The 144,179-nt window shown below is 33.6% G+C and overlaps 1 protein-coding gene across 1 annotated transcript; it reads left to right on the top strand.

Moving 5' to 3' along the window:
• Positions 1-34,028: 34,028 nt before the first annotated feature.
• LOC149555650 (caffeic acid 3-O-methyltransferase 3-like) lies at positions 34,029-98,275 on the top strand. Its single transcript, XM_089829459.1, has 2 exons — positions 34,029-34,737; positions 98,013-98,275. Exons 1-2 carry the CDS (start codon positions 34,029-34,031, stop codon positions 98,273-98,275), a joined length of 972 nt encoding a protein of 323 aa, XP_089685585.1.
• Positions 98,276-144,179: the final 45,904 nt, after the last annotated feature.

The following is a 144,179-nucleotide window of genomic DNA, read 5'->3' as shown; positions in this document are numbered from 1 at the left end:
AATCAATAGAAAATGTATGCATCCTAGCAATGCTCATCATGAACATTGTTACACGAAGGACATGTCTTATTGCATAACTCCAGAATTGGATACCATTCACCTCTGCAGTCTCTTCATATCACTTGCAATCTTCAATTTCATATGATTGTGCAGATCTGCCAAATGTCCACCTGCGAATGACCACAACTATAGAAGAGGGTTCTGTATGCACGCTCCCATTATTTCTTGCTTCTGCTTTCCATTGAATGTTGCATTAAGATGCCATCACATGTGATCTGGTTGTAGCTTCTACACATGAAGTTGGTAAAACCATAACCCAAATGGTACGCATCGGCTTTTGCTAATCATATTTTGGATTTCCTTGACGATGAATTACCAAACTAAGGTTTCGGCCCATACTTCACGGTCAGAGATTAGCTTGTAAAAGGGGTATCTCTCAACATAGTCCACCCTTGATTTTTACCTGCTATTTTTCCAGAATGCTTCTTGTAGTTCCTCCTATGTTCTGCTCTTGGATGTGCATTAGGGTATTTCCATCCACCGACGACTGACCTATGCATCTTTTGTTATGTCTAGTTTCCATGATTTTGGCTGTTGTTGCTCATGACGATGAGGGTTATTGGTAATGTTCGTTGCCTCCATCTCGATATTGCTGACGTGGAAACAATATATGAGCAAAGACAAAAACCGTGATTCACTAGTACCTCAATGGTAGAGCGCCACCAACACTGCGAACAAGGAGATCTTCAGAAGCCAAAATGTTCGCCCCTCACTTCACCACACACTAGCAAAGTTAGACCCTTGCTACATCGATGCTTCACAATTTGTAGGAATGTTTACAAGACCAATCTCAATTGTGAACCACTTCAATACTCATGCGAGCATGCATGATATTAAAAGAGGTTGCGGAATTCAATTTTGCATCCTTGTATTTGATGGATATGCATAACCATTTCTGTTATTTGTTATAATAGACAGTTCAGTAGAGCACCTAACATAGCATTTGCCACCTTTTCTTCAAGAGGTACGCTCACACCATTATATGATCCATAGTCTTTCCTTTTTTAAAAAAGAAAAGAAAAAGAGAACTATAATCCATCTACCCTATTTATCAACATTATGCCCTTTTTGAACTCTCATGCTCCCAGCCAATATTGGCATCTCGACATTTTACAAAGCAATATAGACCCCATTGAGTATTATAATGTATCATGGCAATATTGCACTCACACATGTCGAGCATCTATATCAAACTTCTTTCATGTGTAATGTTTCTCTTTTTATCAACGAGATGGGTGTACACGGCCAAAGGTTGTAAACTCATACTAGCCTGCTGATACCACATAGCCCGATGAAGAGAAGAAATCCCTCCAAGTTTAATGACATCTTCCTACAGCGGATTGGATGATGGCAACATGTATTGATATTTCTGCACTCACTAGCATAACATTATCTCCCATCATTGTGAATCACTGCTTCTACTCCGTCTTTTGATGCTTTAGATGTGCCATGATTTGTTTGTTAATTGAACAAATTTCATTGTAACTTACAATGAACCACTTAAAAAATTTAAATATAGGTTTATGATGAGGATTATTGGCAACATTCTTTTCCTCCATCTTGATATTGTTTAGGTGGGAACAATACTCAGGTGGAGTAAAAAACTGTGGTTCCTTGGTACCTTGACAACATCTGTACAAACCTGTGCGCTCCAACAGCAAGATGTGCCTGCACTTTGCGTTGACTTTGAGGACCACCTTCACGCTGTCGCCTAGAACATTTTGAGAGTTACATGAATTCCTTCATCATAGCAACATTGATAACATAAATTTAGTTATTATAATTGAAGCTATTTTATTTAACATAAATTTAAAAATTAAGATTTAATTACATTTTGGATTATAAGAAAATATGTAGATCTTAAAGAAATGAAATATTAAGTAATTTCTTGCTTAGGACTTTATTACTAATTAGCTTTTTTTCCAAATGATGTCATTCTTTTACTTTGCATGTAAGTTGTGATCTTTCTTTTTCAAAATGTGATTTGTTCTTTTATATTATAGCAGGCTATGTTAGATCTTTATTGTATTATCTTTTGTAAATATTTCTTTAAGCATTGGTATTTCCTTTCCATCCCTTGATGTTGGAAGCATGCAATCATTGTATATTATTTATGCACATATTTTTTTACCCTTTCTCTCTGCTCTTGGGAGCACCTAGAACTACATTTAAGGTTGGATACTATGTGGGTAGCATTCTATTTACCTCCGCTTTCAAACACTTCTCTCTTGCCATCTTAACATTTGTGTTTTAGTGAGCTAACACCAAGTTTGATTCCCATTAGTTAATTGCAGTTGTGCAACATCTTTTATATATTGGTTTTATATTGCTGGTAGGCATTTGTCAGGTTGTGCATCCCCTTTTTATCTAATCTCTTTGAAACACTTTGTATTAGCTTTTTCATCTTTACTTTCTCTTATAAACCATTTAGTTTCAACAATTTTGATTTGAATTGTATACTATCTTTCTTATTATTATAAGAAAGCATGAATTTGTGTTATATGTGCATGTTCATGTACTTACAACTTTGTTGAGATTTTTGATTGCTCTATTTTATTCAAACTATATTCGATTAATTAGAAAACTAGATACCATGTTACTTGAATCATTTATATGGTTAATAAAACGAAGTTTCAATTCTATAAACCATGCAAGCATTTAATAAAATATTATGCATTTTAAAATATTATTAAGCATACAAATATGTATAAAATGGAAGAGAGGACAAGAACCAATTGCACCAAAATAAGTACTCTAAAATAAATCAAACTATAACTTAAAGTTTGGTAAATCATATATTGAAAAACTCTTAATTTGAGCAACTGTAAGATCTTGTACAATTTCAATTCAATTGCTCATAATGCTTTTGTCAAATTTGTTTGTGTAGATTTAAGAATGGATTAAACATCAGGAAGAAAATAATATTTTTACTCTAGAGAACTATGTAAATTAAAACATAGTCATTGCATTTAATAATCTTCTATAAAATATAAATAAACATTTAACTTTTTTTCTTTTTGATGAATAGACCTTTTCCATTAATTTAAAACTTCAAAGATACATATTCATGGGGTCGAGTGATATAGGATCACTTGCGAAACAACCCAAGGTCAAGAATCAACTAATTGTTAAAAAACATATATGATAAGAAATAAAAAAACTTCAGGCTATAAGTGAGTGCTAGCCAAAGGAGGGTCTTTGTCATCAGAACCCCAGAAGTTCTTAGGGCCATTGGTTGGCTCAAGGGGAGCCCAACCATCAACAGCTACAACATCTTTATCTTCCCTGGCCCTGGGAAGAGAAATGGCTAAATCTAGCCAGGGGAATGTCCACTTAGGGTCACGGTGAGCAACTAGCCAACTTGCATCAACAGTAGTAGGAGGATCCATTGGGGACCAACCCAAGCCTACCCTACGAGGAGGCAAGGCCGAGTGCTGACAACCACCAAAGCCACCACTAGGAGAGCGACAACAAGGCTATGATCTGGGGGTCTATGAGTGGTGGGTAGAACTACTCCAGCCTCTCTAGTGATCACGAGGAGGAGTGTAGTCAATGGAAAAAGCATCCGAAGGTACTCATGCAACTGTACAAGGGGCATTTCCCTAATGAGCAAGTAGCTCTTGTAGGTGAACCACTTCCAAACGAAACATTGTCAATTTGAACTTGTATCTACATCATAACATTATTACATATATGTGCTTTAGAGTACATTGCAACATAAATATCAAGAAAGTTGTGAGAGAATATAACAACATTGCAATCTTTCCATATTATGAATAATATCTCCGTTTTGAAAGCATGCCAAATTTATCTAAAAGGGAGTCTGGGAGCATCACCCAGAACCACCATATGCCAAGTGAAGGCTTCTAGATGAAAAGACCTAAGAAATCAAAAATCTAGTGCCAATGATTTTGAGCTCTTCTGCAAAACCAAAAAATATGCAAAAGATTTCGAGTTGGCCACAAAAAGGGCATCTAGGGTCAGGAATCCCTAGATGCCAGAGCCGAGGACCTAAAGGAAAGCCTTGGTAAAGGAGACACTAGGCAAAGTGAGCAATCTTTGGCTCAGTGACAACATGCTAGACAGTGGAAAATCTAAGACTCCAAGTCTTATGCAAAGAATGCAAATGCCAATGTTGATTGAGGGTATCAACTATCAGAAGATGGGGCACTAGCCACTGATACCCCAACTTGGGTTTGTAACTAGTCATTGAAGTGACAGGGTACCACTTCCAATCTTTCCACCAAGGGTGGGATGAATGAATTCCAAACTTGTGTAACAAATTGGGAGGAACCACAGAAACTAGAAGATCAATTGTCTATCGATCTGAACGGATAAGACAATAATACACTTGCAAGTCCTCCCAAGAACGAAGGCTCATAGTAACCCTGGAGAATAAATGTTTGGGTGTCTTGATTCCCCTGCGAAATAAATGCAAAGCATTGGCTCCTTGAATCTTGGCTAAAGGCACCCTTGAGTGGCAACATTTGACTTTTGTGAAAATCAAAATTCCTATTGATTTATGTTGCATGCACAGAAGCACAAAACCTCTACTTAATTTTGTATGAATAATAATTGAAAGTAGTATGATAGTATCACATTTCAAGTACAAGAAAAAACTCTTCAAAAGCAGTTGTAGGTACAAAGACATAGGATAAACTACCATCATTGACAGTGTTAGTTTGTTTATGCTATAAGTTATATATATGTGACAATCAAGATATTTGAACTTGGATAATTTCATTTTAGATAAGGACCACAATGTAATGGTTACCAGACCAAAAAAATTAATAAGTCAATTTTAACTATTTAACACTTCCAAACTATAAATCAAACCTTAGTATATAATACTTAAGCCTTTTCCGATGTAACTAATAGATGATGGTTTCTTAAGCCATCTCAGTCATAGTTATACATAACATGAGTAAGACTTGGCCAAGCAGAAAAAAGTGGCGAGGAAGCGATTGAGTAAGCAGAAATGCAGACGAAATAGGGTAATACAAGCAAATATGGTGGTGATTATCACACATCGATAGGAGAATACTATAATGAGGATTGTACTTGTCATACAACGAGGTGTCTCCATTTGTCTTCTGGATTCTTATGATTCTTGATGACTAGTTAAAAGCGAATATGAACCAGCCATGAATGAAAGCGAGATTCAACAATCCATGTGGGCACCAATCTAAAAAAATAATATCTTGTCACAACACAATGTCTTATTTGACAAGGAATGAGATGACCAATAACACGCTATTGACAAGTATACATGGGCGCTTGTCGATATGAATGGACACCATGATGGGCCTGGTTATATTATGACAACAGGCACGTAAAAGACAACTTAAAGACTGCGACTTGAGAAGCAAATAGTATGGAGAATATAGCCAAAGCTACAAAGGAAAGGCGTGGAAGATAAAGTTAGGGTAGCGTAGGCAGACAAATAATAGATCTTGAATGGGCAAGGATTATACACACTTATCATATAATGGATGAAAACAAAATTGGGGAGCCTCCCTTTCCCTATTGCAATCCACTTAAGCATAGTCGATGCCAACCTTTACATGATTCTATTATCTTGTATTTGAGCAAGTTAAAGCTCTTTTAGGTAACTATTGTGTCACTTGATGAGTTTTTCAATTGATGCATAGATAACATCAAAGTTATTAATGAGATTTTCTTAAAAAAAATATTTTAGTATCAAATTATATATTTACATTTTATAGTCGCTTTTATCTTTAAATATCTATTTTTATTCTATTGCTTTTACCTTTTGAAGATCCATATTAAGTTTATCTTTACAAATTACAAATTTCAAATACACTATATCTTCTTTATGAAGCTATTGGTTTATGTTGATCAATTAGCTCTCTTTATTTAAAAGACTAGCTCCTTGATAGTACCAAAGATGGTTATATCATTTAAAAGTATACTTTTGTAAACTTCTTGTTAAATGATTCAATGCTGCATTCATGAATGTAACTAGTTTATTAGTGTAGAATTGTAAATTACCACATTACAATGTCTACTCTATATCATGCACACATTTGAGTATCCATTTTGATAGCATCTTTTAGTGATTTACCCATTTCATTAGCCTAAAAGCCAATTTTTAAGATCAACATTGACTAACCTTATAGTGTCCATGCACTTGAAATTCACCCAAGTTTCAGTTAAAAGCTTGGACCCACCTTGACACTGATATTGTAATGCCCCACTAGGAAACTTGTGAGAACATATAAGTGATATATAACATGGTAATAATGATTTTTCCTTTAAAATAATGATAAAAAATCTAGCTTAATATTATGATGCATATAATAGAACCAATTAAATGATGCAATGCATTTGGCTAAACATTAAAATAGTATACTAAATTCTCTTATGTTCCCAATGCCATTATCAAGAAACACATAAATTCATGATCTAATCAAATAAACCATAGTGAGATAATGCACACATTTAATTGCATAAATCTAGATGTTCATATTAAAAAATTTGTCAACAATTTCATACTTTGTATATCAAATAATACACAAGTACATGATGATTGTCAACGACAATCTAGCTAATTTAGATATTATATTCTAATACATGATAATTACATAATACAACTACATTTACATTCTTCTCTACAAAAAGTACACATTGCAATGTCAATGATCCATACTACATAGCATGATATAAAGGTACAATAGAAGTGATCTATCCACATGAATCATCAAACTATAATTATGAGTCAATGAAGATGTAGAGTCCATCCAAAAATATCACAAATCTATCTTTAATCCTCAATAGAAATAAACATTAACACCCCACCATGAGGACCCCTAAGAACCACCCCTTTCAGATAAGAGATAAAGACAAGGCCTATACCACACAATAAAACATATAGTAGGAATAACATCAAGAAAATTCAAGAATAACACAAAGGAGGCTTGGGGAATACACCAAGTAAAGTATATAAGATATTAACATGGAATACTAGAGGAAAAATAAAAAAGACTAATTAGGAGGAGAATCTAATATGTACATATAGAAGAGTGTCACCACATAGCTCCCGACTATCATAGGTTATCCTTATAGTCTCTTACCACATCCTGCCCCCCATGTGGGAAATCAAGTAAAACTAATAATTCTTTCAAGAAGACAAGAAATTCAATTTTCCAGATTAATACCATACATAATGCTACACCTTCTCTAACTCAATCATGACTCACACATGATTTCCCATGATCATGCATGAGGAAATATAATTATCAAGTGAATAATTGTAAGATGCCTCCTTGTATGTACTTATTTAAATAGGAATGTCTTTGTTAAATTCTTTATAGAAAATTTGAATGGATATGAATTAACATTTTATGGTTTAGATGTCCTAATGGAAATTAAGATCAGTTGATACATTCATGTTTTAAATATTCCATGATTCGAGACTTACTACATTATCTTAACTGTTTAAACATTAATTTGCACTAACAATGATATGAAGCATTTCACCATATGATGATGATATTAATTATGGTACCTTGATGATTACATTATATGCATTGAGATAGTTTAGTATGCCTTATTGATGATGTTATGATGTTTGGGTATACATATGAATTATGATGATTATTTTAATATTTTAAATTCAAATTGATAAATATGCTATGATGATTCAATTGTGAGATTAATGATGATCCAATATGTGTGCAGAAATGAGAAAAAGGTTATTTAAATGAAAGTTTGATGTTTTAATCAATGTGATTATGCAATTTGGTTTAAATATATGAATATGATGTTATTGAACTATTGATGCTTGAATTAAGTGTGCAAGATTATTAGCCATGGAATTTATCAGAGAACTGGTAATTGACCCTATGTGTAAACTGTAAGGCTAAGGTTGTGTTAGTAAACATATTTATCCTTTGGATAGAAACATAAATGAGGACTCAACATGCCCAATTATGAAGGACAAAACACATTGACAATTGGATAAGTTATCATTGATTGATAACTATCGTCTTTTAAATTAGAGGTACAACTCCCTCAGTTATAGATTTACAATGAATTCAATGATAATATATACCTTTAACCTAAAGGGACTAAGGTTTTATGACATTCATCTATAGACATAGGATGAATGCGATTGTTAGATTTATAAATTGAAAAGAAAGAGAAAGACAAATAAGTAGCTATAGAACTACCTAACCAATCTTTCATATTATAGAAGAGAGAGAAAAGAAACTATGAATATCTTAATGTAGAAAACATGAGTACATGACCACAAGACTACATACATCACATTCAACATAGTAATATAGGATTGCATCTAAAATAATGTAGTAATACAGGACTACATCTAAAATAGAAGTAAAAGGACTCAGTATCCTTCCATATCAAAAATATAAATGTACAGACCATAGGGCCAAGCACACATATATTCCTCTTTATTTCAGAAACATGACAAAATAATAACAATATTGTTCCACCCCTTTATTACAATCAATCTACATAAAAAAAATCTCCTTCCCCTGTTACAAATTGTACTCCTTCTCTGCAGTCACAACTTTAGAACTTACAGACACCAAAAAGAAGAAGAAGAACCCCTTACCAATAGTTTGTCCCTATTAAATAAATTTTCAAAGAAGTTTGGCAACCACCACAACTTCTTACTAAACTCCTTTTGTCTTCTCTAACACTTTACTATAATAATTAATTCTTATAAAAGAATTAATTTTTTTTTACATCTGCTTTCAACTTTAATCAATTTGTCCAAGAGCTTTCACCTGTACAAACTTTCCCACAACTTCATTTTGCAAAAATAATTAATTCTTTTTAATTCTTTTTTTTTTTTACATTTACCTTACCCCCACAAACTTCATTTATCATTTTTACATTCAATATCACATTACAATAGTAATAATTTTTTTTTTTGAAATTAATTAAGTGAAGGATCATATTAAAAGTGTGATATTTAATTATTTAAATAGTTAAATATAATGCAAAATAATTTATAACATTTTTCTTTGAAAGTATTTTAATTTTTTTAATTTTTTGGGAGGGGTAATACTTAAGATTTTAGAACCCTAGGTAACAGTAGTTCTCTCTGGGGGTTGCATTCCATGCTAGGATGTAGAGAACTTCCAAAATCTCTCACTATTGCTATCCAGCGTTTGTCCATTGGCCATAGAATCACTATCAATAAGCTCTCCTTTGTAGTCCAACTTGACCTTTTTGTCGAAGAAGGATAGTAGCCAAGAATGTAATAGAACTCGTGATGTGCTGCCCAATATCCATTAAGAATTAATGGAATCCCTTGATTTTAGACCTAATGCAAATGCAAAACGAGCATCCTTCGACACCATGGTATAACAATGTGTATGAAAGAACAGACCATTTCTTTCAACTTGAAGTTGTTCACCATATGTTGACTTAATCATGCACGCATCAAGGAAGAATTGGAGGGGTCAATTAATGCACAAAGGTAATGATCTTCCTCACACAAGAAACCAATCAACAGAAAATATATGCATCCCAAAAATGCTCATCATGAACACTGTTACACCAAGGACATGTCTTGCTACATAACTCCATAATTGGATACCATTTTCCTCTGTAGTCTCTTCATATCACTTGCAATCTTCAATTTCATGTGATTGTGCAGATCTGCCAAATGTCCACCTACAAATGACCACAACTATAGAAGAGGGTTGTGTATGCACACTCTGATTATTTCTTGCTTCTGCTTTCCAATGAATGTTGCATTAAGATTCCATCACATGTGATCTAGTAGCTTCTGCACATGAAACTGGTAAAACCATAACCCAAATAGTACGCATCGGCTTCTACTAATCGTATTTTGGATTTCCTTGATGAAGAATTATCAAACTTGACTTTAAGCTTTCAGCCCATACTTCACGGTGAGAGATTAGCTTGTAAATATTATTCAAAGGGGTATCTCTCAACATAGTCCACCCATGATTTTTATCTGCTATTTTGCCAGAATGCTTCTTGTAGTTCCTCCTATGTTCTACTCTTCAATGTGCATTAGGGTATCTTTTGTAATGTCTAGTTTCCATGATTTTGGCTGTTGTTGCTCATGACGATGAGGATTATTGGAAATGTTCTTCTCCTCCATCTCAATATTTCGAGGTGGAAACAATATCTGGGTGAAGACAAAAACTGTGGTTCACTGGTACCTCAATGGCAGAGCGCCATCAAAACTACGAACAAGGAGATCTTTGAAGGCCAAAATGTTTGCCCCTCACTTCACCACACTCTAGCAAAGTCAGACCCTTGCTACATTGATGCTTCACAATTTGTAGGAATGTTTACAAGACCAATCTCAATCATGAACCACTTCAATACTCATGCAGGCATGCATGATATTAATAGAGGTTGCGGAATTCAATTTTGTATCCTTGTATTTGATGGATATGCATAACCATTTTTGTTATTTTTTATAATGGACAGTTAAGTAGAGCATCTAACATTACATTTTCCACCTTTTCTTCAAGAGGTACACTTACACCATTATATGTTCCACAGTCTTTCCTTTTTTTAAAAAGAAAAGAAAAAGAGAACTATAATCCATCTACCTTATTTATCAACATTATGCTATTTTTGAATCCTCATACTCCTAGCTTATATTGGCATCTCAACATTTTACAAAGTAATATTATAAACCCCATTGAGTATTATAATGTATCATGGCAATATTGCACTCACACATATCGAGCATCTATATCAAACTTCTTTCATGTGTAATGTTTCTCTTTTTATCAATGAGATTGGTGTACATGACCAAAGGTTGTAAACTCATACTAGCCCGCTGATACCACATAGTTTGATGAAGAGAAGAAATCCCTCCAAGTTTAATGACATCTTCCTACTGCGGATTGGATGATGGTGACATACATTGATATTGCTTCACTTACTAGAATAACATTATCTCCCATCGTTGTGAATCACTGCTTCTACTCCGTCTTTTGATGCTTTAGATGTACCATGATTTTTTTGTTAATTGAACAAATTGATGAATATTAGTTAACTTAAAATGAACCACTTAAAGAATTTAAATATAGTTTTATGATGAGGATTGTTGGTAATGTTCTTTTCCTCCATCTTGATATTGTTTAGGTGGGAACAATACTCAAGTGGAGTCAAAAACTGTGGTTCATTGGTACCTTGACAACATCAGTACAAACTTGTGTGCTCCAACAACAAGATGTGCCTGCTCTTTGCGTTGAGTTTGAGGACCACCTTCACGCTGTCTCCAATACATTTTGAGAGTTACATGAGCTGCTTCATCATAGTAGCATTGATAACATATATTTGATGCCTCTACATATTGATGTCAGCAAGGTGCATAGATACCCTAATATGTCATGAAGGATTTTATTTTTCTTTTTAATTTTCACTTTATTACTTTAGGGATCCCATTTTATTTTTAAAATCATGGAGATGTTGGAACTATCCATCATCGAGTGCCCTCAAAATGTATTCACTTTAACTGTAGCTTGACCATGTGGCAATGCCACTATAAAATATTACCATCAAAACTACAGTGCAAGCTACTCATCATAAATTCTTCCGAAGACCTCAACTTCTAAAGATAATGCCAAGAGAAACTCTAGAACCCACTCATGCACACTCATACTAAAATTGAATTGAATTTGAAGCTCAAACTATACATCTGAATTTGCATGCTGAGATGTAAAATTGAGCCTTGAATTAGAACTTGGACAGTACAAATGGGTGAGTACGAAGTGTATCCAATCAATTCATAAGGGCCTTTATTTCTGAATTTTTTAAAAATATGGATTGACTCAAGGAAAGGGGGAAGATTCAAAGGTGATGCAACTTTATTGTAGAGGAAACAATATGCAAAAAAAAAATAGAAACAAACCAAGCCAAAATTTACAAAAAGGGGTGGTTATTTATAATGGAGAGGGGAAAACCCTAAAAACTAAATGTGACCATTTACAAGCTGGAAAAGGTATGAGCCTTTCTGAATCAATTCTTGGTAGAATGGAAGAATTTTTTGCACACAAGTGAGCAACATGGCCAATGTGATCTTTAACTCATGTATGGAAAATGAATGCAGAGGAGGGAAAATAAATATAGATTCAAGATTTTCTTCCACATTTTTCAAATCAATATCATCATTTAAAAAGATAGATGGCTACTTTCCATACCTTGAGTCCTTTGATTTTTGGTTTTCCCATATGATTTTTCTATTGTAATTTGTTGCACCAATTCTTCCAAAGGAAGAGAGGGGAAAAGATTTGCAAGGGGCTGAAAAATGCATGAATCCTTTTCTGCTTCTTGGCTATCATTTGGTGCTTTAGGCTGTAGTAATGCTTCATTACTCTCCAAGAGATCAAACAAGAATAATTCATAATAAACTTTATGCACATATGAAGAGCCATCCAAGCATGTTGATAGATATTGCATTGTGTGATCAACCATACTTTTAGAAGAGTATTCTTCATCAATCTTTTCTTGTGTATGTTGATCCTTCATACCTTCCTGAACAACATTATTTGATGAAATGGCATTAATAGTCCCAAATATAAAAGAATCAAATTCTAAAGTTGGAAAATCTCCTAATAAGCTTTCATTTGATCTTTCACCCTCCAGGCTTTGTTCAATGGGAGATATATCAAGGCCAATCATTGAATCAATTGACTAAAAGGTGTATTCATCATCATAATCAACATGTAGATGGTAGGCTCTAGCTACACTAAGGGAAGTTCTTCCAATCACAGGAGGGATTAGGAGATCTTTATCATTGAAAACTATTAGACTTTGATAAAAAGAGGTAGGAGGTGCTGATTTTACTACTTTGAGAATTAGCCTTTTCTATTTAGGCTTCATCTTTAGATAATTTTTCTGTTCATAGAGACAAATCCATGCTTGTGCAATTTCTTTACCCTTCATTTCACTTAAAATAATGTCATCATCTAAAATGATAGCCTCCCTTTGTGCATCTTGCAATTTTTGCACTCTCTAGCGCTTTAACAAAAACTTGATTTTAATTTGTAAAGCAACAATGAAAACACATAGTTGATTACTTTCATTTGGTTGGTTGTTTTGGGGAATTTTACTAGCACACCTATTAAAGCTATCTACAAAATCCCTCATAGGTTCAATCTCCTTCTTTTGAATTTGAAAGAGATTTAATAATAACTTAGCAACATCAATTGCAGGCCTAAATATTTGGAGAAATTTTACCTTGAGGTCACTCTAGCAAGTGATACAACTATTATGCAAATTTTGAAACCAATCAATAGTGCTTCCAATGAGACTCCCTACAAATAGTCTGACAAATATGTTCTCTTCTTACACACCAAGAATACCATAGGCGACTATAGATGCTTTAATGTGATCATCAAGGTCTTGATTTGCATCATTGAAAAACTTTGGGAGATATTCTATTGAACTTTTAGGTAAGGTTGAGTATTGAGATAAAACAAATGGCCCAATCTAAGCCCCCCATGGCTAGGCTACAACCAAAGCCATAACACCAGACTTCTTTCACCAAAATAAATTAGAGTCACCAACCTCTATTCTTGGTGAGGTACCTTCAAATATCCAAGGAGAGGAAAGCACTAGAACTACACTTTCTTTCCTTAGTAGAGTTGCCAAAAATATGTTAGTAACTAGATTTATCCTTTCGATAGAAACATAAACAAGGACTCAACATGCCCAGTTATGAAGGAAAAATGCACTAACAGTTGGATCAATTATCATTGAATGATAACTATCCTATAATTAAGATGTACAACTCCCTCATTTACAAATTTACAATGAATTTAATGATAGAATATACTTTTAACTTGAAGGTACTAAGGTTTTTTGACATTCATCTATAGACATAGGATGAATGCAATTGCTAGATTTATAAATTGAATAGAAAGAAAAAGAAAAATAAGAAGCCACATGACTACCTAACCAATCTTTCATATTATAGAAGAGAGAGGGAAGAAGCTATAAATATCTTTATGTAAAAAATGTGAGTACATGACCAGAAGACTACATACATCACATTCAACATAGTAATATAGGACCACATCTAAAATAGAAGTAAAAGGACTCAGTATCCTACCAAATCAAAAATATAAATGTATAGACCACAAGGCCAAGCACACATATATTCCTCTTTGTTTCAAAAGCATGAAAAAATAATAAAAATATTGTTCCATCCCTTTATTACAATCAATCTGCATAAAACAAATCTCTTTTGCTTGTTACAAATTGTACTCCTTTGCAGTCACAGCTTCAGAACTTATAGATCCCAAGAAGAAGAAGAAGAACCCCTTACCAATTGTTTATCCCCATTAAATAATTTTTCAAAGAATTTTGCAACCACCACAACTTCTTACCAAACTCCTTTTTCACTTTACTATAATTATTAATTCTTATAAAAGAATTAATTATTTTTACATTTGTTTTCAACTTTAATTAATTTGTCTAAGAGCTTTTACTTGTACAAACTTTCCCACAACTTCATTTCACAAAAATAATTAATTCTTTTTTAATTTTACATATACCTTACCTCCACCAACTTCATTTATTATTTTTTACATTCATTATCACATTACAATAGTAATAATCGATTCTTTTAGAATTAATTATGTGAAAGATCATATGTAAAGTGTGATATTTAATTATTTTGCAAGTATTAATATCGAATTATTTAAATAATTAAATAAAATGCAAAATAAATTATAATTTTTTTTCTTTGAAAGTATTTTAATTTTTTGAACTTTTTGGGAGGGGTAATACCTAGGATTTTAGAACCTTAGGTAATAGGTTGAATCCAATAAAGTGATTTGAACCTCGTTGTCTAGTATTTTATTTATATCATAATCTGAATGTGTGTATCATAATATATATTGTAAGGTGTTTAATGTTACATAATAGTGAATCTTATGGTGTCACTTGACACTCGTAATATGCATATGTGTATCAACATCTTAATTAGGATTGACAATATAAATTGTTACCTAAAGATTGATTATGTTAGTAATCTAAGACTTAATTTTGTTAGTCAATTGAATTATCCCTTTACCTTTAACAAAACATGGAATATCATTTCCACATTTAACACAACCACCCTTGTATGGTCCAATGTTCTCAAAGTTACTTCTAACACAAGTCATATGATTAGAGCAACCAATATTAATTATCCATCTATCACATTTCTTCACATAAGAAATCAAAGTAATTTTCTCATCTCCATCAAAATTTTCTTTCATAGCAACATAAACAATTGAATCATCATTAATTTCACATTCAATGTCAGTTTCTTCCTTGATAATATAACAAGATTTATTTCCTTTATCATCTTTGAAGGAATGTTCTTCATATAGTCTCTATCATCTCTCCTTTCTTGTGTACTTGTTTTCCTTTCTCTCATCCTTGTCTTCTCTCTCAGGACACCTTGCAGCAATATAGCCAACCTTGTTGCATGAAAAAAAAATTATAGGTAGTTTACCTTTGTATTAGCCTCTACTTCTTCCAAATCTCTTTGCAATAAGTGCTTCAAGTTCATCATCAGAAGTATCATTGTCACTCTTCACATGTTTGACTTTTCTTTTGCTAGGAACCAATTGTGACTTAAAATAAGATTCAATAGTATTAAGTGTATAATTATCAAAATTAGACATCTCAAAAGTAGTAAGTATACCAATTACACCTTGGAAAGTCAAATTGTTACCTAGAGTACATCTTGGGTCTTGTATTGTAGAAACCTTGATGACATACATAGGAAGTAGAGTTCTCAAAGCCTTGCTTTGTAGGATTTGAGAAATACAAATCCACAAAACCCAAAGAATATCTACATGAATGAACATATCATGGAGAAGAAAAGAAAAAGAAGAGGCAAACTTTTTTCTTTGAAAATATAGAAAATTATATTATCAGATTGAAAATATAAGATAAAATCTAAAATTGATCAATCCTTATAGAAGCAGAGTGAATACCTAAAAGGGAAACCCTAAGAGGTAAATGCCATTTAATAATTACTAGTTAATTATTAAATGGAAATGCAAGTGCATAAAGGGAAGTCTTAACAAAGGAGTACAGGTAATTTAATAAATGAAATGAAATTAACCTTTTACTTAAAAACCCCCCTTAAGATGAGCAACAAGGTAGCAACAAAAAATGCATGAAAAAAAAGGAAACTATAATGTTGAAAGTAAAACTTGGGGCCCGACATCAAGGCCTAATGAGGTATGCAATCATAACCAAATTTCTATAAAGCAAAGAAATAGAGAAAACCTGGTGGGAAAAACCCTACTCCAAAAAGAGATAGAAAAGGATGCTCAAATGAAATATCTCAATAGACTCTCTTAAGACGATAAGTATAATAAAACCTCCCATGATAGAGGTTTGAGACTCCATATCCCCCCCAGAATGGCAAAACTCCTGTGTTGATGAACATACCAATGTGGCTCCAATATGAAAGAAACAAAGGCAGTGGATAAGGAGGGTGAAACCTTGAATGTAAGGTGAAGCTGGAAGTCCTAGCTGATGCTCAAAGGAGAATGCATGAGAATCCTAAAATAGAATCTACAATGGAGGTGGGATAACAGGTGTGCTATATCTACCATCTAAGAGGAGATGTTTGTCCTCTAATATATCCTCAATGACTACACTAGGTGGCTCAATGACTGAAGCTACACTGGTAACAATGAAGAGTAATCCTATGCAATGGATGGAATCTAAATAGGAGGTGGAGGTGTAGAAGTCACAACACCAGTCTTAGGAACAACACACAATTTTAAATATCCTGACTCCACCTTAGTAGTCTCTTGTGAAGAAGGAGAGTGTGTCTCTAATAGTGGAGATGGTGGACCAAAATGAAAGAAAGAGCATAAGAAGGAAGAATGATCAATAGCCCCTATAGAAAAAATTGTGCCTATCTCACTATCTTTGATGTGTACTAAATCTTGTACAAATTCAACTATCTTCCCTACCCCACTATGTATAATCTGATAAATTTAGAGAAGGTTAGAGGAAAAAGATGGAACACATAGTACATCATGAAGTGTACCATCATCATTGTTAATAGAACCCTTTCCACATAAACTCATACTAGTGTTTCTCTCCACCAAAATGTGTGGAGTAGGACAAGCTTCTAAAGAAGAGAAAAAATCCTAAGAAGATGGCATAAGGTGTGATGCACTTGAATTCAATAACCATCTAGAAGAGTGTGGAGTAGTAGTTGTATATAGTTCATGACCCTTTCCTATATCTTTACCATCTAACTGAAATGATGATGATGAAGAAGATCTATGAGAAGTAAAAGGAATATGAATGTTTCTCTTCTGAAGGAAAGCTATCAAATCTGAAACCTATTTGGCATAGCCATCTAACTTCTTCTCATAGCAATGTGACTCATCATGATTGGGCTTATTACAATAAGCACACTCAGTATTTCTAGACTTATTTTATCTCCCTTAGGAGGAGGTGGGCCTGATGTGATGTAAGAGCTAGAATCAATCTGAGACTTTATAGGATGTGACTTCTATTTATTCTCCTTCATCCGAGAAGATGGTTGAACAACCAATGCATAAGTTTGTGCACCTATGAGAGAATCTAACTGAGAGAGTTTAGTTTTCTCTTGAGTCAAATGGTCACAAAAAATCTCAAAGGATGGCATGGTCACAAAAATCTCAAAGGATGGCATGGTAAATCTAGTACCTAAAGCATCCTTGGTGGAACAGAAGGTAGAAGCAAAAATCTAAAAGTTTCCATGAAGCTTAGAAAGAATTAGGTAAATGTATTCAATGTGAGTCTTTATTTTCCCACAAATTTACAATAAAGATCTCTATTGTTTGAACTTCATCAAGAAGCCCTCAATGGAAGGAAAATAATCTGGTACAAGAGAGGTAAGCTTTGCCTCAATCTAAAGTGCCCTGAACTCATTCACTATACCAAACAAGTTGTCAAGCTTGGTCCATATATCTAGAGAGGTATTGCACTCATTAGGATGAAATTGTAGGCTATATCATACTTATAAATCAATAAACCCCATTGCCTCATCCATCTTATTCCTATGTTGAATGACCTCAAAACCCCTCTATAAAATTGGTTGCAATATGCCTAAACAAGAACACAATCCCTTTGACCGGAGAAGTTGTGTCATGATGTTTCTTCCATGTGTGATGGTTATGAGGCATCAAAACTGTAAGAATTTGGTATTGCTCAAATACCATGTAAGAATTTTCCTTAAGAAAAAATCACCCAAAACCAAGAAGCTCAATAACTAGCACAAAATAGACCAACATAGTATGATCAGAATAACAATATGATATTAAATTCATTTTAATTAATTGATTAGTACACTAGAGGTGCCTATATATAAAGGTTTCTAAGATGCATCTAGAATGTCTAGGAGTTAGCAATATGATAAGCCTCACAACTACGCACATGTCCACCAAGTGTGGGTTATCCTCCATTAAGCATAGGAGTTAGTGTGATGATGTGAGGATGAGCCTACAATTGTGTGTCACATAAATTTATGTTGTAGACACGATGTGCTTAATTAAGAGTGTGAACAACTATGTTATCAACATGACAACTTAGTTGATTATGCAAACTCCAGTAGTGTAGACACCATGTGCTAAATTAGAGATTCTCACTCTTGTGTTGTCAACAAGATAACTCATATGAGTGCATAAACTCCTAGGTGTCTAACCTAATAAATAATAAAATAATGCATTTATCCTAAGTAAACTTAAGTGAAGTGTAAATAATAATTATTTACACTAACACCCCCACTTAAGTGCAACTTAGGGGAATGCACTTAAGCTCGAAAAAGCTATGATGAAATGCATAATGGGTCCTAGCTACGAGGCCATGTTAGGTACCCAAGTACAAATGCAATGCTAAACACACAATGCAATACAATCTCTTTGTAAACGAGGAAGAAGGAAAACCTCATGGGAAAACCCTCTCCCACAATAAATAAAGATGCACAAATGGATGGAGTAATCAAGACTCCCCCATTATGACATACATCTTGCATATACAATAGAGAATCCCTCAGTGAAATCCCCCCCTTAGTGGAGGATCTTCAAATGATAAGTGTTTGAAGACAAAAGAAAATCCAATGCTGACAAACAACATTCTTCCCTTGAGGAAGAAGATACACCAAGTAGAGGTACACGTATGCTTCCCATTGTGGATAGGAAGATGGAAGAGGGATCAAGATGTAGTATGTGGTGGATGCTACCTCTGAAGTCTACTCATGTCGACAAGTCCTTGATGAATGAAGATGCCATGAACCAATCTGGTGAATGCCCATAAGAAGGTGGCAAACAAGGTAATATGTTCATGGATAAAACTGAATCAAACTCCAAAGATGATGAAGCATCTTTATAGGAAGATGGAGGAATAGAAGCAATGTCACCTCCCTTCAATGATATAGGTAAACCTATGCTAGAAGCTCCTTGATGACTAAAGAAGTTGCACCATGAAAGCTGGATAATGGTCCTCCTTGTAGGAAGAAATGGTGTCATAGGTATAGTAGAGAATGCTTCCCAGTTGGTAGGAAGAATTTGTAGTAAATATGATGTCTGAGGAAAATGGAAGACAATCTCTAAAGATTGATATGCCTCCTCATAAGTGAAAGAGTCCTCCTCCAACTATTGTAAAGAAGCCACAATCAAGTTAGTCTCAAAAGAAAGCTCAAGTGGTTGAGTGTCAGAGTGTGCCCTTATGATGAGTGAAGAAGTCTCCTTAACAAAGAGAAGATTGATGTCATCAATGATGTCTCCTACATCTTCAATGTGAGACTCTACGAACATCCCAGTAATGTTTGGAAGGAAGTCATCCCATGAAGTTGAAGTAGGAAGACATGGTATGTCCTGCTACTCTAAATCAGGAGCATCTATGGCTTGAACTGGATCAATAGAATCAACAAGAGCATCAAGAGAAGAGATATCTTCTAGATTTGGTGGTACCATAACTGGAGTGAGTGAAGATAGAATGTCCTCTGGAAATGGAGGGACTCATGGATCTCCATATGCTTCCCAAAGAGCCATCCAAACATCATTAGGAAAACTTGCCATACTAAGAGGTGCAAAAGATTCCTTTTTCATACTTCTATACATAAAGTGAAGAAGATGAGAAAGATATCTAAAAGTAGGATTTAGTGGCAATATCTTCAAAGATAGATAAGGAAACACTTCTATATGTTCTCTACTTAGATGATCAATGATTAAGGCACTCCATTTTTGATAGTTCCTCGGTGTCAACTTCGGTCTTATACTAGACTAACATATGTGACAAGAATCCATGAGATCAATAAATGTATGCACCCCCTAAAATGCAAAAATAATCAATCAACCCCCCTAATGTATGATTTGGCACTTTATAGGTAGTGCAATTACAATATGCCACTTGCCAATTTTGACCTTAGTGGACTTTTGATTTTTCAATTTACAACCTCCTCTTATAGTTCAAATCTAAAACTTTACAATGTACAAAAATTTTGAAGTAATACAATGCAAAGAAAGGACCTATTTCTAAAAGTGGTATTTCCATCCACACAAGCCTATAATCTGATTGTAGATATGGAAAGTAGACAAAAAATTATTCATTTTCAAAAAAATAGAACCTAATTTGGAGTCCAGATGAGCCTGTACTAAGCATTTGAGGTTGCAAAAATTAGGATTTGTGATTTGCAAAAAAATTTAGGAATAGAGGTCTCAAACATCCTACACCAATGTATAGATCATGAAATTCTACCCCAAAACAAAAAAAAATTGCTCATAAAAAGGAGTCCGTATGAGGGAGATATCGTTGTTTGAAAATCACTTCTGTTATTATTTTCCTAAATCATTGCTATCATGCCTCCAAAAATTAATTCACTCTCGATTTCACCTCAGATGTCTAAATTTGATGAAACAAAAGTCAATTTGGGGTTTTTTTGACCTTCTGAATATGATGCAAATATCTAATTTGCACCAGCAAGCTTCAATCTTCACCTGCAAAAAATCTCTCCTATTGGCCTGATGGCAAAAATTTTTTGGACAAAATACGTAGATCTAAAAAATAATTCAGAGAAATTGCAGAGACTGAAATAATAAAATATGCAAATCTGAAATTTAAATTCAAAGATTTGAAATGATCATACCAAATTCACAAATTGGGCCTTCGGGTTCCAATTTGCAAAATTTTTTTTGCCTCAAATTTGACTATGGCCCAATATAGGAAAATTTATAGTCAATTTTCACCAAATCGATGCTTCAGATGCAATGGTAAGGTCTTCTTTGGCTCGAGACACTCCCAATAGCTACAAATACTCTGGATCTAAATCGAGGTGTCCTCAGAGAGGTGAAGCAAGAATGGTCTCCAATGGCTATGAAATGATGCCTCTATGGATCTGATACCATTTAAGAATTTGGGATAGCTTTGATGCCATGTAAGAATTTTCCTTAAGGCAAAATCACCCAAGACCAAGAAGCTCAATAACTAGCACAAAATAGATGAACAAAGTATGATCAGAATAACAATATGATATTCAATTCATTGTAATTGATTGATTAGTACACTAGAGGTGCTTTTATATAAAGGCCTTTAAGATGCATCTAGAATGTCTAGGAGTTAGCAATATGATAAGCCTCACAACTAAGCACATGTCCACTAGGTGTGGGTTATCCTCCATTAAGCACAGGAGTTAGTGCGATGATGTGAGGATAAGCCTACAAAGGTGTGTCATGTAAATTTATGTTGTAGACACCATGTGCTTAATTAAGACTATGAACAACTATGTTGTCAACATGACAACTCAGTTGATTATGTAAACTCTAGTGGTGTAGACACCATGTGCTAAATTAGAGTTACTTACTCTTGTGTTTTTAACAAGACAACTCATATGAGTACACAAACTCCTAGGTGTCTAACCTAAGAAATAATAAAATAATGCATTTATCCTAAGTAAACTTAACTAAATTGTAAATAATAATTACTTACAATAACAAAAAGTTCTATACAAGAAGAGGTCTCAGCCATTATTTTTAGAAGGTCATGGATATTTTTTGAAAAATTTCTAGTTACTGATGTAAATAACATAAATAATAAGACAAAACACCCCCCACAATGCAAAAAACCAAACCCTAGATGCTAGAAGGAATGCATATACAAGAATAGAGAAAAACAAACTTCATTTTGAGGATCACATGTAGCTTTGAGAAATAATATGAAAATAAAAGAGAATATATATATTTATCAAGAAGAGCTTTCTGACACTTCTTTTGGATCAAAAAGCAGAGCTAAAATGAGCAAGTTACGCCCCTCGAAAGATAGAAAGCATCATCTAACTTTGAGAAAAAATAAGTACCAAATGTGAAATAATTTAAAATCTACCTTCACCAACATGTTCATCCCTAAATTAACTTTACAATGCTTCTTTTCGATCCAAAAAAAGCCTTTGTATGCTCAAGTTAGAGAAAAACAACTGACAAGTACCCTTTATTTGCAAAAACTAAATAAATTTGACCCCAAAGATTACCTAGGGGCTAAAACTTATGCCCCCTAGCCTTTCCATATGATTTTAGGCTACCAAACAGAGGTTAGTGGCCCATCGATGATGGAATTTCAGTGTTGTTGGGTGGAGCAGAACATTAGAGTGGAGTGTAGTGCAGTAGTGGCATGGGTGGAGTAGTAACGTAGTGGTGAGTAGTAGTGCTAGGGAAGTAGTGTCGTAGTGGTGCTATGGTGACTCTCTAACAATGCATTCTTTTATAAAAAGAGTCACTTTTAAAAAAAAAAATTATTTCTATTTTTATTTTTTTGTCTCAATTTGCATGTAGGGTTTGTACAACCTTGTTATGCAAAAAAAATTTCCTCCCTACTTAATGTTGTCCAAAATCAACTAATTTTATATGAAAATGGGGGGTTTTGACATCTTTGAATCCAACCGCAAGGTCTATTTGGCCTCAAGGTGCTCCAAAATTTAGACACCCCTCCCATTTGCACAAAAAATATAGAAAAAAGCCAGATCTATTTTGTCAAACCCTCGTTCCTCTTTTTCTTCGAATAAGAACAAGCTACAATAGGTTAGGCTTTATTACCATGTAGGATTTGAGAAATACAAATCCACAAAACCCAAATAACACCTACATGCAAGAACCTATCATAGAGAAGAAAAGAAAAAGAAGATGCAAGGGTTTTTCTCTAAAAATGTGAAAAATTATATTATCAGACTAAAAAGATAAGATGAAATTTACAATTTATCAATCCTTATAGAAGGAAATCAAAAACCTAAAAGGGAAGCCCTAAGAGGTAATTGACATTTAATAAATCAAATCAAATTAACCTTTTACTCTAACATGTTTATCATTTTTTCATCCTCAATCATTCTATTTTCACCTCGAATAGAATTGACAACTTTTTTGATTCTTGTGCAGTATTGTACCATGTTCTCTCCTACTATCATTCTCATTTCATCAAATTTTCTTCTCAGTCTCTTTGATTTGGCTCTTAAGACATTGTCATCTCCTCCATATATGGTCTTCAATTTATCCCACATCTATTTTTCATTTTTTCACTTCTTTATATCATCAAACTCAACATAGCTTAGGGTTGAGGAAATCTCCATTATTTCCTAGTTATGTTCTTACTTTTCTTTTAGTTGTTGAGTAGTCAGAGGAATAGTTGTTATCTTCACATATTCATTGTCCACAAATTTTATTGTAACATCACCAATACTAGATATATTTAGCCTGATCAACATTTTCCATGTAGTAAATTTCTCTTTGTTTAGCTTTGGTACCTCCCTTTTGTGAGTCATGATCTTTAGCTTTGAGGTCCTTAAAACTTCTCTTTACAAGAACCACTTCTCTAATACCAATTGCTAGTATTTTTAGAATAACTGGGTTGGGGGGTGGGGGTGAATTAGTTACTCAAGGTCCATATGTACCAATTGAAAAAATAAATAGTTAAACAATTTTTGTCTTCCTTATCCTATTGCTCAGTCTCTACTATAATCTCAATAAAAAAAATAACTAGTAGTTCACTATCTTAATATAGCAGATTTGTAGAATGTAAACATTAAATGTAAAAATTCATAATAACAATTAACACACATTTGATACTATGATTTTATGTGGAAACCTAATTTGGGAAAAAACCACCAGTAACATGTCACCACTTTTTCACTCTTTTGAAGTGAGTCCTATTAAGAGCCAACCCTATTAAAGGTTACAATACACACTGTTAAATGTGACTTGTTTAAAGGATTTAATCATCATGTTATGAGTGGCTTTGTTAGAGGACTTTAGAACATTCCATTAGGGTCTGTTTGGTTGCTAGAATACAACTGGAATAGGAATAGGAAATTAGAATATAATTTGTATTCTTTGTTTGGTGTGTGGAATAGGAATGGAGAACAGGATTTCGTATTTCTATTTTAGCCCCAAAATGAGCTTTTGTCCATTCCAAAAAATACTTGTAATTGGAATGGGCCATTTCCATTCCTAATTCAATTAATCTGAAATTTATAATCAATTAGGTCTGGGCATGAAAAAACTCCCGCTCATAAATTTTTTCCCACATTTTACCCCTTCCTCAACGAAAAACTCCCGCTCAGTGTGAGAATTTTATGAAAAATCCAACTTAGTGTGAGAAGTTTAGAAGTTCATTGTCTTTAGAAGATTTCCTATAGACGATTAGGTTTGTTTCCTCCTCCTACTCTAGCTCTTTCACTTGTTGACTCATCTAACAGAGGTATGTCAAAAATAAGGTTTTTATGAGAACTGGTTTTTCCCTATATGAGAATCTATTTGGTTGGATGTTTTTAATTAATATGTTGTCACCATTTCAATGCCATTTCATAGGGGAGTCGACATGATTTGGTCAAGTGGTTGAGTATCTTTGTTTTGACACTTTTCAGCCTTTCATACCATTGTGCCTGTCTTTCCCATTTTGAATTCTTGTGACATTTCTATATCATGTAAGGGCACTAATCTTGTGCTTGTAGATAGATTGTCATGACTACTTGAATCAAAAGCATTTCTTTTTGAGGAAAACCTATGGTAAGCCTTTTTCAAGCCTTGGATCTTTATTGCAAGTCCATCATTTGCAACTTGACACTGACAATCTTCTCCCAAACTAGGGCTTTTGTTTCCCATGGCAAGGTGTGAAATATCCCCACCTATAAAAACCTCATGAGATTGCAAACTAGATTGATTGGAAACTTCTATCGATGTATTTGTAGAGGCATTGCATGAAATTCCTCTCTTTCTCATACCAGCTTCCACCTAATAGAAACTTATAAGAATCTAGCATTGTCTTGCCTTTGGCAATGTAATTATGCTTCTTCCAAGAATAGGTAATGCTTCTAGTGGGATATCCTTAGCCCCTACTCTCCTTCTCCTTAGCATTGGTGGGATATCCTCCTTTGCAACACAATTCTAGACTCTAGTTTAGATTGAAAGACACAAACTCATAAATATTGAAAGACAAAAAATCGTAAAATCTTGTAAAGATTGAAAGACAAATATCAAGTATCAATTAGTATTTCATTGATAGAAACTGAGATTGTTTCAATATATAACCATTAAATGATACTGTGTTCATTATTTCATATATTAAATTTTATGAATTGGGATTGTTTAGATAAATAGTCACTGAATTATAATGTATTCTGCAATTTAAATTAATTGAGAAATTGAAAATAAATGATATACAATGAGGTAATGATCTATGTTCATTCAATAGACATTTGGAATGGTATACACTTTCTGATAATAACATCTTCATTATTTGACAGAAACTCCCAAATTGATACAATCATTGAATGGCAATGTATTCTTTATCTAATAGAAATTGTGTGTATTCTTTAGATAAAAATGATCCCTTTTTCCCATAGCCTCAGACACAAACTTTGAAGACAAATTTTGACCTGTCTACTTATGTGTATGCAATCATTCAGATTATTTTTTCTATATATTACTCAAGACTACAAAGTTTTTCTTGCAATAGTACATTGTGGAAACCTATTGCCTATATGATTGATTATTTTCTTTTCATGTGCAAGAGAAAATTTTTATTGAAAAGAGCAAGCATGGAAGCATATTCAAGAAGCATGAAGAATAAGTACAAATTTCCTATTTACATCCACCTTCAGAGACCACTCAAATCAATATGCTTTTTTTCAAAAACAATAGAGAAACTTAGAGAACATCACATACTTTAATGGTTAGGACAATGTTAGGTTTGAAAAAAAGAAACTTCGATAGAGAATAAAGAAAGAATATTATATATGATGAAAGGGGAAGCTAAGGAAACTTTTCCCCCATAGATAAAATTTTTATGATGTTGCATAAGCATTTGATTGGAAAAACATATAAACTTAATTTTCAAAAAAACATGGTGATGAAGATGGATTACACCTTAACATCTTTTGCCTCCATGCTTTTATATAGTAAATTTGTAGGTTCTGAACTCCTAGTTAGATCATAAAATTTTGAAGTAAGAAAGAAAACTAAAAAAAAAAATAGTTGTATCTATTATAGTCTTCAGTAGATTGCAATGAAAGCAAAGCCTTTTGAAAACATTATGCCATGATTAGAGATGCTTACCTTTGAAGTTTGGATAGCAAATATAGATCTTTTGACATTACAACAATATCTATAATTTGACTAGTCATCTGCCAATAGAGTAAACTATTAAGAGACCTTTTAATACAATTTTTCTATTTGCATTTGCAATCACGTTAAGAGATTCACAATGTATTGATATTTGAACAATTAAAACATTTGGAAGCCAACATTTTTTAGTAGCAAATACACCAATCTCAAAACATTCCAAACTACACAAACATATCTAAATGGCACAAAACACAACAACAGTACCAAGTGGAAAATAACTTGACCCTAAAAGTGTTATCAGCTTTCTAGAAAGGCACATTTACTATTGTAAGGCTGGGAACAAAACTTTGATTGTGACTAGTATCTAACAGATGTTGACTGGTAATATGTTAACTAGCAGCAAAGAAAAGTGTATCAATATTGTAAAATTATATTAACTAGTTGATGTGATCAAAGGTAACTTGAATCTTGAGAGGTGCAAGGACAATGCTCTAGATGAGGTCCTAGATTTGATATGGCTGGAAGCAATGAGGGGACAATAGGTCTAGAAAGAAAAGAATAGAATAACTTGACAACTCTTTTACTAATTTGTGTGTTCTATATGTGTCAAACTCTCCTAAGATGTATGGATGTATATTTACTATAATATATCCTAATGTCTACCTATCAATGCCTATCTAGTTATGTTAAAGATGCACATTTATAACTCTAGATGGTACAAGGAATTGATAACAATAAACCTTATCCCTTTTTCCTACGTCCTATTAGTCTACTACAATAATAAATGTCAGTTTATTTACATTTTCTATATATGTGTGTGTGTGTGTGTGTCTATGTACCTTTATACAACATTTCAGTAGTTTTAAGTAATTAGTGTTTATATATTTTTTATATAGCTCTTAACAATAATATGATTCATGTGACCTAATAGATCAATGTGTTTCTAGGGTAGGTCATTTGATGGATCATATTGATGATATATAAGTCCAAGGAGATATAGCTAGGAAGATCAAGGTCATGCACATACTCGTTGTTTTGCTTTCTAGTCTTGCAGTATTAATAGTAGCATCTTCCCAAGAGGCTAGAAGAGATATGCATAAGAAAAGAAGAGTTGCATGTCCTTTTTATAAGCATATTATCCATTCTAGTAACATAGATTTCCATGACCAAATACGCATGAGTAGAGTAGCCTTCTTTTGCTTGGCCAAAATTCTAAGACAAAAAGGGAGCATTCAAGATACGACAAACGTATCACTGGAAGAACAACTAGTGATGTTCCTCCACACCCTTGGTCACAATCTAAGGAATCAAAAGATTGGCCATAACTTTGGTCACTCAGGAGAGAGAGTGAGATGACACTTCCACAATGTCTTAAAAGCTATAATAGCACTTCATAACAATTATATTTTACATCTTGTTTCAACCACTCCTCCATAAATTGTTGGGAAGGACCATTTTGATCCATATTTCAAGGTAACTATGCTATTGGCATGTATTTCATTACTAGAGACTACATATAATAATTTGTATTTGATACTAAAATTGATTATTATAGGATTATATTGGTGTACTTGATGGAACTTATATGCTAGTTATTGTTGATGTGGACATGCAAGAAAAATATTGCAATAGAAAGGGTAATTTGTCACAAAATGTTTTGGGTGTATGTTCATTTGACCACAAGTTTCAATACCTTCTTGCTAGTTGGGAAGGGTCTGCTGCAGATAGTCAAGTGCTTGCTTCAACTCTCTCTAGAGAAGATCCACTTGTGGTTCCCCTTGGTATATTAATTCATATTTAATATGATTATATTTAGATTGAAGTAAATTAAAACTTTAATGCTCTATTTTGAGTATAACTTTAATTCTATTTGTGTAGGAAAATTCTATTTAGTTGATGCTGGGTACCCAAATGTACCAGGATTTCTTGCTCCTTATCGGTGTACACATTACCACCTAAAAGAGTTTTGCAAAGAAAACCCAATCAATAGCCCCTAAGAGTTATTTAACCACGAACATTCCTCTCTTAGGAATGTGATAGAGTAGATATTTGGTATTTTCAAGCAACATTTTCATATCCTGAAGCATGCAACATCCTATAGTATATCTACCCAAACAAAGATTGTTTTGGCATGTGGCATACTACACAACTTCATTATGATGGAGGATGGTCTTCCATCCGAAGTGGAAATTGGAGATGATGATGATCATACTAGGATAAATGTGCCAATTCTTGAGACTTATGGGATGAATCAATGAGATAGAGATGACTGGGGGAGATTTAGAGATGAAATAGCCCAAAGGATGTGGGAAGATTACAATTCAATAACTTAATTGTACCACAAAATATGAACTTTTATTTGCACTTTGTAGTGAATAGGAATTGCACTTTGTATTTTCAAGGATCATTTTACACTTCACTATTCCAGACTGTCTGCTATATGCATTTTCTAGTAGAAGTGTCAAGAAAGGATATATTGATATTGTCGGAAGATTTTACATACCCTAGTTTTCTACTTCCATTTATCCAATTAAGTTTAATATTGCACCTATGGTCTTTGAAATATTGTTTATCATATCTGATATTGTCAAGGGATTTTACAACATTCTATCATACTATTGACAGACTATAGGTATGAAGGTCATCTAAATTCTATGAAAATCCATTTACATATATGTTACAAAAAGACTATAGATATTGAATTGCCACTATTGGCATATGACTTTTTCTACCTCCCAATAGATATTAGTATGAAATCTAACTTCTTAAAATATATACTAGTCAGCAATATTATAAACTTTTAAGGCCTCGATGAATTTCACCTTAGTTAAAGACTCATGGAAGTTCTTTTTAAATTTTCATATGCAATAATAAAAGTATTTGATGTGAATTTTATTGTAGCTATAGGCACATGTAAGTTTTTTGGAGTAAATTTAACCTTAGCTATAGTCTCGTGGAAGTTTTATGAACTATGGTAAAAATGTGTCATATCATTTATGTTAAATATCAGGTGTTATCCATTTAGATGACAATCTCTTTTGCTGGACATTTTGTTGTTGTTATTCTTATTTTTATTTTTAGTTCTCCTTCATTTACTACAGTTGTTGGGATGATAAAGTTGAGTTACCATCCAAACTTGTTAAACATTAGAATTTTGGAGTTTTCTATTAAAAAATGTTCACCCCTGGTATTTGACCCACTACCTAATGAGAAGAAATCTACAATAGCAGTTCTAAATCTAGGGTAATTTTGTTCCTCAGATAATACAATGACCCTTAATCAGTGAATTGTAACACTGTGTTCATTGTAATGATATAGATATTTTTCTACACATAGATTATGTCTGTGTTGGCTATTTATCTATTTTTTTTAGAATGGTTAGAGAAGGCTTGGTAGCTATTTTCTCTATGGAGCCTACTATTTCTTATTGTTCCCATCTTATGACTACCTCCATGTAGTCTACTAGAAATTTTCACCAAAGGTGATTATTTTTTATTGTTCCCATCTTGTAGTGGATTTCTCCTATATTCCACTAACTTTTAATGCTCTAATCAATCCTATTTTATATCACATATAGATCGTCATTGGGAAATTATATAGCTTCAATTTTTTTCAATCTATTTTTGAATTTTAGAAAGTTTCAATGATTTTGAATCAATACAGTAGTTTTACATGGATTTAATAGAACAATTATTTTTATTCTAGAAGTCTCTATTTTTCTAGGTTCATGTATGATACAATTAATGTTACCCTAAGTGATCCATTATACTACAATAAATTTTATATGGAAATCTCTATAAGTAATTTTCAAAATAATAGATAAAGGATTGTCTCTCATTTAGGGAAGCCACAATGGTTGTGAGTAGCATGAAGGGAAGCCTAAGTCTAAATACCAACATTCTATCAATAGTAAGAAATGTACCAATATTCTGTCAATAGTACCAACATTCTGTCAATAGTATGAAAAGTACCAACATTTTGTCAATAGTATGAAAAGGACTTACGATTGACTGAGTTTATGACATGCTAATGGTTTTTTTCAAGTTTTGTAGCTACCCATTGATAGCTGAAAATGTCATTTACCAATCTCTTAACATGCATGGATGAGGAGGTACATGTGACTATAGTTGCTACTTCAGCTAAAAATGTGAAAGTGGTGTGGTCAAAAGAGATGGAATGCAAGTTGATAGATTTGCTCCTTGAGAAAATTTAGTTAGGAAGAAAAGGTGAAGGGGGTTTTAAAAAAGAAGCATGGACTGAAATACAAAGGAAGTTCAATGAAGAAATGAAAATTAATTTGAGAAAGGATAACTTTAAGAATAAGTACAAAACATGGAGACAAGGCTATAGAATGATGAAAGAGTTATGAAACATGAGCGATTTCACATGGAATGAGAGTACTCAATGTGTTGATGCAGATGACAGTGTATGGGAAGAGTTGCTGAAGGTAATGTTCTCTAAACAATATCTTTATCTAAGTAAAGTGTATCTTAATCAATTGAAATGAAAGTCCTCTAACTTCTAATTTTTTTAATCTTGTAGAGAAAAGATTTCAAAAATGCTAGAGTCTACAAGAGGCAACCCTTCACCTATTTCAATGACTTAGCAATCATTTTTGGAAATGATATAGCTAACAAAAATGGAGCAGGAATAGGTCTAGAGGCTAAATATGGACATCTCTTTGAAGAGGTTGTTGATCTTGATGATGATGTAGGCTTTGATACACACATGGAAGATACTCCTCAATTTGATGAAGAAATCCTTAATTCAAACAATTCCAATGCATCTGTTAGACGAAATCCATCTTTGCCATTAGCAAGAATGCCAAAGAGGAAAAAGCCAAGCATGGCTTCTTCTTTGGAGATCATAAGTGAAAGTATTAAAAATATAGATTGGGGCATCACTAAGGCTCATAACATCAATGTTGATAAGAGGGAAGTCAAGCATGATATATCAAGTGCATTTATTACCCTCAAGGCCATGCCTAGAGTTAGTAGGGAGACTTTGATTGTCACATATGAATATTTTAGTTTAGAACCTACAAAAGCCTAGGCATTCATAGAGATGACTATAGAGGAGAGGGAAGAATACATTAGATATAAGTTTGGCAGAGTTTTATGAACTTATACTCTTTTTTTATACTATGTCTGAACTTACAATCTTTTTCAAGCAATGGACAAACTATTCATGTTTGTCACACTTGGCTATTAGATTTAAAGCATTCTTAGCTTCGTTGGTTCCATTTGTTCTTGAAATGGATGAAAAATACATGTTGTTTACATTCATTTTGTTCAACATAATGATTTATAGTTCTAATGAATTAAGTTTTTTGGATTACTTGCAATAGCTATTTGTAGTTCAATATATGATCAATAAGTTTTTTGGATTATTCTTGATCAACACTTTGGACCCATTACCAAATTGATTTCACCAAGGTCAGTTTCATGGTCTTTGGGTAAAGGAGGGGCATTGGGTTGAATGTTTGAGATGCATTGAAAGGGCATTATAGGAAATGGGTTTAGGTTTGAACATGTATTGTTCTAGAAATACTGGCAATGACCATAGCTAGGAGAATTTCCAATAGCATCTCTAATTTTCCCCCTTTTCCCTCCCTTTTTTGACCATTTTTTTTCCTTCTTCAGCACCCACATATTATATTGTACTTGACTCCACAAGTAGCCTGGTCCAAATTAGATCATTGATCTAAAGTGCTGGTGCTAACAAAACATACACAGTCAAATCCAAAAAAGAACTTTCTTTACTGATAAGATTCAAGCAAGAGTACTTAGTTGAAAATCTTCCAACATTGCCTATTCTAGAGTTGCCTATAGCTTTCTTCTTTCAGATTGTAGATAATGTAGCTTGAGCCCCTGTCATAGAGCATTTAAGCATAATCCAAAAAAGAACTTTCTTTACTGATAAGATTCAAGCAAGAGTACTTAGCTGAAAATCTTCCAACATTTCCTATTCTAGAGTTGCCTATAGCTTTCTTCTTTCAGATTGTAGATAATGTAGCTTGAGCCCCTGTCACAGAACATGTAAGCATAATGCAATGGATCAGGTTTCATTCAAATATGACCCCTAAAGATATATTGCAATGGATCAAAATCTAAGATTTATTTCAGTCAGCTGGACTACTTTTAATAGATTGCAATGAAATAGGATCAAAATTGTATTTCATTAAAATATGGCCTCTTTAAAATTTATTAGAATGAGTCAGGCTCTATGATTTTTTCCCTTCAAATTTGAACAATAAATGTTCTGGCTACCACTCACTGTGGCTTGGCTCCATTCTCAACTATGAATTCGTGAAAGGACACAATTAATTTTTAAACTAAATCCAAAAACAAGATGCTTCCATTCTACAAAATTAAATCTAATGAATTCCTTAAATTTCTACTCGATGAAGATGGTAGGAACCTGAGGTTTGGCTAGAACATATAATACCCAAATAAGAAAAGTAACATTTAAAGGTCTTAGTCAATATTTTTCAAATGGAACATAATTTTGGTTGTGTACTATGGTTGCAATAAACAATGGTTTGAAGCTAAATTTTACCAAAAAGAGACATCATAGATATAATATTCTGAATCTTCCTAGACTCTTCCATTGGAACTGCATTAAGTTTTGGAGGGCTTATGTCCACAATTTCTTAAACCACTACCTAGGATCATTTAAATCTATCTCTATTTATATTTGGAAAGAATTTCATTCATTATAAACCTAGGAAGCAACTACACCAATAGGTCCTCTAGTTAATCATCATACATGAGATATCAAATGGTGTTTAATAACTTGATAAAAAATAGGAAATTCCAAGATATTGAAAAATATGTTTTCAGTGCACATGCTCTTCCATAAGATCAACATTTACATTTGGAAAACTGAAACTTATTTTAACTTTAGTAACCAATAGGTTTGTGGAAAGGTGCCCTTGACAAAATGATAAACTATACATGGTAAGCCTCACATGAGCTTAGCATGAGAGATTTCATTATTCCTTTTCGACAAAGTGGCTACTATGGCTATTTGCCTTTTTTTTTTTGAGTGAAAAATTATTGTTAGTCCAATAGTCACAAACTTTCTAGCTTCCTATTTTTACATATACATAAAATGTTCTTGCTTCAACTTTGTGGAAGGTTTTTCTTGTAAAACATAGACACATTTTCATTGAGCATGAATATCATAAATCATGTTTTCCCGCATTGATACATTTAGAAACCATTTAATATTAGAAAGGCATCATTCACATTTTAGATCATCCAATAAATGGTTTACTGTGACATTTTTCTTTAATGGCCAACATTTGCTTGTTTCTGTGCCCATGACTTTTCGATAAATTGACAAAGTTTATATTAGATGAGGCAAACTATGGCTTCTTCAAAGTCTTCTATGGAAGCACATCTCACACTCTATGAAATCACTCTTTTAGCAGCCAAGCCCATGGCCCTTTGTGCTGCTATTTTTCTTAACAATCTAGACATTATTGCCATCCATGGTGGTCATAATCTTCTAACTGTGGAGCAAATTGCTTCACATATTTCTACTTCCACACACAAACCTTCCCATATTGAGTACTTGTTTAGAATCATGAGACTTTTGGCTTCCATTAATGTCTTCTTGAAAGAGATCACAATAGATTACGATGGGACTCCCCAATACAAGTATGGCTTCAGTAGCCTCTCTAAGATTTTGGTGAAAAATGGTGCCCAAAAATCATGTGCACCCACAATGTTGGCCATTAATGTAAAGTGTGTAGTAGATGCCTATCAACATCTCCATGACTCTATCATAGATGGTGTACATGCATTCACTAAAGCCCATGGGATGAACTTATTTGAGTTCACAAGCAACAATCCTAAACCAAACAAGATTTTCAACAAGGGCATGGCTAGTGATAGTAGACCTATAATGGCTTATGTTGTAAAGATTTTTGATGGGTTTAAGAGCTTCAAGAGTGTAGTGGATGTCGCAGGTGGGGTTAGCTCCACAATATCTTTAATTGTAGAAGAATATGCACACATTCATGGCATCAATTTTGACCTTCCTCATGTTATAAGTACTGCTGCTCCAATGCAAGGTCAGTCATAGTAACAATCTTGTATCTATAAATTTTTATTCTTTCTCTACTTGTTGCATATTGCATATTGTGAAATATGCAATATATATTTTTTCAACATCAACAATGACAGTATATTTCATTGTGAAATCACATCTACTTGTTGTATATTGCCAGTTGTATTTTCTTAAAAACTTAGAAGACCATGATGGGTTACCGTGTTGCATTTGGATTGTTGTTTAAAATATTTGTCTATTGTCTTCTCAATTATTCAAACATTTTATTTTTGCATATGAACAAACAATTATAATTAGTTATTTTCTGTTGCATGCTTTAAACATGCTTTTTAAAGTTATGTTTGCATTGATCAGTATGAATATTTTGTTTATAATTAGTTCATTATTTATTTTCTCTCATTATATTTGTTCATTATTTGTATAGGGTTGATGGCTTTGAATACTTTTCCATTGTGTGACTATGGCACTGGCATTGTAGTAATGAGGACGTTGCATGGACTATAACACTGGGAGTAAATTTTTTTGTTATCCAAATAGTTGAAAGGTTGTTACTATTTTTTTGGATGTTTATTTTTTATGTAGTATGTTATTGTGGCAAGGACTTATGTAGTTTTGGAATGCAGGGGGATAATGGCTACAATTTCTTTCAGTGCATCAAGGATGACCCATCTATGTCAACCACATCTAACTATATAGATGATGAAAGGAATTGTTGCAAATTGTGCAATATTTGAGATACTGCTACTAGGGAGATTGCTTCTATGGAAAAACTTGAAATCATGTTTCAACGATGTATTATTTGTGTTCTAGTTGCTATAATCGTAGTATTGGTTATTGGTGGTTTTAGACCAAATGCGTAAATATGGTTCAAAGAAAGATATTGGAGATGTAAATTTTATTATGACTATGTATACCTAATGGTGGATGAATTAAATAATGATATATCCATTTTTTTGTTTCCAAGTTAATTATGATTGTGGGTACTATTTTATTTATGATTTTGTCTATAAATGACCAATATATGGGTGATGTTATCTATTTATTTTTTAAAATTTGAAATAATTGAAATTCCTCATTAACTTCAATGAGTCAACCGAAAATAAATATACATTCTTTGAAAAAATTAATCAAAACAATATTAAACTAAAACAAACAAAATTAAAGGAAAAAAAAATATAAACTTAACCTCATTCCAATTTTGATTTTGTACAATCAAACAAGGGATTCACATATTCTCAAAAAAATTCCAGGTGAACCACACAAGAATAGAATACATATTTTCCATTCTCATTCCTCATTCCTATACCCATTCTCATTTTCAATTCTAATACTCAATTCTTATGCCTGCAACCAAACAGGCCCTTAGAATGTCACCCAGTTTTAAAGGATTTACACAAACTGTTAGGTCCTTTTGACTGTTAGGTCAACCTTGATTAAAGGATTTCAATATATATTGTTTATAATGATTAGAAACAAATAGTATGGTTTGATTTCACTAAATACAACTCACTTTGTAGTTTTAGATTTATGTCTTATTCATGTGTTGATTTCTTGGTAAGCCCTCATTGTCATTGTTGTCCTCGATTCTCTTGGCATCCCTTTAGGAAATCACTCTTCTCCTTCACAATATACTTAATCATTCTTCTTGGATTCATTTATCAACCTCAATAGCTTTGTTCCATCTCACTAGAATTCTTCCTCATGTGTATACATTATTTGCACTTGTATACTCTCGATCACTCTTTGATCATCCTCTGCACATAACTTGACTATTTGAGTGTGTTTCTCATACATGCATCCACTTCTATATTCATTTTATCACACTCTTTGAGTTCTCACATTTACCTTCTTAAATAGATAATTTTGGTTATTTTCCATTTTTCACAATCACCATAGATCTTAGGGTTTGCGATCGGATCTATCAAATTCATTGTATCTGTTCATATCCTTCTCTTTTCTAGAAACTTCTCATGGAATTTGTCCATTAGATCATTTACCTAATCCTCTCCTGAAATGAAATGATGCAACACATCAATCCTAATCTTTAACACACTTTCCATATCCCAAGAAAATAATTGAGTTGGCTAGACGTAAAAATTTCTCATAATTATTCAAAAATGTTGTCATTTGGTGATCACTAGATCCCTTGGTCATCACTAAACTTAGTTCTCAACACATACACTATTATTGATGCTTGATCAACACTAAGTTTCACTCGACTTGTACTTGCACTCTACTTTCTCTGTCTAGCAGATTGTCGACACTAGAATCCCTTGACATGAACCTCAAGTTCCTTAATCTTCTATTGTACTCCTTGGTCAAGCCTATAAATTATGTCAAACTCTTCTCAAGTCTTCAATTCTTGAATATCACTATCTTTTCCATTTGTAACATAATGTAAACAATCAAATTTCCATTGTAGCTTTCTTTTTGTAACTCAACCTTTCCTCTATGTGCTTTTGTTATGAGAAACTTCTAAAATATTCTTCATCAATCAAATAGATATGACATTTAGATCAGATAGAAAATGTCTCATTAGTATCTTTTACATCAATGACAACATAACAATCATTTCAATTATAGTTTCCAATACTTGGTGTCTTTATTTCTTGCAATTAAAATAGTTACCAGCAAACTTAGGTTTAGGGTTCTGCATACCATTTTTTCTTCTGTAAATGTTGGTTGTATGTCCAAGTTTACCACAATGATGAAAACTAGGTTTTCCTTTGGATTTCAGATTTCTTTCATGACCACTCTTTAATGACTCTTCTTCCCTAGTAGATGAAGAGTGTTTGTTATGTCCTAGACAATAAGTATCATTGGACGACCCTGGTGATCTCATGAGTTCTTCAAAGTATCTGATAGCTTCACTTGAAAAGTTCATTCTTTCCAAAATTTATTTCTCAAATCTGAACTAATTTCTTAGTTGTTCACTTTGTGAGCTCAATTTTTTTTAATCTCCATGTCCTTTCTATTCATCTCCTGATTTATAATTAACAATTGGTTCATCATGTCCAACTGATTGTTTGTGAGATTCTGCACATCAAATGATCTTTCTTCAAATCTAGTAGACATTTTTCTTTTACCTTCTTCATCCATGGTTTTTTCTTCTTTAGCTTTCTTCTTTTGTCCAATTACCTCATATAGTCTTACTAATTGAATTTCATGTTCTCTCTTGAGTTCTCTGACTTCTTTGCTTAGAATGTTGTTCTTCTCTAGTAGATCTACTATTGTTGTATCACTGCCATTAGTATTCCTACTCTTGAGAAATCCTCTAACATCAACTTCCTTATATAGTGTGTCATTCTATTGAATGGCCATATCTTTCATTTTTTCTAAGGATTTCCTTAACTCATCTTTTTCTCCTTCAAGTTACTGTAGTATGACCTAGATTTTAATAATCTAGTTCTCCATGAGATTTTCCCATTTTGGATACCTCTATTTCAAGATCTATACTCTTGAGCTGTTAGGCTTCTTTCAAAAGAATTGAGATTTGATATCAATTGATAGAAATCCCAATGGGAAGCAAGATATTGAGAGGGGTGGGGGTGGGTGAATCAGGATCTATAAAATTTTCACTGATAAAACAATTAATTGTAATCACACCTAATCCATCTCATATCTTAGATCTCATACCATATAAACATAAAATTGTAATATTAAAATAAAAACTATCTAAGCATAACATCCATGAAAATATAAACACATAACATAATGATTTTGGTAACCCAAAAACACTTCAAGATGAAGGTAAAACTAGGGTGGGGATGAAACCCACAAATCTTTACTTCTACAACAACATAGTTCACCTATTAGGGCTACAATTTGATCATATATGATGATCTACCCTATGAGGGGTCTGCTCTGGTAAAAGAGTTCAAGACATTTAGGTCTTCCCTTGTTAAAGTATTTTACACTTACAATAAATTAAGGACTCTATTATGAGATTTAAATAAGGTCTATTATAACCACTCTATTAAGATATTCTCCTCCACTCAATCTATCAAAATTGATTTTGTACCTAATCCTTTGGTTTTCTCTTAAAACTATTTATAGATCTCCTCTCTTCAATATCTCAATCTGATCTCCTTATCTGATATCTCTATTATGTCCTTCACTACTAGTTTGCTCTATCTGACTTAGCCTCCTTAATATTTGTACTTACCTTGTTCACTCCTTCACTTATCCATTCTTCATTCTGATCTTAGGGTTAGAACCCTTTCTTAAATAGATAAACATAGAAAGTTCTTGATCGTAATGAATGACCAATATTTCATCCTTTTGTCATTTTCCCTTCTATTTTTTTGATTGGTTAATTTGATTTTCTTTGGATTAATTCCTTCTAAAAAAAGTATATTCTTCTCCTTTATTGTCTCTACAATCTTTAAATATTGTGTAGAAGTTGGCTAAAATGATTTACATAAGTGCTTATGCAATTAAAAACCCATATGTCAAAATTGGTTTACTTGGAACTTGAATGTTCTGATGCTCAGTGATAACTAACATTCATGATGTCACTTAGCTTGTATATACTCAACATATAATGATTCACTCAACATTAACTATCTTTTCAAATACTCGATCTCTTCTGTGTTACTCGACATGTATGCTGACTCGGTCTCCACTGGGGTGCTCGACAACCTTTAACTTACTCGATATATGATAAAATATAAAAAAGTTCACTATATCTCGGCCTTCTCTTGATGGCTTGGTCATAGTGATGATCATATAACAATGCCTTGGAAATTACTAAGTGTTAGACACTAATAGGCAACTTTGGCTTAGAGATCAACATATATATGTGTGTGTGTGTGTGTGTGTGTGTGTGTGTGTGTGTGTGAACTTGTATGTATCTATAGATATATACTTCTAAAAGAAAAAATCATCAATACATTCCCAATATAAGTTAGTATAGTCTTCACTAAATAACTTAGGATCAAATAATCTTATTGAGTCTAAGCTATAGCTAAATCATAAGTTACCCTATATAGGTAGATTCATAACCCATTTAGATAGGTTTCTACCTTGAATAGATAGAGAAATAGTATCTCATATGGATAAGTGTCTAACTCATATGGTTGAATATTTTCTCTAAATGAAAAAATACATATCGTATATGTACAAAAGTACCTAATTATAGAGATGAATGAACTCTTAATAGCTTTAGAAAACATAATAAATATAAATGAAAAAATCTAGTAATAATTTTTGGGTATAATTGCACTAGGTAGACTTATAGATAGTGTAAAAGAGGGGTTTGAAGCATGAAGCTAAACTATTGTGGTGTCCACAACACACACCCCATTCCTCACTAGGAATGGGGACCCCCTACTTTTTTTGACTCCTAAACTCATAGTTCAAGAGTTGGGAGAAGAAATTTTTGTTAGAGTTAGAATTTTAGAGTCAAAATTCGGAAAAAAAAAATCAAAAAAATCAAAAAATCAAAAAATTGAAAAAACATAAAAAAAATAGATAATTAAAAAATTTAAAAAAATTGAAAAAATAAAAAAATTGATTTTTTTTTTTTGCACAATGTGCCACCATTGGTGTCATGCATGTGCCACCATTAGCATTGCACATGAATATGCATCGCGCGTGCCATCATTGGCACTGCGCACACCACATTGCATCACATGTGTGCCAATTGGCATTGCACGTGCCATTTGCATTATGCACGTGAATTTGTGTAGCATGCATGAATTTGCGCCGCATGCACCACCTTGTGCTGCTCCTTGAACATGCACCACACACCTCGCCACAGCGCACTTTGTTGTGCACGCACCACCAAGCTCATGCTACATGTGCGCCACAAAGTGCCCCGCACGCATGTGCCCAAACATCGAACACTCGCCTACACACCGTGCATGCCACACCACCCATTCACCTCTGGTTTTGTTTGACTAACTAGTTTTTGGGGGTTTTTGTTCTGGTGTCATTAGGGTGTGTCTTATTTAAGTATTTTTTATCTCTACAGACTAATATGTCTTCATTGTGTAGCTAAAAATGGCATCAATTTGTTGAGGTCATAACTTCTAACTCAGAGCTTGAAGTTCAGAACAGTTTACACCGTTGGAAAGAAGAATTGAAGATCTAATTTCAGTCCTTAAATAGTGAGCCTTTAGTTGCCCAATTTTAGGGAACAACAAAGGTTTCAACTTAAAATTTTGAGCAAAAGACCTCTGAAAAATCCATTTAAAAATGCCTAGGAAAACCTGTGAAAAAATATGAAAAAGTTTAAAAAATTTGATCATCTGGATCACTTGGTTTCTCACCGGGAAGGATAGGGTAGTTGGAGAGAAGACAAAGGTCGAAGATACAGAGGTTGGACACATGAAGTGGAACAAGTTCCTCATCTTATGCAGCTATTAATGAAAAGATGCAATGTAGGTGCCTTGAGATTTTAGATCGAAGAAGCAAAAGGAGTTCAAGTTTATGAAAGTGATTGGCTATAAAGAGGGTATAAATCATCAAAAAGGGGCAAAGTATGTACATAAAAAGTGATCTAAAACCCCATTTGAGCATAACCCAGAAACCATTCTCAAAATTGACAACTTTGATTTTTTGGTGATTTGAGCTATCAAGGTGCGCAACTCCGTAGGTACACAGGTCCGCAGCTCCGCATTTTTGAGGTGCGTAGCTTCGTAGGTCTGTAGCTCTACATTTTCATACAGGTCTGCAGGTGTGCAATTTTGCAAGTTTGTGGCTCTGCAATTTAGAGGTGCACCGACAGTTAACTACCAGTTCCAAAAATAACACTTTCCATGCATCGAGAGCACATTCTGATGGCAGTTTAACTTCGACACACACCTAGTGAAGGACCTACTTCTATTTTTGGCACCTCCATGCACTTCCACTTGGAATGATGGCTTCCTCCTACTTTCTCTCTCATGCTTTCTCTATTTTTGACATGTAAAGGGCTCATGCATCCAATTAATGAATAAAATATGGATGGAGTCCCTCTATGCACTAGATTAATTGTTAGTCTATATATATTTAGTTTGTTTTAATGTTTTAAAAGTATTTTATTGCATGAAGATATCTCTCACTCTCAACACAAATTGAGGAGATGATTTCTTATAAATACGCCATTGTAAAATGTAACAAGGGCCACCATTATTATGCAATAAAATTATCTTTTGGTGCTCACATTTAGAGTGTAGTCATTCTTTCCTAAATGTGTCATTATTTTGTAGATTTTATTCATGAGATTGTGATTGAGCCAAAGGTTTATTGTGTTGTTTCTGGTTGTGCGATCTTTTAGTTCTGGTGTTTGCTACAGATATACGAATTCTGCTAATGTAACAAGCTTGAGAATAGATCACCCGATTGTGTCTACATAGCTTTTTGTCTTGCATGAGCACACTTTTCGTGGCCTTGTGATTTGATGAAGAGTGAAACATCATTTGATTTGTTAAAGATTCTCACCAACGATTGCATCAGTGGATTCTAGGAAGTGTTACTCCTGTTTTCATTGGTTTCCTACCGATTTCTTCAAAGGATTAACTCGCAACATGTTGTGTTCTATAGCTTATGTCCATTTAGGAATTTCAATTTCATGTTGTTTCAATTTTCATGTTATTTGCTTTCAGTTTCATTATTTTCTTTGCTAACCCCTTGTTAGAATAAGAACGCATTTTAGTTGCATTCATCGAAAAAATAGAAAATACAAAAATATTGTTTTCTTTGGTGTGCTATTTTGAGATAGCAAATAGATCTACTTTGATTTCGAGACAAAAGTGTTTTTAGAACCAGCAAAGGCCTCCTCATGAACACTCACATTTATCTTCTACTGAGCGAATTTTGGTACATTGCAAGACAAACACTGAACCTTGGAGTGGATCCTTAAAAAGATTTACTTTTTAAGAGAGGAATTATGTAATGGATTCTTGCCATTGACCTCATGCAAAATAAATGTCCACCATGAACCTATTACAAATTTTCACTATATTCTCATTAAATTGGTGCAGAAAATATCTATGCATACATTTATCTCTATCTTTAGACATATGACATATTCATTGGTAGTGGTTCAATGTCCCTCAATGGATTCATGAAATGGTTTAACAACCTCCTATGTGTTCTATAAGTCTACTAGTTGTATTAGACATTAACACATGCCAAGATTTTGGTGCAATGGTAACCCTAGTGGTTAACAAGTGGTATTAGAGCTTCATCACAAGTTTGCATCTTTATAGGCTGTGATGAGTAACATTGGGGGGGCATTGTTGGTAGTGGCCCAACATCCCTTGTTAGATTCATGACATGGTTTAGCAACCACTTATGTCTTCTAGACTTGTAGTATTTGTATTAGGAATTAATTGTCATTCTTTTAGTGCAACTATAATCCTAGCAATTAACAATACTTAATAGGTTCATTATTTTTTAGTATATCCACCTATGTGTCTAGTTATGAAGAACATGATTCTTATAGTTTAATAAACTCACAAAAGTGTTTTTAAATACCACACACTCTTTATAATGATCTTTATACATTAAAAAATTGCAGTAAACTTTTATCTTTCATCATATTCTACTGATTCATCTCTAAAACACAAATTCAAAATCAAATATTAATTCTCTTCTACAAGCATTATTTGTTTAGTTTTATAAATATTGATCTAAAATAGAATATCAAGTTATCAATTGATAAATTTCAAAATCCAATCAAAGTAAATATCTGATTATCAATTTACATTAAAAAATATATTCCTAACATTTTCAATAATACACATTATTATCAAATCGTAAACGAAATTAAATACCTACTTATTTGCAATTCAAACATACATGTCTAATACTATTTCTCTATGCATTTGTTATTCATTGATTTAAATAATCTATATATAAGTGTGATTTGGTCCTTGACAAGGAAGTTAATAACTTTAAAAATAAAAAATAAAAATCATAAACTAAAAAGTGTAATCATCAATTTGAAAAACATATTATCATTTAGTATGGCCCAAATTATAAAGTATGGAAGTTATCCAAATTTAACTTTGATTAGATTTTTGAGGACATGAATGTGAAGGATTGGCACATTATTGAACAATTCAATCTCAAGCATAATAATTAATCATAAATTGAACTAGCCAAATTTGTTGGGAATTTTCCCTAACTCAATCTGTCAAAATTGATTTAGTACTTGATCTTTTGGTTTTCTCTGAAAGCTATTTACGAATCTCCTCTCTTCAATATCTCAATCTGATCCCTTATCTGATATCTCTATTCTATCCTTCACTACTAGGTTGCTCTATCTAATCTTCTATTTGACTTGTCCTTCTTTCTCTATACTTACCTTGTTCACTCCTTCACTTCTCCATTCTTCATTAGGATCTTAGGGTTAGAAACCTTTCTTAAATAGATAAACATAGAAAGTTCTAGATCTTAATCAATGATCCATATTTCATCCTTTTGTCATCTTCCCTTTTGATTTTCTAATTGGTTAATCTGAATTTCTTGGGATTAATGCCTTCTAAAAAATGTGTAATCTTCTCCTTTATTGTTTCTACAATCATTAAATGTTGTGTAGAATTCATCTAAAATGATTTACATAAGAATTTGTGCAATTAAAAAATCATATGTCAAAATTGATTTACATGGCTCTTGAATGTTCTAATGCTCAGTGATAACTAACATTCATGATGTCACTTGACTTATATATGCTCAACATATAATGATTCACTATGCATTAACTGTCTTTCCAAATGCTCAGTCTCTTCTATGTTACTTGACGTGTATGCTAACTCAGTTTCTACTGGGGTTCTCAACAACCTTTGACTTATTTTTGACATATGATAAAATATAAACAAGTTGATGTAGGAGCATCTAGTGGTGTAAGGGCAATCCTGTATCACCCAAAAATATGCTTAGTGTTAATTTATATTTAATGTGTTTTTATTTTTGGATACCCATTTGGGTCAAATAGAGATTCCAACTCTCATAGTTCCACTATTGATTTTTTGGTTTAGTGTTTTTGGCACCTTGGGATATGTGCCAATGCAAAAATAGGTTATTTTGTAATTGATCTATAATTATGATGAGTTAGAGGGTGTAAGTTGGAGGGATGATTATACTTGTAATTTAAAGCACTCCAAAAAAAGAATCAGGTCAAAAGGCTTTACAATTTGAAAGTTATTTTAGTTTTAAGTTGTGTGGAGACCCCTTAAGAGCGCTTCAAAGTCATATTTGAGGCACTAAATGGCCTCGTATAGGCCCAAAAAATGGGGGATAAGAAAAGCTCCTCTATAAGGCTATAGAGTTCTTGAAGAACTTTCTAAAAATGTAAATGATTTGTCAATCAGAGTTCTAGATCAAAAGTTATGCCTCCTAAAAGTTGGACTACCATTTCTGAATTCTTCTAATTTTGCACCAATTTCTAACATGTTTTCTAGAACCTTTTGTTTTGGAGGTGGGTGCCAAATGACATACTCTAAAATATATTCCTAATCATAAACCTAATTGGGATTACTTAAGGTCATTTATGGCATTGTAAATGCAATTTTTGGTGGGGTTTGGGAGAAGGTACTGTGAGAAGGGTTTTTCTCCAGAATATGATAACATTGTAAGCCCATAGGGCATGTCACAGAGTCTATTTTTTTTGTACTCAATGTTATATCACATCACTTATGATAATAATATTCCCCTTTTCCTGTTGTGTTCATTTTTGTCTTGGGTTGTTCCCTCATCACAATTCCTCTATAGCTCAACCTTCTCTGGATGACTTGGTCATAGTGATGATCATATAATACTACCTTGGAAATGACTGAGTGTTATAGACTAATAGGTGACTTGGGCTTAGAGATCAACATATATGTATGTGTGTGTGTGTGTGTACAAATACACACATATATTTATGTGTGTATATGTATGTATGTGTGTGAACTTGTATGCATCTGTAGATATATACATCTAAAAGACAAAAACATCAATGCATTCCCAATATAAGGTAGTATAGTCTTCATTAAGTAACTTAGTATCAAATAATCCTATTGAGTCTAAGCTATAGCTAAATCATAAGTTACCTTATATAGGTAGATTCATAACCCATTTGGATAGGTTTCTATCTTGAGTAGATAGAGAAATAGTATCTCATATGAATAAGTGTCTAACTCATAGGGTTGAATATTTTCTCTAAATGGAAAAATACATATCATATATGTACAAAAGTACCTAATTATAGAGATGAATGAACTCTTAATAGATTTAAATAACATAGTAATTTTAAACAAAAAAATCTAGTGATAATTTTTGGGTATAGTTGCACTAGGTAGACTTATAGATAGTTTAAAAGAGGGGTTTGAAGCATGAAGTTGAACCTATTACAAAGTTTCACTATATTCTCATTAAATTGGTGTAGAAAACATCTTTGCATACATTTATCTCTATCTTTAAACATATGGCATATTCATTGGCAATGGTTCAATGTCCCTCAATGGATTCATGAAATGGTTTAACAACCTCATATGTGTTCTATAAGTCTACTAGTTGTATTAGACATTAACACATGTAAAGATTTTGGTGCAATGGTAAGCTTGGTGGTTAACAAGTGGTATTAGAGCTTTGTCACAAGTTTGAATCCTTGCAGGTTGTGATGAGTAACATTGGGAAGGGGATTGTTGACAGTGGCCCAACATCCCTTGTTAGATTCATGACATGGTTTAACAACTTCTTATGTCTTCTATACTTCTAGAGTTTGTATTAGGAATTAATATGTCATTCTTTTAGTGCAACTATAACCCTAGCAATTAACAATACTTAATAGGTTTATTATTTTTTAGTATATCCACTTATGTTTCTAGTTATGAAGGAATCAATTCTTATATTTCAATAAACTCACATAAGTGTTTTTAAAATACCACACACTCTTTATAATGATATTTATACATTAAAAATATGCAGTGAACTTTTATCTTTCATCATATTCTATTGATTCATCTCTAAAACACAAATTCAAAATCAAATATTAATTCTCTTCTACAAGCATTATTTAATTAGTTTTATAAATATTAATCTAAACCAGAATATCAAGCTATCAATTGTAGTGCCTGCCCCTAGTCTAAATTTTCCTAGTTTACATTTCTGCTATTATTGCCAAACTCTTTTAGGCCAATTTTATGTTGATGATTAGTAGCATTATCTTGAGATTATTAGATATTGTTTCAGACTTAGTTGATATATAATGAGATTACTTGGTACTCTATACTTCATGCGTGCATGATGATTATTACAATGCTGTTAAATTATTGATGATGTTTAGTTAGATGGATTATCATATGTGTTTTCTTGTGGATACTTACCCCATACTCCATGTGTATGGTGTGCATGTTTGTTTTCTTTATGTATGACATTTATGATGTGGTTAAGGAAGGGAGTTGTAGTCACCTGCTAGTCAAGATCTACACGATGCACCACTTCCTGCCATTGCTTGTTTAGCTTAGTATATATTGTGTATGTACATGTGTGGATTTTATGTAGGTTGTAGGTGCTGGGTATCAACTTTCTTGAATTGTCAGGATGAGCGTACCCTATTGCATTATCTCAATGGTAAGAGAAAGGAGATAAATTCTTAAGTCCAAATCCTAAACCTTTGAGCCATTCGTCCTAATTGACAATTAGGACAAGTGTCTGAGTCATGTACCTTTTGAATGCGTCGGATGATGTTAATTCATGGATTTAAACCCTTAGTTTGATTTTGTATGTGTTTTACTATGATAGGTTTTCATATTTTACTTTATGAGTTTTTGGTGAACTTTCTGTTAATTAAGTCTAATTAAAAAGATTTAATTTAATGGAAAATTATATGTTATGTTAATATTTTATTTAATTAATTAATAAATTAATTAAATAAAAGAATTAAAATTAATTTGAGGATAAATTTATAAGTTTAAATTTGGACGTGATAATATTTAGTTAATTTAATAATAATATATATATTTGGAGTGCATTTTTAAATAAATGCTAAATAATATTATTATTTAAATTAATAGATAGCTATCGAAATTAATGTTCAAAAATAAATTTAGAAGTGGAAAAGAAATTAATTTATTAAAAGTTTCATAATTGCATGATACGTGCATGAGACTAAATTAAATAAATCAATTTAAAAGAGGTCAAGTAAAAAATTAAATAAAGTAATTTAATTCATTATTTTATGTGCATGGAAAAGATAAAAGAAAGACAAATACAAGTTAATAATGAGTTAGAAGGTGTGAACAAAGAGTTCTCTGGGGTGAACGCAGTACCCCGATTTTAGGGAGAGAATTCTTTTTCACAATTTGGGGGTTCTTTTTCAAGGGATTGTGAATTTTGGAGGAGGAAATTTTCAGAGAAGGAGAAAGTTTTGAAAGGGGAATTGTTATCTACAGATTTTAAGAGTGTAGTGAATTAGCATCAGTGTCCAAGTAGACGCTTGTGAAAATTTGCATAATTTAAATACATTCTTTTAATTCCTGTCTTCTTTGTGTTTGTTAAATGATTGTCTGGATAATTCTGGTGAAGAATATATATCATGTTGTGGATTCTGGATATTGGAAAATTATTTTGTACATGGAATGTTTTAATTATTCAATATAATTTCTCTCTAGTAGATTATAGATTGAGAAAACTTACCAAGAAGGGTTGAATTTTATTGAAAAATCTTCTTAGAGAAAATAAAGAAATAAAGGAAAATAGAAAAAAATAAAGAAACAAAGAATGGGTACCTAGTAGTCATCTATCATATTTATTTATGAGTTTTGATTAAAATATATATAAATATATATTCATTTAAAATAAATTTAGTTTAAAACCAAATTCATTATCTCAAAATTATTAAAAGAAAATCGATATTTGCAAGGAATGTAGAAACGTTCAATTCAAAAAAATGTTGGTTTTTATTTTCTTTATATATATATATATATAGGGAGTGGGGGGTTTTATCCCACCCCATCCCCATAGACCTACGCTGGTAGCAATCGTACCTGCTTTTGCAGGTATTGCAACTGTCATCCCAAGCCCTGCGATAGAGGGCAAGGCTGCACAACTTTTTAAATAAGCCTCAACAATAACTAAAAAATGACTTTGATTTTAATTTTTTTTAAAAAAAAGTTATCTTTTATAAAGTTTAAATGTTATTAAGTTTGTTAATAGTTTTTATTAAATAATATACGTATATATTTATTAAGTATTATATATATGTTATTAATTATGAAATTACTAATTAATATGCGTTAATCAGTTTTAAATTATTAAATAATAATGAGTTATTATAATGATTTAAAATTATGTTTTAATAAATTATTATTATTAAATTAATTAATTATGTTAAATTATGTTAATATTTAATTTAAGTCTTGATTAATGTGAATCAGCGGGAATCTTACCATTAGCAAACTTAAAAGCAAATATAATATTTACCTTAGTAAATTTAGGAAATTGATTTTTAAATCATGGGGTAAATATTTGTTTTACTTAAGCTAATACTTGAATTTATTATAAGAAAAACGATGAAAATATTTCTTCACTTGTTAGCGAACTCTAAAATGGAAATTGAAACCCCACATTTAACTTAACTATGTGCTTTCAACAAACTGAAACATGTGCTTGTATCTTGTTTTCTTTATGCTATTTATGTTTGGGGTTTTTGGGTTGACTAGATTGTTGACCAGTTATAGGACATCTACTAGAGGCTCGGGGGTTTTGTGAGTGTGGTATCATGTTGACTCGATCTCAATCATTATTGCTCAACCATGTATGTGATGGTATGCTTATGATGAGTATGTTTTATTGTTGGTTACTATGTTTTAGTGTCTTTGTGGGATAGCGGGATATATGCTATGAGATACTTGATTAACCATTCTGAGTCATTGATCAATATTGTTGGATTACTTTTCGGTTGCTCGTAGAGAACTGATGGATATTGTGATTTATCTTGTTGTTTTCTAGTTGCTCATAGAGAACTGATGTAATTACTATTATTATCTTTATGCTGCTTCCCAGTCACTTGTATAGGACTGAGGTGATTTTACTATGATTATGTGATTTGTGATTTCATGAGCTTAGGGTAGGTTATCTGTATGTAGTGTTGGGAAGTGGCTTGTAATGGGGATTGGGGACCCTAAGTGGTCCTGGGGGTAACCCATTGTAAGTTGTTTAATAAGTGATAACTTTACACTTAATACTAACTTAAATGAACCTAATATGAGATAATTGTATGTTCTCGCCCATGCCTCGTGTGCTACTACAGACTAGGATGGGAGTAGAGAGAACGCTTGGTTACATCAAGCATTCCATAGTATGCCTTGTTAGTAAGAGAGGATACTAGTGGCCATAGGGATCACTAGGGACCTGGGAGTCTTAAGGGACTACTCAGGTAACTCTGAACGTGATTTGTGCAATGAAACATTCCTGTTTACATAGTAGATACCTACGTGTGTTTGTGTGCCTAGATGTCGATCTATGTATTGGAACCTCTGAGTTAGTTTACTTTTAGGATTTCCTAGACTTAGAGAGTTCTTGTGTTATGTGATTTGATATCATGTTAGGGACTTGAGACTATCTCTTCAACGTAGTGGGAGTGGACCATTTAGGTTCCACACAGTTGGGTGGTAGTGCTTTTTACTCTTACCATTGAGATCTGTCCATGGTCACCGTGGTTGGAGCTTTCTTTATTGGCATTTACCTTCATTCTGTTCATGGATCATTATGATGGATGGTTATATTTTATGATGGATGTTATATCTTTTGATGTATGGATGTATTATGTACAGTGGATGATTTATTTTATTTTATTGTTCGTATCATGGATCCGAAGAGGATGATGTATTTTTATTTTTACATATGTATATTCTTTTAAGCCTTTCATACTTCGTGACTTGTACAGTAGATGAATGAGCATTCCGAATTAATTTTCCAAGAGGCATTCGGAACAAATGTATATTAAATGGACATTGGACTTTTCATTATTCTTTCATATGGATGTGGTAATTGATTGACTTAGTTTTAGATTAGATTTAAATGTGACTCAACATCATGGGATCTTTAAGGAATGTAACCTGTTATGTATGTTATTGCTTCTGCTATTATGTGTTTGATGTGAATGGTGTATCTTTCATGTTTTTAAAAAAAAATGCTATCAAACTTAGGCAAACTTTAGGTTATTTCTTTTGGATCCCTTGACGGGGCGTTACATCAATTGATAAATTTTTTTTTTGATGAATAGTCCCTTTCTATTAATAAATTAATATACTAGTTACAAATTCACAATGACCATACTCCGTCACCATCAGGGTCACAGTTCTTTTCCTCATCGCTCCCATACGCCGCACTCCAAGGCTTCCCACCACCACTCTCCTAATGAAGGTTATCCAATCAACGTAAATCTCTGATTATCAATTTACAATAACAGATTTATTCCTAACAATAAATCAATAATACACATTATTATCAAATCTCAAATGAAGTTAAATATCTACTCTTTCCCAATCCAAACTTACATGTCTAATACTATCCCTTTATGCATTTGTTATTCATTGATTTAAATCATCTATATATAAGTGTGATTTGGTCCGTCACAAGGACTAATGACTTTAAAAATAAAAATAAAAAATCTCAAACTAAAAAGTGCAATCATCAATCTGAAAAACATATTATCATTCAGTATGGCCCAAAATTATAAAGTATGGAAGTTATCAAACTTTAACTTTGATTAGACTTTTGAGGACATGAATGTGAAGGATTGGCACATTATTGAACAATTCAATCTCAAGCATAATAATTAATCATAAATTGAACCAGCCAAATCCGTTGGGAATTGTAAGCAACAATAATGTCAAGAGAAGTGACCCCACTCTCTGGATCTCATTTCCTTTATCTTCACTTTTTTTAACAGTGATAAAATCTTTATCCTGAAAAGAAGATGAATCCTTCTCTATTTATCTCTCCCCACTCAAAAAGCTTGGCTGGTACAGCTTTACAACTTCTTAAAAAATACAAAGCAAACGGACCCATCTGAAACTGAATGTCATGAGTCTTATGGAGAAACATAAATCATGAAAAGTTATACGGATCAAAAGATTCCTGTCTGTATGTTGCGTACATGAATGGATCTTTGTAATGCAAAGGACGGTGATCTATATTGCAATCAGATTTGACAGTAAAAAATGTGAATGAGTTGAGTTGACACAAATGGATGTTTTCAGAGTTTCATTTGCCAACCTTATCGGGCAAGAATATAATGAATATCTGTTACTTTTGTTCAAATTCCAATTAAAAAATCATATGAGTTTATATTGAAATTCTTAATTTAGTTCAACGATGGTTGAATGGCTAATTAAAACTGCACATAATAATATGTTAATTAAAAGAATTTAACAGATTCTATAGTTCATGAGGTTTTTTAGTAATTTTTGTATTCAATTGCATGAATATTTTTCATCAATGTTTTAGACCATGTTCTATATATCTATAGATGCTCTATTTCATGTTTGTGATGGATCATGGAGTGTGGTCTAAATTATTGATATAAGAAAATTTACATGGCTAAATATAAAAATTACTTTGAATAACAGATTGTAGTTTATTTGGTTGGATGATAAATAGGAACAATTTCTGATTTAGATGTCTTACACATCATGGTGTCATCTACTTGTTACAAAATGTATATAGATCTGATTTAGATAGATGCTTAACATCTTGTTGTTGACTTGTTAAAAAAAGAGCTATATCTTTATAATTTAAATATTTTCATAAAATATGTAACATTTATTTAGTTTTTTATTTAGAAAGATTTTGTACAAGGTTTGAGAAAAAAAATACATATAAATTCAATTACATTTTACAACAATTTTAGATTTATTTCTAAAGATTGAAGATTAAATTTGAATATTATTTAGTTATGTTGTACATAATTAATCAATTTAAGTTAATTATGTAAATTATATTAAGATATTTTTGAATTTCAAATGTCTTAATTATTAAGAAGCAAATGATGTGTATAGTGTATATATAGAAAGGAGATGATAAGATTACAACTTTGATCATAAAGAAGCTCTCTTTCTCTCTCTCTCTCTCACACACACACACACACACACACACACACACACACAAACAATAAGACTATAACTCTTAGTAGAAATAAAGCATCTAATATGTATATAGGCAAAGCCTACATGAAATAAACTTGGAATAGAACACTTCAAATTTGAGACAAAACAAAAGATCAAATTAGAGCTTTTGATAGAATTTTTGGTAGATCATATATCATATCAATAAAAAAGGTACATGATGTACATAAATACATACATATGTTTGTACATGTATACATGTATAGATAGATAAACACACACACTCAGAGACATACATATATAACTTGAGTCTATATAAACTCATAATTGTTTATAATGTGTGAAGTTTAAGTGATTTTTGGATTCAACTATATATATTTTTTTACATTAATGTTTTAGATCAGATTCCATGTTTCATACATATGTTCTTTTTCATCTTAGTGATAGATTATGGAGTGTGTTCAAAATAATTATTGCAAAAATAGTTATGCAGTCATGTCCAATAATTAAGTTTACAATAAATGTTTTATTTCAATTGGTTGAGAATAATTTGTCTGGATTATTTTTATTCTCCATTCACTCCATCCACAAAGGCTCGATCTCTTGGAGGTGCAATGGGTCAAGATAAATCTTTGGACGACTTTGATGGATATATCCCTCTTCTCATGGTGACTTAGCTAAAGAATAATTTGTGATTTGGATGTATAAAATGCATATAAAAAAGAAAAGACATCAGTATTTGTAATTTAATATTTTCTATGTTTTTTTGTTAATTAATTTATTCTTTTAATTTCGAATATTTGGTAGAATTTTAAATTAAAATAATATATACTTAAATATAATTAAAAGTGTTGTGGAAATGCATGGATCATAAGGCATGACATTTGTTGAAGGTTTTACAAATGTGGTAGCAAGATAAGTAGGCTAACTTTTGAGGAAACTCCATGATTAAGTGTACTTGAGTTAGAGTAGTATTGAGATGGGTGAGCTCTTGGGATGGTCAAATGCTTCACCTATGTGAGAATCACCAAGATATAATGAGTGTTAAGTGTTCAATTCATTCCTATGAAAGATGGGTTCTTGAACTTCTAATCAAAACATAGTCCAAGAAGATGCAAGGGATTTTGGCACAAGCAAAAATGTTAAAATACTAAAATCTATATTTTTGATATTTTCTATGTTTTAGTATTTTGCATTGGCTTTGGGAGGATTTTTGGGCCCTAAAATTTTGACTCTTGATATTTGGTGATATATAATTTGATTATCTTTCCAACGATGTTAACAACATGCATTTTTGAACTATGTGTAGAAAGTTATGACTTCTACATGTAGACACAATTTCTAAAATAGTTATTTTTATTAGTTTTCATAGTTTTGGTATTTTATTTTGTAATAAACATTATGTGGATTGTTCATTTATTTTTGAAGGGATGTTGGTGACCCTTCAAATACATCATACTTTGTATAAACTTGATATCTGAATGAAATGGATCACATTTTTGCTTGCAAAAATCTATTGTTATATTTTAACCATTTTCAACTAAATCACTATACAATGGTTTCTACACTAGGTATTGTAATTTGAATTCTTAATTTAGATCAACTTCACTCTTCATTAAACAAGTGTTAATGAATTTGACTCAAAAAAATGATAGTTGAATCTTAAAAACAATATCACATTTTGATTTTTGAAAAATACCTCCTACTCATTAACATGTGAATATCTTTATAATTTAATTATTTCCTAGTATACTTTAGTTATTTATTTATTTTTAAATTAAAAATATTTAATACACAATTTAAGAAAATAATTTACATATACAACAATTACAATCTAGAACATTTTTAGATTTATATCAGAAGATCAAAGATTAAACTAGAATATTATTTAATTTTAAGGATTTTTATAATATCGATAATAAGATATTTATGAATTTTAGCCCACTGAAGTGCTAAGAAGAAATATAATTACAAAGGATATCAGTACAATTACAATTTTAAAATAAATTTAATTTTATGTTTCAAAATTAAATAATAAACTAAAATATATCATTTAATTTAAGTACTTACAAAGTATTAGTAATAAAGTATCTATAATTTTAGCCTATGTTAAAAAAATTATTTAAAAAATTATAAGTAGTAAGAAGTAGAAGCTTACAACTCTTAATATAAGGAGGGTATATATAGTATTTGGATAGAAATAATGCATCAAATATGAATTTATATTTACAAACTTACCTTAGTGATGTAGGAGCATCTTGGGTACTTTAGCAATCTTGCATCAACCAAAAAGATTTCCTTTTATTTGTTTATGTTTCTTGTTTAAGGAATGGTCTTTGTTGTTCATGTTTTCTCTTTCTACTTGGTTGGCTCCTTAATATGGACCTATCATGGATCCCATACCTCAACTTGTAAAAACTAATTCTATCATATGTTGGAGTTATCCTTCTCTTTATTCGAGGCATGCTTGTTTCCTAGCATTTCAAGTAACATGCAGGTTTGGGTTCAACAAGGTTTTGTTTGGCATCAATGCTTTCCATGACCTTGGGTTGTGCTTCATGGACTTGTTGGAAACTAAAATTGAAACAATTGTTGTGTTGTCATTGATTTCAAATCTATTGGTGACACAATTTCCTATCTTATCTAAATGTCATAACTATTTGATTGATGAAGTGGATTTGAGAATTTGTTCATAACAAAAGCATCTAGAGGCAAGGTTGAGTTCTAAAGAGAAAACTACAAATGGACATTTGATTAGTTAGAGTTTGACAAGATAAAGTGATTGTTTAAATCATGTTGCAAGATGAGAAGACAATAATGTTCAAGTCTTAGAAGTGTGAGACAAGATAGATCAAATGTATAAGTTTGACCGAGTAACAAAGTAAAAGGCTAAGGAATTTGATTGAACATGTTGAGTGATGCTAGTGTCAATCAAGCCATAGTAAGTGTTGAGAAAATTCAATGTTGATTGAGTATCACTATCGATTGAATGACAATGTTGATGCTGAGCTAGAATTTTTATAACTTCAAGGTCGAGTAACTCAGTGATGACTGAGTGAGAAAACTTAGTGTTGACTGAGGAACACCATTTTAATTGTTTGCAAGGAATTGCAATTTCCAACCAACTAAGTTGATTTCTTAAGATATGGAAAACATGTCAAAGATAAGGATTGATGAGTTGGATCATTTAATTCTAGAAGAGGATTAGGTGATTGACCTATGAGATGAATTCAAGGAAAAGATTCTAGAAAAAGAAGAGATAAAAAAATGGCAATTAGATACATTGTATTCAATGGACTGAATTGTGAACCCTAAGATCTATGGTGTTACTTAAGTGGAAAAAGATAAAAATTTTCTATTTAAGGAGGTACAGAGGTGAACTTTAAAAGTAGAGTATTGAGTGTAGAGAAGTTATGCATGTGAGAAGTTCTAGAGAATTTTCCAGCTATTACCAATGTTGTTGACTAGTGAATCTAAGTAGAAGGCTTAATTGAGTCGAGAAGAAGTGAAGGATGATCACTTCAAGGGTTGCCAAGAGAATCTAAGATTGAGATGACAATGGAGACCAAAAAATATGATGTAGGAGCATCTTGGGTTGCATTGCTATCCTGCATGTTTTTTTTTCTTTTTTGTTGAGTTACAATACCTTGCATTTTCGAGCTCCTTAGTTTTTATCGAGTTTGCAATGATTGCCAAGCTTCCTAGTTATTCAGAGTTTGCAGTTGCTACCACGTTCTTTTGGTCACTGAGTTAATAGTTTTTGTTAAGATCACAGTGGTTGTCAAGCTTCTTGGTTTATGTTAAGTTCGTAGTGGTTGCCAAGCTTCTTGGTTTATGCTAATTTCATAGCTATTGTCAAGTTCACACTAGCTAACAAATTCCTTTGGTGTTCAAGTTTCCTTTTCTTGCCAAGTTCATTCAAATGCCAAGTGATAGTAAATTTTTTGGATCCTTCATTGATTGAGTTTTCTATGTCTGGTTCCAGTTTGGGCTGATCTTGCAAGTTAATTTGTATTTTGTATTTTCTATGAGTTGACTTGTGGCTTATCCTAGCATTTAATATAAGAGTTTATTTTGTTGTATTTTGCAATAGGCCATATTGTGGTAGTGCATGTATTTAATAAGGTTTTGGGTAGAGTCTTAGGGCATCAAAGTTAGGAGTAAGAAGGTAGGAAGAGGAGAAGCAAGATGAATTGCAAAGATTGACCATTGTGGATCAAATCTGAATTGTAATGTGGCCATAACTAGAAAGACCTTATAGCTGGGCATGTATTTGTTATTTTGATGAATCTATTAAAGAATTTTTTCCTCTATCTCCTGGGTTTTTTACTCTCATAGGTGGTTGGAATAGCTTGGTGTGCCTTTGGCCCTATCTATCTCATCCCTCCCTATGTCAGGTGGTATTAGAGCTTGAGGTTTGTCCTTGTGGATATTGGATTGTGTAGAACCCTTAATTGTTTTAGGTTGTGGGGTTGTAGTTTTGTAGATTTGACCTATAACTTGTAGAGGGTTATGATCTTGTAGGAACCTAATTGTAAAGATGGTTCAAGGTAGAGGAAATGTTGACAATGTCATTTTGGATACATTGAGATAAATTGGAGCCAAATTAGATGTTGTAGAGACAACCCAAAGAAGAGGAGTGCATCTTGATGATGCGAGTGATGACAAAGTAGCAGCACCAAACTCTAATCCAGAACCTAAAGAGGATCAATGTGAGGCAAGGTTGTTGAGAGTATTGTCTAGGGAAAATTCAAAGCCCATTGTTGAAGTTATTTCTTATGATGGAAAATTGGATACTACTGTTGCATTGGATTGGATCTCTGAAATGGAGAAGTTCTTTGACTATGAAAACACTCTTGATAATAGGATGGTGAAAATTGTAGTCACTAGGTTGAAAGGACATGCCTCACTATGGTAGGAGCATTTGCAAACTAATAGACAAAAGAGAGGAAAGGAAAAGATTAAGACTTGGTTGAAGATGGTGAACAAGATAAAGAATAAGTTCCTTCTTCCTTATTACTAAGTTATCTTGTTGAGAATGATGCAAAATTTGAGACAAAGAGACATGACTATAAAGGAGTATACTGTGAGGCCTCGCCCTGACCCATCTTAGCACCGATGATGCATTATTATTTTGATACTCATGACTCGATACGTCAAAACATTATTTGATGCACTGAACATTATTATGATATTTATGATGTGTGATGCTTTACTTTTAGATATTTGATTTCGTCATTTAATGCTTTACGAACATGTATGATGATAAAGTAAATGAATGCAAAACTAACACTTTGATTATGTAATTCAAATGATCGGAAGTATGAGTAGAATTAGATAAATACTTGATCATTAGAAAATGGATGTTTTAACTTATATGATTTTTTTGATACGTAAATTTCATAATGCATGTGATTTCTTGAACCTACTGATGTGTGCAATGAGTGTGCAGGACATGTAGCCGGGAAACCTAAAGGAAAGATAGAATTGAACCCCTTGTTTAAATATGCTATCCTTGCATTATCTATCTTTAAAAGGTTGTTATTTGATTTTATTATTATTCTAGCTTTTAATTTTTCCTATTAAGTCTTTAAGGCTTAAAATCATTAAATTTAAGTGCCCTAGGGGTAAGGGTATGGGTGGGGAGTACTTTCCACCCACTTAGCCTCTTAGTTTGACTTTTAGGGTCACTCAAAAGCCCTATTTTTGAGGGATTGCGAAAATTGATTGTCATTTACATGAGTTGGTGACTCCAACTCCATCTTGAGTTTGCTTGAAGTCTAGTTGAGTTAAGGGATGATACTTAGAGGCATTTTGGAGCAGTTTTGGGGTTGTTACCCAATCTCTAGATTTGGAGAAAGTTGGAAGATTGAAGGGAGAAAAGGAAAAGTTCTTCTCAAACCACCATTTTTGCCATAACTCTTTTGGTGAAGGTAGGGATTCTTCACTCCATTGAATTGTTCCTTCGTGTTGTCTATGCTTGAATCATGTATAAGTTGTTGTGTTCTTCTTTGTTTTTGCTTGCTAGTGTGTTGGGATGTGTTTGGAGGGATTTTTGTTGTTCTTGATGCATTCTTATGCTTGTCTTGATGTTTTGTGTTTTGAGATGATTTCATGGGGATTTTTTTGGCATCACTCACCCTTGGATAGGGAAGAAGTGGCCATGTACAGGTGTAGGGCCTTAGTTGGACCTCAATGGTTTAGAGTCTCCTCTCATGGTGAGAGGAGGGAAAGAGGGTAGGGTGTATGGACCCCTACTTGTCATCACATGCCTTGTTTGATATTGTGAATTCTTGATTATGGAAAGGAATGAAAATCCTTGTGGTATTAGCCTCGAAAGGGCCTTGTAGAAGAACGAAAGTTCTTGAAGTTTTAGCCTCGAAAGGGCTATGATATGGCATAGTGATTGATGTCTCCCATTGAGAAAATCCACCTCCCCCCTAGTTAGGTTCTATGGTTGGACCTATTGTGAATAACCGGGTTGGGGTGTATGCTTGAATTGTTCTTGATGTTGTGATGATTCACCCGGGTTAGCTCTTGTCTTCTCCTTGTGTTTCCTTGAAGTTTTGAAGGTTTTGGAAGAGAGTACTTGTGAAGGATTTTGAAGAGATTTCATTTGAATTGTAATAGTATGTAAATTGTATTTGAGTTTCGATGTATTGGCAAAGACATCAGGTTTTCTTACTGGTTCTTTCCTGATGGAGCCTTGAACCAGGATGAATAATAGAGAAAGGAAAAGATTATGAAATTTTTCTTGCCATGCTCTCATGTGGTTTTCAAATTTTGGCATACGTATGTGAGAAAATAGAATGATAGATAATGTCCTTAAATTATGAATTTCCAAGTTTTCAATTATGTTAATAGAAGGCAATTTGTTATGTTAAAGTTTTCAAATTGATGTCTAAGTATTAAATGTGATCAAAATCCTTCATTGTGATCACAGAGTTATCACTTTCATTGTTAAGATTCACTATGAACAAAAATCAATTTGATTAAGAAATTATACATCTACTTGGATTCAAAAAAAATGGCTCATATACCTTTGATGTAAGATGAACTATTAAACAAAAAAAATATATAGCAAAGAAAATTATGCCAACACTTACTCAAAATTGGCTTTCAATTAAAAATGTGCATCTCCAAGTCTAAAAACCCTCTCTGGAAAATGTATGGAGAACATTTTAATCTTCTCCAAGGTCACAGAGAATATTCTATGTATTATTCTTATAGACTGCAACTAAAATTAATATTAAACCTATAAAATGAATATGATTTGAATGCATTTTAAAATTAAAATATTTAAATGAGCACTTTGTTGACATTCCTCAACAACAATACTTTTGCATTAAATCACTAAAGGCTAGGAGGCAAGGCACTAGCCTAGGACTTTATGTCCATTTTAATTTTTAAGTCAAAATAAAATCTAATCCCACCCACTTTATTTTATTTCTCTCATCCCATTTAGGGCTAGGCATGGCCAAGTCCATCACCTGCTAGCTAGTACGCTAGTACTGCGGTCAAATCATGAGAAGGGGGGTCAAGGAAGGCAAAGGATAAAATTATTTTAAAAAAAGTAACATCTTTAAACTCCCCCCCCCCCCCCCCAATCTTTCATCTCCCCATGCGCAGGATTCTATGCGTGGGCTTCTCCTATGCAAGGGACAAGGAAGGGAGGGGCAGTCTTGCATTGTGCAGACCTCGGGCTAAGTGCTCTCCTTTGGGAGTTGTGGACAGGCCTAGGAAAAGGGAGTTAGAGGGTCTAGGTTAGTATAGGGGTAGGTCTAGGCTGGTTTGTTAGTATTGGGTTTACTTAAGTCTTGATTTAGTTAATGTTTATTTTTAAGTTAGTTTATTTTAGTAGTATTTAATTTAGTCAAGGCTTGTTCTAATTATATTTATGTTTAGTTAGTTTTAGATGTATGTTTAATTTAACTAAGGACTAGTTCTTTTTATTGTTATTAAAAAGTGTTTGGATGTTAAAATATTAAATTAGTTTTAATTTAAAAAGTTTTAAATGTGAAATTAGAATAATCCAATTAGAACAATTTTACCATTTTATTAATTAGTTTTATACTATTGTGAGCTTTATAGATCGATTTTAATATGGACTTAAATTTATGATAGTTCAAATAAAGTTTAGATTAAAATATAGATTTATTGAAATTATTCTTGTCATCAATTTTAATGGTAAACAATAATTTAATTGATTAGATGGTTATAAGTATGTTGGAGAAAATTTTAGGTTAGTTTAGATTTTGGATTAAAAGTTTAAAACATAAATTAGAATGAAGTTGAAAGAAGTTAATTAATGACATTAATCCTGAAGTAAAAGATTAAGATTGCAATGACGTTCCAGTTATCAAGCTAAAAAGAGGGTCTAGCCAATTAGATCATCTTTAGGGATAAGTGGTTTATTACTCGTAATTAAATTTTATCATTAAAACAAATTGTTGGACTATGACTTAGTCAATTAGATTAGTCATTTAATTTCGTTAATGGATTTAGTTGAGACTTTTAGTTCACCCAAACAATCTCTTTCACGAAAAGATCTAGCGAAGTCCTAACCTTGTTAATTGTCTTTGGTAATCTTGCTTTTAGCTTCTTAGTACCTTTGACTATTTGAATCTTAAACCCCTCCAACAATCCACTCCATTGTGGTTAAACATCTAAACCTTGTTGACTGTATTATTTTATTGGATCATAGTACATTTTAAAAAATATATATTTTTGTGTGTGTTTTTGCCCTTATATTTTGGGCATGACATATACTGAGGAATTTTATAGATTGGACATCAGATATGGGCATGTGGATGATGATGTTGAGAAAATTGCAAGGTACATAAATGGATTGAGATCTATAATTCAAGAAGTTTTGTGAAATTGTAAAGTGTGGAGGAAGCATATTAATATGCCTTGAAAGCTGAGGAGGTCTTGACAAAGAAGCATGAACAAAGAAAAAGAGGTATAGGTGGTAGATTCTAGAGAGGTAAAGGTAGATCTTATGGTGAAGGTGGCAGATATGATAGTTTTGTACAAGATAAGGGCAAATCTGAATGGAAGAATGATGATAAAGGTAAGATCGAGTGGAAAGGTGGTGATTCTTAATGAGGAGGTATTGGTTCTTACCATGGAAGAGGTAATTCTTATTTTAGAGGTGGTTTTCATGGTAATTATTTCAAATGTGGTAAAGGACATAGATCTTTTGAATGTAGATATTTTGAAAGTGGACAAGGTAACAAAAATGATGTGGTACAAGGAGACACTAAGGGCTCATGCTATAGAAAATATGATGGTGGGAAGAACGTTATGTAATAAGGGAAGTGATGAGGAACCTGTCCTAAGGAGAAATCTTTTCAAGATTAGATGTAAGATGGCTAGAAAATGTTGTAAGGTGATCATTGATAAGTTCTACAAATTTTGCATCAAAAGAATTGGTTAAAAAGTTGCAATTCCAGAGGTTCAAGCATCCTAAACCTTATCATGTTTCATGGATCAAAGATGAGCATAAGATATTGGTAAGTGAATAATGTATTGTGAAATTCAAGATTAGATAGTATTTTGATGAAGTTATGTGTGATATTAAGCCTATGGATTTTTGTCATATTCTATTGGGTAGACCATGGCAATATGATAGATATGTTATACATAATGGAAGATTGAATCAATATACTCTTTGGGTGAATGGGAAAAATAAAATATTGCTGCCTTTGATTGAAAGTCCAGGTGAGGTTAAGTGTACTACTATGAGAATTTGCATGGTTAATGGAAAACAATTTGAAAAGGAAATAAAGAATAATCAAATCTATTTTTCTATAATCCCTAGGAGACTGAATTGTGCCAATAGAAATCGAGTATCAGAAAATAGTACTAACCAAGTGTCATTCAGTAGTGACTAAGTGACCGAAGCTAATGGTAACCGAGTGATAGTAGAAATTGGTAGTATTGACCGAACAAAGGAAATTATAGAATTTTTGAAGGAGTATAATGATATTGTTATAGAAGATATACCTAATGGTTTACCTCCAATGAGAAGTATAAGTCACTACATGGATCTAATTCCTAGAGCTAGTTTTCCAAAAAAAGAACCATATAGTTTGACACCTACTGAAAATGAATAACTGAACATAAAAGTGTATGAGTTGTTACAAAAAGGTTTGATCAAAAAAAGTTTGATTCCATGTATTGCACCTGCAATATTAGCGCCTAAGAAGAATGGAGAATGGAGAATGGAGAATGATTCCAAAGCTATTAACAAGATCATAGTGAAATGCAGGTTTCCTATACTGAGGATGGATGACATAATGGATTTTTTTAGTGGAGAAAATTATTTTACCAAGATTGATTTGAAGAGTGGCTATCATCATATCAAAATTAGAGAAGGTGATGAATGGAAGTCTACTTTCAAGACAAAAGATGATTTGTATGAATGGTTGGTAATGTCTTTTGGTTTGAATAATGCACCTAGTACTTTCATGAGGTTGATGAATGAAGTTTTAAAAATATTCTTGGGTAAGTTTGTGATTGTTTATTTAGATGATATTTTGATATTTAGTTATACTAAGGAAGAACATCTTGGGCATGTTAGACAAGTATTTACAGAGATTGAAAGAGGAAAAGTTGATGATTAATTTGAAGAAGTGTTCTTTTATGTGAGGGGAGATTGTGTATTTGGAATTTTTTATTTCAACTGATGGTTTAAAGATGGATCCTAAGAAGTTTAAAGCAATTTTTGAATGGTGTACACTTGAGAATGTGGGTGAGGTAAGATCATTTCATGGTTTGGCTAGTTTTTACAGGAAGTTTATAAAAAAAAATAGTTCGGTTTTTAATGCCATGACTGAGACAGTGAGAGGAGATAAAAAGGTGTTGGTATAAATACATATTTACTATTTAAACTTACTTAATTTTACTTAGGTTAATGAATTATTTTATTATTTATTTTGTGAGACACTTACAAATTTGTGTACCTTTTTGAGTTTTCATGTTGACAATATAGAAGTACACAACTCTAATTCAACACATGGTGTTTGCAACACTGGAATTTGCATCATTCACTGAGTTGTCATGTAGACAACATAGTTATTCAGACTCCCTTTTTAGCACATGTTGTCTACAACATAAATTTGCATGATACACCATTGTAGGCTTATCCTCTCATCATCACACTTACTTCTATGCTTAATGGAGGATAACCCATATCTGGTGGACATGTGCCTGGTTGTATGACTTATCATGATGCTAATTCTTAGGCATTCTAGATGCATCTTAGAGGCCTTTATATAAAGGCACTCCTACTATATATTAATACATATTGAATCAAATACATATTGATATTTTGATCATACTCTTTCTGGTCTACAATTGTGCTTGTGTTTGAGTTCTTAGTTCTTGGGTGAATTTTTACCTAAGGTAAATTCTTACATGGTATAAGAGCTTGGAGAATTTCTCTTCACATGGCCATTCAAGACCATTGTTGCTTCAGTACCTTGGCCCAAATTTGGAGTACTATAGAAATTGGGAGTGTCTGGAGCTAGAATGGACCTCACCATTGCATTCAAAACATCGAATGTCGATTTGGTGTAAATTGGCTATAAATTCAGCTACCCTAGCCCAAAGTTGATTGTGAGGCAAATATTTTTTGCAAATTGGCACTCGGAAGCCTCGATTTGCAAGTTTGGGTATGATCTTTGAGATTGTTAATTTACTTTTATTTAGATCTAATTTTCAATTAATCTCTGTGATTATTTTTTGAATTTGGTATTTTTGAATTCTTTTTTTTGCCCAATTGATCTAGTACAGAATTTTTTTTGCAAAACTGGGAAATCACACCCTAGCCTTGCAAGCCCTATAATTTGGAGAATATTCTAGTTAATTATTGGTGGGCATCTACAATTTATCAACAGACAAACCAAATTCTGGTAGTGGCCACTCAATTCTGGCTTGCCTCAATTATCGACTGAGGTCATCACATATTCCAACAATTGTGTTTCCCTCAATCCTAGCAATCAGAACCACTCTCCAGCTGTGATACTCAAATTTTAAATTAACCCTATGAGGGTTTTATTTTAAACCCTCACTTGTCTTCTTTCATCACAAATGTGGGATTTACTTTGAAGAGCCTGACAATGAAAAGTTAAAATCGGTGCCACTGCAACCACGATCCTGGTGATGCAATTAGTATTTCTGGAGGCCACTCCCTAAATGCCACACAATAATTTCATCCACCTACTAGCTATCACCAGTGATATGTCATCAATGTACAAGCTCAATGCTCTATCAGACACCAATTGTACATATAGTTAACACCCTACGTAGTGCTAGCAACCAGGACATGTGGCATGCCAAGTCAGTGGACACGTAAGTAGATAATTGGCAACCACATCAACATCTAATCAGCCTAGTTGTACATCTAGCTTGGCTCCACCTGTTAGCCATGCATTTAGCCATGTGGACATCTGCCAACTGCAACACGTAAGTTGTCAGCCTAGTTAGTAGTGACTCAGCCATGAAAACCACGTCTACATGTGTCTAGTGTCGTGACACATCATCTATCATGTGTATAAGTTTGTACCACAATGTGTCAAATTTATGTACGTCTGTATAGTACAAAATGCCTAGTTAGCTTCCACGTCACAATGGGGCACTGATTCTTTGCTTGTGTTAGCATTTCATAGGAAAAAAATTGACGACTATCTAACCATCATTTCTTGGAATTTTATAACTACTGCGATAGCCATTTGACTGTCAAATTTAAGTACCCAATTTTCTTTCCAGGCCCCTCATTAGATTGCTTTTTGATTTGGTAGCCTCACTTTGTGAGGCCATAACTCGGTCATCCAAACTCCAATTCAAAAGCAATATTTTTTGAAATTTGGTAGAATTCTTTGAATGTTTTGGTGGTGGTGTTATTTTCTAGTTTTTGTGCAAGGATTTTTGAAAAAATGTGTTTTTTGGTGACTGTACCTATTTAATCCTACATTTTGCAACTTCAAACACTTTTTACGAGCTCATCTAGACATGAAAACAAGTTTCATTTTTTTGAAAGTTCATATTTTTTCATCTTCTTTCCAAATCTGTAGTCAGATTCTAGGGTTGTGTGGACAAAAATCTCACTTTTAGAATTAGGGTTTTTTTTTGCATTTTACTACTTTGATTACTTTTTAGAATTGTTGTACATCTCAGCCATAGTGTTTAGTGTCAAATTTGGGCCTCCAAAGGCAGTTGTAAAAAGAAAAATCACTTTGTTCATTTTGACAAGTGGCCTATTGTATATGCATTACATATAAAGTGCCAAAAGCATCTTTTTTGGGGGGTCTTTTGATTGAGTGAAAAGGGGGGGGGGGGTGTGCATTGTGTATTCTCTCTCTCTCTCTCTCTCTCTCTCTCTCTCTCTCTCTCTCTCTCTCTCTCTCTCTCTCTCGTGCTCTTTTTCATTTCTGCATCATGGGTTCATCTAAATGTCCACTTCTAACTTCATGTAATTATTCTACATGGAAAGATATTGCATGGAGTAGATTAATGGAAAAAGGTCTAAATCTTTATGTTGATGGTACAATAGAAAAACCCAAAATACTAAAGAACTCATTGATTGGAAAATTATAGACAATTAGGATTTAAGAATTATCAGGTGTTGTGTACATAGAGATCTCTTCTTCCATATTGCCAGTTTCATGGAATCCAAACCTACTTGGGACAAACTTGAATCATTGTATGGTAAGGTGGATGAGGAAAAGGGATTTTAGATTAAGGATGATCTACTTCTCTTGAATCCAAAGAACTTTGACACAATTTAGGATTACATCAACAAAGCTAATGAGTATAGGGCACTACTTAACAATTGTGGAAATCCCATGAAGGATGACAAGTTGATTCATCACATCATGAAGAGGCTACCTCCAGAGTATGCTTCATTTGTTTTGAGTTATAATACTCATAGGTTGATCATGGGAAGTGCTTTCCAAAAGCCTACATTTGATGTATTTGTAGAGTTGTTGATTATTGAGCAATCTCAATTGATAGATTTGGGACTTCTCATGACATCAAAGACCAAAGCATTGGTGGCTAGTGATGAGCACCAATCAAGTCAAAGAGGGAAAAGTTCTAGCAACAACAACAAGAAGCAATGGAAGTAGAAATCACAATTTGAGACACAATAGTCCTCCTCACAGCAAGGCAATTCTTCTTGCAACAAGAAAGAAAGTAATGGAAAGAAGGACAAACTTTTTTGTGCATATTGCAAAAAGCCAAATCATGACAAGCATCATTGGAAGACTAAAAGAATCAATGAGTTGGAAAACCTACTCAAGAAGAAAAAAATTCATGTGCCAGGTACTTCAAAGGATTCAACTCCAACCTCTTCAAAGGGAAAAGGGCAAGCACTTATGGAAAATTCAAGTTCTTCTTCAGAATGGATACTTGACTCAGGTGCCTCCTATCATATGGGTTCATCAAAGGGAGACTTTTCTTCATTGAAGCAATCATAGCTACCACACATCTTTGTGGGAGATGATACTAAAATGGAAGTTGAAGGGAAAGGACATGTGGGAATGGAAAATGGGGAATTCAAAGATGTTCTCTATGTTCCAAACCTTTGCTCCAATCTTCTCTCAGTTTACCAAATCACTCACCTTGGAGATGGTCATAAAGTTGAGATCCTTCCAGATTCAGTGATGGTGTGTTGTCTTAGAGATGATTCATTGTTTGTAGTGGGGAAATTCAATCATGAAAAGATGCTTTATTCCTTCTCCCATTTTGTGCCTAAGTCTCCTTCACAAGCCTTGATAACTCAATCTAATTCACACATTAAACTATGGTATGAGTGGTCTGGTCATCTTGCCTTCCACCATCTTTAGAAACTTTTCTCAAAACACATGGTCAAAGGTCTACCTAACATCAACTTTTCTAAGGGTGAGTGTTCATCATGTTTAGTGGATATGCATCTCAATGAGAAGTATGATAAAGGGAATTCTTCAAAAGCACCAGTTGTTCTTCAATTGGTTCACATGGTTTTAGTAGGACCTTTTGTAGTGACTTCAGTCAGCCAAGACCATTACATCCTTACTTTTGTTGATCAATTTTCACATTTCACATGTGTCTACTTCCTTAATCATAAGAATGAAGTGGTTCATAAGCTTCAAGCCTTTAAGACTCATGTTGAACACAAATCAAGGAAAGCCATCAAGGTTTTATAGATGGACAATGAAATTAGATATGTGAACAGAAGACTTAAGGACTTTTGTAAACTTGAGGGAATTGATCTTCAAAACCACTAGCATTTAGTCCACACTAGATAGATGTTGCAGCACTAAGGATTAGAAGTCTTAAGCCCATGACAAGTTGCATGAATAAATCCAAGTCTCTTGATCCTACACTTGAAGTTGAAGCCATTAGCAGTACTACTCACATTCTTAATAGGTCTCCTCATAATGCCCTAGATGGGAAGACTCCTTTTGAGGCATGGTGTGGTAGAAAACTAGTTGTGAGTCACTTTAGAGTCTTCGGTTGTCTTGCATGGGCAAACCTATCTTCTAGGGGATGCAAGGCACCAGCACCTAGGCCTTGTACTTTCATAGGATATGATGAAAATATGAAGGCTTATAGACTTATGGATCCAGAGACTCATGAAATCTTTGTGGAGAAGGATGTTCACTTTGAGGAAAGTTCACCCAGCTTATCCTTGAATTCTCGCCACACATCATACACTGTGGAAACTGATAGTGACACTAGTGATAGTGCTTCAACGAATTTAGACACGTGAGGTTCTATCGATAGTTGTAGCAAAAGGTCACGAAATTAGTATAGTCCACATGGTTATATTGCCACTATCAAAGATCCAGTACAACAAGGTACACATTGTCTTCTAGCTCTAGTGATAGTTAATGACTACATGGTAGACATTATAGGTTTGTTCGTGAAGTCACACACCACAGACTTGGGAGATAGCCTTGATGATTTACATGTTCTCTTTGATGATGATGATCCTTTTACAGTTGTTGCAATGGCTCACTCTGACCCTCATGTCCATTCTCTACATGATTGATCTTTATAGGTTGTTGTGGTTGTGGATCCTTATGAAAAATAGTTGTCAAAGGTCTCTTTATTAGTTGAGGAGAGAGATGGTTCATTGGAACATGTTCAATAGAAATCTTTTCCAGAGTTGCATTCATTCTTTTTAGCATAGTTGGACGGGATGACCATTAGGATCGACACAAGGACACTTAAGCAGGTTTCAAGGCCACCATCCATCTTTAACATTGTACCTTTTCCATTGTTTCTTCCAAAGGGGAGGAACATAATTCTACACTCAAAGACTAGCTTCTTCCATGGAGTAGTAATCACTAGTTGGTATTCTTCCTTTTAGGGGGGGGGGATATCTTGTCTCTCTTCCTCTTCTTTCTTATGGGGATGACTTTTTTCTCTTATGAGGTCTTGTTCTTCTCATTCTTCACTATTGTATATACTTGATGTATGTCATTATGGGGAGTTGTGATTACTCCATCCATCCATGCATCCTTTTTCATCTCTCTTTTTGGGAGAGGGTTTTCCCATGAGGTTTTCCATCTTTCTCTACTTTATGAGAGATTAAATTTTTTATGTACATGGGTACCTAACATGGCCTAGTAGCCGGGACCTATCATGCATTTCATTTCAATTTTTGTAGGCTTAAGGGCATTCCCCTAAGTTGCACTTAAGGGGGGGTGTTGGTGTAAATTGTATTTACTATTTACAATTACTTAAGTTTACTTAGGTTAATGCATTATTTTATTATATTGCATTATTTTATTATTTATTTTGTGAGACACATAGGAGTTTGTATACCTTTTTGAGTTTTCATGTTGATAACACAAAAGTACACAACTCTAATTCAACACATGATGTTAACAATACTTGAGTTTGCATCATTCACTGAGTTGTCATGTAGACAACATATTTATTCACACTCCCTTTTTAGCACATGTTGTCTACAACATAAATTTGCATGATACACCATTGTAGGCTTATCCTCTCATCATTGCACTTACTTTTGTGCTTAATGGAGGATAACCCATACCTAGTGGACATGTGCCTAGTTGTATTACTTCTCATGATATTGATTCTTAGGCATTCTAGATGCATCTTAGAGGCCTTTATATATAGGCACTCCTAGTGTACATTAATGTATATTGAACCAAATACACATCAATATTCTAATCATACTCTTTCTGGTCTACAGTTGTGCTTGTGTTTGAGTTCTTAGTTCTTGGGTGAATTTTTCTCTAAGGAAAATTCTTAAAAAATGAATTGAAGTGGATAGATGGAGCTGATAATAGTTTTGAGACTTTGAAACAAAAATTTATTGAGTTACCTATATTAGCTTTGCCTAATTTCTATAAGGTATGTCAAGTTGAAAGTGATGCAAGTAGTAGTGCAATAGGAGCTATATTAAGTCAAGAAGGTAAATCTATTTTTTTCTTTAGTGAGAAGTTGAATGATGCTAAAATGAATTATTCTATGTATGATAAAGAGTTTTATGCTATTGTTCAAGCCTTGAATAAGTGGAGAAATTATTTGATTCCTAAGGAGTTTTTTTTGTATATTGATCATAAAGCTTTATTGTACTTGGGAAGACAACATAAGTTGAATTAGAAACATATGAAGTGGGTTGAGTATTTACAAAGTTTCATATTTGTGATTAAGCATAAGAGTGGAGTCACTAACTAAGTTGTTGATGCATTGAGTAGAAGACATTCTTTTCTAACTGAGATGAAGGTTGAAGTTCTTGGTTTTGAGGAGATGAAGGAGTTGTGTGATATTGATACTAATTTTTTTGAGATGTGGAGAGAGTGCAGATCACCTAGTTTGACAAAACAACCAAGTAAGTTTGATGAATATTTTATTCAAGAAGGTATGTTGTTTAAGGGTATTCAGTTGTGTATTCCTAAAAGTTCTATTAGATGGAATTTGATTAAGGAAAAGCATAGTGGTGGATTGGCTCGACATTTTGGAATTGATAAGATAGTGAGTTTGTTGAAGGAGAAGTACATTGGCCTTAGATGTATAAGGATGTTCACAAGTTTGTAAAGAGTTGTTGAGTTTGTCAAGTGGAAAAAGGAGTAAGTTAGAATACTGGTTTGTGTACACCCATTTCTTTTCCTAAGAAACCTTGGAGTGACAATAGTATGGATTTTTTTCTTGGATTTCCTAAGACAATGATGGGGTATGATTCTATATTTGTTGTTGTGGACAGATTTTATAAGATGGCTCATTTTATACCTTGTAAGAAGACAATAGATGTTGAGCATGTTGCTAAGATTTTTTTCAAAAGATTATTAGATTGCATGGATTACCAAAAAATATTATTTCTAATAGAAATGGTAAGTTTGTTGGTTATTTTTGGAAGACTTTGTGGAAGAAGATGGGTACTAAGTTGAAGTTTAGTTTTATTTTCCATCCATAGATAGATGGATAGATAGAGGTTTTGAATAGAATCTTGGGTAATTTGCTAAGATGTTTAGTTGGAGACAAACCACATAATTGGGAGATGGTATTAGCACAAGCTGAATTTGCATATAATATTCTATGAATAGAAGTATAGGGAAGACACCTTTTGAGATTGTCACTAGAACGTAGCCTAGACAAGTATCAGATTTAAGGGATATTGTTGGTGAAGAGAAGAGAAGTGATGTAGGGGAAGAGTTTTCTAATTTTATGGAGTCTTTGCATAAGGAAGTAAATCTGAAGTTGGAACAAAGTAATGTGAAGTATGAGGAGAATGATGATAAGTCTAGAAGACATCATGTTTTTGAAGTTAGTGATGAAGTGATGGTTCATTTGAGGAAATGAATTTTTCCTATTGGAACATATAGCAAGTTGAAGATGAAGAAGTTTGGGCCTTGTAAGATCTTAAAGAAGTTTGATAGTGGTAATGCTTATGAGGTTGAGTTACCTGATGACATGGATATATCTCCTATATTCAATGTTGTTAATTTGTATAAATATCATGAGTTAGATGATGAAACTATTGTGTTAGATAATTATCCTAACAATAAAATTGAAGAAGTTGAATAGATACTAGATTAGAAGATTGATAAGAGTACAAGAGGGAAAGATTGCTATGAGTATTTAGTAAAGTGGAAGAATAGACTAGTTGAAGATGCTACATGAATTTCCTAATTTGAGTTGGATTCAGCTTAGGTTGTGACATCTCAATGATTCAGGAGAATCATTTCATTCAACCTCAGTTGTCTGATGCAAGAGCATCTTGGATTGCACTGCTATCATGCATGTTTTCTTTTTTCTTATTTTGTTGAGTTACAATGCCTTGCATTTTTGAGCTCCTTAGTTGTTGCCAAGTTCATAGTGATTGTCAAGCTTCCTAGTTATATTGATTTTACAGTTGCTGTAAAGTTGCTTTGGTCCTTGAGTTCGTAGTTGTTATCAATTTTGTAGTAGTTTTTGAGCTTCCTATTTTATGATGAGTTTGTAGTTGTTGTTGAGTTTGTAGTCATTTCTGAGCTTACTGGTTTATGTTGAGTTCATATTTGTTTTTGAGTTTGTAGTTGTTTTTGAGTTTGCAATAGCTACCGAGTTCCTTTGGTTGAGTTTTGTTTGGTTGTCAAGTTCATTCAAATGTTGAGTGACAATAACTGGTTTGGGTCCTTCATTGACCAAGTTGTTTGTGTCTGGTTCTAGTTTGGGTCAATCTTGCAAGTTAATTTGTATTTCATATCTATTGTGAGCCAACATGTGGCTTATCCTAGCATTTAATATAAGAGTTTATTTTGTTGAATTTTAAAACAAGCTGACTTGTGGTTGCGTATGTATTTAATAAGGTTCTGGGTAGAGTCTTAGGGCATTGAAGTCAGGACTAAGAAGGTAGGAAGATAAGAAGCAAGCTGAATTATGAAGATTGACCTTTGTGGATCGAATCTAAATTGTAATGTAGTTGTAACCTAGAAGGCCTTACAACTGGGCATGTATCTATTATTTTGATGAATCTATGAAAACATTTATTCCTCTATCTCCTATATTTTCTGTTATTTGGTGGGTGTTTTCTATTGTGTTTACTCTCGTTGGTGGTTAAAGAATAGTTGGGTGTTCCTTTGGCCCTAGCTATCTCATCCCTCCTTGCATTACAATAGGTTAGTATTAGGAGTTGAACAAAGATTTGAATATGAAAAGTGAGTTGTACAAGTACTAGATCAAACATGTTGTTACTTCTAGCTATTGTGAACACTATTTAAAATCCTTTAATCAAGGTTGACCTAATAGTTATAAGGACTTAATAGTTTATGTAAATCCTTTAACTAGGTGGCATTCTATGGAATGTTCTAAAGTCCTTTATCAAGGCCACTTCTAAGAGGGTGATTAGATCCTTTAACAAGATCACATTTAATAGTGTGTATTGTAACCATTTACAGGGTTGGCTCCTAATAGGGCTCACTTCAGAAGAGTGAAAATTGGTGATATATTGCTGGTGGTTTTTCCCAAATTGGGTTTCTATGTGAAATCCTAGTTTCAAACATGTGTGGATGTTATTATGATGCTTTATTGATTAAAGTTTACATTCTACAAGTCTATTACTTTAGAACAATAGATAGCTAGCTAATGTTGCACATAGTTTATAGTAGAGATTGAGCAATGGAATGATAAGATCTAAAATTGTTTAAGTTTTTGTTTGTTCAATTAATACATCTGGACCTTGGATAATTGGCTCACCCCCCAATAGTGATAAAACTAAAAGTATCTTTCTAACTATTATTGGTGCTTGTAGACAGAAGTTTGAAGGTACTCAAAACTAAAGATTATGGTGTACAAAAGAGAGGTACCAAAGTTGACAAAGAAAATTTTTCTTCATGGCAAAAGTTGATGAGGCTACGTATAGAAAGTATTGGTGATGTTGCATTGAATTTTCTAGATAGTTCATATGTGGGCATAACAATAGTCCCTCTAATTTCTCGACAATTGAAAGAAAAGAAAGAACATAATTAGTCAATGTTGGAGATTGCTTCAACCCTAAGCTATGTTAATTTTGATGACCTAAAGGAATGCAAGAATTCAAAGGAAATCTGGGATAAACTCAAAACCATCTATGGAGGAGATGACAATGTCTTGAGAGCCAAATTAGAAAGTCTAACAGGTAAGTTTGATGAAATGAGAATGACAGAAGGTGAGAACATGGTGTAGTATTGCACAAGAATCAAAGAAGTTGTCAATTCTATTAGAGGAGTAAAATTTAAGAAAACCCCCTCCAGAAAAAGATATAAATTATTGGTGAATCAATCATTATTTTGAAAAATCAAATTATTTTTATTGACGAATCTCTCAATTTTTTATTTTAAATATTATTTACATTGGTGATTATTTTGGAATCATTATTTTTGAGTAGAAAATATTGGCGAATCTCAATAATAATAGGAAGTTCGCTAATCATCATGAGTATTACAAAACAAAATTGAAAATGTTTTATCTCATGTAAATTTTGAGGATAATTACATTATATTTTAAATCAATAGTGAAAACTAAATATTGGTAATTTATCCCTAAAGTAACTAATAATTATGATAATGATTGGTGAATTAATTTTAATTTCTTCAATAATAAATAATATTTAGGTGAATCAAATCTAATCATGTATCGAATATTGTGGTGAATCTTTGAGTTCAATTTTTTAATAAAATAAATTATTGAGCAATTTTATATATTTTAGAACTAAATTAAATAAAAAAGTGGCTATTTAGGTTGCATTAAATCTTAAATTATTAGCCAAATTACTAGCAAAAAATTTCTAAAATTCACAAAATTATGAATATTCACCACTAAAAGACATCCTACAGAAGAAGCCAAACAAAAGGAGGGCAATGTCAAGTGAGTAAAACCTGAACCTAAACCTGAACAAATGAGAGACAATGAGTTTGAAAATGTTTTTCAAGATGAATCTATTGAAGAACAAAGAAGAAAAGAGCTTGTCTTAGAAAAATATGTGAGAAGACATCATGCACCTAAACAAATCATTGGAGATAAAGAGTCTGGTGTTATGCCAAGAAAAAGACTCAGAAGTGATACATTATTATGTTATCAGTTTGAGCCCAAATCTGTGAAAGGTGCCTTGGATAATGAACATAGGATATAAGCTATGAATGAAGAAATTGAATAGATTGAAAAGAACAAAAAATGGTCTCTAGTACCTAGACCTAAAGATAAAAAGGTTATTGGAACAAAGTGGGTATCTAGGAACAGGCTGAACAAGAAAGGTGAAGTCACAAGGAATAAGGCTAGATTGGTATGAAAAGGATATGCAAAAGAGGAAGGTCTTGACTATGGGGAAAAAGCTTCCCTTTTAGTAAGACTAGGAGGACTTAGAACAATGCTTGCATATTCTTCTTATAAAGGATTCAAGATATATCAAATGGATGTCAAATCTGCATTTTTGAATGGGATACTTGATGAAGAAGTATACATAGATAAGCTTGAAGAATTTGTGGACCCTGATAAGAAGAATATGGTATGCAAGTTGCACAACACTTTATATGGTTTGAATCAAGCTCCTAAAGCATGGTATGAAAGGCTACATAACTATTTGGCAAAGATTGGTTTTGCAAGGACAAATGATAACACCAATCTATATTTGAAGACAATAAAGAACAATGAGGTATAATTATTTAAAATTTTTGTTGATGATATCATATTTGGAGGAAAGGAAGCATTATGAAAAACTTTTGTTGATGAAATGAAGAAGGAATTTTAAATGTCAATGTTTGGTGAGATAAAATTCTTTGTTGGTTCACAAGTATATAAAATGAAGTAAGGTATCCTCATTACTTAGTCCAAATATATCAAGGAGATACTAAAAAATTTTGGGATGAAAGATTCTAAACCCATGTGTACACCTATGGTTATTGGACACAAACTATCTAAGAATGATAATTCTGTTGATGTGAACTAGACATAGTATAGATAAATGATTGGTAAACTACAATATGTTGTTCATAACAAACCAGATATTGCATTAGTTTTTGGGATAGTTGCTAGATTTTTAGAAAAGCCTAAGGAAAAATTCATGATGATAGTAAAGATAATATTGACATATCTGAAAGAAATAGAAGACTATGGATTATATTCCAAGAAAAATGATAATTTTGAACTAAATGTATTCACTGTCTCTACTTGGGTAGGAAATGTTGATAATGGGAAAAGGACAAGTGGTGGTGCATTCTTTCTAGGAAAGAGACTAATTTCATGAACAAGAAAGAAGAAGAACTTTGTTTTATAATCAATAGATGGAGTCGAGTATGTGGTAGTAGAAGTAAATTATTCAAATATGATTTGGATTAAACACTTGTTGAAAGGTATGAAGGAAAAAATTTCTGATCTAGTGGTTATTTATTGTGATAACACAAGTTCTATGAACATATCAAAGAACCATGTTATGCACACAAAGAAAAAGCACATTTCTATCAAGTATCATTACTTGAGAGACCTAGTTCAAGATAAAGAAGTGAAATTGGAATATGTGAGCACAAAAGAGGAAATTGCTAACATATTCACTAAAGCTTTACCTAAGGATTCTTATGAATATATTAGAGGAAAACTAGAGGTGATTCCCCTATACAAAGCCACCTAAGCTACAAAGAAGCATTGCATCAATTATTTTGGTCAGACTATCTTACACATTGATATAGATAGTTCTACTTTAAGAGTTTCCTAAGGCATTCATGAAGATGGACAGTATAATAAATCAATCATATGAAGATGATAACCGAAGAATTTAGACTTAGCATGCAAGTATCTACATAATAAAGGTGTTTGAGAAAGAGATAGTGTCTTTGGAATTATTTTCAAAGAGACATGGATTGCATATTTCATAAAATATTAAAGATGGAGAGATTATTCATGAAAGATAACAAAAATATGAATCTAGTGGGATAGAATATATCGAAGGGAGGAAGTGGATTCTTGTGGGCAGAGACATGCTATATAAGAGGGAGTGATTACTTAGAGGAAGTTCATAAACATTTAAGATGTGCTGGGATATCAAAGATATGAATCAAAATGAAAGTAAGGATATTAATAAAAGATTTAATACATTGAGAGTGTTACTCAAAGTCTATACAAATTTTGGATTGTATGCTAACCTAAAATATTTCCACAAATACCTTTGATGAGGTGTTTCCATCAATGAAAAAGAGGGAAATTATTGGAAACTATAATTGAAACAATTTTTGTATTGTCATTAATGTCAAATTTATTGGTGAGATAGTTTTCTATCTCATCTAAATGTCATATCTATTTGATTGATGAAGAGGATTTGAAAAGTTGTTCATAACAAAAGCATCTAGAGGAAAGGTTGAGTTATGAAGAGGAAACTACAAATGTACATTTGATTAGTTAGACTTTGACAAGATAAAGTGATTGTTTAAATCTTGGAAGTAATGTTCATGTCTTCGAAGTGTGAGCCAAGATAGATCAAATGTATAAGCTTGACTAAGTAACAAAGTAAAAGACTAAGGAATTTTTTTGAACATGTTGAGTGATGCTAGTGTTAATTGAGCCATAATAAGTGCCAAGAAAATTTAGTGTTTATTGAGAATTAGTATCGATTGAGTGACAATGTTGATTCCAGGAAAGAAGTTTTATAGAGATCGAGTAACTTAGTGATGAACAATTGACCGAACTTGGTGTTGGCCAAGGAAAAAAATTTTAATTATTTGTGAGGAATCATAATTTCCAGCCAACTAAGTTGATTTCTTGGGATATGAAAAATGTGTTGAAGATAGGGGTTGATGAGTTGGATCATTTAATTCTAGGAGAGGATTAGGTAATCAACCTATGAGATAAATTCAAGGAGAAGTTTATAGAAACAAAGAGATAAAAAAAATTGTGATTAGATACATTGTATCTAATGGATCAACTCATGAACCCTAATATCTATGGTATTATTTAAGTGGAAAAATATTATGTAACTTCCTATTTAAGGAGGTACAAAGGAAAACTTTAAACATGGAGTGTAGAGTGCAAAGAAGTGGTGCACATGAGAAGAAGTTCTAGAGATTTGGAGTTGTTACTGATGCTATTGACTGGAAAATCTAAGTAGAAGGATTAATTGAGTTGAGAAGAAGTGAAGGGTGATTTCTTGAAGGGTTTCTAGTTGAATCTAAGATTGAGATGACAATGGAGGCCAGATAGTAGGTCAGTATTAGGAGTTGAATAGAGATCTAAACATGCAAAGTGAGTTGTACTTAACAGATCAAACTTGTTGTTACTTTCTAACCATTGTGAACAATATTTTAAATCCTTTAACCAGCTAACATTCTAATGGAATTTTCTAAAGTCCTTTAACAAGGCCACTCCTAACAGGGTGATTAAATCCTTTAACAAGATCACATTTAACAGTGTGTATTGTAACCTTTAACACAATTGGCTCCTAGCAGGGCTCACTTCAGAAGAGTGAAAATTGGTGACATGTTGTTGGTGGTTTTTCCCAAATTGGGTTTCCACATTAAATCCTAGTGTCAAACTTTTGTGAATGTTATTATGATGTTGTACTCATTAAATTTTACATTCTACAAGTTTGTTATTTTAGAATAGTAGACATCTAGCTAATGTTGCTTGAATAGTTTATAGTGGAGACCAAGCAATAGAATGATAAGATCTAAAATTGTTTAAGTTCTTTTTTTTTCAATTGGTACATCTAGATATTGGATAAATGATTCTTACCCCCTGCTTTAAATATTCTAACAAGATCATGTGTGGAGGTATCTTTGTCCTTGCACAAGTTAAGTTGCTAAATCATAAGGTCATTGATTTCTCCATTTGGGAAAGACCTATATTTTTTAATAATTTTACTGAAAGGCTAACTTATAGTCTTGTTGTCTATATAATTAGAGATCTAGGATTAGGAAAAGTAGAATGAAGTTGGATAGAAGGAAAATAATTAAAATTTGGCTCTATAAGACTAAGCTTCTAAGCTCATAGATTATTGTTTGAATTTATATATATACAATTAGGTAGCCATTATGCCTGGCATGTTGAATGAAGATTGTCTCATAATATCTAAATTGGACTTTATAATTTTTTTGTGGTTTTTCCTATATTGTTGCATTTTGTGTGTAACTTAAGGGTAGCTTGGGAGTGTCATTTTTCCTCACCTCCCTTGCATCGGCTGATATTAGAGTCACGGTGTCTTTCTTTGCAAAGTTTTTAGATTGTGGAGAAATATGATTGGATTGGTTGTATGGTAGGAAACCTATTTTTTGACCTATAACTTGTAGAGGGTTATGAATATTGCAAGAAATATTATCAAAATGGTTTGAGGTAGAAGAAATGTAGACAATGCTATTATGGACATGTTGAGATAGATTGCAGTTGAACTTGAAGCTATAGAAAAAACCTAGAGAAGAGGAGTGTATCTTGAAATGTTAGTGATGAAGAGGAAGAAAAAAGACCTAATCTTGAACCTAAAGATGAACAAGATGAGGAAAGACTCTTTAAGGCTCTAGCCATAATGAATTCTAGGCCTATTTTTGAGCTTTCTATGTATAGTGGAAGACTTGATACTGATGCTTTATCAAATTTCATATTTGAGATTGAGAGGTACTTTGATTATGAAATTATTCCTAATAATAATAAGGTAAGGATAGAAGATACAAATTTGAAAGGATGTGCACCTCTTTGGTAGGAACACTTCAAAGTGATAGACAATGAAGAGGAGAAGAAAAGATCAAGACTTAGATTAAGATGGTTGGTAAGTAAAAAAAAAAACTCATTCATGTTGATTATCAAATTATTTTGTTGAGAAGAATGAAAAATTTAAGACAGAAAGGAATGACTATAAAATATTATACTAAAGAATTTTATAAGTTGGACATTAGACCTGGATATGTTGATGATGAGGTTGAGAAGGCTTCTAGATACTTGAATGGGTTAAGAATTTCTTTACAAGATGAGATCAATTTTGTAAAGATGGAAAGTATTGAGTAATCATAATTTTATACCTTGAAGGGTGAAGAAAAGTTGGCAAATAAATAAGAGCATAGACAAAGATCAAGAGGTGGAAGATCTTATGGGAAAAGTAGCAGATCTGATAGCACACCTAGTGACAAACAATAATTTGAATGGAATGAAGATAGTGTAAGTAGAGGAAGAGGTAACTAAATGAGAGGTAATTATACTCATTAGTCTAGGAATAATAGTTAAGTATTTTTTTTAAAGTGTTGTGAAGGACATAGAGATTTTGAATACATATTTTCCAGTATAAAGACATGAAGTAGTGGTATAAATTCTTAAAATTCAAGAAGAAGCTATTGGTGCACCCAATGAAGCCAAGAAATAAGAGAATCTAATGGTTAGAGGAACCTTCTAGAATGATAAATTGGATGGAACTTGTTTTGAGGAAAAGTCTTTTCAAGACTAGCATAAGATTGAAAGAAAGTGTTGCAAAGTAATCATTGACACTATTAGTTCTGATAACTTGGTGTCTAAAGATTTGGTATCTAATTTGAAGTTGTGGTGATTGAGACACCCTAACCCTCGTCAAGTTTCTTGGATAAAATTACTAGTAAGTGAATAGTGCCTTGTGAAAATTATGATTGGAAATTTCTTTAATGAAGTATTATGTGATATTATTCCTATGGATTGTTTTCAAATTATTTTGGGAGGAAATTAGCAGTATGATAGTAAAGATTTACATGATGGTATATTGAATTAGTATACTCTTTGGACAAATGGGAAAAGACAAGTATTGTTTCCTTTGGTAGAGAAACTTGAGGAAAATTATTGTACTACTGTTATAGTTTTATTGGTTGAAGGAAATTAGTTTGTGAAAGACATGAAGAAATACAATGTTTTCTTTTATTTAATCCCTAGGAAGACTAATAAATAGGATAAAATTGAGCATGCACCTGAGGTTAGATATTTTCTGATTGAATTTCAAGACATTATTTTGGATAATGTACTTAATAGACTACCCCCCATAAGAAGTATAAGTCACTATATGAATTTGATACATGGAGCTAGTTTTCCTAACAAAGCACCACATAGATTGACACTTGCAAAGAATAAAGAAATTAATAAACAAGTGCAAGGATTTCTTGAGAAGGGTTTGATCAAGAAAATTTTGAGTTCTTATGTAGTACTTTTATGTATTAGCACATAGACAAATTAGAGATTGGAGATTGGAGAATGGAGAATGTACACTGATTCTAGAGCTATAAATAGAATAATAATGAAGTATAGGTTTCATTTACCTAGGATGGATGACATTATAGACATATTGAGTGGATCAAAGTGTTGTATAAATATTGATTTTAAAATTGGCTATCATCAAATTAGGACCAATGAAGGGGATGAGTGGAAGACTACTTTCAAGACTAATGAAGGTTTGTATGAGTGGTTGGTTATGCATTTTGGTTTAACTAATGCACTTAGTAATTTTATGAGATTGACAAATGAGGTTCCAAAGAAGTTTTTGGTTAAATTTTTAATTGTATATCTTGATGGAATAGTAATCTATAGTAAGACTAAAGAGGAAGACCTAATGCATATTAGACAAGTGTTATAGAGGATAAAGGAAGAAATGTTGTTAATAAATTTGAAAAAATTCTCTTTTATTCATGAAGGAGGAGATTGTGTATCTTAGTTTTGCATTTTTTTCTAATGGGTTGAAGATGGATCTTGAAAAGGTAAAATCTATTCTTGATTGGCCTACACCTGAGAATGTTGGAGAAGTTAGATCATTTCATGGCTTGGCAAATTTCTATAGGAAGTTTATCAAGAATTTTAGTTCAATATGTAATGTGATGAAAAAGACAATGAGTATTAATAAAAATGAATTTATTTGGACATTAGAGAAAATAAGATCTTTAAAATATTGAAAGAAAAGTTTGTAGATTACCCTTGCCTGTTTTACCTAATTTCAACAAAGTTTTTCAAGTTCATTGTGATGCTAGTGGGAATGCCATTGGCATTGTTTTAAGTCAAGAAGGTAAGCCTATAGATTTCTATAGTGAGAAATTGAATGATGCTAAGAGAAAATATTTAGTCTATTATCAAGAATTTAATGAAATTATTCAAGCCATGAATAAATGGAGACATTATTTGATGCCTGGGGAATTTGTGTTATACACTAATCATAAACCTTTTTAGTATTTAGGAAGCTAGAAGTTGAATTAGAGACAAATGAAGTGGGTTGAATACATGCATAACATTTCTTTTGTGTTGAAATATAAGAGTGGATAGCCAAATAATTTAGCATATGCATTAACTAGGAGAATAATTTTATTGTTAGAGATGAGAGTTTAAGTTCTTGGATTTGAATATTTAGAACTTGTATGAAACTAACCCTGATTTTTCAAAACCTTGGAATGTTTGTAAGAATCATGTAACATATGAGAAATATAAGTGGGTTGATTATTTATTTTAGGAAGATATGTTGTTTAAAGGAATTCGGTTGTGTATACCATGAGGATCTATGTGAGATAATGTCATTAAGGAAAAACATAATGGAGGACTTGTAGGATATTTTAGGATTGATAAGATAGTAAAGTTGATTCAGAGAGATATTTTTGGCCACAATTGTATGAGGATGTTCAGAAAATGGTGAGGATTTGTAGAATATGTTAGTAGCTAAAGAAAGTAGTTAGAATGTTGGATTATATACACCTTTTCTTGTTCCTTGTAGACCTTGGGAAGATATTAGTACAAATTTTTGTTCATGGACTACCTAGAACATAAAGAGGTAATGATTATATCTTTGTAGTGGTTGAAATATTTTCTAAAATTGCATATTTCATGTGTCGTAAGTAGACATTAGATGTAGTACACATAGAAGACTTATTTTTCAAAGAGATTATGAGAGGACATGGATTGCCTAAGACATTGTTTCTAATAGAGATACTAAGTTTACTAGTTATTTTTGGAGAACACTTTGGAAGAAGTTGAATATTGAGCTTAAGTTTAGTTCTACATTTCATCTACAAACTGACTAACAAATTGAAGTTGAGAACAAAATTTTGGGTAGCCTTTTGGGATGTTTTATTGGAGATAAACCTTCTATTTGGGTCTTGGTTTTGGTACAAGAAGACTTTTCATATACAAATTTAGTGAAAAAAAGTACTAAGAATAAACCCTTTGAGATTGTGAATGACATTAGTCCTAGAGGAAATACTAAGTTGAGGAAATTGGATAATGAAGTGAAGAATAATATTGAAGCAGAGGGATTTGTGGATTTTATGAAGAAGTAAATAATAATCTACATGGTAGTAATCAAGGGTATAAAGATAGAGTAGATAAGAAGAAAAGACATAAGACTTTTGAGGTTGGAGATGAAGTAATGATACATTTGAAGAAGAATAGATTTTCGATTAGGATATACAATAAGTTAAAGTTGAAGAAGTTTGGGTCTTCTAAAATCTTCAAGAAATGTGAATGTGGCAATGCTTTTGAAGTCAAATTGCCTAAGGATGTGGATATTTCACCTGTGTTCAATATTTCAAAAATATTTGAGTATTAGAAATCTTATGAAGCAGCATCTAATAAATCTAATCATCCTAAGAAGAAGATAGAATTTTTGACACTAGAGTCCATAAAAGCACCAGAGAAAAGGATTACAAAGAGTACTTAGTTTAGTCATAGATTAAAGCTATTGAAGATAGTTCTTGAATATCTCAAGATAAGTTGGATCTTTATGATACTTCTTAGACCATTAGGGCTTCTTGATGTGGACATTAGTCCTTATTTACCCTAAGTGTTGAACGTAGGAGAATCTTGGGTATTTTGGCAATCTTGCATCAACCAAAATAATTTCTTTTTATTTGTTCTCGTATGTTGTTTAAGGAATGACCTTTTCTATTAATGTTTTCTCTTTTCATGTGGTTGGCTTCTTAACATGGATGTATCATGGATTACGTACGTAAGATCATAGAAACTAATTCCATCACATGTAGGAGTTATCCTTCTCTTTGTTTAAGGCATGCTTGTTTCCTGGTATGTTCAGTAACATGTAGGTTTGGCTTCAGTGAGGTTTTGTTTGGCATGAAGGATTTCTACGGCCTTGGGTTGTACTTTATGGATTATGTGTGGACCTCTCTTTATCCCCATGCAAGTTAATTTTCTAAACTGTAAGGTACATATTTCTCCTTTGGGGTGGGACCTATAGTTTGTAATAATATGCGCAATAGGATGATTTTTGGTCTTCTTGGCTATATAATTAGAGATCAAGGATTATTAAAAGTTAAATGAAGTTGGATAGAAGAATTTTTTTTTTTTTGGCTCTTTAAGCCTGAGATTATAAGCTCATGGATTTTTTTTTGAATGTATATGTTTGCAAGAAGGTAGGTCTTATGCCTAACATGTTGAATAAAGATTGTCTCATCATATATGCATTGGATTCTCTACAATTTATTATGGTTTCTCCTATATTTTTGGCTTCCATGTATAACTCTAAAAAGGGTAGCTTGAGAATGAAATTTTTCCTCTCCTACATTGTGCCACCTCGACACTAAGACTACAACTTGGAACAAAATACTTGGAACTTAAGTCCATACCAATGGAGAAAAAAAAAGTAGAGATATTTTATAAATGTTTTGAAACCATATATTATATCAATAGAAACAAGACATATATATATAAATAGAATTATAACTTCAAATATAATTTTTAATCTATTTGAATCTACATTTGATTATAGTAAATAGATATAATGCATGTGAAATATCAATAGTACTAGAAAACAAGACTATAATTCTTGAGAAGAATAATGTATAGTTAATGTATACATATACACAATAAAACTTATATATGTGGAGAAGGAAATTTTCACCAACCTCAAGACTAGTTAAAGCCTTGAAGAATAAGTCATCACTTGTGCCACCTCACTTCTACTAGTGCTCTAGTGAACTAGAGGATCAAGACAAAATAATCGATAGAGGATTCCAGATATACTTAGGTATGAAATGTAGAAAACTTGAATAGTTGTAAGAAATTAATAGATAATAAAATTTTAAATACTATAAATATAAACTTGACCTACATGGTTATATGTTAGACTCTACAATCTTTCTACTCTAGAAAACCACACATGTCGAGGATAACAACGTGAATATATGACATATGCACAATGTACATTCATCCTATATGAGAAAAGTATAAAGAAATAAAACATGAAACTAGAAAAATGACTATGATAAGTAAAATAAAATAAAGCTAAAGGAAGAGAATTATAATTAAAACTAAATCACATACTTATGGATGTAGTCCAAGTAAATATGGCCAAAAGAAGTGTAACACCCCGCTCAGGAACCCAAGAGAAATAAACCTAATATGTTACAAAGTTTACTAAACTATTTTTTTAAAAAATGTTTATAAAACATCAAAGTAAAAATGTGGAAGCAATATACACAAACACAACATTTACACATGCCATTACAATAAAGATTTCATTCCTCTAGGGTTCCTTCATGTTGACTCGTGGTTAAGATTATTTATTAATTGTTTAAGCCTTAAGTACAATGTCCATTATCATAAAATATAACATATTAATCTCATAAGAAAATGCATGAATACAACTAATACATTGAAATACATCTAATGGATAGCACCCACTGCACATTTTGCAGGGTATGGAAGAATAGATACAAGTACATCAAAATACAAGATACGTGATAACATATAAATACATCAATTGAATACAAGTCCCTAAGATAAGAAAAAGAATGATAAAGCTACAATTGCATCTATGAGCATCCAACATCTATAAATCTAAGGGGGCCCAAATGGTAAGAAGTCACTACCTCCCAACCGCATGGTTACCTATTCAAGCTTCCACTCCCACCATGCAAGGAAGATAGACTAATCAAACCATAAAAAATTCCTAGGCAAGGAATCTTAATAACAAAATCTACCTTAAGGGTAACACAAACTACTCAAGAAGAAAAGATAACCAAAGTTGAAATAACACTCATCAGGGTATACTTTAAGAAACCCCCCCTTTAGAAAAGGTGTAAAAACTTAGCAAAAGGTGTAAAATACTTGACAAAAAAAATTAATTTTTGTGGCAAAAAAAAATAGTTTACAAAGAAAAAATAATAATCTCCATTAGCGAATCATTCATAGTCTCTCAAACAATGTGTAAAATCTAGGTGAATTGTGTTATTTTAAAACCACAAAAAATATATACATTGGCGAGCAAAAAATAATAATCATAGCAAAATATTAATTTTTTGGGTGAATCATTTCATTGTATTAGACGAAAAATATATACATTAGCGAATAATAATAATTTCAAAATTAAACATAAATTTTGTGGGCGAATTAATTCATTATGCTACTGCTAGACATATAATATATACATTACAATTATATGGTTAAACTTTATAATAATATTTCTCATCTTAGAATTACTCTCATAACGGACAAGTTAATCTTTAGTAAGAGGATTTGATACTTTAGGAACATAGCATTTATTTTACAAATCTAGAAATTGAAGTGAACTCTATTTCTATCTGGTAAGAGCTTTTTGGAGATCTGATAAATCAATGTTTGCTACAAGCATTTTAATATCAGATTGGTGAATGTGCGGTATAAGCTTTTTGATATTTGATGTGAAAATGCACAGATAATCACTATTGTAAACAATTTGATTTTAGAGACTTAAAAGAATGCACTGGAATCTTTCACGATCTGCTTTTTGGAAGCTTTTTCCTTTCTTTTTAACAAGTAGGACTCCTGAAAACAACTCTTTTTGTCTTATAGTTTTAAATAGCTTTAGGAAAGCTCTCACATATGTAGAAGTAGGAGAAGATAAACATTATGATTAGATATTTGTTTTTATTGATCAAAGTTTCTAGATATAACATTTGAGTTTAACATAAAGCTATTAAAGCAATCATAATTGTTTCCATAAAAATAAATAAAAAATTGTAAGAAACTAATTTTAGGGGATCCATATCAAATATATTTTATTTTTAGTTTTATAATAGATATTATGTAACTAGAAAAATTGATAGATTGCAGATTTTTACCTTTCCAAAAAAATTTAAAATGACATTAAAAATCTGTAATCTATAATCTATTGGTAGGAACTCATATACATTTAAATGCATATTTCATTAAAACATAGATCGTCCTCCTCCTTCAATATTTCATTAACTTTTGCAACTTGTGGATGGGCTTGGCATGTGGCTTCCATTGGTTCCTGCATATTAACTTCTATTTCTTGCGTCTGTGGATTGGTATTTGCAACATGTGGATTGCTTAGACCCTGCGTATTGCCTACAAGTTGAGAAAAACTCTCCACGTTGATGTCCTACGGATTAGATGAGCCCTGCTGATTACCTTACATATCATCTACACAGTGAAACTGCTCTTGTGAATTGTTAGGAAATTGGTCTATGTTCCCACTACAAGAAGCATGGTCTATATTAGTTTCTAACTCCTGCGTAGAAGAATATGGTTGCCTCATTCTATCATGCCCTGTCTGTTGGAAGTAGTTACTAGTTATATTGCAAGGAGATTGCTTGTCCAACGTGGCAACTGAATTTTTGTACTGATTGGAATGTTCAAAGTTATTAAAAAAATAATTGTCCTGCGGTGGGTGAGAACTCATATGCCTTGTTGTATGAAAGCCACCATCAACACAGTAAGGTTGGGAGAAATCACCATTGTTGTGATCTGCTGGGAACAGAATGTTATCTCTTGTATTTACAATCTTATATGTTAGAATAGAGGAGGCTGATGGAAAGTAAAAGGGAATTTTGACATATTCTTAGAAGAGATGTAAAAATTGATGGGACATTCCCTTTTGCATTACAATCAATGGAATGTAAGACATGATTTGCACTGAAATAGAATATTTAATAGTGAATCAATATGATGGCATGGTTGAGAGCCAAATGAAAATCTATCAACCATAAAGTTGACTCAAGATCTACACAAGTAAACCGAAGCTATTTTGCACATAGAAATCCTTTTCGATTTAATGCTAGAAAGTTAAAAACACTCTATGGATTTAAAATGCTAACCTAGATCTAGAAACTCACACAAACTTGGCTTTTCTAACCTACTTTGGTCTTCAATGTTCTTCAACTATCTTGAACTCTCCAAAGAGTCCAGCCCTTTCTTTGTTATTTCTTAACCTACTTTATGCATCACAAGGGACTCCCTTTAAAGTGAAGAGGAAAAGACTCATCTTCTGACCATTTTAGGTTTGTTTATGCTTGCTTGTGTTCAGAATGCTCTCTCATTTTTCATGATACATAAGGACCAAACATGATATCTCAGTTGTGATAAATTACAATAGTATCTTCATTGAATCACCTTTTATAGTGATTCTAGTGAAAAACTATTGACAAAGTAGTTGAAAAATATTTTTTCAAGAAACCCCAAAGTTTGATCCCACATTGGTATCTCCACCATGGTTTGAAAAATTGGACTTGGCAAGCCCAAAAAATGTGACTTGACAACTTAAACATTGCTTAAATTTCATAAGAAAGACAATCTTTACAAAATTCAATGACAACATAAATCCAATGAGTATAGAAATTTTTTTTGACATCGCATCCTTGTGTGGAACTCTAATATAATAGTTAGGTGAAAACTATAATGAATTTATGATCATTGGCTTTGAACATCATGATTTGGCATAATTCATAAATTGCATATTACACAATATTATGTCTTCCTCTTCCTTGGTCTACTTAAAGCTTTGGAAGATGTTCTAAAATTCTAATAATCACATTTGAATCTTGGATACTGATAGCATGATATTATGATGGTGACAAAATTAGTTGTCTAAGTTTTCTATTTGAACTCTATTGAACCCCCCATTATATTTTATCATTCTTGAAAAAGGTTTATAAAGCAGAGAATTGAGAAGGATATTTAATCTTGGAAATTTAATTTGTAAACACCAACTTTGGAAGAGGGCAACTGTTCATCTTCTTGCTGAAATATTGTCATTAGAGTGAATGATGAAAGAAATCATCTTTATGAATGTAGTCAGGCTGACTAGCATTTGAATCAATTTAAACAAATAGATATTTATTTATAATGATATTAAAAGATATTATAAATAATTTCAAATGAAACAACAATTATATTTAGTGGAAGAGATGGATACACGAGTAGTTAAACTCGAGAAAACATTGGTCTTGCAAACAACAGGCAATTTAATCTTATTAAATAGTCAACATTTGGTATAAAGGAAAGGCAAAGCTTGAATAAGACAAAAGAAGAATGGGACAAAATAAGAATAAAAATAAATGAATAAAACAAAAAAAGAACAGTGATATATTCTACAAGGCATCAACCATTGTTAACAAAGGAAATAAAGGAGGAAGTGCCCAAAATCAAAAGCTACTAATCTTCTTTTTTCAATGCTATTTTATATCAACACTTAAGAAAACAAATGTACGATGACACCAAAATAGAGAATAAAATTTTCCATAGAAATCTCCTACAAAGTACAAGAAACTTAAACTTCAATCTTTAACAATGCCTCTTAGTTGCTAATTCCCATAACAACTAACTAGATTTATGGTTAGTTTTGGAATCTGAATAGATTTGATAATAGGTTAAAAAATAGAGAAATGGAACATCATTGGATGCACAAAACCTTTTAAAAATGCATCTAAATTGGTAATTTCGTAAGTAGATTTATGGACATATTTGAAAATTGAACAGCTTCAGAAGAAGAGAAGGGCTTTGAGAATTTTGAAGTAAACGCCATTGCTGTTGATGTTGTTGTTGTAATTACTGTAGCTGTGCCTGCATATTTTGCCCCAAAAAAAAAAACACCATTTCAAAAAAAATTTGTAAATTATTTTCCATCTTTGTAAAAGCATTCACTCATTAAGAATTTCAAATTTGTGACATAATTCTCTTATTTTTGTAAATTGAAATTGTAATATGTCTGAATATGGAAGAACTAAAGTAGAGTACAACTATAAATACCTTAGAACTGAATGCCAAATCACTTCATTGACTCAGTCTCAAATTTGATGCTTCTATATCCCATATGGACTCCAGATCCTAAAACTGACTAGTACTAATAGGTTCCCCTTCATTCTGAGTCGAGTACTCAAAATCCATAAAATTTTCATCTTCATTCTAACTCTAAGACCTAAATTCATCATTTATGTCAGAATCAGCAGTAGCACCACCATCTTTTGAAGTGTTGCAAAGGCCTCATCTTTCATGCATGGAATTCCAAATGGCCAATGACCTATCATAAGGAAAATATCTAACATTGTATTGAGTTACAAACAACCTCAAGCAAGTTTCCAAATTTTTGTCTAGTTTGTTTCTGACCTTTGATTTCAAAAACCCCAATGCAGTGAAAACTCTCTCATCTTCCACTAACCCTAATATCATTATTTGACATAAATTAGCAAGTTTAAAATATTTTGATATTGAAGTATGCAATACTTCACTTTGACTTATCCTTTTCCAGAGCCTTGTTATTGCACCAGGATCGAATAGATTCTCAAAGTTTTTCATCTGGCATTTCATACACAATGCAAAAAGTTTACATTGTTTTTTAAGATTATTTGAATCTAAGATTCCTTGTATTAGCTATCCATTGCAATCCGTATGCTTTGAAAACTGTGTTATCAATTCATCAAGTTTATTATGAAACAACTTTGGATCACTTGGATTATCTCCGAAGTGTTTCCAAAATTGAGGAAACACACAACTCATGGCTTCAAGAATTTCTTCTCAAGGGAATCTTTCATGAATCTCACATGAAAGTTGGTAGGAAATAGACTTCTCATTTTCACTAACAGATTTAATAATCTTATCAAAATCATCCTTTCTAACTCGTAGTACTTTGCCTCTCTTGGTTGTTTTAGATTGGTGCATTGGTATTTGAAATCCTTTCACAAACACACATAGCTCATTTTTTGCATTGAATCATAAAAAATTCTCAGCATGATTCAAATCTGTAATTATCTCCCACCTTGAAAAATTTGGGTTATGACCAGTGAGATCTGAATACAAAGAATCTAGAGCCATGCATGTCATTTTACGTAAATCACTATACTCATGAATATACATAGTTCTATCTTGGGCTTTCTTAACAAGTTTTTTCAATGAATCCAGCATGGGGAGAAGACTGGCAAAAGTTAATAGGCTCTCTATATCACTTAACTTATTTAACAAATTAGGAGCTTTGTCTATTGTAAGGCGTTGCTCATATATAACTCCAATTAACGATTGATATTCTGCTAGAACTCGTTCTGTTAGTCCATGCAAAGATATCCATCTGGTCTCAACATCCTTGAGAATCTTATTTCCTACTGTTACTCCCTCAGAGAAAATCTTAAATTATACAAAATGTCTAGGAATTCTGCAAAAGTAGGAGTGGAGCTCATGGATTAGATCTTCAACTTTTGACATTGTAGGAAAACTACTTACAATCTTATATGCTAAATTCATTCGGTGGGCCATGCAGTGTATGCCAAGCATGTAAGGTGCAATAATAGTTTTTAATCTTGCACAAAGACCGGTCCTTTGCCCTTGCATTACTGTAGCTCCATCAGCTCCGACACACACTAACTTCTTGGTGATTGTCAAGTCAACCATACCAGCAATTTCATTCAAAGCTTTCTTAACTTCTAAATATAAATTTTTTGTAGTTGAATTGGCCCTCATTTTATGAACACAAAGTAGATGAGCTTGATGGACATGTTCTTTTACAGTATATACATTCATACAAACCCAAGCAGTGTTATCTACCATAGTGACTTCATCTAAGGATAATGAAATGAACTTGGATTGTTTTACTCTCTCTTGTACATTTTGCTTTTCCACCTCAGCAAGACAACTTGCCATTTTCCATCCAGCATATATTGACCAATGTGACATAGAATAATGAGGAACTCTCAAAAAAGATAATAAATTATTATATTCTAAAAAGTCTCTCATAGGATGCCCTCTAGATAGAATATGAAAAATAACACTCATCTGAACAGTCTTTGCCAAGTTTGCATCATTGGTTGCATGTTGAAGCCCATCCTTGATTGGATTGCCACTACTACCACTACCAATTACCACTATTTTCTTGAAATGCTCTTCATATTCTATGGCATACTTAACATGAAGGCAATCTTCGTTTGATTTCCATCTCACTGCTACTACTTCCTTTCCATCTATGATTTGTTTTTCATAAACCTTACCAATATGTTTTTCTATAGTGTCAAGCTTTAGATAGAACTTTTTCTCTCTTTTAGTTTTCCAAGTACAAATCTTACACCTGCATTCTGTTGGTGGTTCATCATTGTTTGTGACTAGTTCAATAAACCAATACTTTTCTACCCAATCAACCTGGAAATTCCTTTTCATTTCCCACTCCCGCCCCATTTTTACATTCCTTTTTATTTTCTTCCTACCAACATCAATATTATCTTCAATTACAACATCTTCTATTGTTTGAACATTGCTATCCTTGTTTGATGCATTTTGATTTAACTGAATAACAACCCCATCTTCTAGTGGTGGTGAGCTATTGTGATTTCCTTCTACACTTGTAGTTGCACAAGTTGGTGGACCAGAAACATTATCAATTCCAAAGAAAGCCTTTATGGTAGTATCTCTAAGTTTTGGGCATTTTGATGTAAGATTAATCCCTTACTGCCATTGGGTGTCTTAGACTTGTCAACATGTAGTTTTCCATTGACAACCCCTTCAGTTTCACTTCCCTAAGACTGAGCAATATTAGTTAGAGACTCACCCTCCCCTAACATCTCAATCCACTGACAATCCGTTTACTCTCCTGAGAATAAGCAGTATTAGTTTTAGACTAGGAATTGAAATTAATTAATAATAGCAATACTATGAAGTGTAAAGAAATTATTGCCTGCCTTACTCCTTTACACTTTCTCTAGAATTCTAATTTCTATGTAATGTGTTGTGAGATTGTAACTCTAGTCTCTCGCCTACCCGTTTTCTGCCAAAATATGCATCAAAAAAATTTCATAAACCAAAATATACATCAATTTTTTTGCATAAACCAAAATATACAATCCAACTAAAATAAAAAACCTACAAAGAGCTAGTCAATGTATATACCATTTTATATGATGGAGAGATCAGAGATGGATGGAGGTAGGAATGACTAGAATAAGAGCAGGGATATATTCAACCACATAAAAGGCTCTCCCCCACATTGACTAGCATAGAAGGAAGATATATATTATAGATACACGATGCATCTATTCTTGACCATTGGTCATTGTGGACTACTAGCAAAATAGATGATACCAAGGACAAGACTCCACATGGAGTAGCATAAAAGGAATATATAGATACACAATGCATCTATTCAACCATTGATCACCATGAACTACTAGCACAATAGATGACACTAAGGTGAAGATTATGGTAAAATAGGAAGGAATACATCCCCTATGAAATGATAATATTTTGATACCTATGTTCCACAACATTTTTGGGACAGGGAGAGGGTATAGTAGTCTCACAGATGGCAATCAAATGACCCTTTCTGGGGATAGTGGGTATGTGTATGTGTATGTTGTTGGCAATGGGTTGGTTCCCCTCATGGGATTTGTAGCATGGTTTGACAAACTCTTGTATCTTCTATAAGTCTAGTGGTTGTATCAAACATTGGTAGGTTGATCTTTTGGTGCCATGGCAACCTAGCAGTTATCAACTGGTATCAAAGCTTGGTTACAAGTACAAAGTCTTGTAGGCCAAGTTGAGTAACAATGGGAAAGGGATTGTTGGTAGTGGGCCAGCATCCTTCACTAGATTTGCAACCTGGTTTGACAGCCTCTTGTGTCTTCTATAGGTCCAGTGGTTGTACCAGGCATGGACAAGTCAATCTTTTGTGCAATAGTAATGTGCATGTGCATGTGTGAGAGAATCAAATTTCTAAGTCAATGAACAAAAATATAACATGAAATTGTTAAATTGAAGTTGGAATATGTGTACCATACTATACCAAGCTATGACAAATACACCTGTAGTACCATATCAAGAATACAAAGTCTACAACTTCAAACAATGAACAAAAAATCCAAATTATTGCTAGTAGAGTTAACTGTTGTATCATCAAGGATGAATTTGAATCAGATATATTTATGTCAGAGTTGTGATTAATTTATTTGCTGTTATAAAATGGAAATTACTGTCACTATTGTCATGATCAATATAATTGCTGTAATAATGCCATCCTAATAGTGGGTGCTATTGTTATAATGTTAACCTGTTGTACTGGCTTTTCTAATGCTGCCATGAAATATTTTACAGTCTTTTTAAATTATTTTTAACCATTATAACATTATGAAAAATTTATTTCTTTATGGGGCACCTAGCCATCCCCAAGATGGTCAAGAGACATCTGAAATATCCAGCCCTACACTTTGGCTTGTGAAAATTTTGCTCTAGTAGTGCTAATAAAGGAGCATAATGAGAAACAATTAGTCATGATTTGTCAAACTCACAACAAAATCCCAATGCATGTATTTATAAAAATTGCGTTTAGCCCTTATTATACAAATAAAATCACTATAAAATGCTAGTATCCATCTCTTGCAATTAGTTACTTTTCCCGATCTTATGATGCTATAGACTTCTTTTTGTATATAGTCAAGTTTGCATGGAACCCAACAATGTCTAGATGATAATTTTCAAGACCAAGTTTGATCTCTTCAAGTCATAAGTCATGCCTTTGGTCTTATAAATGCCTTCAGGTATAGCACACGGGACAACCACATAGTTCATGAATGGGCAATTCAGCATTCTCTTTGTCAACATAAATGCTAAGCTATGATGAAATTCTTTATGAATATATTGTCAAATGCCTAGAGTTATTCCTTGGCTTCATGGAGGACATACAGATGAAAATAAATTTAGATCTTCACGATCCTCCCACTACATCTGATAATTCAAACAAAATGAGTTCACTAGGGTTATGAAATTCTATGGGTGTTCATTCATAGCTACTCACATGTTACTCATCTCTTTTATCATTAAAATCTTAATTCAAGCCAATGACACTTGAGTGCATAGTAAGTTTTAGAAGGGTCTTCATATATAGTTGTACTTGCTCTCTCCTAAGCTAGAGAGGCTTGCAACCAACACATTGCATGTTCCATCAAAACAGTCCTTAAGCATGAGGACATCATGTAGCCTACCATTAGAGGCTATGTCACAAATAAAGACCATATATAGCACCTACAACAAAAAAACTTATGTCCTAGTCCAATTACTCAAGCAATGGCAATATTGATCAACTTATAACAAACAAATCATTCTGTATGTTGATTACCCATCCTTTCATTTTGTGAACTCTTGACATAAAATTTAGGAATATTTACATTTGATTTGGACATCATACATTCAGTAAATTATTTGGAAACAAGCATAATAGAAGCACATAACCTTATAGTTTTGAACCCTCAATCTAATAATTGAGTACATTAACATTTTATGTAGGCATCACACATCCAACAGTTTCATTTGGTGGTCAAATATAAGAAGGGAATCATCAATAAAGTGGTGAATATTCTTAGTCATCACTACATAAATAGTACTGAGTGGAACATGATCTATTCCACAAACACCAATTTGGTACACATTGATAGCTTGTAGCAGCCTGCTGGTATTTTAGACATCATTCCTACTACACTTTGTTAGAAATGTCCCTATACAAGTTTACCCTACTATGCATTCCTATCAGCTTTTGCATCAAATTCTTCTCAAAGAAGCTTATTTGTGCTACAGTGGTGTTTATTTTTTATTTTTTATGTGCTCAAAGACCTTGACACATTTGAGGCTACTTTAATTGGTTTTCTCTATGGAAAAATGCTGAGAATTACTTCTCTCAATACTCTTTTTTGTGGTAAATCTAAGCTTTCCAATAGAAAGATTGCATTGTATCAGCCATTACTAATACCTTATCTCGACCACTCGACACCATTTCCTTGGATTGTAGTAATTGCCTTCTCAATGCTCAGCACCAACATAGCTACATCTGTATGGTAGTGTGTCCATTCCACATATGATGCAATATATATGATGTGTACAGAGATAGTCAAGGTGCTCCATAGGGATACAAGGTGTATCAGCCATTGCCAATACCTAATTAACCATGGGGCACCATTTCCATGTATTTCATTTTTGACCTTCTCAATGGTTAGCACCAAAGTAACTGCATCTTTACAGTGGTGCATCCATTTTACAAATGATGACCTGTATATGATGTTCACCAAGATATTTGACACTCCACAGAGTGGAAATTAATTATTCAAGCATGTTAGGAGCAATTTTAGGTTGCCATTACCATCTTTCAAAATATGACATGTTCTACTTGACACATTTTTAATCTATTTTGCAAACTAGTGGCCAGATTGAGGCTATTGATCACATTTTTGTCTCAACTATCTCCATCGATCATCAATGAAATATGAGTGCTACAATTATTTCATCGATCATCAATGAAATATGAGTGGTACAATTATTTGCATATCATTTGGATAGCTACTGCCAAGCTGTGTATATCTTCATTAGGAATTCTCTTTTCTTAGCTTGTTACATCCAGCATTTGTTGCTATACAAGATTGTAGTTGGTATTCCAAATTCAAATATGTCGAATCAACATGAGGAACTAGAAAAATTTCTCTAAGGATGGGTACAAGAAATCTCATCTGAAACACCTCCAGGAACTAGGGCGAGGGTTACAAGGGTGGGGATGCATCCATGTGTGAAATAGTTGAGACCTTTCATGGCAGATTCACAAGGAGAGTCCCTAGTGAATCCAAGTCAAGGACTTGCAAGTTTTTACAAAGGACTCAAAACTATAGTTAGACCCAATAGCAAACTTAAAACCACCACTTTTTTGTATTCTCTTTTCCAAGTACCATGTAAGAGTCCTAGTTAGGGCTATCGGATACATGCTGATTCAAAATTTTCAAACTATAATTTAGATAATATGTTAGTTTGTGATATTGCTATCAAGATTCAACTATGTAGGTTTTGAGTGAAGCTCATTGAGTGGCTAACAAGGACCCATCTCTCATGACAATGAACAGAACACTTAGCACTAATTACATGTCAGTGATGCTCACAAGGGTGAAGTATTGGGCCTTCACAAGAGGTCACACATCACAGTAAGACTCCAACTCAAGTGTTCCTACAATGTAAATCAAACTTAGCTTACTAACCCATTTGCAAAACCTTAGGCAAATGTTCTTGCTGATAGTTCTACAAATGGGATAGCATGCTAAGGGGAGCTCAATGTTGGAGAAAACTCCATGGTCAAGCATGCTTGAGTTGGAGTCAAATTGGGTTGGGTGACATCCTGGGAAAGCCCAATCCTTCACCCCTATGAGCATCCCCTAGATGTGATGAGCGCTAAGTGTTATGTTCATTCTCATGAGAGATGGGTTCTTGTGAAATGCTACTTGAGAAACATGAGTCAATGAGTTTGAACCAAAAACTACACATTTGAATGAGTTTGACCCACAAATTACACAGTTGAATCTTGATAGCAATATCACAATTTGACTTGTTGTGGAAGCTCCTACTTATCATATGTTAGTTTCTAGTACTACATTGAATGAATCTATGGTCTATTTATAATTACTTCTGTAAGAGTTAACAGAAAAAAACTTGTTGTACAATATAAAAAGATGTCCATTTGCAAAACAATTAGCTTACAATGCTACATTTTCTGGTCATTTAAGATTACTATTGCAAGAGTTAAAGAAAAAATAGCTTTATGCAATATGAAAAGATGACACTTACAAAACAATCACCCATCCATCTAATTGGCCTACACATAGGAATCTTGCTGGAAGTACAAACTTTGTCATAGTAATGCAATACATAAAGAGATATATCCCAAAAGTGTAGTTTGAAGGATATTGTACAACAGATCAGAGTAAGTTCAAATAACAATCAAGCCATTTCAAAAAAATCAAGGTTGCTAAGAGGGCATCAACTCTAAATAGTAGATATATTGCAGACTTGGAGACATTAAAGGGTTGAAGAAAACATCATAAACAAGTCTAGGTCCTATTTTGAAATTAGAATCTCAAGAACAATCCAACTAGGAAGTGAAAATCAGACCTTTCTAAGAGCAAATCAATTCCAAATTTAATTTTTACACTTAGATTTTTATCACATGCAACCATGTACATAGGCAATTTTTATGGTGTTTCATGACTAATAGAAGGACACAAATCCATATTAGATGCGGAATTCAAATGAAAATCAAGAATTTGATCTCTTCATTTTATTAAAGCTATTGACATTTTGAACAATTCATGGATGAGGGAAGATGGGGAAGCCCCTGAAAAACCACTTGACACTGCTATATTGGTTAGGATGAAGCAATTGAAGGCAATGAACAAGTTGAAGAAATTTTCTCAGAAGGTGATTGCTGAGAGTCTATTAGAAGAGGAAATAATGGGTTTGAAGGAGATGTTCAAAACCATGGACATTGATAATATTGGTACAATCACATATGAAGAGTTAAAGATTGGATTGAAAGATCGGGATCTATAATCTCTGACCTAGAAGTCAGGCAATTGATAGATGCTACAGATGTAGATGGGAATGGAATGATTGATTACCTTGAATTTATCATAGCCATAGTGCACATGCACAGAATGGACAAGGAAGACCATATATATTTTGCCTTTCAATATTTTGACAAAGATAGCAATGGGTGCATTACAAAGGAAGAATTAGAGAAAGCCCTAAAAAAATATGGATTAGGTGATGAAGAGACCATTAGGGATATACTTTTTGAGGTAGAAATAGACCATGATGGATGAATTAACTATGATGAATTTGGTAGCATGATTAGGAGAGGTCAACAAGATGCCAATGGAAGCAAAAAACATGAAAAGAACATCCCATCATGGGAATGATAACACACGTATTGTTTCCTTTGATTGGATTCTTTTTCAGCTCCTATGCACGATATATATGGGATTGGTTCACGCAAGTCAGAAAGATGCACATACCAACAGTTGCAGAAGCTATATCTGGAGTTTGAGTCGTGCCCGTGATTTTTCCTACCCAAAATTTGAAGGAGTGCTAGTGGTATACTGAAGTATTATGTTTCAATGCTCGGGTGAATTCAAATTTATACAAATCAATTACCAGGTGAAACGAGCTGACTCCACAAAAAAATGAAACTATGTTGGCGAATTCCCCCATACCGCATGTAAGTCTAATGTTGAAACTTGGGGAATGTTGCCTCGTTACCATTACCTAGTCGGCTGTGTGAAAGGCGAATACGACCAGGAAAAAATGCAAATGCAAGATTTGCCTTGGCAATTAACAAACCTGACAACCCTAGGTGACCAAGTTACCCAAACAAAGCTTGGTGACTAGGTAAACCATGGAAGGGCTCAGAAATCTCCAAAAACAACACCAGCAAAACCTCAAATTTGCCAAAATACAAAAATTTGCCACTATATTATACCTTGACACTCATCAAATACCAACACCACATACCAAGTCAACATACATATACCAAGTATAAATCATGTACCAAAATTGCAATATAAAGTCCATAAAAGATATCCACCTCAAGTCACATCTCAAAAGTACAAGCACTATGAATCACCAATCACCATCAATGAAAGTAAAAACCAACAATAAATACATCCAATAATAAGTACAATACCAATAACTACACCAGTAGAGACAAATACAAAATCTACAAAGGATACTCAGGCTACATACTAGGGAGTGTCATCACATGGTAAAACTACTTGAGTTACCTTGGACTAGTCTCTCGCTAGACATCAGACCCTCAAGCATTGAGTTACCTTGAACTGGTCACTCTGGACGTCAGGCCCTCAACATGACACATAAAAACTAGAATAACCTCTCATGAAGATGAGGAAAACTTGTCATACCCCTCACTAGGTATCATCCCATACCCATCCTTAGTCTATACAAGCACTCAAGGTATGGACGAGGCACATCTCTAACTTATCTTTTTAATGTATCTCAAGGAAAATGGGTTAGGCAAGATATTTTAATTAGTATGTTATCACTTATTATACAACTTACAATAGGTTACCCTGGTTCTGACCACTTTGGGTCTCAAACCCCTATTGCAAGCCACTCCCAAAGACACATACCTATACAACCTCCCCTAAGCACATAAACCACAATTATGTTTCATACTGCAACACCCATAAAGATAGAAATTGGTTCCTTAACAAGAAACCCAAAAATACTTTGGTTCTTAAAACCCAAGTCATCATATATGCTCACCACATAAATCTCATAAACATAAGCCTCAATTTTGAATCATAAAGTACATCTTGACATCTAGTCAAATAACCATCATAAAAGAAATCTTAAAAGATGCCTCCGGTGCACATCCTAGTTTAGCTAGCTAAATGGTTCACATAAAAGTCATCACAAAATAAAACATCACATTAATTTTTTTAAAAACTCATTACAAAACAAATACCAAAAAACGTCAAATAAACACACAACAAATAATACGAGGTTCCATCGAATGATTTGGATTAGATTGTTTTCAACAGTTTTATTTGATTATATAAAGGGTATATAAGTGTAGATAAATTTAGAATGTTAATTATATAATAGGTTTAGAATTAATTATTATATGTTAAATCAATAATATTTAAAATAAAGATAAAACATTTTTAAAGTTCATAACATTGAGTTTTTATGCAGTTTCTCTATGTAAATCAGTTGGTAATTTAAATGTTATAATCTCATATGGAATGATACAAATCTAAAACCTATATCAATGGAAAGATAATTTAATTTCACACATTTTTTATTATCACTAGTCCTAAAGAAAAGTTCATTTGAATGATGTAAAATATGAATCTTACTAGCAACACTATTCAGATTAGAAGGTTACCAGTTTAGAAGAAAGAGCATAACTTTTGTTTGAACTATTGGATCTTCATGAAAATTAAAAAAAGTATTCATAATATACTTATTTAGAATCATAAATTAGATATTTTCCTAACTATATATTTTTCAAAAGTTATAAGTGATTGTTCGTGTGTCTGTAATAGAAAAATCAAGCTCAAATATGCCTAGTTTTAGCATGACAATCAATATTTGACAATATCTATAAAAAAAAATCATATATGATTTATATATATGTTAAATAAAATCCAAATGGCTATCTAAAAGTATCTTTACATCTTTGACAAAATATATTAAATAAAACTTATAGCAAAATCACATGTTTCAAATCCTCAAACTGACACACAAGTAACTGTAAACAAATTTATTCATAATCGAGAAAACACAAAGAAGACAATCTTTCCAATACAAATTGCAAAGATATTTTAAAACCCCTACCTTCAAACAACAATTTTATTTTTTAAGAAGAAGAAGAAAACCCAATTGTAGACTTTAGTCCCAAGCTTTTAAAAAATCATTTACTTCAAAGTCTGAAAGCATAACCTATAACTTGTCTTCTAAAATCATTGCTCTAAATTATCTTATTGTTCTCCAAAAATCTTTCCTTTCAAAATAACCATAATGACTTCGTAATAAAGAAAATTAAAAACATAAAACTAATAAAACTAAAGTTTCTAAAATAAGTAAACTTATAAAAGAAGGTAACTCAACTAAAATAAAATAATAGTTTTTCGTTGTTTTCTTATATTTAAAAAAAAAAAAAACCACTTTACTTTCATTTTAAGAAAAGAAATACATAATTTTTAATTTTAATTTTAATTTTTGCTTTCTTTTAATATTAAATAAATAAATATTCTTTATTTATTTACTTTCTTTTCACAAAATATATTTATCCTTTTAAATTAAAACAAATAAGTATCATTTCTTTTAAATTAAATAACTTATTCCCAACTCAAAAATCTTATTTTAATTTTATTAATTAATGTATAATTGAATTGCATATAAATAGTTTAATCGTTAATAATAATCAAAGCTCATTATTATGTGCAACTCTAATTTTATTATCATTGATTAAATATTCATGACAGGTCAATATTTAGTCTTTAATATTTTAATTTATCATTTTTCCAACTTTCATATTTAGACTTTTTAAATCAAGTCTTTAAAATAAAAAATAAATATTTAATTAATTTAATTTCCTAATTAATTAAATATCCTAATATTATAATTCTTCATTTTATTTAAATAATATTTAATAATTCGAATATTATGTGATTGATCTAAATATCACAATTAAATTTTTTACCAAATAGATAGCATAGTCAAATCTTCATAAGCAATTTCATTCAAAACCCAAACTCAAACAACACACACAAAGACAAACTTGCATGTTTAAAAAGGGGTAGAGAGTCAAACAAAAGTCCTCCTTGCAAGAAATTTTTTTAGGCTATGGGTGAGATTGGACCTGGTCATTATCTTCTCGTTCTTACCATTGAGTTATTGTGATAGTGCATGCTCATCCTTGAAATTTAGGGAAGTTGATGCCTGGTACCTACAACCTGCATAAAAGACAAGCATGTACATATGCATATATAACTAAACTAGATAGGAAAATGTAGGGAGTGGTACATCATGTAGATCCCAACTAGTAGGTGGCTATGATTCCCTCCCTTGACCACATCAGACATGTCAGATAGAAAAGTAAAATAGACACACACACCATACACATGCAAGTATGAGGTAAGTACCATAATAAATCATGAGTCAAATCATCAAATGCTCAAATATAACAATCCATTACTAGTAATGTAAAAAAATCATCATTAAAGACATATTATCTAACATTGTTATGAAAGAAATCATATTTACTAACTAAGAATAATTAAAGCAACATTAACATGTAAGTAATCATAATCATTATACAACATATGAAATATAATCAGCTTTGCAATCATAAATGATATTGTGATGTGAATATCAGGATTTAACTGTGTGATTTTGGAGTCAAACTCGATGACCCATGTTTCATGAGTCCAAAATCACACAGTTAAATCCTGATATTCACATCACAATTTGACTAGCTGTGGAAATCATCTCCTACTTATCAATAAATGATATTTTCAAGTAATGAAATAACATCATACCATATATCTCTGAAACTAACACATGTAAGAAATAGGCCTAAAAGAGTTGAACATATATAATATAAAGCAAACTATGGGTGGGCATTATAAGAAGCTCACTAATAATGAAGGTGGGTGGTCTCACAATATTGTGTCCAAATTTTTGGCCTATTTTGACAATGAGGTCAAAAATTTGAAGATGATGTAAACTATTGACTTTTAGCATTTTGTTTCTTGTTTGTAAATTTTTTTTAAAAAATGAGTCAAACTGTCCTCCTACAAAAATACAATCAACATTTTTAAATAGTGACACTTGGATGTATGCATAGCTTTTTTTTTCTAGTTATGATAATGATGTACTTCGTTTGATGCTTATTTTTTAATACCAATATATACTGGATCTAATTGGTTTTGTTCAATTTGTATTGAATATTTTATAGTTTATAAGTGTTGAAGAGACATCAACTGTAAATTGGTCATAAGCTCACTTGGATCACTCTAACTTGATACCAATATATCAAAACTCATTTTTTCTTTCTACAATAGAAAGATAACTCAATCACATGTTTCCTAAGTATTTTTCATTATTTTAAACCTTTTTTCTATTTTTCCTGAAGCATGAAAAGAGAATATTCTCGATGGCTAACCAACCTATATTTAATTAAAAAAATATTTAAAGGTCTTAATGAATTTAACATCTATTAAAATTATATTCATTGCAAAGCTTGTTATGAGTAGCACCATTGGATATTTTGTTTTTCTAATAATAAATTCCATTTATCCTGATTTGAGGGCTTCAAAGGATTTTTTTTTTGTTTCTAATTATAATTTCCATGTAGCCCTAGGAGTTCACCTCTTCTTGGATTCTTTATAGGAACAAATCCACTTGTGTATTCTTTACATAGTAAAGGGCATGAAGCATCAAGATTTATTATCTCTCACTGATGGTCTAAATCTCCTATAAGCTCTTCTCCTAGAGCCTTCCAAGCAAAACTAATAAATTTACTCATGTAAGTAAGGTTTTCTTCAAGTATTTTCTCAATACATCTCCAAATGCATTCATGGCTCAATTAGGAGTAGAATGACCATACAAAACTCCTATCACCCTCAATTTAATTCAACTTGACACTTTCTTGAAACTAATTCTTACCAAGCCAACAAATAGGCATAGTATATCTACTATATATGAGCCCCAATTAGGCTTGGCTTTTCAAGTTTTTAATATTTTCTCAAAATATTTCCAAAGGAATTCCATACCCTTTTGGGATGCCTAAAATATTTTCTAGGTTTCAAAGAAGTACATTTTGTATAATGCCTCAATCCATAATTAGCCCTATTTACTAAATAAGGTTATGAACTAGTCTTTCTTACAAAATGGTAGAAAGATAGATTCAACATTTTATTGTAATCCATCCCACAATATTCACTAACATAATTTATTACTTCCTTTCTACTCTTTTTAATTTTCCATTCCACTCTTTCAATTTGTGTTGTCTACTATGCCAAGTTCCTAGTCAAACACTTTGTCAGCATGCCTGGGGGTTTCTTGCAAAATTTATAGTTGTGATCTTTGTGCAAACTTCCATTTTAAAAATAGACTACATGGCCTCTACTTTTATCACCCTAATGGTCATGAAATTTCATTGGTTGGGATTCAAGATAGAGACATTTTTCTTATCAAACCCTAGAACTGCCAAAAAAGTTTAACCTCTAATTTGATTTCTTTTAACACACCAAAACTTACTATCAATAAAAAAACTATACAATATTGAAGAACTGAACAAGAACTAACTAGTTGTAAATAATGACAAAAAGATTCAATCCAACATTCAAGGGTTAATCGAGTTGTAAGAATTGTACATTAAAATGCAAAAAAAAATCTTAGTTTTAGTACTGTGAGAAAAGATAACTTTGATCTCCAACCTCCTCAAAGTCAGTCTAAGACCTATATATATGGTTTCTAGACATTTTCAAACTGAATTTTGGTTTCCATAACCAATTTTCCCTTCAAAATGAAAAAATTTGCATTTCTTGCTCAAGTAACATTGACAATGTTGCAAAGTTGTCATGCAACCTTTGAGAAACTCTTATCTTTCCATATACTTCTTTATTTTTCTTGATGCATTTGGATTAAGAATTATTTCCAAACCCCTTCAATGCCAAATTTGACTCAAAACATCCTTGCAATATTCACATGGGAATAGATGACATGTTTAGACAACAATGATAACTTTTGATCCTGATTGACCTAATCATGGTCCCAACCGTCGACAAACCTAACTAAAACATCATAATAGGATTATCACAAGCTTTTACTACATACAAGACTCCATCTAGTGTCTCCAATAAAATTTTGAAGGTATTCATCCCTAAAACATCAAGTTCTCTTGTACCATAACCATACATCTCTCCCCTAGAATTATGTAATATAAAAAAATATTAACCAACATCTCTTAAGTCATATCATAATCATCAACATGACATAGCTTTCATACCATATCTTTGTCAACTTCAACCCACTATACATGTCCATACATGATTACTCCAATTCAATCATTCAACTTGTACAAATAATCAGCCCATGTTCTCATTTATTAACCCCTCTTCATGATCAAAACACCAATAAACATACTAATTAAAACACATTCATTATTTATGCATTACCCATTCTATCAAACATAACTCATGCAAAAATTAATCCTATCTATCCATGTCTATAATCAGTATGATCATACCATTTAAGTATTTATTTAATCCTTATCCAATCAACAACTCTTTCCTTGTTTAGTAAAGCATTAATTTTCCTTATTCCTAGAATAGATGCATTAGTCCTATAATAGAACATTACATGTTTCCTATCCTTATTCACATTCCTTAGCACAATAACCACTTGATTGTGCATAGATTAGAACCACCAGAAAACACCCATATTTATTCCACCTATACAAACAATTTAACCCTTTCCAAGTCATGACAAATTACCATCCATCAAACACATCATTAGGCCAAAGTTTCATTTAGTGAATAAATAATATATTACTCATGTTAATTTGACTGGCATTTTTACAACAATCACAACACAAAATTATAAATATTTTATCCATCCCATAGGGATTTTGAATGGTATGGAACCTGATGTAGTAGCATCTTGGGTGTGAGAGCAATCTTGCATCACTCAAAAATATATATTTTTCATTCTTTTCTATTTTAATAAGGACTAGTAGAGAGGGTGGTTACTATTTCTGCCAACTTGTTATTTTTAGTAAGTTTCTCATACAAGCTTGGGATGTTCTCATTTTCTACATGAAGGTTCATTTTAGAGTTATAAGCCTACAATAAAAATCTCATTGCTCTAGCTTAAGTATCAGAGAAGTAATTTTGGATTTTTGTTGGAAAAATTTGTAGAAAAATCTTCAAGCTCACTGTTGGAGGCCTTAGAGTGCCCAGATGAGGTCCAAAAACTAGACAAAAGGGTACTTGCAAGGTTATGAGCTTATATATCAGGAGCTAGCATTTCTGAAAAGTGGTTATAATAGCCAACCAGAGCAAGGGTTCAAGAGTTATGGCCTTTTTAAGTTAGGCTAACAAATTTTTTAAAATAAGTTGTCAAAGATGTATTTAGCTGACTCCATATGTATTGTTAGGGTCTATCGGCTCTAGGTATTAAGTTTGAGCATCTAGAACCTTCCCATGGCATATAATTACCTATTTAAGAAAGGCCCAAACATTGTCTAGGACAGCTCTGGGTGGTAGTTCACAGTTTAGTCTTGCAGATTATTATAATGAAGGTGTCCATGTGGGTTAGCATATTGTACTTGTGATTTATGTAATTCCACATTTGTGGTGCAAACAAGAAGTACATATTTTTTTCTCAAATTTGTTGTTGTTTCTTTGTTTTTGTTATGAGTTTATAGTTTTAAGGGGAGAACCCTTCATCAAGTGGTATCAGAGCTAGAGTTCTTGAGTGTGTGGATATATTGTTGATTGTGAGATAGTTCACACCAAGACTATGGTTTTGGCTAAGCATGTAGACAGATCACCGAATGTGAGGCAGTTTGCACTAGGGTTTTAGAAAAAGTGTGAAAAAGGCCTCTACGAAGAGAGCACGGTGGAAGAGTTGTAGGTGTTACACCTAAGGGTTTTAGAGCCCTCCAAAGAAAAATGCAAGCATTGGAAGAATAAATGTGAAGAGGAATAAATCTTCATGTAAGAGATGAAAGTGAGGATGAGGATGAAGTAGAAGAAAATGTCAAAGTAGACGTAGTTCTAAACCCAAAGGAAGGGAGGCTTTTTAGGGCCATCTCCAAGATTGGAAAAAGACCTAAGTTTGAGGTTCCCACATTTTTGAAAAAATTTTACCCATAGGAGCTAATCGATTGGATCAATGAATTGGAGGAGTACTTTGAGTATGAAGATATTGAGGATTCTGATAGGGTCAAGTTTGTGAAGGTGAAACTAAAGGGACATGCAAAGATTTGGTGGCAGGAGGTTTAGTTGGAGTGAAATATAAAGGGAAAGGACAAAACTAGATGGGATCAGATGATAGCTAAACTAAAGCAACAATTCATTCTTCTAGATTATGAGCTTGATCTGTTGAAAAAAATGTGAGGGTTCAAGCAAGCAAGAAAGTCTATTCAAGAGTATACTAAAGAGTTATACTGAGTTTTCATTAGAACCAGTCATGCAAAAGTTGATAAGGAGAAAGTGGCTCATTATCTTAATGGGTTAAGGCCAAGTATTTAGGATGAGTTGAGTCTAGTTTGAATGAATAGTATTGAGGAGGCATACCATTTTTCCCTAAGAGTTGAAGAAAAATTGAGCAAGAAGTTTGACAACAAGAATAGTGGAAGAGGTCATGGTGGAAGACCTAGTGGATGATCTTATGGTAGTTGTAATGATGATCAAAATAATGAGGATGAGGCTAGAAGTAGTAGTCAAGACTAGAGGGAAAACAATTCCAATCATTTCCAAGACCAGAACAATAAAGATTAGAGAGCAAGAGGTAGAGGACAAGGATCTAGAAGAGGAGGCTTCTATGGAAAATGTTTTCATTGAAAAGAAGAAGGGCATAGAGAATTTGAATGTTCCCAAAACCAAGGAAGAATAGATCAAAGAACAAAAGGCCAGGCTAGAGTTACACATGTTGATGAAGATGCTAGATCATCACATTCTGAAGACGTTGAAAGAGGAGAAGTCCTAGTTAACAAAAGAGTCTTGCTAAGTGGTGAGAACGAACCTGATCAAAGAAGGAACTTGTTTTACACAAGGTGCAGATGTGAAGATAAGTGTTGTGATGTGATAATTGATGGTGGAAGTACTAAAAATTTGGTGTTAGAAATGATGGTCAAAAACTTGAAACTGAAAAGATAGAAATACCCATGTCCATACCATATTGCTTGGGTGCATGATGACAACAAGGTCATGGTCAATGAGCAATGCTCAGTGAAGTTCAAGATTGGAAGCTAATAGGATGATATACTTTGAGATATCATACCTATAGACATATGTCATATATTGTTGGGTAGGCCATGGCAGTTTGATAGGCATGTTGTACATGATGCGTGAGCAAATACCTACACTCTAACCAAGGATGGAGTGAAGCATAAGTTGAAGCCAAATAAGGATAAAGGAGAAAACATATGTAGTGCTGTCAAAATATATATTGTTGATGGAAAGGATTTTCTCAAAGGTATGAAGCATGAGCATATGTGTTTTTCTATAATTCCAAAAGATAGTAAAGAAGAAGTAGAGAAGGTACCTATAGAAGTTGTAGATATGTTGGGGGAGTTTTTTGATAGTTTATCAAATAATGTACTTGATGGATTGCCCCTAATGAGGAAGATCAGTCACCAGATAGATTTGGTTCCAGGAACTAGTTTTCCAAACAAGGTAGTGCACAAAATGACACCAAAAAAAAGTGAACAGTTGAACAGAAAAGTTCATGAGTTGTTATAGAAGGGGTTGATTTGAGAGAGTCTACGTCCATGTGTTGTACCATCCATATTAGCACCAAAGAAGAATGGAGAATGGAGGATGTGCATAGATTCTCATGCTATCAACAAGATCACAATCAAGTACAGATTTCCATTACCAAGGATGGATGATATTATGGATTATTTAAGTGGAGTTGAGTATTTCACAAAGATAGATCTCAAGAGTGGGTATGTGCAGGATCATGGTGTGCCAAAAAGTGGCGATGTGAAAAAAAAAGAGTTTGAAGACGCCTAAAAGCGCTTCAAAATCCGCTCTGACTTTTTTTTACCTATCCAAGAACCAAACCTGGAAGGTTAAGCCGAGCCTTATCGGATATATCGGATATTCGATTTGATATCGGATATCCGATTTTAAATCCAATATCCGACTAATAATTAAAATCATATAATAGTATGATATATTATTTATTATTATTATTATAATAATTATTATACTATAATATAATAATATTATTATAATTATTATTATACTATAATATAATAATATTATTATTATAATTATTATTATACTATAATATAATAATAATATTATTATTATATTATAATCGTATAATATTATACTATAATAATAATATTATAATAACATATTATATTATAATAATATAATATAATATTTCATATATTATAATATATAGTAATGTAATATAATATATATATATAATATAATATAATAATAAAAAGTAATATCTTATAATATAATATATAATAAAAAGTATAATATATTATAAATTATAATAATATAGTATGATAATAATATTTTATATTATAATATATAGTAAATTAATATAATAAATATAAAATATAATATAAAAATATATAAAATGTAATATATATGTTATATTATATATATTATAATATCAGATATCTGATACCTGTGCATGGATTAAACACAAAATCACAGACTCGTGGCCCTTATTTCTACGCGAATTTGGGCCAGTCAGGTCGGATATCAGATAATAAATCGGATATCAGATAGCAAATCGGATATCAGATATTAGGTATGTTTCCTCCCCCCCCGACTCATTTTTAACCTAAATTTAATAGATTTTAACAAGATTTTGTTTGTTTTAGTTGAATCTAGGGTTTTTTTGACAAAAATGGTTAAAATTTAGATTTTTTTTTAATATATATTACGTTTTGCAATTCAATAGGAATGGTTGATCAAAATGATGACACTGAGGCAGGGAATAATATTCCTCGCAACCCACCACCAAACGATCCAGTATCCCCACAAAACCGTCCACCAAATGATCCTCTACCTCCTCAAAACCCTCCTCGAATCGAGGATTTGATAAATGAAAATCTCACTGAGTTGAGAGGTTTGCATAGAACATACAATAATGTACCTGCACTGGCTCCTATGTTATCCACGTTAAACACCATAGTGGATAACATTGAAACTCTTATAAACCAACAAAATGTCGCTCTTCGTTGGCGTGATGAAATGCACCAGATGTTTGATGATGGTTTGGATTATGATGAGGTCGCGGCCCTCAACATAACCAAAGACGATTTGGCAAGCCTTTTTGCTAACCCAAAAATGGGGTATACCAGCTGACCCAAAAAAAACCAAACTATCGATTAAATGGTGCACAAATGACACCATACGTGCAATTTTTTGGGACCGTTGGTGGATGGTCTTTGATATCCCTCCACATGGCAATTTAGACATACCATTTTATTTCCTTAAAAAATTATATGCAGAATTTGTGTTGAAACTTAAAGTGAACTATTGGAGCATGAAGCCCAACATGGGCTTAGGACTAGGAGCTCCTCAGGATAGACCCTCTTCCCAGCAGAAGAAACTTGGCACTTTTGTCCCCCCCCTGATATCTCCCCCCCTCCTCGAGTGCAACATCCAGATATTATGGCAGAGGCTAGCTCTCAGACCATCAGAGCCATTCATAGGCTGAGTAGCCTAATGATATCTCAGGCTAGGTCAGTCTTGCCTCCTCGTGTTGATGATGTTTGTGCCAGTTCATCATCGGCTAGCTCCATCACACGTTTGTGTGCCTCACACTTGCATTACATGCAAGAATATTTTCCTGGGTCCCATAGGTGATCTTCCTGAGTATCATTTTGTATTAGACGAGGATACACCAGACACACGTGCAGAGGCTACAGACCCTGATGCGAGAGAGGAGGAGAATGTAGAGGCATGGAATCCTTCGGTGTCGGTACGTGTATACATTTTTTTGTTATGACATGTGTGATTTAAAGTTAATTTTTATAACAGAGTAATTTTAATTTTTAAGCCATACTGACTTTTACATGTATGTGATCTTCATTCATGTTTAGTTGATGACCGAGGAGGAGCTCAGACAGATAGATGATGCTACACTCTCGGCCATTTCATTTGGCCTTGAGACATCTACGATACATTATGTTGTGTTTGCATTTCTTTTTTCTATTTGATATTGTAGCATATATGGTTGCTAATCTTTCTTTTATCTTGCAGATACCACCTGCCCCGGGGGGATAAAGTGCGGGGGGTGAGCCAGCATGCATTGACAAAGGAAAGGTAATTAGATGTTTTCTAATTGATTAAATATTGATGCATTCTTGTAAAATTTTTATGGTAATCTCATTTAATTAAATTATTTATTGTATACAGGGTGTGGCTACTGGCGATGAGCTTCTACAGATTCGGCATCCTAGATCATCAGGGATTTTCATTCGCACAGAGAGCCCCATTGTATGTATAAGTATCATTTATTTTTTATTTTTTTAATTGATGCAGAGGAAAGTATGATTGTTGTTCTATACAATTTCTATGATTTTTTTCGTACCAATAATGATTCATGTCTTGCATATGTTCATTACAACTTAAATAGGCTTATATGCACCTGTCCAACCGACCAAGTTAGTTACAAAGGTTTATTTAATCAAACAAATACCAAATTACTACTTTCCCTCCAAAACTAATATGACCGTTTGAATTTGAAATTCAAATTTCAAACTATAGTTTTTATGCATTCCCTAACTTTCTAAACTATTCCATTGACTCAAAATTGGTCATATGGATTTATTAAATGCAACTAAGTAAATTTCCAGAAAATTGAAGTTTTTATTATTTTTTCTCCAAACCACCGTACACTCTGATCTCCCCCTTTCAACTGAGATCATATATGACATATATAAAGGTCTACATGACCGTTGGAACAACCATATAGGCATTCCCAACCATAAAACAAACAAACAACCACTTTTTGCTAATACTGTTTAGACTCTAAATACCCTATTCTAAGGCCGTTTGGTCCCATGGAGTCACTTGGTTTATAACCACACCAAAATGCTTGTGGGCCTTACATGTGCCTTTATTACAAAACATAGACCAACTTGTAAAATATGGACCAAACCTTTATTCCAACTTCCTAATCTACTTGAATCCTCGCTTTCATGGAGTGGCAAGGTGTCCGGCAACAGAGATACTTGTTCCCCCCTGCCACATAGGTTAGGTGCCCTGCACCACCTTTCCTCTCTCTCATTCTGAACACTAGTCCACCAAGTGAGTGATGTTCCTCTCAGTCTTGTTGTTGCTACTTTTACCTTCTTATCTGCCTCTATGTCTTCAAGATCAAAGTAGTTCTCAAGGGCCTCTATCTACCCTAGCACTTCTTCACTATCCATTTTACCCTGGTATATTGGAAAATCAATATGGTTCTTCCCACCATTACCTTGTACTGCCTTAATGATTCTCACAAATCTCCTTTCTTCAGGATCATCTGTTGTCTCATGCTCTTGCCTTGCATTACCAACCTCTTCTTCTTCATGGTTCTCTCCATGATTTCTTCCTCTAACCTCTTCTCCTCTAGGTTCTTGGCTTTCCTTTTCTAAGGATTCTATCCTTGCAATAAGCTTCAGCCTCTCTCTTCTCATCTGTCTTTCTTCCCTCACTCTAGATGCTTCAAGTTCTCTCCTCTCTCTTTTCTCTTTTGCCAACTCTTCTCTCAATTCTTCAAGTTCTCTAGCCATTTGATTTTTAGGAGGTATTTTCACAACAAGTTTTCTTCCTTCCCAAGGGCCAACTCACTGATTCTCTTTCTTTCCTCACCAAGAAATCTCTGGACACCACTTATGTACCTTTCAACTCTAGGACACACAAGGAGGAATTAGACACACCAAGGCTTCAACAAAGGGACCAACACACTAAGGATTTTCAAGATTATAGGTCTTGGTCACACTCCTAAACACCCAAACTTCAAAACCCTCCTTAAAATGACACATCTACCATATGAAATCCTAAAATCCTATCTCATGCCCAATTACAACTTTCTTCCACATATGAGTCCAACATTATAACTTTGTATGCTTCCATGAGCCATAATTGGTGCAAGGATTGCCCAATTGACTTCAAGAGATGTTCCATGACCTCTGTAATGCCTTGGATCTTCAATGTTCCCCTGATGAGCATGGGATGCTCTTGCATCACTTATCTTCATAAATAAATTCAAAACTAATTTCTGTGATATTAACAACTACTATTTTGTATCTCATAGGAGACTCCTAGTGCACATGAGGTTCGACGGGACAGTTATGTAGATTTGATGACGCGGCCACTCACTCCTGAGGAGGAGCCTACAATAGTAAGTTGTAGTTTGAATTCATGATTAAATATGTTATAAATTTAGCATGCTATGAATTATAATTTTATAGTTTAAATTTTAGATTCATCTGACAAAGGTATTTGAACATATACAGCCCACAATCACAGAGGTACCAGCATTGCCGAGGGCATACGAGAGGACTCCTGACCGGTGCAGGAGGTCGACAAGAGAGGTATTTATTATGAAATTTTTATAGTATTAATCTCCAATACGGAAAAAGATCATTATGAATTTGAGTAATTCAATGTTAGATACGTAGAATCATATAAATTTAGTAGTCTAACTTTGGGTTTTCCTTTTTTGTTTATGTAGGAGGCATCCGATCCACCTAGTGCAGCGAACAGGCTGCATTTTGATCATCCACCAGCACCCTAGGATAGTATAGTTTTCGTAGGATGCATCATGAGACATTTTGAGATGGCATATGCCACATTGTATATAGAAACATTGATATTATACACATTCTGATGGCAGGATCAGCCACATTTTGTATATGGATCTATGTATTTTGATATATATATATATTTGATTACTTTGTCTATGGATACATGATCTTTGATATATATTTGTGTAAAATTTTGTCTATGGATACATGTATTTTGATATATATTTTTATCATTTACGTGCACAATGATATACATATTAATTTAGTATCTAGTATTGTTCAATTTATTGTGGATCATGTGTCATGCCCTAAATTTTACTAGTAAAAACACAACAACTTTTTTAGCTTATGAAGTTGCATAAGAAATTACATATTGTAAAACAAGGTTATCATTGAATAGGAGTTCAAGACTCATGTGAATAGTGTGAAGGTGTTAAGATTTTAGTCACAGGTGGTTTTCAAATAGATTGGATGACAGTCTAGTTCAAGTTAGCGTCACGAGTCAAACGAGCAAGTTCAAGATACAACACTCATAAACTAGTGAGGTAATTCATATCCTAACAAGCCTCTGATACTAATATTCTATTAGGGTCTGTCAGTTGTATCATATGGACTAGGTCGTGATTCTAGCATGTAAGGGAAGGGGATCAGAATTACTTATTATCCTCATTACCAATGTACACACATTCATTAATCATTACAATATATATTAATGTGACAATTAGTATATTACTATATCCTCATTATCTATCAACATTGCTTCCTCACCAAATTATTGAGTGCACAACAATATTGTAAGCAATCTACTAAGTTTTAAATTTATACAATCAATGGTATCACATAACATCTATGGATTGTTATTATCAACTAGTCATTTACAATACCACAAGGAGAAAACTTTCTTTCACATTTTCAAATGATAACAATGATGTCAAAGCAAATCTGTGACTCGTACCAATGCTTTCATAACAATATAAACTCCAAATGAAACATGCATATACAACCTTATCAATATTTTCTTCTACACGCACATTAGGTAACAATGATACAATCTCCTTCCATCACAATGGGGCAACATAAGGGACTTTTCAAAATCATAAGGAACATGGACATTGAAAGATATGGACAATGAGTAGCATGAACATTGTCCAACATGATCGTTGAGAACATGAACAAGCTGGTGAATCCTCCTTCACAAATGAGGGCACAATGTCAAGTTTTCTCATCCAACATCAATCTGCAAGATGATCATTCCAAGCCATTTCCATTGCTCCCTTGGACACAAATCTGCATATGCAACACAACAAAATAACAAGGACCATGGGTGCTTTCCACCCAACCATAGGCCTCAAAGAGACCACCCCCGTGCTAGGAAACAATGCTCAAACTGGGATACACATACAATCTTTCAATGCATAAAAATTACATTTCAAACTTGAACAATTTCCCCCCAAGACTATTTCACAATGGCTTCACAGATGGAACCATAAACATAGGGTGAAGGTGTGTTCTAAAATGGAGACTTTCCATACCAAACCATATTTGCAATAAACAATTTTCATGCCCTCTCGGGGCTATCATAATTCACCAAATTTCATGCCCTCTCGGGGCTATCATAAATGAACCATTTAATGCCCTCTCGGGGCCTCCACATTTCCTCCTCCAAACCCACTACCATCAGCTGTAACTCCTCAAACTTCCTTTCTACACCATACTTTCCTTATCACCCCCAGCAAGATATGAAATGTTATGGCATATTATGAAGCCCATACTCCAAGGTTCTCAATACATTTTTCGAACCCAACTTAAGCCCTTCACCCTGGACTTCTCTTCCCTTCCCACAAGGGTGAGTGTAAGTCCCAATCCCATTACAATACTCAAGCACAAAACAAGAAAACAAAACCAAGTAGAAATAAAACAAGAAATTTTGGCAAACACCCCATAAGTTTGGCCAAGACCCTCTAATAAAGCCTTCCCAATAACTTATTTTAGCAAAAACACTAAGCCACTCCATCCTTACGAACTTGTCTCCTCTAACGGTTCATCGATAGCCCTCACGAGCTCTGAGTTATGACCCTCGAAGGATCGACCTCAAAATGCACTTAGAGCACCTTGAAGACTCCTCGGTACAGGGTGGCCGCAAATGATGGATGGTCTTCGTGGCTAGAAAAAAGGTGTGACTAGGGTTCACCCGCTCATTTGGAGCTAATGGGACTGACGATTCGATGCCAAGATCAGCAGTTTCAAAGTTACGCTGTGGTGCACCTATGAACTGAGGCACACTGCGAGTTTTGGCATCGAGCGAGATCATTGTGCTGAATCCAAATGAAATGTGATCTCTCAAAAATGAGATAGGTTATTTTAGGCCTCAGGATCACCGTCCTGTAGCATTTGACAGTTCTTCGATAGCCCTAATGAGCTCTGAGTTATGACCCTCGAAGGATCGACCTCAAAATGCACTTAGAGCACCTTGAAGACTCCTCGGTACGGGGTGGCCACAAATGATGGATGGTTTTTGTGGCCAAAACAAGGGTGTAACTAGGGTTCAACCACCCATCCAGAGCTAATGGAACTGATGATTCGATGCCAAGATTAGCGGTTTCAAAGTTACGCTGTGGTGCACCTATGAACTGAGGCACACTGCGAGTTTTGGCATCGAGCGAGATCGCTATGCTGAATCCAAACGGAATGTGATCTCTCAAAAATGAGATAGGTTATTTTAGGCCTTAGGATCACCGTCCTGTAGCATTTGATAGTTCATCGATAGCCCTCACGAGGTCTGATTTATGACCCTTGAAAGATCGACCTCAAAATGCACTTAGAGCACCTTGGAGACTCCTCAGTACGGGGTGGCCGCAAATGATGGATGGTCTTTGTGGCCAGAAAAAGGGTGTGACTAGGGTTCACCCACCCATCCGAAGCTAATGGCACTGACGATTCGATGCCAAGATCAACGATTTCAAAGTTACGTTGTGGTGCACCTATGAATTGAGGCACACTGCGAGTTTTGGCATCGAGCGAGATCGCTGTGCTGAATCCAAACAGAATGTGATCTCTTGAAAATGAGATAGGTTATTTTAGGCCTCAGGATCATCATCTTGTAGCATTTGACAGTTCATCAATAGCCCTCATGAGCTCTGAGTTATGACCCTCAAAAGATCGACCTCCAAATGCACTTAGAGCACCTTGGAGACTCCTCGGTACAGGGTGGCCGCAAATGATGGATGATTGTTTGAAGACTACTCCATGTGTCACTATCTTTCTTGGAAAAAAAATTGCTTTTGAACATCAAGCTTGCAATATTATCAATTACTGTCAAACTTTTTCAACTAAGTCAAAATGTCAAATGCAAATATTTGTTTGCATTTTTTGCTAAGGGGAGTTTCATAAATTGACTTTGATTTTCTATGTCTCTAGTGCTTGAACATACTTAAAATGGCTCTTTGGTCTTAGAGCCATTGGTATTTTCTAACTTCATGGTCTATGATATGCATACTAAGAATTTCTTTCACTAAATGGTTTCCTTGATCTATTGACTACACTTAAATTTGTTCACTTGTCATCTCTCTTTCTATATGTTCAATACAAAGAGCTAGAAGAGACAAATAATCTTTCTTACCTTCATCTCTCTAAGCACATGATAGAAATCAATTCTAAACTTGAGAAAAGGTTAGAGGAGAATATTGCATTCTTAAATTAATCTCCCTTAAGACCTTTACATACACACGGGGCATTCTTAAATTAATCTCCATGGAAGAAAATTTCATAAAACTAAAGATTCCATAGTGTTGAAACATAAAATCCAAGATCTCATTTATGATGGGATTGTTGATACCTCTAATGACTCATCCACTCATAGCCTTCATATCCAACTTCATATCATGTCAGTATGCATGTGCTATCTTGCTTATTGGCTTTAATTGCTTATCCTACATGCTATCTTCTTTCATGGATTTTATGGCTTATCCCAAATGTGCTTCATACAACTTTTCAATATGAAAGTCTTTCAAAACATTATACAATATTATGACTCTTTATGCTTTCAAATGCTATGATTGGTTGTAAAATGGAAGAAATCAAGTATTCTAATTGTTCATTCGTACTTTATGGATTTTTCTTATTTGATTAGTTTGATAAAAATAGTTTTAATAATCATAATGTCAGCTTTATGTCAAATAAGGAAAAAACCAAATTTGTAATAAGATATCCGCATGCAATTATCTTTCATATAGTTATAAATGCTCTTAAAATTGTCGTTATAGCCTTGTATCACATGCAAATATGATTTGGAAGAACTTGTTCAATATCTTCCTCTTATAATTCCTTACAAAGAACCTACCAAAATACAAAAACCATATACAAAAAACTACACATTTTACATCATAATACATCATAAATTTTAGAAATTCTCCCCAATACCACCCCCCTCCAACTCTTCATGATGTACCTACATTCCAATATCATACAAAAATTAGTACCTTATTGTATTAAACAGGATAATCATCAATTCATTAAATCATTATGAAGAAAATAACATAAGAAGTATATATACCTAGTCAAGTATTCCAATAGGGTCCTCTCTCTGTTTTAGGGTCTCCAACAAGGCTTCATGATCAGCATTAGCAATAGTAAAAAGTTCTTTTACTTTTGGTCTTCCTTGATGCTTCAATAACTTTACATTTGTTGCTATAATAAGATGTGAATATATGAGAATTACTTTGTGCTTCTGATAGTCTTTGAATGCAGGAATTCCATTCCTTCTAAGCATGTATGTCCGCAGCCATGTTCTAGCAACAACCACTGAACCAGTAGGATACGTGAATCCATCATCATCCGTGATCAGTTGTGCAAGTTTTTGTTTTCCTCTTACACAATGTGCTAACCAATAATCGGATTTCTCATCATTCCCCTATGGTGCAACCAATGCAAAGACATTTCCTGGCAAAAGTAGATCTGATAGATGATTATGCTCAAGTGAACTTTCCATGTCATCATTTTTTATAGAGGGTATGATAGAAAATGGAGTAAGATAATGTGGAGCCCATGTGTCCACCCACTCACTTGACTCACAGTGATCCCAATCACACTGAAAACAAGTACAACAAAAATAAGCTAGTTGTCATGTCCAAATGGTCCATGTACTAGAATTAGAGCTCCGAAATGAATGCATTTTTGATGAGTCTGTCACTGTAGCACAATCTGATCTATCACCTATGGACCCTTCCTCAACCAACCAAAAGAACCTGTGTACCACTGAATTAAGATTCCCCCCTGTGATAATGCTAAACTACACCAATCAACAATGCTACAAGCATCAAGAAGCTCTGTTGTTGAAATCTTCAGTTGCTCCTTAACTAGAGCTCTCTTCACACATGCCCCTACTCCATCATGTTCCCCTTTTCCATGGCCAGACTCAAAAAAACTCCAAATATGAGGCACCCCTCTCTCTACGTGCATCCTACACAACCAATAAAACATGCGAGCATTCTTGAATTGACCTATACAGTTATCTGACCAAATGATATGTCTATCCATAGCAATTGCATGCTCGTGTAAGAAATAAAAAAAATTCTCGAAACAATGTTGCACAAACTCGTGAGAGTGAGATCTATCATCACTCATATAAAAATGATACTCTCTAATAATCTTTCGATTATCTTCCGCACTATCAGGGGCATGTCTATATGTTATGTGAACAAAAATTGCAATCTGAATAGAGTTGTAATACTGAGATTGTGTCTCATTTTGAGGTTGCAATGTGTAGTTCTCAGCAAAATCAATAACTGATATAATAGTGCCAATGGGAAAAGTCTCCTTACACGTTCTAAATTGTTGATCCAACCACTGAGACCTGTGACTATGTCTTGCATACTTGAAAAAAATATTTGCCTTGAAATCTGAAATAAAATTAGCCACATTGATATCTTTTTCAACCAATTCACATCTAGAGATCTCACTCCCACTCTTCAATGTGTATTTCACCATTTCATAGACCCTTTTTTTCACTATTGTCTTTCCAAGATCTTATTCACACCCCTCATGGAAACATGTGTCAAACTTGGATAAGCCACCACATTCTGAACACTTCTCATTTAAGCAAGCATTTTTATAAAAGGAACAACCATCAACTCTACGACATAAGAGTTGATCTAACAAGTCTCTTGATGATTTTGGAAGCCCACTAGCCCCACAATCCTCCAACATTTCTTTACTATGAAAAGTAGAACGGATGGAGCATAATAGTTCATGGTGCATAGAAAACTCAACATGATATTTGCAACAACATGTATTTCAAATTTTGAGTGGCACACAATAAAATGGCTTCAAAGATTCAAAAGCCCTTTGTGATATATGAACACTTGGATGACTCTCTCTAAATTGTTTGAACAACATAGTTTGACTTACCTCCAAATAGTGTTTAGGATGTGGCGTGCGGTCTCTGATGCCAATTCTCAACTTTAAGACATCTTTAGCATGGGTGATACTCGTGAGTTAGAGTGCCAAAATTGTATAATTTCTTCCTTCACATCGTCGGATAGCTTCTTATCAAAACACGGAAGTCTCCCACCAAATGCCCATGTTTCATTTTGAAGAGGATCATCAATTTTCTCTCGTCGACTAAGTGCTCTTCTCAAAGTAGTACGATTTAGATTCAAATCAATACAAGTTTGTCTCATATATCTACCCTTTCTCAAATGATGACTTACCAAAGAGGTTGTAATAACCCTTCGAGTAGCTCTATTATCCTTCTCTCTGCTATTTTTCCCAACGCTATTGAGAGAACTGAAAAGATTCTTCACAATAATGGCATTTCTTTCCAACTTTTTATTGACACGAATTTTCAATTTGGAAAGCATAGGTCTCATCTTTTGCATCTTTAATAAGTGCATGAAAAGTTGACATTGTTCTACCACTGTCTTGTTGCCGAAAAACATCTGATATAGTCTTGAAGCCCATAACCGAATGGTTCTTTCTGATTTTTTTCCTTCCAAACTAGTCATAATCGTTTCATCAATTTCAATTATCCATTTTGGTGTTTTAGAACCTTCATGTCGATTATAATTAGGAGATATGTAAGGTTCTTGTGCATTAAGTTCCTGTGCATTGTCATCTTCGACATGGTCAATTATGCAATTTGGATTATGACTTGGTGGCATTTCTTCTTCAAAATTTTCAATCTCTACATTTTCAATTTCCGCATTATCATTTTCAATATATACATTTTCATTCCCCAATTGTACATTTTCATTATCTGACTCTATGATTTCACCTTCTATTAATTCATCGTCAACTTGATTGATATTTAGCATACCTTGTCTTTATTTTTGGTGTTTCATTTTGTCCTTTTCCCTATATGTTGCAATGTCTTCATTGGATATCTTCCTTTTACGTTTATTCTTTCGATGACTGCTGCTCCCCATTCAGATGACAAATTCGAACACCTAAGGTTATATTTTTGAATTCTTTTCGATTGCTTGGGCACCAAAACACGACTTTTTACAAATCCCGTGAAAAAAGAGGTAAAAAAGTAATATTGTCAGGTCTGTAAGGACAGTCAAATATTTGAAATTGATGCCATTATAATCGGATATCCGATAATAGATCGGATATTTGATATAGGAAAAAGACCTCTGGGGGGAAAACTTGCTAAGGTTTCCCTCCTTTGCCACAATAATATTAATATTATGAAAATATTTGGAGGCAAACGACTTTAATTTATAACTAAGTTAATAGTATATTAGTATTAGTATAAAATATCAATAATATTAATATAAAATAGTATTAATATACCTATAGTATCAATATTATTATTATACCTATAATAGTACTAATATTATTAATATAGATATAATAGTGTAAATATATAGTGTTTATTTATATTAAGCTACAATATATAGTATTAATATATATTATTATTATAGCAATAATAGTATTATTATTATTACTATACATATAATAATATTAATATTTAGTGTTTATTTATATTATAATTATTATCCTGAAATAGTATAAATAGTATATCTTAAAATATTACGTTATATATACTAAAATATTACGTTATTATATAGATATATTAATAACATATATATTAATATAATAATATTTATAATATATATTATATTTAATAAAAATATTACGTTGTTATATATATTATATTATTATACATATTAATATAATAATATATAATACAAAGAGGGTCGTCATTTAATGGGTCAAACGGGGTCATAGGTCACCCTATGACCCCCTTTGACCCATATGAACGACTCGACTATGTCCCTAGGGGTCCTAGGACCCCTGGGGACATACGTCGTCATTTAATGGGTCAAAGAGGGTCATAGGTCACCCTATGACCCCCTTTGACCCATAATACCCATTTGAATATGTCCCTAGGGGTCCTAGGACCCCTAGAGACATATGTCATGGTTTAATGGGTCAAAGGGGGTCATAGGTCACCCTATGAGCCCCTTTGACCCATATTACCCATTCAAATATGTCCCTAGGGGTACTAGGACCCCTAGCAACATATCTCGTCGTTTAATGGGTCAGAGAGGGTCATAGGTCACCCTATGACCCCCTTTGACCCATATGAATGATTCGAATATATCCCTAGGGGTCCTAGGACCCCTAGAGAAATATGTCATCGTTTAATGGGTCAAAGAGGGTCATAGGTTACCCTATGACCCCATTTGATCCATATTACCCATCCGAATATGTCCCTAGAGGTCCTAGGACCCTTAGGGACATAGGTCGTCGTTTAATGGGTCAAAGAGGGTCATAGGTCACCCTATGACCCCCTTTGACCCATATTACCCATTCAAATATGTCCCTAGGGGTCCGAGGACCCCTAGAGACATATATCATCGTTTAATGGGTCAAGAGGGTCATAGGTCACCCTATGACCCCCTTTGACCCATATGAATGATTCGAATATGTCCCTAGGGGTCCTAGGACCCCTAGAGACATATGTCGTCGTTTAATGGGTCAAAGAGGGTCATAGGTTAGCCTATGACCCCATTTGACCCATATTACCCATTCGAATATGTCCCTAGGGGTCCTAGGAACCGTAGGGACATATGTTGTCATTTAATGGATCACAGGGGGTCATAGGTCACCCTACGACCCCCTTTGACTCATATGAACGATTCAAATATGTCCCTAGGGGTCCTAGGACCCATAGGGACATATGTCGTCGTTTAATGAGTCAAAGGGGGTCATAGGTCACCCTATGACCCCCTTTGACCCATATGAACGATTCGAATATGTCCCTAGGGTCCTAGGACCCCTAGGGACATATGTCATCATTTAATGGGTCAAAAAAGGTCATAGGGTGACCTATGACCCCCTTTGACCCATATTACCCATTCGAATATGTCCCTTGGGGTCCGAGGACCCCTAGGGACATATGTCATCGTTTAATGGGTCAAAGAGGGTCATAGGTCACCCTATGACCCCCTTTGACCCATATTACCCATTCGAATATGTCCCTAGGGGTCCTAGGACCCCTAGAGACATATATCGTCGTTTAATGGGTCAAGAGGGTCATAGGTCACCCTATGACCCCCTTTGACCTATATGAACGATTCGAATATGTCCCTAGGGGTCCTAAGACCTCTAAAGACATATGTCATCGTTTAATGGGTCAAAGAGGGCCATAGGTTACCTTATGACCCCATTTGACCCATATTACCTATTCGAATATGTCCCTAGGGTATTAGGACCCCTGGGGACATATGTCGTCATTTAATGGGTCAAAGAGGGTCATAGGTCACCCTATGAGCCCCTTTGACCTATATTACCCATTCGAATATGTCTCTTGGGGTCCAAGGACCCCTTGGGACATATGTCATCGTTTAATGGGTTAAAGAGGGTCATAGGTCACCTTATGACCCCCTTTGACCCATAATACCCATTCGAATATGTCCCTAGGGTCCTAGGACCCCTAGAGACATATGTCATCATTTAATGGGTCAAAGGGGGTCATAAATCACCCTATGACCCCCTTTGACCCATATGTACGATTCGAATATGTCCCTAAGATATATGTTGTCGTCTAATGGGTCAAAGAGGGTCATAGGTCACCCTATGGCCCCCTTTGACCCATATGAATGATTTGAATATGTCTTTAGGGGTCCGAGGACCCCTAGGGACATATGTCATCGTTTAATGGGTCAAAGAGGGTCATAGGTCACCCTATGACCCTCTTTGACCCATATAAACAATTCGAATATGTCCCTAGGAGTCTGAGGACCCCTAGGGACATATGTCATCATTTAATGGGTCAAAGAGGGTCATAGGTTACTCTATGACCCCATTTGACCCATATTACCCATTCGAATATGTCCCTAGGGGTCCTAGGACCCCTAGGGACATATGTTGTCGTTTAATGGGTTAAAGGGGGTCATAGGTCACCCTATGACCCCCTTTGACCCATATGAACAATTTGAATATGTCCCTAGGGGTCTAAGGACCCCTAGAGAAATATGTCATCGTTTAATGAGTCAGAGAGGGTCATAGGGTGACCTATGACCCCCTTTGACCCATATTACCCACTCGAATATGTCCCTAGGGGTCCTAGGACCCCTAGAGACATATATCGTCATTTAATGAGTCAAAGAGGGTCATAGGTCACCCTATGACCCCCTTTGACCCATATTACCCATTCGAATATGTCCCTAGAGGTCCTAGGACCCCTAGGGACATATGTCGTCGTTTAATGGGTCAAAGAGGGTCATAGGTCACCCTATGACCCCATTTGACCCATATTACCCATTCGAATATGTCCCTTGGGGTCCGAGGACCCTTAGGGACATATGTCGTCGTTTAATGGGTCAAAGAGGGTCATAGGTCACCCTATGACACCCTTTGACCCATAATACCCATTCGAATATGTCCTTAGGGGTCCTAGGACCCCTAGAGGCATATGTCATCGTTTAATGGGTCAAAGGGGTCATGGGTCACCCTCTGACCCCCTTTGACCCATATTACCCATTCGAATATGTCTCTAGGGGTCCTAGGTCCCCTAACGACATATCTAGTCGTTTAATGGGTTAGAGAGGGTGATAGGTCAACCTATGACCCCCTTTGACCCATATTACCCATTCAAATATGTCCCTAGGGGTCCTAAGACCCCTAGAGACAGATGTCATCGTTTAATGGGTCAAAAAGGGTCATAGGTCACCCTATGACCCCCTTTGACCCATATGTACGATTCGAATATGTCCCTAGGGGTCCTAGGACCCCTAGAGACATATGTCGTTATTTAAAAGGTCAAAGAGGGTCATAGGTTACCCTATGACCCCATTTGACCCATATTACCCATTCGAATATGTCCCTAGGGGTACTAAGACCCCTAGGGACATATGTCATCGTTTAATGTATCAAAAGGGGTCATAGGTCACCCTATGATCCCCTTTGACTCATATGAACGATTAAAATATGTCCCTAAGGGTCCTAGGACCCCTAGGGACATATGTTGTCGTTTAATAGGTCAAAGGGGGTTATAGGTCACCCTATGACCCCCTTTGACCCATATGAATGATTGAAATATGTCCCTAGTGTACTAGGACCCCTAGGGACATATGTCGTCGTTTAATGGGTCAAAGAGGGTCATAAGTCACCCTATGACCCCATTTGACCCATATTACCCATTCGAATATGTCCTTTGGGGTCCGAGGACCCCTAGAGACATATGTCATCGTTTAATGGGTTAAAGAGGGTTATAGGTCACCCTATGACCCCCTTTGACCCATATTACCCATTCGAATATGTCCTTAGGGGTCCTAGGACCCCTAGAGACATATATCGTCGTTTAATACATCAAGAGACCTATGACCCCCTTTGACCCATATGAACTATTCAAATATGTCCATAGGGGTCCTAGGACCCCTAGAGACATATGTCATCGTTTAATGGGTCAAAGAGGGTCATAGGTTACCCTATGACCCCATTTGACCCATATTACCCATTCGAATATGTCCCTAGGGGTCCTAGGATCCATAGGGACATATGTCGTCGTTTAATGGGTCAAAGAGGGTCATAGGTCACCCTATGACCCCCTTTGACCCTTATTACCCATTCGAATATGTCCCTAGGGGTCTGAGGACCCCTAGAGACATATATCATCGTTTAATGGGTCAAGAGGGTCATAGGTCACCCTATGACCCCCTTTGACCCATATGAACGATTCAAATATGTCCCTAGGGGTCCTAGGACCCCTAGAGACATATGTCATCGTTTAATGGGTCAAAGAGGGTGATAGATTACCCTATGACCCCATTTGACCCATATTACCCATTCGAATATGTCCCTAGGGGTCCTAGGACCCTTAGGGACATATGTCATCGTTTAATGGGTGAAAGGGGGTCATAGGTCACCCTATGACCCCCTTTGACTCATATGAACGATTCAAATATGTCCCTAGGCGTCCTAGGACTCCTAGGGACATATGTCATCGTTTAATTGGTCAAAAGAGGTCATAGGTCAGCCTATGACCCCCTTTGAGCCATATGAACTAGTCGAATATGTCCCTAGGGTCCTAGGACCCCTAGGGACATATGTTGTCATTTAATGGGTCAAAGGGGGTCATAGGTCACCCTATGACCCCCTTTGACTCATATGAACGATTCAAATATGTCCTTAAGGGTCCTAGGACCCCTCGGGACATATGTCATGGTTTAATGGGTCAAAGGGGGTCATAGGTCACCCTACGACCCCTTTTGACCCATATGAACGATTCGAATATGTCCGTAGGGTCCTAGCACCCCTTGGGACATATGTCTTCATTTAATGGGTCAAAGAGGGTCATAGGTCACCCTATGACCCCCTTTGACCCATATTACCCATTCGAATATGTCCCTTGGGGTCTTAGGACCCCTAGGAACATATGTCATCGTTTAATGGGTCAAAAAGGTTCATAGGTCACCCTATGGCCCCTTTTGACCCATATTACCCATTCGAATATGTCTCTAGGGGTCCTAGGACCCGTAGAGACATATATCGTCGTTTCACTGGTCAAGAGGGTCATAGGTCACCCTATGACCCCCTTTGACCCATATGAACGATTCAAATATGTCCCTAGGGGTCTTAGGAGCCCTAGAGATATATGTCGTCATTTAATGGGTCAAAGAGGGTCATAGGTTACCCTATGACCCCATTTGACCCATATTACCCATTCGAATATGTCCCTAGGGGTCCTAGGACCCCTAAGGACATATATCATCGTTTAATGGGTCAAAGGGGGTCATAGGTCACCCTACGACCCTTTTTGACTCATATGAACGATTCAAATATGTCCTTAGATGTCCTAGGACCCCTAGGAACATATGTCGTCGTTTAATGAGTCAAAGGGGGTCATAGGTCACCCTATGACCCCCTTTGACCCATAAGAATGATTCGAATATGTCCCTAGGGTCCTAGGACCCCTAGGGACATATGTCATCGTTTAGTGGGTCAAAGAGGGTCATAGGTCACCCTATGACCCCCTTTGACCCATATTACCCATTCGAATATGTCCCTTGGGGTCCGAGGACCCCTAGGGACATATGTCGTCGTTTAATGGGTCACCTTTGACCCATATTACCCATTCAAATATGTCCCTAGGGGTCCTTGGACCCCTAGAGACATATATCATCATTTAATGGGTCAAGAGGATCATAGGTCACCCTATGACCCCCTTTGACCCATATGAACAATTCGAATATGTCCCTAGGGGTCCTAGGACCTCTAGAGACATATGTCATCGTTTAATGGGTCAAAGAGGGTCATAGGTTACCTTATGACCCCATTTGACCCATATTACCCATTCAAATATGTTCTTAGGGGTCCTAGGACCCCTAAGGACATATGTCGTCGTTTAATGGTTCACAGGGGGTCATAGGTCATAGGTCACCCTATGACCCCCTTTGACCCATATGAACAATTTGAATATGTCCGTAGGTTCTTAGGACCCCTAGGGACATATGTCGTCGTTTAATGGGTCAAAGAGGGTCATAGGTCACCTTATGACCCCCTTTGACCCATATTACCCATTCGAATATGTCTCTTGGGGTCCAAGGAGCCCTAGGGACATATGTCATCGTTTAATGGGTCAAAGAGGGTCATAGGTCACCCTATGACCCCCTTTGACCCATAATACCCATTCGAATATGTCCCTATGGGTCCTAGGACCCCTAGAGACATATGTCACTGTTTAATGGGTCAAAGGGGGTCATAGGTCACCCTATGACCCCCTTTGACCCATATGTATGATTCGAATATGTCCCTAGGAACATATGTTGTCGTTTAATGGGTCAAACAGGGTCATAGGTCACTCTATGACCCCCTTTGACCCATATGAACGATTTGAATATGTCCCTAGGGGTCCGAGGACCCCTAGGGACATATGTCATCATTTAATGGGTCAAAGAGGGTCATAGGTCACCTTATGACCCTCTTTGACCCATATGAACGATTCGAATATGTCCCTAGGGGTCTGAAGACCCTAGGGACATATGTCATCGTTTAATGGGTCAAAGAGGGTCATAGGTTACCCTATGACCCCATTTGACCCATATTACCCATTCGAATATGTCCCTAGGTGTCCTAGGACCCCTAAGAACATATGTCGTCGTTTAATGGGTTAAAGGGGGTCATAAGTCACCCTATGACCCCCTTTGACCCATATGAACAATTCGAATATGTCCCTAGGGGTCCAAGGACCCCTAGAGAAATATGTCGGCGTTTAATGAGTCCTATGACCCCCTTTGACCCATATTACCCATTCGAATATGTCCCTAGGGGTCCTAGGACCCCTAGAGACATATATCGTCGTTTAATGGGTCAAAGAGGGTCATAGGTCACCCTATGACCCCCTTTGACCCATATGAATGATTGGAATATGTCCCTAGGGGTCCTAGGACCCCTAGGGACATATGTCGTCATTTAATGGGTCAAAGAGGGTCATAGGTCACCCTATGACCCCCTTTGACCCATATTACCCATTCGAATATGTCCCTAGAGGTCCTAGGACCCCTAGGGACATATGTCATCATTTAATAGGTCAAAGGGGGTCATAGGTCACCCTATGACCCCCTTTGACCCATATGAATGATTCGACTATGTCCCTGGGGCTCCTAGGACCCCTAGGGACATATGTCTTCATTTAATGGGTCAAAGGGATTCATAGGTCACCCTATGACCCCCTTTGACCCATATGAATGATTCGACTATGTCCCTAAGGGTCCTAGGACCCCTAGGGACATATGTCATCGTTTAATGGGTCAAAGAGGGTCATAGGATGACCCATAATACCCATTCGAATATGTCCCTAGGGGTCCTAGGACCCCTAGAGACATATATCATCGTTTAATGGGTCAAAGAGGGTTATAGGTCACCCTATGACCCCCTTTGACTCTTATATATTAATAATATACATATTAATAATATACATATATATTAATAATATACATATCAATATAATATATATATATATATATACATATACATATTACATTATTATATTTAATAAAAAATATTACGTTATTATATAAATATATTAATAACATACATATTAATATAATAATATTTATAATATATATTATATTTAATAAAAATATTACGTTGTTATATAAATATTATATTATTATACATATTAATATAATAATATATAATACATATTACATTTAATGAAAATATTACGTTATTGTATATATTAATAACATACATATTAATATAATAATATATAATACGTATTTTATATATATATAAATTACGTTATTATATTTAGTAAAAATAATAATAATATATATTATATTTATAGATTGTAATAAGATTAACATAAGATATTATTATAAATTACTAGATTATATCTTGTATGTTTACATTACGTTATTATATATATATAATATATTAAAATATGCCTTTACATATTAATATAAGTGAAATAATTTAAAAATGAAAAACTAGAACGTTTAAATCGAATTTCCCTCCAAAATTTGAAATTTTTTGGAATTTGACTACCGAGCCATATCGGATATCCGATGTCAAATCGGCTATCAAATTTGAAATCGGATATCCGATTTTGAATCGGATATCCGATCAGGCTTGGTATTTACCAAGCCTGCCCAGTCAACCCCAAAGACGTGTTTATAGAGATTTTTAGTGATACTCAGACTTCGGGTAGCCGTCTGACAATGTTATTTTGATTGAAATTGAATGAAATGAAATAGATTTTTTAATATCGCTCTCTAGATTCCATCAATATAATTTCTGTCAAATTCTGAGTTCGATAAGTATTTATTAGTTAATTATCAATGACGATCATTGTAAAGTGTTGATTGACATACTGAATGAAAAATAGCTATAACTTTCAAACGGTATAACATTTTTTAAATCTAAAAGTTGCGTCACATTCTATACTTCGCCTAGTATAAGAAAAAAATAAAAAAATAAAAAATTGATCAAATTTTCTATTAGTTAGGGTGGTCAGACATTAGACTTTTTTTAATCCGAAAAAGTTTTGGTAGAAAATTCATATTTAATTATTTATTTGAAATAAAAATATCAAAAAATATGCATCACATCCGGGCATGAGTCTAGTTTTCATATCTATAATTATATTAAAAAAAATATTATAATTTGATTTTGATTAAGGTGGTCAGACATACACCTACTTTTTATTTTCGCCCTGAAATTTTCTTAGTACTGCATTAAAATTCAAAATTTTGACCAATCAATTATTTTTTTCTCCTGATAAGGCCTAGTAGTTTAGAAACTACATTCAATTTTTTACAAATTATTTTCTTACAACTTTTTGATATAAAGTCCATAACCACTTCAAAATTATGTGTCAAGTTGACATAAACCTGATTTGCTGATTTTTCACTGCCACTTAAGGCCATAGTTTGGTACACCATGATCTTGCACATACCCGAATAGGTACCATCATATTCATATTAGAGAAGGTGATGAGTGGAAGACTTCATTCAATACAAAAGAAAAATCGTACGAGGGGTTAGTCATGTGTTTTGGGTTAACCAATGCATTGAGCACTTTCATGTGGCTCATGAATGAGATATTGAAGGAGTTTCTGGGTAATTTTGTCATTGTTTAACTAGATGATATATTAATCTTTAGTAAGACATTGGAGAAGTATTTGATCCATATTCACAAGGTGTTTGATAAGTTAAGGGAAGAAAAGTTGTTGATAAACTTGAAGAAGTGTAGTTTTGTAAAGAAGGGGTTGGTGTACTTGGGATTTATAGTCTCAGTAGAAAGTCTGAAAATGGACCTAAAGAAAGTGAAGGCTATCCTTGAATGGCCCGCTCTAAAGAGTGTGACAAAGGTAGAATTTTTTGATGGACTAGCTAGTTTTTACAAAAATTTCATAAGAGGCTTTAGCAGTATTTGTGGATCTTTAACTAAAACAATGAGATGGGATAAGAAAGAATTTAAGTGGACTCAAGCAGAAGATAAGAGTTTTAATGTATTGAAACAAAAATTTATTGAGCAGCCTATTTTAGCACTTCTTGATTTTAACAAGGTTTTTCAAGTAGATTGTGATGCTAGTGGTACTACAATAGGAGTTGTTATGAGCCAAGAAGGTAGACCTAGTTCTTATTTAAGTGAAAAATTGATTGATGCAGAAAGAAAATATTTTTTTATGATCAGGAATTTTATGTTGTAGTTCAACCATTGAAGAAGTGGAGACACGATCTTCTTCCTAAGATTTTTTTTTTTGTATATTGTTCATCAAGCTTTGCAATATTTGAATTGTCAAGGAAAATTGAATGAAAGGCATTTAAAGTGGGTTGAGTTTTTGTAGAGTTACGCATTTGTTTTGAAACACAGGAGTGGGAAGTCTAATAGAGTTGTAGATGCTCTTAGTAGAAGACAAATTTTTCTGTTAGCAATGTAGATAGAGGTGGCTGGGTTGAAGGAATTCAATACTTTGTATTGAGATGATCCTAATTTTGGTGAAGCATGGAAGGCTTGTATAGAACTTGTTACACTTGACTGGACAAAGTGGTTGGATTTCATGATCCAGGATAGTATGTTGTTCAAAGGAAGCCAATTGTACATTCTGATAAGTTCAACGAGAGAGAATCTCATCAAGGAGAAGCATAGTGGAAGATTGGATGGACATTTTGGTAGAGATAAGACCACTGCTTTGGTTGTTGAAAATTATTATTGGCCACAGTTACAACAAGATGTGAAGAAGTTTGTATAGAGTTGTAATGTATGCCAGATGATGAAAGGAGAGAAGTATAATATAGGGTTGTATCATCCATTACCTATACCAGAGAAGCCATGGGAGAATGTCAGCATGGAATTTTTTCTTGGATTATCGAGGAAACAATGAGGGCATGATTCTATTTTTGTGGTGGTTGAAAAGTTTACAAAGATGGCTCATTTTATTCCTTGCAAGAAAACTAGTGATGTTGTTCATGTGGCAGAGTTGTTTTTTAGAGAAGTGGTGTGACTACATGGTCTGCCAAAGAGTATAGTTTTTGATTGAGATACCAAATTTATTGGGTATTTATCGCTTACATTATGGAAGAAGTTGAAGATAGATTTTAAGTTTAATTCATCACACCATCCACAGATTAATGGACAGACAGAAGTTGTGAATTGTAGTTTGGGAAACTTACTGAGATGTTTGGTTGGATCCAAGCCAAAAGGATGGGATATGATTTTACCATAGGTGGAATTTGCATATAATAATTCTATCAATAGGAGTTCTAGTAAATCACCATTCTATATTGTAAATGGAAGTAGTCCCAAAAATGCTTCTAAATTGTGGCAGTTGGATAAAGGAGAGATAAGTAGTGTTGAAGTAGAAGAATTTTTTGAACATTTGAAGAACATCCATGATGAGGTAAGGAAGCACATCATAAAGATAAATACATAGTATAAAGATAAGGAAAATGTGAAAATGAGGTATAAGGAATTTCAAATTGGAGATGAATTCATGGTTCATTTGAGAAAGGAGCATTTTCTAGTGGGTACATATAATAAGCTGAAGATGAAGAAGTTTACACCATGCAAGATAGTGAAAAAACATTATTCTGGAAATGCTTATGAAGTGGAGTTTCCAGCTAAATTGAATATTTCACTAGTATATAACATTTCAGATTTGATAGAGTATTATGAAGGAGGTGATGGAGATGAAGTTGCAGAAGTGCAATGGAGTATTCCAGTAGCTAGTTCGGCAAAGTAGATTGAGGAAATATTGGATAGTTGTGTTGGAAAAAGTAAAAGGAACAAAACTTATGAGGAATACCTGGTCAAATGGAAAGGGAGGCCAGTAGAAGATTCATCATGGCTAGCAAGGGAGGAGGTTAGCCTTCTCAATTTTCCTTTGAACACTTGAGACATGATGGGCTCACTTCTCAAATTACCCTAGGTGTCTAATGCAGGAGAATCCTAGGTGTAAGAGCAATCTTGCATCAACCAAAAATATTTTCTTTTTAGTCTTTTCTATTTTAATAAGGACTAGTAGATAGGGTGATTACTATTTCTAGCAACTTGCTATTTTTAGTAAGTTTTTCATACAAGCTCAGAAAGTTTTCATTTTCTACATGAAGGTTCATTTTAGAGTTATAAGCCTACCATAAAAATATCATTGCTCCAACTTAAGTATCAGAGAAGTTATTGCATATTTTTGGTGGAAAAATTTGCAGAAAAATCTCCAAGCTCACCATTAGAGGCCTTTGAGTTCTCAGATGAGATTGAAAAACTTGACAGAAGGGTGCTGACATGGTTTCGATACTATAGATCATCTACTAGCATTTCCAAAAAGTGGTTTTAATAGCCAATCAATGAAACAGTTTGAGAGTTATGGCCTTTCGAAGTTGGGCTACCAAAATTTCTAAAATAATTTGTCAAAGATGTATTTAGCCGACTCTATATGTATTGTTAGGGTCTGTCAGCCCTAGGTATGAAGTTTGAGCATCTAGAACATTCCCACATGGCATAAAATTGCCTATTTAAGAAAGGCCCAAACATTGTCTATGACAGCTCTGAGTGGTAATTCGTACTTAGTCTTACAGATCACTGTAATGAAGGAACTCATGTGGGTTAGCATATTGTACTTCTGAAGTCTATAATTTCACATCTGTGGCACAAATAAGAAGTCCATATTTTGTTCTTGCATTTGTTATTGTTTCTTTGTTTCTATTATGAGTTTATGGTTTTAAGGGGAGAACCCTTCATTAGAAACCCTCTAACTCTCATTTTATCATTTTGTGCAACATTCAATCATCCTTACACATTGAATTCAATCAGATAATGTAAGATTATTGTCAAAAGTACCAATTTTCACTATGTTCTCCTTGCTAGGGAATCAATTTTATCCCACATGCTAGCACATTTTAATACAATTTTTATTTATTTATACTATCTATGATTTTACTTCATATTTCTATATTTTTCATAATTTTTGAACACTCCCATCTTAAGTTATAATCAACCCCTCCTAATCCAATCTATTATCAAGGGTTTCATGATAGTTTTTGTTAAAATACTTGGATCTACCATTATCCTTCAAGGCCATGTACAAAAGTAGATTCCAATGAAATCCAATCCTTTCTATTATTTTTCCAAGGTAGTTTTAGAGTAGTTATCTTCCATTTATGTATGATAAAATGCTCATGAAAAGATTTAAAAATGTGTCTGATATTCATAAGAATAGTTATAAAATTACATTAATTTGATTATTTTATTAAATACACATGATTAAAAACCTTACAGTGGACTTTATTATGCCTCTCTCCTTCCTTACTCATTATGATTTTTTCATGGGGTGATATTCCTTTCATTTTTACATAGAAACACCATGACTATCACCATGCATGCAAATTACATGTGTCAGACAAAGGTTACATCAATTACCTTGATAAATCATTCCTCCTCCAAATGAACTTTTTTTTCTCATATTTGAACTTAAGAATCATTTATGAAATCTTGGAATAGTTCCTAGTTTCTTAACCAACTTTGGGGACCAACCAAACAAACTTGACAACTTTTTATGTATTTTTGCATTAACAATTTGCTTCATGGTTGGTAAATTTTGTGTTTTATGTTCAAACTTACCAAGACTTCTTGTGGATATTGTTAACACTTCCTAATGGACTAGTAACATATTATATATTGTAATTTTTTCCCCTTATGATGACTTTTACACAAATTTGACCCTATAGACCTACTCGAGACCTTGTTACTCAAATTTACGATGTTACAATTGAATGACATAGTTTTACATAATGGATTACTCTAATTCAAAAAATGTTCAAATGAAATAAAGGACTTGAAAAAATTTCATGAACTATTTATTATCCTTATTAAACCTCTAGGTGTGCTCTTGTGCTAGGTTCTCCTGCACCACACTATGTAATGAAAAAATTACACTAGGGTGTAAAACAACATTATAGTTCCCTCATTTGAAAAGAATTTCATCAAAAGAGAATTTGAGATAGAGTTTACATAACTTACCTAAATTCTTATTGGTATTTCATTCATATAGGATTAACCCTAAATAATGATGCATAAATTTTTATTTAGGTCATCCAACATGCAAGCTACATAAGAGTATGCTAGATGATGAAGACAATTAGTAGACAAAGACCATCAATGATATGTTGGTATGGGTAATTTTTTTTTATCCAATATAATTGTATGATAGGGTCATTTTGATAGCATGCTAATGTACATAGAAAAATCTAGATAGTCATGTGATATGGTGGTTTTATACAATGCACCAATTTGAGTAGAAAACCCTTTATAGGCATATGATATGGTGGGGAAGAAATGTGTTGAAACCTATAGAAAAATATAGATAGGTATGCAATGGGAAAACTTATATAATGCTAATACATAGAAAAGGCCAAATAGATTTGTAATAGAAAAATATTTGATAAAGTATTTGATCAGACCCCATAAAGGAAATTGGGATAGTGGATTGGCCCTCACAAAGGTAAAAATAAAGAAACACAATTTCAAAATTTTATAGAAAAGCCATAATGTGGAAACAACATGACCAAATTAAATAAAAATACAATCACATAATTAGATAAATATAACATCCTTCCTTAGGATGGACTATGGTGCTCGAAGGGGGGCACAAGACATGTCATGAAGAGAAAAGATGTGGCATGTCAACATACAAAATATTTCCATGGAATGTCACTTTTGATGGGTGGTAAATGATCTCTAGTTCCATAATATATAAATAGAGATAAGGGATTTTGATCAATTAGCATACAAAACTAGAAGAACAATATGCATGTCCTTTGATGGGATATTTAATCATAGCCAACCATGATTTAGATCTAAATAATAGAACTTAAAGACAAAGATTTTTTTAAAAAATTGAGTCAACATGGAAGTGTTGATTGGTCATTTAGCATGAGCCTTAATGACAGAAATCCTTTCGAATCGCTCTCTTGAAAAGTTGATCAATGACCAACTCCAAGGTTTTGGATGGTTGTTTTTTAACCTGTCGAGTAACTCAATTAAAGATAAATGTGTATGCTCACAAGGAGGCCTTTGCTAGTACCCAATAATCTACACATCTTTTGTTGAAATGTAACCACAAAAAAAAAAAGATGTATTTTTCTATTTTATGTTTAATGATGAATGTAGTTTATCAATGCAACTATATGAATTTCTTTTTTAACCAACTATTTTGAAAAGAAAATAACAAAGATAGTAATGATATATTAAATAAAATTACTAAAAGGGAAATTCCTAATGGACATAAAAATAAAGTAACAACACATCTTTGAATTAAATCATCAAAATGATTTGGTAGGAAACCAATGAAATTAGGAGCAGTTCTTCCTCAATTCCATTGATGCAATCATCGAAGGGAACTTTAATGAAAATTAAAAGATGTTTCAAGTTTCACCAAATCGTGAGGCCATAGAAAGTGTTCCCACATGAGAGAAACCTATATGTAAGAACAATAGTGATCCTTTCTCCAATTCATCACAACAACAAACTTTGTTAACATAAGGTAAAAAAAAGAATTAAAAGGTTGCACAATCATAATAACCCAATAAAAATATTATCTCTATTATTATTAATGAACATAAATTCAAAAAAATAGCATAGTCTAGCAAGATTTACTACACTCAAAATGGGAGAATCAATAACATATATCATTGCATCAAAATAATGGCTTGGAGTACATATTGCATCCATGTATTTAAAAGAAATCATCTCCTCCCTTTGTTTTAGGAGTGAGAGCTCTTTTAAAGAAAATCATGCTAAAAAACTAATAAATAAAGCTATTTACATACAAAATGACTCTCTAAATGGTGCTAAGTAGGTCTCCACCCTTGTTTATATCAATTAATGCATGCATGAACCATTACATGACCTAAATGAATAAAAAATGAGAATATAAGAAGATAGGATACATGAGATGATCTGGGAGTCTCTAGGAGCTCTAAAAATGGAAGATCATCCTTCTCTAAGTGACTCTAGGAGTTGAACTATTGTCAAAATGAATTTTTGATGCATGGAATTCTCTAAAATAGCAACTGGCAATTAACTATCAATGCACTGCTTCTTCTTCAAAATTGTTAGTGTGCCTCTGAAAAAGTGCACCTTGGTGAAGTGCTCTTTCAAAAAGTGTACCCTAGTGAAGCACACCTTCAAAAAGTGCACCTTGGTGGCAGGACCCAAAAATCCAAAAAATCTTCAAAGTGTCAAAACTTGATCTCCAACATCTTGGTTTTCTTCCCCTTTATACCTAAATAATGCCTAGATGCTTTTGTTTGAATATCTCAATTATTTCCACCACTTCACTAGCCTCTGCTAAATCTAATGAATCATACTTATTTCTAACTACTTGTCAATAGTTGATCACTTATATTCTTATATCTGCAAAATCCTCAAGCCTAGAATCTAGTTCCAACAATGCTTTTTAAGTTTTTAATGTTTGTCTTACATCATCTTTTGAATACGAATTTTCAAATGTATCCCTGAATTGCTAAACTACTACTTTTACTAAGGAAAACTTAATCTTTGACTCATCTTCAAAAATCTCAAGGCTAGCGGCATTGTAATATCTATCTGCTTCCAAAAATTTCTCTTAAGCATTATTCTTTATTTGTTGAATACCTTCATGTAACCCCTCCATGAATTTATTCCTTGAAGATATATTTTCTATCCAATCATCTAATTTATCTAACTCCTCTATTGAGTATATATCCATTAGCATCTAGTACCTTTTCCCTTCAATAGATTTGAGTTCTTTCAAATGATTGGCCCAAGTATCCACTTCATCCATCATCCCAAAATCTTAGTTTATAATAGTAACCAATTTGTCAGCATTGGTCTAGATGTTGTGTAGAAGATTCAAATTACCTTGTATTATTTGTACTCCCCTTTCCTCAAAACTATGATGTCATTTCAAACATGTGTCAAAAATAAATCCATTTGTGGTCCTTCCTACTTCCTTTCCAAAGAAACTACAAGAGTGATCTCGAGATTAGTCAAGTCTATTTGCCCCACCACCTCATTCAAGTACCCCTCAATAGATCATTTTGTTTTTAGATCATTATAAGCTTTGACTCATCCTTATCCAAGTGTGAACATATTTTTTTGAGGACCCTAGTAATCAAGACCTTTGTTGTATCCACTGTGGGCTTTCCCACTATAACCTCCTTCATCTGATGCTCCTTCGAAGTCAATTCTTTGGTGTTGGCATGGGGAGGAGGAATGGTGATATGTGCCAAAAGGTCTTGATGTTGATTCTTCATTATGAAGGAAAGTATTCTAGCATCACCCTTAGGTGGATCAGGTTTCTAGATCACCTTTATTAATTCCATCATTCCATCCTCTTTCATTAGTTCCTTCTACCTCTTTTTTTTGAACATAACCTCTATCTTCAATCATGATCATTTTATCCCCATTGGTGACATATATTGTGTTGAAGAAGTTGTTTTTTCTATAGGCTCCTTTCTAGATTGTCACTCCTCTCCAGAGTCATCTCATGTTGAGGAAGGACTAGGGACCTAAACTCTATATGTGGAAGAGTCGATTTCCTTTCTTCTAATAAATGTTCTTCCTCGAATACTTCATTGGTGTACAACTATACATATTCACCTTCCTCTGCATTTTGATTCTCTGGTTTTGCTTCAATTGTCGAAGGAGGTGGAGCTACAGATCCTTGATCTACTACCACTGTCATGTAGTATGTTGGTGGATGAGGAATGGCCTTAGGTCCTTGAGGTAGAGGAGGTATTTTATTCCAATCCTCTCTTAATGGCTCATTCCTGAGAGTGTCTCATATATTCTCTCCTACCATCTTGGTTCCTATAGGCATGAAATCACAATTTGAGAGGTCAAAAATATTTTCTCCCTTGCTCTCCATTTTTTTAATACATTTATGTTGCTCATCTTTGGAGGTCTCAACCTAGATGGGCTCTCTAGGGGCATAAGCCAATGTCTGAGTTGAGCTTCTTCTTTTTTCTTCCTTAGTTGTAGTAGTTGAGAAAATCTTTTTATTCAAAGGTACAAACTCAGTATGTTCCCCTTCATCCTCATCTTCTACCTTAATGATAATTTCTAGCACCTATGCTGAGGGAGTGCTCTTCTTCTTTAATCTCCTCCTCTTCACACCTACCACCATTGTCTCTTTTTGGGCTCTTTTGGGCAGTGATGGGGAAGCTTATTTTGTTGAGGATCGAGGTGGTGGAACTTTTTCCTACTTTAGTTACACCTATTCTTTCTCTTGTGGAGCTTGTTATGGCTCTTGTGACCTCCTTCTTCCTGAGAAGTTAGTTCTTCTTGAGCCTCTATTACTTGTTCTCTTTTCCTAGGGGCTCCTTTTCTTCTCTTACCCTTTCCCTTTTATGCCTCAAATTATTCAACCTCTCACTCATTTTTTGGTACCATTTTTGGCCTCACTAGTGAGTTGGCAGGGTAGGTTGGTATTGTAATCTGCATTCCTTTTCTATTCTTTGGTCAGGTTGTGACTTAAAGAGGTAAGGCTTGAGGAATTGGATCCATCCAAAAATGTTTCCTTATCTATTCCCTAGTTAGATTGACTACATGTCAGCCTTGGTGATTGATATCATCATTTTCTTCATGCCTAATTTCTACATTCATAATGGGCCTTTCATAAATCTTGTCCTTTTTGTACAAGGGATCCAATATCTTGGGGACATCCTTGTCCCATGATTTGATAGGAAAATCAATATTTAATACTTTCTCTATAATTTGTAGACTCATCCTATAATAATCCTAAATATAGACATCATAGTCATCTACTGCATTCATCTAGTCGTCTTTTAGGGCTTCTTTAGGTATAAATTTCTTCCCCATAGGTGTTGCACCATCACAATGTTGTTGAAATATGGTCGAGGTGCCTGATAATCCTTGAGAGGATATTGGTCCCATTCAAAGTCAAATGTGGTGATATCTTTCTTTTTCTTCACCTCGAAGGATCCAATGGTGATTGGCCATACCCACATCTTCTTATGCTATTTTCCCACTCTGTCATATGCTGAGACAAGTTTTCTAGCTATCTCCAATAGTATAAGCCTATTCAATGGGTATCTCAGGATCTTCTTAGGTCACAAGAGAGTACTAGCTATCCAGAGATAAGTGAAGGTCTTAAAATGGATGTAGTAAGCACTAATCTATTTTATTTTTATTTCATCTTCTACTAACATCCTCTTTGCATAATCTCCTTCAATGAACCTGATGATGGAAAATATGAAATCATCATTGACCACCCTATATTCCACACTTTGTAGCGGTAGGTTTTTTTTTTAGTTGTGGGTACATGAAATAGGGCCAAGCATTTGAACCCTGCATGCTTCTCCTCCTATATAGTGTTGGATAATCTATAGTCCTTGCTACCAAGAGGTACACCATATATGAATTCATATAAAAATGGGAGTCATTCTTCATCGAGATCAATTTCTCATCCAAATTTTCATTTTGAATTATGGCCCAATAAATAGGCATCTTGGTTGTTCTAATGGTTTCAATGAAGTGTACTGTCTATTTCTCCAAGTGACTCATTGCAAAAAGGTCCATGGATCTACTCAAGAGAATTATCAAGTAGTCAATATCATCAATCATATATCTATGTGTCATATCCACCTCTTCTACTTCTCGGCCCAAGGATTTCCTGTCAATTAGGTACTTTGATTGTGCCAACTCCTTGGCCTCTATTTCATTTTCCCTATACCACCTATCTACACCCTCATAAGAGATATGAATATATTGATCTTCCCATGGAAGGTGGAAGAAATTTTCAATATATTGTGGCTTGAGATCTAGGACAGACTCCTCTATTACACTCTTGACAAACTTCTCCTCAAGTACATTATGTTGGGCTAATGTCATGATCATCTTAGATGATTGAACTGATGTTGGGTGGAAAGAAGGATTTCCTAACCCACTTTAAATTAGAGCCAACACCATAGCTGACCTCTCTTTCATTTTTTTGCATAGCATGAGGAAGGAATTCCAACTAATGTGCCCCAGTTTAGTGTCTTGGATCTGTGTGTGTTTATCTTTGAATCAAGACTTCTTTAGTGCTCCTTAGTGTTTGAAAGCTACAAGCTTTGGTGTTATCGTTTCTACCATGGAGGATGATGACACCATTGTATCTACACAAAAAGGAATAAATGTTAGTATCCTGATGTTGAAAAACCATGATGACACTCAGACGAGGCTCAAACTGATGAGAAATTAAGTGAATTAGGCTAAAACTAACCAAAAATCCTTCTAAGGGCCTGGAATGTGCAGTTTCATGCCTAACACACCTATGTAAGGAGCATAAGTACACATCTATAATGTTTCCTTGACCTTAAAACATATTTTAAAAAGGTGTGTGGTTGCACATGTTCATGCATGCTATTGTGCATAGTCTTATCTTTAGGGGGGATTTTTTATTTACATGTGTGTGCATGCTATTGTGCATAGTCTTATCTTTAGGGAGGATTATTTATTTATTTTAAGTGGGAACATGTTCATCTATTGAGGGTGTGCACATTTTCATGTGTGCACCTCCAAAATTTGGTTTTTTAATCTTTAGAAAAGGTGAAGTTTGGAGATGTTGTAGAGCTATGGACCTCCGGAGGGTGCAAAGGTCCAAATTAGTGGAGGTGCAAAGACAAGTGAGATTAAGTGGATAGGTCGAGGGATTTATATAGGTTTGGGGTACAATTCACACCTCTGTGGGTGCATACCTCCAAGGGTGCACACATGCACATGTGTGCATCCTCTAAAGGATGTGAGTGTGCAAGTGTGCACTTTTGCACTTAAAACCCCAAAATTTTATTTTTGACCCTATTTGACTTGCTTGATACTATCCCATCAGAGACTGAGGCTTGACCTAGACCTAGAGGAGGGTCCTAGATTACCAAGGAACCTAATTGGGTGTCTCATAGAGGATTTTGATCCTAGGGGGTCCTCATTTTGTGACTCAAAATGGTGTGTTTATTGTGAGAGCATAATAAGTAGGTTAGCCTAAATTCCCCCAACACTTTGCATTATCCTCAAATGTCAAAAATCAAGATATGAAAAATAGAAAAGAAAAAGAAAACAAATATGTTAAGGTGCACAATCTAGCTAACCTCATATTTCCAAGTACCACCAATGTACAAGGTTCCTCCAAGAGGGAACACTATCAAAATTCAAGCACTAGGGGCCACATAAAAACATGCTCTAATCTAAAGATATAGAATCATGTGCTATCTAAACACATGCCATTCATGATTCATGGGCATTTTGGGTTTAGAGAAATTTTGTATCAACGAAAAATATTCTATTTCTAGTTTTGTTAGTTTATTTTAGTCTGTTGATCATTTCAACAATCCTTATTTTGTTTGAGATAACACTTTCAATGTTAAGAGTATGATCTAGATATATTATTCTTCTAATTTATCAATTCACAACCTATGTGGATACTTTTTGCTCAAGTTTTGATACATTTCGACTTGGGTAGTGTGTTCTTTCCACTTTTCATGACCATTAGTGGACTTTACTCTTGTGATAGAAAACTTATGGTGATGGATCTTTGGTGGTACATTTTTTTAGGATTAACCATGAATAGAAATAATAGTTACATGAAAATATAATCAATATTAGAAAATAATAAATCACACAGAAGCGAACACAAGACACAAAGATTTAACGTGGTTCACCCAATCCCTAGGCTATGTCCACCAACAACAAGTCATATATTGTTATTATCTAGTGATTACAATATACAATCCATTACAACTCAATACCACCATAAGAAGCTACAATCTCATCATACATTGTGAAATCCCTAACACTAACCCATTTTATACAATATTTTCCTACTTAAAAAATTAGGGCTAGAATAAGTCATCCAGTAGAGAAATAGAAGTTGACAGCTTTTACAATATAAGGTCATTTTTGGCTTTGAGGGCATTGCCCCTTGACCCCACCATATGCTACGATAGGAAGTGAACCTAGGGCACTATCCCAAGACCCCACAAGGGGTGCTACCCCATGACTCCCATAGATATAACCTTTGGGAAACTGTACCAAATAAATCTTTGATTCTGATTGGTCTCCACATCACAACACATTTTTTTTTGTTCTTATTTATCATGAACATTATAATCCAAGATCTCTATTGAGGTGTGTGAGAGGGATCATGTAAAGATCATTGTCAATGGAAAATTTTTCTTAAGAGAGTCAATGAAATAATACTCATAGCTTAAATGCAACCCATGCTAAGAAGAAGATGTAGAAGAAACCTGCAAACCTAAAAGAGGTACAATGAAAAACTTGGAATAATTCAAATCTTTTTCTAGTATGATAAATAAAACAAAAAGAGGATGCACTAGAGTGAACTTTCAATCAAATAAATCTTTCATAAAACCTAGGTAAAACATCTTCATAAATAATAGATGTGAAACTCTCCAATAAATTGTAGAGACCTTAAGGATAATAGGAAATAGAGCATGATGGTCATGGTATGGATTTCTACCAGAACCTATGTGGAAACATTGAACAAGATGTCATGTTCAGTGAGGTATAAAATGGTGAGAAATTTGGCAAAGAGGTGATAAGAGAGTACTCCTATAGTAGAGACAAATTTTTTTACCCTCCTTATATGAGGTCTAATGGTCAGTTTTTGTGCATGGGTAACAAGTATGTAGGGTGAAAGGATAGAGGAGATGTGATTTGAGTGAGAGGAGAGCTAGGATAAAATGAAACATGCATGAGATCAAAAGATATACTTTGTACCCTATCAACAACCTCACACACTAACCTCTCTCTAAATTTTATTCTTACACTTGCACACAAGTTGATCTTGATACAAGTACAATCTAGGTTGAAAATCATCCATGGGTCCACTAGAATCCTACTACATGTGACTTTTTTTCCATGTTGTTTATGAAAAAGATGATGGATGGATGCACTGATGGAGTAGGAGGTGACATTGAC

The sequence above is a fragment of the Cupressus sempervirens genome, chromosome 5 (genome assembly GCF_028749045.1).
Source record: "Cupressus sempervirens isolate cs-2001-9-10 chromosome 5, ASM2874904v1, whole genome shotgun sequence".
In the NCBI taxonomy this organism is placed as follows: Eukaryota; Viridiplantae; Streptophyta; class Pinopsida; order Cupressales; family Cupressaceae; genus Cupressus; species Cupressus sempervirens.
The sequence above is the reverse complement of the archived record's forward strand: the minus strand, read 5'-3'. Positions and strand labels throughout refer to the sequence as shown.

Coding starts and splice junctions, on each gene's coding strand:
- LOC149555650 (XM_089829459.1), top strand. CDS start 34,029: ATGGCTTCTTCAAAGTCTTCTATGGAAGCACATCTCACACTCTATGAA. Junction 34,738..98,012: donor TACTGCTGCTCCAATGCAAG/GTCAGTCATAGT, acceptor ATTTTATTAAAG/CTATTGACATTTTGAACAAT.